This window comes from Zalophus californianus, chromosome 10, assembly GCF_009762305.2.
Source record: "Zalophus californianus isolate mZalCal1 chromosome 10, mZalCal1.pri.v2, whole genome shotgun sequence".
NCBI classification, from domain to species: Eukaryota; Metazoa; Chordata; class Mammalia; order Carnivora; family Otariidae; genus Zalophus; species Zalophus californianus.
In genome coordinates, this window is record NC_045604.1 from 72892152 (window position 1) to 73010412 (window position 118261).

Consider the following 118261-nt stretch of genomic DNA (forward strand, 5'->3'; position numbering starts at 1 on the left):
TTTCATCACCGCCCCAAAACATCCCTACCCATTAACAATCACTGCCCCTCCCCCAGCTCCTGGTGACCACTAAGCTTTGTCCTGTCCTATGGCTTTGTCTGTTCCTTTTTTTTTTAAGCTTTTATTTATTTGACAGAGAGAGCCAGAAAGCACAAGTGAGGGGAAGGAATGGCAGAGGCAGAGGGAGAAGCAGGCTCCCCAGTGAGCGAAGAGCCTGATGCAGGACTTGATCCCAGGACCCTGGGATCATGACCTGAGCCGAAGGCAGCCGCTTAACCTACTGAGCCATCTGGGCGCCCCTGGATTAGTCTGTTCTGAACAGCTCATGAAAGTGGAATCGTACTGTATGTGGCTTTTTTGTGTCTGGCTCTCAGTCCCCTCTATTTTTCCCTCCCGGAGTTCTTAATCTTACTTACCACCTTCTGCCATATTATTATAATTCATTTATTTTATGTTCACTGTTTATAACCTGTTCCTTCCCACTAGAATGTGGATTCCTGGTGGACAGGACTTTTCTCTTTTCTCCAGTCTTGGACAGGTGGCTGGCACAGGGAAGGTACTCGACACGTGATTGCTGAATTAATGTTAAGTCAGGCTGCCTTGGACTATGTTTTGGACCACTGCCCTTTCCTCCAACGCTCCAAATTCTTTCTTCCCTCAGTGTGGTCGCTGCCCTTCCTTTTGTCTGAAATGTTCTTCTTGCGGCTCTGTGGGGCCTTCACGTCTCAGCTCTCATCTTAAAGGTTGCTCCTCAGACTGAACACCCTGCTCTCCCTGCATCTCAGCTGCTCCCTTTTCACACAATTTGTCCTCTTTCTTTAATTAAGTAATATCTTTGCCCAACATGGGGCACGTTGAACTCACTACCTGAGATCAAGAGTTGCATGCGCTACCAGCTGAACAAACCAGGTGCCCCTATTTTGTCTTCTTTACAGCTTTCTGCACAGTTTGCTTACTTGCACACGGTCTGGGTCCCCAGCACAGGAAGACTATAACAAGGGCCCCGAGAGGCCTTATCTCTCCTGTTCATTACTATGTCTACCATCCAGAGCACTGTCTATGTGCTGGATGAATGACTGAACTCATAGCAGCTGAAAAGGACTCAGGAGCAAAGTGAGACCTGGGACAAGGGGGAACCCAGAGCCAAAATGCCCTCACCCATCCTCCTGTCCCCTTCCCCTTCCAGTCAGCCCAAAGACCACAGCAGTGCAAGAGGTGGCCAGGTTAGAAAAGTTTAATTGCTGAAAACATCCAGGGTATATTCAGGCCAGTCCCTGAGGGGTTCACACCCCCCTTGATTGGGCCATCAGCTCTGTAATGCCCCCTTCTCCTGGTTTCAAACCTGAGGAGGAGGGCAGCTGGTCCCTGGCTCCCGAGACTGATGCAGCTCCGAATGGCCTGGCAGGGAGCCAGCCCCCAAGGCTCTTGACTAGAAGTGGGCCAGCAGGCAAGATGGGATGGCGTGTAACAACTGAAGGTGCTGGGCGAAGCCAGCCCAGGCTGGGACCAGCCCAGGGGCGTGCTACTGACCCCCACTCCCACCCCACCCCACTGCCACGCCCCTGGCTCCACATGCTAGCAGGCAGCGGAGAAGCAGCCAGTCCCACAGAAAGCAGAGGTGCAGACAATCCACAGGAGTTGCAGCGGGGCCCAGAGGCCACGGAAGTGCCCAAGGCCCAGAGGAAGCCAGGGCTTTTGGGACAAGGTGTGCCAGGGCCAGGAGGCATCTTCCAGTTTGAGGGTGAAAAGTGAGGTGTGCAGGGGGCACCACACCAGGTGGTTCTAGGAGGTGGCAGCGGCCGGTGAGGCTAGAGGTAGCAGTGGGCAGGCTAGTCCTGGGGAGACAAACCGAGGGGGAGGGGGGTGAGGGGTCTGGGGAAGCGGGGTGACGTGGGCTGCAGGGGGAGGGAGGGGATGCCAGGGCCCTCTTATCTACTCACCCACTCGTCCTCATCCACGCCTTCGAAGGAGTCTTGGGGGAGCGGGTCCTCCCGGTTCCCCAGCTTGGCCACCATGGCATTTAGCAGCTAGGAGAGTGGACAGGAGAAGAGGTGGGAAGGGAATAGGACAGGGCTTCCAAGCCCAGGAGCACAGGATCTCACAGTTTGAACCCCGACACGCTTGTGAAGAGCCATGTTCATCAGAGCCCTGACAAAGTGGATGGTTCTCACAGGAAGAGCCACTCAGCAGAGATCAGGATGCCCGAGGCAGATGGACACGCGGCACTGGAGTCACAGGGCAGCTCTCTCTGCACACTGCCTCAGACGCTCAAATGGGCGCCAGGGTCAAAACGCACTTGGGTCCCAAACCCTCGGCTCTGTTTGCGTTGGGCCAGGCGGGAGGGAGGCCTCTTTCTGCCCTTCCCTGCCCTTCCCTGAGTCCTGTGTCCCGTGGGTCAGCTTCAGGGCTCTGGAAGGTCTCCCCATCAAGCCGCCCAACCGAGAGACAGAAGGGGAGACACTGGCTCCTGCCCCAGCCTGGCTTGGACTAGAGAACTGGAGGGCAATCACCACGTGCCGCCAGGACCCCGTGCATGCCACAGTGACCAACCGCCTCCCAGGCCTACCTCCTCCTTCTTTTGCTGGTCTGACTTCTCTTCCAGGTAGAGTGCTGAGGGTGGGACCCGTCGGGCAGGGGCTTCACGGGGGGCCTGGCTCACTGGGGTGGGGGAGCGACAGCATCGGACATCAGCAAATCCCTCCAGTGTGGACTCCTTGCCCAACCCTTTGGCCCCATTCCCTAGGGAATCTTGTGGCAGAGACCCCAGAGGGGGCGACAATAGCTACCTCACCCTCTGTTCACAAGGCCTGTCGTGGGCACCCGGCAGTGTGTGTGCACATATGCGTGCATGTCAGGGGTGGGAAATGTGGTGGAAACACAGACCCTGGGCCCTGCCCTCAAAAGGCTCAGAGTCTGAACCTGGAAATGCAAATCCTCGGGAGTGCCGGAGGTTTCTGTATGCCAGCAGGAACAGGGGATCTTGCCCCTTTCTCCAATCCCTACCCACTCCTGGGCTTCCTACTCACCACCCTCCAATTCCTCATCCTACCTGGGGTCATGCCGGCAGGCTGCAGGCTGATAAGCCGGGGCTGCCCATTAGCACCTCCCAGCCAGGCGCTGGCACTGAGCACAGGCTCCCAGCTCACGGCTGTGTCTGGGAAAACATCATCCTGGAAGAACTCTTTCTGTAGGGAAGGAGAAAGGAGCTACCCTGAGGCACCTACCAGAGACCCAGGGCACACCAGCATCCCCTGGGAAGGGGATAAGATAAGACCCAGGACCCAGGGCTGGGGTTTCTGCCAGTTTCAGAATCTCAGCAGAGTAAGGGGTACAGGTACCCCAAAGAGCACTGAAATGGGACTGTTTGGTGACAGGGTCAGTCAGACCTCAAAGCCCCTGATAGGGGCTGGGAAGGGGGACTAGGTATTTGGGGTGCTGGGCCCCCAACCTCACCCTGACTCGGGGTAGCCGGAAGGCGACAGGCTCCAGGGAGGTCTGGCGAAGCCGTAGGCATCGGGCAAACTCTACTTCCCGCACGTCACATTCTGTCTTGGGCAGGAGGATGAAGCCCTGGGAGAACAGGGGATTCTGAGCTGACACCTGGGCCCTCACGGAGCGCCAGAACTATGGCATGTCCCCAAACCAGGGAGCTCTCTGGAGGAAAGATACCCTGATCGGCAGCCCTGATTATCGCCTCTTTCTATGGAGATTTCATGCTACCAACATAACTTGTTCAATGCAGAGCTGGGGAGACGCATGTGTTAGCACCATAGGGCATTTCCACTGACAGACCCCACGGATATAATAGATAAGCTCCACAGCACGAGTAACAGTAAAATCAGCTAAAATAATTAAGAAGTGATACCCTGGATGTTTACTGCCCTGGCTTTTAATATAATTTATTTGTAGGCTCATATAACTTAAGGCTTTATGGTTTAACCTTTAATAATGGTGGAGTTTAACGCAGGCACACCCTGGCCCAGTGACCGGCTGACCCCACAGGCCCCTGCACTTCCCCATCTGGCCAGGAGAGGGCGTGGGAGCCCTGTTCCCACAGATCAAGGAGGACCAGGGAGCGTCCCAGGCTCACCTTGTGTGGGTCAGGGGACGTGAAGCTATTGCACTCTAGGAAGAAAGGAGCCTCGGGGAGCAGCTCGTACAGGAACACGCGGGTGTCGCCCTGAGACGGGAGTGGTGAGAGTGAGGCGGCCAGCTAAAGCTGCCTTCCTCCCCACTTCTCAGCCGCCCAACACCTCATGTGCACACCCCAGCCCACCTTGCCCGTGAGTAGCACCAAGCTGGTGTCTGGGTCATAGCTGGGAAGCAGGGTCGAGGGAGCCACGTCCAGCCCCAGCACTGCCAAAGGACCACCGGCCAGGGCCTCGGTGGGGTATAGGAGTAGCTGACGCTCACTTCGGCTGCAAGGGAGATCCGGGGAGAAGCAGGTCCTTAGAGCTGCAGGGGCCTGGGTCAGGGCAAGGACTCCAGCAAGCATCCTGGTCTTGTCAGGCTGGGGGCCCTGAGGGCTTCAGAGCTGAAGAGTGCCTCTGTCCATTCTGATCCAGCTCTCAGAACTACCGGCCTGGTATCATGCCACAGCCTCATCCCCGACTAGTACTCACTCTGCTGCCCCTGACCCTCCTCAGCACAGTCCTAACACCAGCACTGGTCTCCTGGCCACTGTGACCTGTAGTCTGGACTTATATCCCCACACTCTGCTTCTCATCCTCTGCTCCAGCCAGGCTGGTCAGCTTCCGGGCCTTTCCACCCAGACTTGAATGCCCTCTCTTCTGGGTTTCTAGTTACTAGCTCCTTTGTCACTCAGTTCAGATGACATCTCCCTCAGGATGCCCTTCCTGATCCTTCCTCCAAAGTGCCAAATACCCATCCCTTGGACTTCTCTATTAGGCTTGGTTGTTTCATGCTCTTTACCTGGTCCCCACCGGGCATGGGCTCCAGGCAGCAGGGCGTGGCTCTCATCCCTCTGGTTCCCAGTTGACTCATTCTTCCTCCTCACCTCCCTCCCTCCCTCCCAACTATCTACCAACCTACCCACCAACCCACCATCCACCCACTCATGCACCCACCCACCCATGCATGCATGCATGCATGCATCCAGCCAGCCATCCAATTAGTGAGTAGCAGGGACAGCTTCTAATGCCTAACAGGTGTATGCGTGTCCGGGGAAGGAGGACACAACTAGCTGCTTAAGTATGGAGATGGAGATGGTGGTCCCTGAGTCCTTACCTGTCAAAACCAGACACCAGCAGACAATGACCATCACACACCCAGACAACACGGGCTCCACGGGCCCCCTCAGGCCCTGGGCCTTCCTGTTGGGATACAGCACATGAGGCCCAACAGCCATCCCTCAGGTGGGCCTGGAGACCGCCCCCAGTGCATCCTGCTCACCTGCAGGGGCTCAGGGCCACCCCGGGGCTCATAGACCCGCAAGTACCCGTCCTTGCAGACAGTGGCCAGATGCCGTCCATCAGGACTCCAAGCCAGGCTAAAGATCTGGAGGCGGGTGCAGATAGATATGAGAGGCAGCCTCTGGGCCTGAGGCTGGGTCCCTGCCCCCACACATGTCCTACCTGGTCCCGGTGGCCCTGCAGCCTCAGCCGCTCAGCTCTGGCCTGAAGGTCCCAGATCCGAATGGTAAGGTCATAGGAAGAGGAGGCCAGCACATTGGCTGCCAGTGGGTGGAAGCGCAGAGAGTAGATCTTCTCTGTGTGGCCTTGGGGTGAGGCATGGGGTAATGTTGAGCCCCTCAGGAGTCACCGCCCATCTCCCATGTCCCACCCTGGGCCCAACTGACCTGTGAGCACAGACTCAGGTGTTGTGAGCACCTTCTGCAGGCCCTCTGGGGGCACCCGCCACAGTCGGATCCTGGCATCCTCCCCACCTGCAGAGTACAGGCTCATCACTGCTGTGCCCAAGACCTCCGGGCTCCCCCTACCCTCATTCAGACCCCTGGGCCCTCCCGTGAACCTACCGCCCAGCCTCCTTACCAACAGCAAGGCGGTAGGGGTCAAAGGGGTCCCAAGCCAGATCAGTCACAGCTGCCCCATTCTGCAGCGTGGGCAGTGCTGTGTCGGGCAGGCGGCCAGGCTTCTGTAGCTGTGGGAGGCATCATCCCGCGGAGGCCCATCAGTAACAGGCAGGACAGCTCAGTCCCCAGGGGCTGCACGGCAAGCAGCGTGCCTGGGCCCCCACCCTCTGCAGCCAATGCCCCACTGTTGGGAAGCCCAAGCTGTCTGCCTCAGCCATCTTGTGCTCTGAGCACCAAGTGCCAACTGTGAAGTCCCAGAAAGTGGGGGGGGGGGGGCAGCGTGGAGTGGTGGAAAGAGCTCAGGCTTGAGGCCCAGGCAGCCTGGGTTCGAACCCCCGCTCTACCACTTACACGGCTATGTGACCTGACAGGTCACTAAACCTCTCTGTGCCTCACTGCTCTCTTCCATCTGTAAAAGGGGGATAAGAGTGGTGTCCCTGTGGGACAGTGGAGAGGATTAAAGGGGATGCCAGGTGGGTGCCTGACACATGGTCTGTGCTCAGAGAATGTGAGCTGGTGTGGGTACCCAATGCCCTTAGCTTCCTGCAAGGCCCTGGGGGCACCGTGGTGGGTAGGGTCCCTCACCTCAAGCACAGCCACCTGCCCACCGCTGCTGAGCAAGGGCACGGCCACGCGTAGCTGGTTGGCACAGAATCCGTCACTCTCGCCAGGTGTGGTGAGGTTGAGTCCCTTGAGGTTGGTGATGTGACTGTCTCGGTGCAGGACAGTGCCCTGAGCATGGCGGAACTTGGAACTGGGGCCTGGCAGGCATCAGGGACAGAGCCACATGAGGATGCCCTGCCTGCTTGCCTGCCTGCCTGCCCTGAGTCCGGGCTACCTGCTCCCCTCACTGCAGGGCGCACGGCCCATGCCCCGGCCTCTGCCAATACAACTCACCCAGAACTATGCCAACAACTACGCCTGGGAAGGGGACTTGCAAGCCCAGGACTCCAGGGAACATCCAGGCTGCCCTCTTACTTGAGACTCACCTCATCCCACAAGGACAGGTGACCCTACCGGGAGGGGCGGTGGACAGAGACAGGGTTAGTTCCTGCCCTGACACACTTACCCAGCAGGCTCTGTAGGGACCTCTGGCTGGGGCTGGTGCCGATGCCACTGGTGCTAGAGAGGGAGGGCCCCAGGCTGGAGGGCGTGGAGGGCGAGGTCAGTGAGCTGAGAGGAGAGGAGAAGCCCTCCTGGGAGAGAAGCACCCTGGGTCAGACAGCAAGCCCCTGGGTGTGTTCGCCAAAGAGAGAGGGGGTGCTGGGGTCATCACTCTGGGCCCCTCCTCCCGGGCTGTGGGACACCGTGGGGGCAGGAAGCCCCACTGTGGGGCGTTGGGTGAAAACACAAACACCAAAGCTGACAAGGGCTGGAGGTGGCACAGGGCGAGCTCAGCTTCAAACTGTGGGGACAGAGGGTGGCAGCTACCAGCTCCTAGCTTTGTAGAAGGACAGGCCCAGTTCGGTTAAGATCTGCCAGGATTTTAAGAGAAGCCAGAAATCTGGATTTTTCTGTGAAAGTCTTGCTTTTCATGTGTTTGCTCAATTTAGAGAACAGTGCAAAGTTCTTTATTTATGCTTCACGTGTTTCTCTCTGTTTCGCTTGAAAGCTAAAAAAGGCTCAAAGACCATCAGGCAGGCAAACGCATTTGTCCAGTTTGACTCAGGGCACCCACTGCGGCAGCATGACGGGGAGGACGGGTGGTCGGCCCGGGCACTCACGCTGGGATCCGCATCACCCACAGGTGTCTCTGCAGGCAGGGCTGCTGCTGACGGGGCTGCATCAGGGGAGGGCTCCGCAGGGGGCACCAGGCAGGAAGTGAAGCTGGGGTAGGGCTGGTGAGCTGGGTGAAGGCTAACCTTCTGCACCTGTGGGAAGAGGCTGGTGTTTGAGGCAGGGGGGACAGGTGTTTGAGGGTGGGTTAGCATACAGCTGGACTGCAGGGCAGTGCGGGGGGGGGGGCACTGGGAGTGGCCAGCCAGGCCGTGGCCCTACCTGCTGGTTGCTCCCAGCCCACCAGGCATGGGAGTCGGAGGCAGGCACGCAGCCTGCTGTGTCTGGGAACAGGTCCTCGTGGAACTCCACAGCCTGGTGGCAGACAGGTACGTGGCCAGGGAGGTCCAGGCCCCCCAAGATCCTCCTAGCCCCTCACCCGGGGTCCCCCTCACCTTGCGAGGCACGTGGTAGCTGACGGGCACGATGGCCGTGTCACTCAACTGCAGGACGCGGAGCACCTCGCAGCCCATGACAGCCAGTGCCCGCCGGGGCACAAGAGTCGCCCCGCGCATCACGCTTTCCAGGAGGCACTGGGTCACTGTGGAGGGGACACCACGTGAAGATGGTCAGGGAGGGTGGGAGAGAGGAGGGGGAGGATGGAGGAGGACAGGGCTTACCTGGGCTCAGTGCAAGCTGCTGGGGGGCCACCTCATAGCAGTACAACTGACTCTCCCCCTGAAACAAGCCCAGCCTGAGTGCCATTCGCGGTCATGCCCCCCACACCCACCCCAGCTCCTGCCCCTGTACTCTGGGCTGTATCCGCAGTGAGCTTCACCGTGAACGAAGAACAGGGCATGGTCAGGATTTACAGAGCACCTGCCGTGGGCTAACCCTGCTTGATTGTTGGCCTTGTCCACAAATCTGACATTCTTGGGAGTTACAGTCATGCTGACCTGAAGGCCACTCAGCCTGGCAAGGGTGCAGCCCGAGTCACACTGCTTCAGCTTCTTTCTGGGGTGGATGGCACCCTGCTGTCCCCAGTCTCCCAGCTGGCTGGCTAGGTCAAAGGTTGGGACAAACCTGGCACGTGAGGGCACTACCCTGGGGGGACGGGGTACTGACATGGACAGGCACTCCAGCGTCTTGCTCACCTTTCCTGCCAGGATCAGGAGCCCGGAGTCTGGGTCCAGCAGGGGCAGCAGAGACCTGAGGGAGAGAGGGCTAGCTGGCGGGATGCGGCCAGCCTCTGTGCCTGAGGGGCAGCTGGAGAGCTGTCAGCCTCGTGACTCCAGACAGGGGCTCAGGCCAAGCACCACGCTAGCCAGGAGGGATGCAGCCCCTCTGCCGACGGGGCTGTGTCCAGCCTGTCCCCTGGGACCCTCCACCTTCTCTCTCCCTGTGCTACCAACACGCCGACAGCGAGCATATCCCCATGTCCCAGCCTTTCTTGCCCTGGGTCCTTCACTTCAGGATTCGTATGGACCCTGGGCATAGGGGAGCTGGCCCCTCTTTCTATACCTCAGTACCGAGCTCCATCCCAGGCTCACCAGCTCCAGAAAGACTCCACATACACTCTGTCCCTGGTCCCACCTTGGCCAGCCTAGGCATCAGGCCAGAGTTACCAGGGAAGATGAGTGGGTGTGCTGGAACCAGGGACTCCCTCCATCCCTGCCCAGTGCAGTTGGCCTGGGTGCTCCAGGTCCGCACTAAGGTTTGGGGACCCCCTCCTCGGTTACCCCAGGCTCCTGATGACATCTTAGAGACTCAGAACCCCTCTCAGCATGACTTTAAAACTAAGGCAGGGGCTGGGACCAGGGCCTCCTTTCCTTCCCTGCCCTCCCCATTCTCCGTCCCCCCTCTGCTCCCAAGGTGGGGCTTTGGGTGGGGGGCAGTGGCTGCGAACATAGAGGGCAGGCTGGAAGCCCCCAGCAACTCTGCTGCTCTATGCCAGTCTCCCCTGGGCTGATGGCCTGTCACTGTCCAGGAAAACTCTGACAGGTGCCTTCATCCGTTTGTTTCCTCTCCTGGTCTTGGTTTCACGTCCCTAGGAACCCAAGGGCCTGGACCCTCACCCCAATGCTGACACTCGCCCTCAAACAGAGCCCCTTCCTCATTGTGGTCCCAGAGGTTGCCCAGCTGCAGGAGCTGCATCTATCCCTCACCCAGGCCCAGCCCTCCCCTTCGCCTGCCTGTCCATTCCCTCCTGGCTAGCTGCCCAAAGCCCACTTGCTGCCCACCTCCCCTCCCTACCCTACTGGGAGCCACAGACTGGGCTGGGGAGCTGGGTGAGGCCCTGGGTGTCTCCACAGCTTCTTGGAGTACTCTGGGCCGGTCACCTGTGAGTAACAAGGGCTCTAATTACCTTGGGCTGACAGAGTGAGCTGGGCTCAGAACTGCCCTTCTTGACCTGGTCTGACTAGTGCCTTCTGTGGGGGAGCAGACGGGCTGGGGGACAAGGTAGGCGTGTGACCTGGGGCGCCCACCACACTGATGCTGGCTCCATAGGGGCTAGAAGCAGGTCCCTTCAGCGGCTCTAACAGGACTTTCATTCACTCACTCATTCACTCCCAACCATTCATTCCTCGGCCGAGCTGATCTGTACCCAGCCCTTGGCTCAGCCTGCAGTTTTGACTGGAAGTGAGTGCAACAGACTCCACCTCTGTCCTCAGGTTGCTCATGGCTTGCCTGAGAGGCAGACACACTCCAACCCCCCAAACATGCGAAGGAAAGGTTCCCTGCAGACGCACGGCAGGGGGCAGGGGGACCTGACTCTGGCTGGCCGCAGGGGAGGAGTGTGTTCCCTATGCCCCAAGGGTTGAGGAGGAATCAACCAGGTGGGGAGTGTACTCTCCAGACAGGAAGAGCAGCCTGTGCAAAAGCTCTGCAGTGTGGCGGGCAGGTACCTGGTCTGTCTGGGAAACAGGGTGAAGGATGATGTGGCTGGTGGCCTAGGCAGTGAGGGTGAGGGGCTGAGCCTGGGGATCAGGTGGGTAGAGGCCAGACAGAATGGGGCCTGGTACATAAGAAGGGGAATTCTGCCTCCCTCCATCGGACAAGCAACAAGAAGCTGATGACATGTCTTAAGTGAAGGGGAACAGGATCAGACGTGTGCTGAGTGGAGATCGCCATGTGGAGACGGACAGGAGAGGGTAGAAATGAGAGGTGATGGGTTCAGGGCAGTGTCTGAGAGCGAGTGGAGTGACTCCTGAGGCCCCACTGTCACCTTGGCAAGAACTGGGGAACGGGTCTGTGGGTGGCACTGACAGCTCATCAGTGCTCTAAACCAACCTCCTCAAGACGCTCCACCTGGCCTCCCTGTACTCTCACCACATCAGCCCCAACTGGCCAGCCCACTGACTCAGGCGCTGGGGGGCGCGGGGGCAGGAAGTCATGGAGGGCAGGGCTGGCTCCTCCGACAGGTCAGGCCAGTCTTCCTCACCTCGGGCAGAGCCATCCACAGCACAAGCCAGGAAATGGGGTCAGGGCACCCAGCCCCCAGGGTTGACCAACAGCTGGCACGGGCCTGACCCCGGGCTTGGAAAGAGAGCCAAGCCAGGTGTGGGTCTGGAATGCAGAACACAGTTCTGGCCTGGCAGAGGACCAGGGGAGGTAGGGGTGGCACGGGCACCCCTCCTGCTGCCATGGTATGCCGCGGGGTGGGCATCTGGGCCTGCCACTGGAAGGGACTCTGACCCAGGTCCAGGGGTCTGCTCTAGACCAAAGTCATAGAAGGTCTACAGCCCAGGTTGGGCCCCCACCTCCAGGCCCACGTACCAGAAGATGCAGGATGATGGGATGGTGGTACCAGGTCATGTGAGGGAGGAGTTAGCGCCTGATAATCCCATCAGCTTTCCCAATATTCCTGCATTTAGCACAGGAAGTACTGCCGGTCAGGAAGAACAGCTTTAAGAGTTCTCTGGTTTTCCTTGCCAGCCCATCTCTCCCCTTCAGACTCACCAACCTAGACATCCTGGCATTGCCACTGGTTCAAAGCAGTCCAGGTCCTTTGGATCTGTCCCTGCCACCCAGGCTGGGCAGTTGGGACCCCTCCTCCCGGACCAAGCCTTGCCCCACACCCCCTAGCTGCCTTAGAATCAGGTTCTAAGGGGTGTGTGTGTGTAATATCTTGATTCCATATGAGAAGAGAATGGAAAAACTGGGGAGGGGGTCCCCTGGAAGCTACCCTTACACCTCTGGAGGGAGTAGGAGCACAGCATGGGTGAGTCCAGGCTCAGGATTGGGGTGCGGGAGAGACCCTTTAGGCGGGTGGTTTATCCCTATCAGCACGAACTGGACCCAGAGGCGAGAAGTTTGGGGGCCTGTCAAGAAGTCCTGTTCCTTGGGGAAAGTCTGGCTAGAGGCCCTTGGAGCACCCCCCCGGGGGGGGCATGTGTGGACCCTCCTGAGAGCTTTAGGGGACACAGGGCCATCCGACCAAAGCCACACGGTACTGACCGCAGACTCAAATGTCTCAGGAATGTGAGTGAGTGAAGCAACCTGGTGGGAAACACCTGGGAGTGGTGGGGACTGGGGCAGCCAGTGAGCCTGGGCCTCTATCAGAGGGGGCAGCTACTACTCAGCCCTTGCCCGTTGTTCCTATTTAAGGCAAGCTGGGAAGTCCCATTTTAATGTGAAACCACCGGATTTTTCAATTTTGGCAATGGCTTCAAAGTTTTAAAAAGTCCCAGATAGGCCAAATGAAACACAGCCGAGAGCCAGCACTGGCCCAGGAGCAGAGGTTCACAAGCCATGCCCCACATCTACATATACCAAGAAAAGCATGTAGTGCAGGCCGGGCTGGAGGGGATGACAGGTATGCCAAGGCCCTCTGGAAGTTGGGAGCTGAGCTGGTCCCCAAAGGCTCTGAGGCATGACTCTGACCACAAACATAGAGCAGGAGAGCAGAGCATTTTCCTGGAATATTCCAAGGCAGGGGATTTTTCTGGACTAGTCTAGCCCCTGGCACCACCCTCCCCCCCCACCAAGGGCCACCATCAGCTGCACCCAGGCCCCACCCACACTGATGGTGAGGCCTAACCTCCCACCCCATCCCACCCCTCCAGCACTGTGGGGCCTTGGGCAGACTCACTTCCCCTTCCTGTGTCTCAGTCCCTTCATCTAAAATGTGGAAAAGGTGGCCCAGGGATACCTCCCTGAAAGCCCTCATGGTTAAAAGGACCCCAGAACTCAGATTCGGCATTAGAGATTGTACTTAGAAGGCTCTCAGAGGGCTCTGTGTGGCCTGCCCAAGAGTTTTTGAAACTGGGATTAGCTACCAACAATAACACATTGAGAGATTTCGCCTAAAAACTCCAGATTTCCAGTTTCTCTTGAAAAACCTGAAACTCTGGCAGACTGGGGCAGGTCGTAAGGCAGAGCCCTTACACCAACCCCCACTTTCCCTACCCACCCACCGCCACCTCTCCAGGTCTCCACAAGCTGTGGGGTCTCCTCCTTGAGTTTAAATAGTGCCCTTATATCGCCTGCCTGATGTGTCATGGGTATCCGGGTTTAGGACTCTTGGTCTCACTCTCTTGCTTTTACTAAAAACAGGGACCCGCCCAGAGTCATATGGCAGACTAGCGGCAGAGCAGACGGGAGCGCGGGACTCCCGCCTCGGTCGGGAGGTGGGTGAGTGAGTTTATCAGGCAGCCGGCGAAATGACCCCTTTAGCGGAGAGAGGAGGCGGGTCTCTGTCGGCCCCGCCCCGCCCCGCCTCGCGGGGGAGCGGCCCCGCCCCCAGCCCTTAAAGTGCGACCCGCCGACCGCGAGCTGACTCCGCAGCGCAAGCCCGGGGCCGGGAGACACGGACGCGGCTGCCCCCGGATCCCGGAACCCAGGACCCCACCGGGCCGGCCGGCCCGCCCCGCCCGGCTCCTGCCGCTGTCGCCACCGCCGCCGCCGCCCCCCGGTGAGTGTCTGCCGGGTCGGGGCGCTGCGGGCGGAGACCGGGGGCGCCATGGGCCGGGCTGTGCAACGCGCCGATCACGCGCGCGAACCCCCCCCCCCCCCGTCGCGCGCACACGCACTCAGGACGGACACGCGACCCCCAGCCCCGCACGATCCTCGGAGCCGACCTGGGCGCAGGGCGGGCGGGCCCCATGCACCCCTGCCCGCGCCCGACTCGCCCCCTCCTAGGACAGTCCCGGACAGCCCCACGGCCGCGCGCGCGTCCAAGGCTCACCGGCCAGTAGCCGGCAGGGCTGTGAGCAGACAAAATAAACACCCCCTCCCTCGCTTCCTCCTCCCACGGCTGGGCCCTCCGGCATGACCAGTTTTATGAATCAAACCCCTTTGAGGGGACAGCCAAGCCATAGACTTGGTTACTTTTAGCTCCTGGAGTGGGACAGTCTGGTTCTGGGCCTGGAGCCCTCCGTGAGCCTGTACAGATCTGTGTAGATTGGCCGCCTGGGGGTACTGAAGGCCCTTGTCACTTAGGACAGAGCCAGGGGGCCAACAGGCATGCAGCCTTGGGGAGGAGTGGGGGTGGCTAGGAGGTATCTGATGCCCCGTGGGGGGCAGGAGACAGACCTTGGCTGGCTGGGGCCCTTCATTTTCCAGATATTAGGGTGCCCCATCTCTGCCTCTGCCAGGGACAGGGTTTTGCTTGGGCTATGAACCCAATGGCCTGGAGCCAGCTTAGTCCTTTGTGTCCCTGGGCTGGCAGCTCTGGGGCCTGAGGGCTGCTGAGGTCCCCTGTGGTCACTGGCAGGCCAGGCAATTGGTGCCAACCATTCTGCGTTGCCCCCATTCGTTAAAGATTACCACAGCAGGGTCACTGACTGCCTCTCCTGCTGGGGCCCAGGGGTGGAGTCTGCAAGGTGGGAAGGAGGAAAAGGCCCCGAGGGTCCCACTGTCCCCCTGCTTGCCTTTTGCACCAAGGGCAGGTGAGGTTCTGGAACAGGCACCAGGACCCAGAGCGCTCCTCTGCAGGGTAAGAGCTTATAGGGCTGGGAGACTGTACTAAATTTCAAAGGTTCCTTCCCGCTAGGCTGGACTTTGGGTGTTGGGGGCACAGAAGGGTAGCTGGGTGGGTGCCCTCCAAGTGGGGTCCACTTGAGCTGGTCCAGAGGGCAGTGAAGTCCAGTATGGGCCCAGCTGTTGGCAAGGCCCAACAGGGATAAGGCCAGTGTGTGGGGGGATGGGAGAGCAGTCCCCTGAGTTGGCTGTCTTCTCCCAGGGGAATCAGCCCCCGGAGCTTCTGTAAACAGAGTGTCAGAGGCAGGAAGAGGGCTCTGGTAATGAGCAGCCCAGCTGGATTCCCTCCAGACCATTATCTGGCCTAGGGAGGGAGGATGAGCACACACGTGCCAGACGGGGGGCCCCCGGGCACTGGCTGTCCCCACCTCCCCCAGATGCAGACTGAAACAGCTACTCTGGGACCTGTGGGTCCAGAGGGTCAGATGTGGCTGGTGGGGGACTGGTGTCCCAGGGCACTTTCTCCAGACTCTGGAAAGAGAGTGGGGGGGCTGAACACGAGAAGCCCCTCAGACATTGCCCAGACATGTGTTCTCCCTAGGAAGCCTCCTGTGGCAGGCAGGGAAATGCCCTGGGCAGGAGATGGGTCCAGAGTTTCTGGCTCCCATTCCTGACACCCCTACTACTGCTCTGGGGGAGCTGGAGCAAGATCCATGGGGTTTTATAAGTGGACCCCACCCCTGAGCTGGGCAGCTCTCAGCTGGTTCCAGGAGGCAGCTCCCACCTCAGAAAGCCAGCCAGCCGGTCCCCCTTGGTGACCAGAGAGAAGACTGGGTGAGCTTGTCCCACAGAAGCATCCCTGACCGTCTACAGGCCCTGAGCTCTCGGGAAGGGGAGCAATGCTACCTCATGGGGTTAGTGACCCCTCCTGTAGCCCCCCTCAGCTCCCCTTAGAGTCCCTCCCTGAGCCAGGGAGCCCAAGGCTCTGCGCTGCCAAGAAAACCAGCTCCCCTCACTGCTGTGGAATTTGCAAGAGTTCTTGGAGAAGGGGGAGGGAGTGTGTGTGTGTGTGTGTGTGTGTGTGTCAGTGTGTCAGAGCGCGGCCCAGTGGGCGTGTGTCTGGCGTGGGCATGTGTCTGTGCGCGCGTGACTGGAACAGGGTTGTGTTTGGGGGCGGGCAGGGGTGCTGCAAGAGTCTGAGTTCACCGCAGGCGGACAGGGGCTCAGCCTTCTTCCTTTTATCGGTTTCCACATTCCAGAGGCAGCCGGATTGCTTTCCCTCAGCTGGCTGGGCCGCCTGGCTGGCCAGGCCCTCAGGCCTCCCCCACTTTTCCTCATTCCAGCCTCCCTGGGTATGAGGAGGCTGAAGCAGGCTCCCTTGAGCCACCTTGGTTTTGAGGCATAGAGGCAGGCAAGGGGCCAGTTCTCCAGGTTGGGGACAGTTCCCCCAACCAGTCTCCTCCAGGGAAATGCAATAAGGCTCTGACATTCCTCTGCGGCTGCCTGAGAGATTTAATTAAAGAGGGAGGAGAGAGCTGGCTTGCACTGAGAAGGGGCTGGGGCTGAGGCAGTACTGGGGCCCCTACTGGCCCTGGGCCTGGATGGGCAGCAGTAAGAACTGAGAGACCTGGGTGAGGGAGCTGGGTTGTAGCTCCCCTGATCAGTTCGCAGACCCCAGGCAGGGCCAGTTCTGCTGCAGGGGAACCCAGAACCCCGGGCATGGCAAGAGTGAGAAGGGCAAAGACCCCTCTGGGGTCACTTCCTTCTCAGTCCCTGCCCAGGACCCAGACAACCTGGGCCCAGCTGGCTTGGGCTGGTGGCCTCCCTTGGTGACTAAGGTCTTCCTCTGGCAAATCCAGGGTTAATGGCAGGGTTAGGGCCTTACTTGATGGATGCTTGGCCCTGGGTGGGGACAGGACAGCCAGGAGCCCTGCGTCTGACTGAGCCCAGCCCCTGTGGCATCACACCCGCGCGTGCCGATGGTGGCATCTGGACTGGTCCATTTCTAGTTGGGCCACAGCCACCAAATAGCTCCCGGGGCAGCAGGTGTCCTCTCCCAACAGAGTGGCACCTCTCCTGACTGAGATGACATATCCCGCCACCCTGAGGGCCCACTTGAGCAAAATGGCTTTAGTCACTGGTCTCCCAGGCCTGGGCTGACAGGTCTGGTGGCTGCCGAGTCACCCATGGTGCCACAGAAGACACCCATTTGGGGCCAGGCACACCTGCTGGCGATCCAGAGCCCTCCCTGGACAGGGAGACAAGGCTGACATCAAGACTGTCCCCCTTTGCAATCTTCTGCCCAAGGGTCTGAGCCCTGTAAGGGAGACTCACTGAAGGAGCTTCTCCAAAATACAACTCTGCTTGGGCCTTATCCCAGAAATTCTTATTCATTGGCAAGGAGTGGAGAGGGCATCAGGAACTTCCCAAAGCTTCCCAGGAGATTCTGATGTATAGCGGGGGTTGAGAAACCCCTGGGGTTGTAGGTGGGAGACATAAATGCAGAAAGGGAACTGGATAAGGTCATAAAGTGGTGTCTTGGGCCTCATGTGTAGAATGAGGAGAGTGGGCTGGAGTGGTAAAGAGAGTAAGGCAGATGAGCCGAGACCAAAGTAGGGACTCCTGGCTTCATCACAGGGTCAGACTGCTGTCCCCACCCTCACCTTGTCCCCTTCCCCTGAAGGCCTAAAACAGAGACCCCAACCTCTCTGCTCTGCCGTGCCCCAGGGATGGCGAGATGGGCGGACCCAGCCTCGGCTCTGAGCCTCCTCAGACACGTCAGCGAAACCGGAGCCAGCCATCCTGGCCGCCGGCATGGTCCCCGCCTGCCTTGGGGGGGTTGGCAGACTCCTGGGCTGGGCCACTGCCAGGCCTGGCCGGCAGTGTTTAGCTGGGGGTGGGGGGGGGCAGCACTGGGAGCCAGAGGCCGAGGGCCTCAGGGTCAGACCTGCAGCACCTGACCCCTGCACCCACTCCGCAGTGTCTGGCACAGGAAGGGGTGGGCTGGCCTCGTCTGTCTGTCTGTCTGTCTGACCGTATGCCCCCACCAGCCAGGCGTGTGGCCTTCCCCAGCAGCAGTGAGATGTGCAGCCTGAGCTCTGATGCAGTCCCCCAAATGCCTGGGTCCCACCCACTCACCTGCCTGACCCAGGGCCTGTGTGTGAGTGGGTGCCTCCAGATGTCCCTCACACTCAGAGGTGGGTGGGGGCACCAGGGTCCCTGTGAGGGCTGAAGAGGATGTCCTTACTCATAGAGCCCCTCCCTCTGCTCCCTTCCCCCACTCCCAGGTCATATGCTGAGGGGGGCTGGCCAAAGGACAGCTCACTCCCCCACCCCTTCCAGAACTAAATACACTCCTCATCAGGCTGCTCTTTCCAGCTTCTCTCCCACACCGAAGGGTGGAGGATGGAGGGCAGCCTCCCCATGGAGGCCTCACTCTGGGCGTAGGGGGGCCTCCTGTCTGTGCTGAAAGTGGCGTGAAGCCCCTCCCACACCATGGCATCCTCACCCCATATGTGCAGAAGGCAGAGCTCAGGTTTTATGGGTAACAGCTTCAGTAGCTAATGTTTACTGACCACTTAGCATGCGCTCCAAGTACAAACTAAATAGCCCTGACAATCAGGCACTATAACCAGGAACGCCCCCTCTCCCCTGCCCTTCACAGACGGGAACCAAGGTAAAGGACCATGGCTAGACTGTCATGCAACCACACAGGCAGTGGGACCTTAAAAAGCCCCATCCCAGCAACTGTCCCCTGGAGGGCAGCACAGCCAGCAGCAAGAGCCTAGGCCTCAGTTTCCTGCCTCATCCCACCACGCCATGGTGGGCCAGGCCAAGGTAAGGAGGCTGCAGAGTCCAGGGGGAAGAGCGCCGACCTGGACCCTTTGCCCTCCTACTTCCACTACCCCCCAAGCCCCAGGGCTGCCTCCAGGAGGCTCTCCACACCCCTTGCAGAGGGAAAGGTCCCACCTCCCTGCCTCGGGTCAGCAGATCAGATATCAAAGCCCAGGCCCCTGGTCCTTCAGGGCTGCTGGAATTGCAATGGCCAGGAAAGCCATGACCTCCCATGAGACACCCCACCCCCAGTGCGTGCGCACACACACACACCAGAACGAGCCCAGACAGGCGGAATCACTCCCAGAACTTGTTAAAAGAACTCCCCCACTCAAAAACAAACAGAACAACACAACACTACAACCCCGGGTGCTCAGAACAACTCCAGAGAGTCAGGCAGGGCTGGTGAGAAACTGAGGCCCAGAATTGGAAAGGGACTTGGGAAGCTATTTAGGGGCCGAACTTGGGCCTGAACTCAGGCCTCTGTCTCCTGTTGCCCTGCTGCCCACCCCCTCCAAGGCCGGCCTTCACCTTCTGGGTCCCTTCTGGGGGCTATGTGATCTGCTTTTGGTGCCAGAAGAGCCCATGGCAGAGCCCCCGAAGCAGCGGCACCCAGCTTCCCATCTGCCAAAGCCCCAGTGCCGACTGCCTGCTCGGGCCCAGGTACTCACCCCAGCATCCTAGCAGGTGGGCAGCAGGTTAGCTGCTGCCTGCTGGGGTCTCCCCGGCCCAGGATGCCAGTTGCCCTTGTTCTGACCCAACCCCTGCTCCCCACCTACTCAGCCAGATTGCCACCCTGTGGCTGGACACCACCCTACAGCTCCCTCATGATGACTTTATGGATTAAAGGGCCAACAGACTCTGGGCAAAGCCCAGAGCCCACCCTGATGCCCCTCCTCAGCGCAGAGTGGGGAACACCCCCCAGCAGCAACCTAGGCCCCCAGGGGCCACACCTGGGCTGTTCAGTTCTAAATGCTCGCAGTCCTAGTCTATGTCAAATCTGAAATGCTTGGGGAGACACTGAAGAAAGCAAGGCCTCAGAACTGGGATGCCCCTGGCCCAGGCTGCCTGACTGGAGCATGAGCTCTTAACCATGACCTTATACATAGCCCAGGGGGAGCTGAAGCCGCAGGGGTGGCCACGTGTAGGGTCCCCTCCCACCCTGGAGCCTGGCTGCTCCCTTCCTGACCCTGCCTGCCCCGCTGGGAGAGCTGATTCAGGAGGAGGCGGCTCACCCCACACGTGGATGTGGGGGGCGGAGGGCGCTCACAGCCCACATCTGGAGGCCAGGCCACACCCGCTGCCTTCTGAGTCAGTGAGGGTGGAGCGGGTCCACTTGGGGGAGGAGGCTGGGTGTGGTGCAGGCAGCCCCCCTGGGATGGTGCCGGCAGGGCCAGAGGGGCACAAGGCCTTCCAGGTCCTGGTCCTAGCATCTTCTGAGGTTTGGTACAAAGCCCTGCCCCACCATTTACTCAGCAAAGATGAGCTAAGCATGCTCTGGGACACAGGGAAGTGAACAGGAGAGAGAGCAGGGGAAGGGGCACCAGCTGGGGGTCAGGGAAGGCCTCCCTGGCTGGCCTCTGTAAGGTGGTCATCAGTACAAACAAGTGAGGGGCAGAGGCTGATAGTCCCACTTCCAGGGCAGAGGGGACCCTGTAGGTGGGCAGGGCCTGCGCAGGCCCAACCTGGTAACAGGCCTTTACCCAGAACTGGTCTCCCCAGTGACTTGTCTTGTCTATCCTGGGACCACGTGCCCCTCCTCTGCCTCACATTGCGGGAGCCTGTGTTCCTGGGAGAGGAGCCCGATGGATGGCAGCAGGGCAGAACACGGGCTCAGCTGAGGGGGCCATGTTACCTACCATAGCGTGATGGTTGGCAGGTGTGGGGGAAGGGGAGGCTGAGCCCCAGCACAAAAGGCCCTTGTGTGAGCAGAAGGCGCCTGGAGGGGAGGGGTGCCGGCCTCTTGGGGACTCTCAGGGCCCAGAGAGTGAGGACAGCTGGTAGGGTGGCCCCTGGGCTCCCCCAGGAACCTGAAAGAGGGCCTCATACTGTGGTCCCATTCAGTCTAGAGCAGTTCCAGCTACAAGCTGGAGCCCAGAGCAGCTGAGGGAGCCGCCCCTTCATCAGCAGGGCAGGACCATCCCAGGCTGCAGGCCCAGCTGCACCTGGACATGGTTAAGGACCTAGGCTCCGGCTCAGATTTCCTGGCAGTGGGACGGCAGCAAGTCACTACACCTCCTGGAGCCACCACCCCCCCCCCCCCCGCCGCCCTTCTGTCATCTGGGAGCAATGAGGATAGTTTCCACCTGCCATGGCTGCTGGGGGCACCACACGAGGGGACTGTAAATGCTCGGTGAGCTAACACAGGGTGAAGAGCTGCCGCTCCTTATTCTCAGTGCTCAGGCCAGAGTGGACCCCAAAGAATAGCAGATGAACCAGTCTGCAGAATGTTTCTAGAGCCAGCTGATTTGGGGACCACCCCGTAGCCAGTGTCCCTCAACGTGCCCCCTGGATGAGCCCAGGGAGGCCAGGACCTTCCACCTCTGGATCTGTCATCACACCTCAGAGATGGGGGATCTGAAGCCCAGGGTTCCCTGCCTCCCTATCTGCCCCCCCAACACAGGGGAACACCTGCCAATAGCTCAGGCCCCCCTCTGCCCCCTCCCCTAGGAACATTCCCCCTGGCCACATCCTGGAGGGCCCTCAGCTCCCATACCGGGCAGGTCTGACTTCACAAGTGGAAAAACACCGATCCCATAGTTTCCATGTGAAGTCTTCCCGCGGCGGTCTCCTCCTCACTTGGAGGACACAGAGCGTGGCGGCAGGGGCCGGCGGCACGGGGCAGCCAGCTTCTCTACTTACGCACTGGCTGCCCGCCCCTTCTCTCCCAGACGCTGGGGGGAGGGGCTGCTGCTCTTGGACCCACGGGCTCCCCCCCCTTGCCTGTCCACCTCAGCAGAGATTTGTGGGGGGAGGGGACTTGAAGGGAGGGCACGGAGCCTGATGCTTTTTGACCACGTTCTCTCGAGCTGCAGAGGTGAGAGGGCTGGGGTTAAGGAGAGGGGAGTTTTTGTGGCCACTGAGTGTCTAGGTGCCAGCCTCTCTGCACGCATCAGCCCACCAAGCCCTGGTGACAGCACAGAAGTAGCAAGTGATGGCATAACGAAATCACGGGAGGGCTCAAAGTCACTCAGTGAGGGAGCTGATGGGGCTGGGACAGGAATGGGGCCGGGACACTGGGGACCTGACCATACCTGCTGTGCGCTGTTGGATTTGGGGGCAGGGAATGCCCTTCCTGGTCCCTTCCTGGCGTGACTGTCCCCCAGACTCCTGGCTCATGGTGTCATCTCTCTCTCCCCCCTGCTCCCAGGAACCAGAAGATGTGTTCCAGAGTCCCCCCCCGCCTGCTGCTGCCACTGCTGCTGCCGCTGCTGGCCCCAGAGCCTGGGGTGCAGGGCTGCCCACCCGGCTGCCAGTGCCACCAGCCACAGACGGTCTTCTGCACCGCCCGCCAGGGAGCCACCGTGCCCCACGACGTGCCACCCGACACAGCGGGCCTCTACGTCTTCGAGAACGGCATCACCACGCTCGACGCAGCCAGCTTTGCCAGCCTGCCGGGGCTGCAGCTCCTGGACCTGTCGCAGAACCAGATCGCCAGCCTGCCCGCCGGGGTCTTCCAGCCACTTGCCAACCTCAGCAACCTGGACCTGACGGCCAACAGGCTTCGCGAGATCACCAATGAGACCTTCCGCGGCCTGAGGCGCCTGGAGCGCCTCTACCTGGGCAAGAACCGCATCCGCCACATCCAGCCCGGAGCCTTTGACACGCTCGACGGCCTCCTGGAGCTCAAGCTGCAGGACAACGAACTGCGGGCACTGCCTCCGCTGCGCCTCCCGCGCCTGCTACTGCTTGACCTCAGCCACAACAGCCTCCCAGCCCTGGAGCCTGGCACCCTGGACACTGCCAACGTGGAGGCACTGCGGCTGGCTGGCCTAGGGCTGCGGCGCCTGGACGAGGGGCTCTTCAGCCGCCTGCGCAACCTCCACGACCTGGACGTGTCTGACAACCAGCTGGAGCGTGTGCCACCCGCCATCCAGGGCCTGCGGGGCCTGACGCGCCTGCGGCTGGCGGGCAACACCCGCATGGCCCAGCTGCGGCCCGAGGGCCTGGCTGGCCTGGTGGCCCTGCAGGAGCTGGACCTGAGCAACCTGAGCCTGCAGGCACTCCCGCATGAGCTGTCGGGCCTCTTCCCCCGCCTACGGCTCCTGGTGGCTGCCCGCAACCCCTTCAACTGCGTCTGCCCCCTAAGCTGGTTTGGGCCTTGGGTACGGGAGAGCCATGTGGCGCTGGCCAGCCCGGAGGAGACACGCTGCCACTTCCCGCCCAAGAATGCTGGCCGACTGCTCCTAGACCTCGAATATGCTGACTTTGGCTGCCCCGCCACCACCACCACGGCCACAGTGCCCACCACGAAGCCCGCGGTGTGGGGGCCCACGTTCTCCCCCTCCAGTCCGGCTCCCACCTGGCTCAACCCCACAGAGCTGGCTACCGAGGCCCCCAGCGTGCCCCCTGTGGCCCTGCCCACGGTGGGGCCTCCCCCCAGGCCCCAGGACTGCCCGGCGTCCGTTTGCCTCAACGGGGGCACCTGCCACCTGGGGGTGCAGGGCCACCTGGAGTGCTTGTGCCCTGAGCTCTTCACAGGCCTATATTGCGAGAGCCGGGTGAGGCAGGGGCCCCCGCCCAGCCCCGCCCCAGCCACGCTGCAGCCGCCCCAGCCCCTGCCCCTGGGCATCGAGCCGGCCAGCCCCACCTCCCTGCGCGTGGGGCTGCAGCGCTACCTGCAGGGCAGTGCCGTGCAGCTCAGAAGCCTCCGCCTCACTTACCGCAACCTGTCAGGCCCCGACAAGCGGCCCGTGACGCTGCGCCTGCCTGCTTCACTTGCCGAGTACACAGTCACCCAGCTGCGGCCCAACGCGACCTATTCCATCTGCGTCAGGCCTCTGGGGGTCGGGCGGCTGCCCGAGGGCGAAGAGGCCTGTGGGGAGGCCCGCACGCCGCCAGCCAGCCGCTCCAACCACGCCCCCGTCACCCAGGCCCGAGAGGGCAACCTGCCACTCCTCATTGCGCCAGCCCTGGCGGCCGTGCTCCTGGCTGCCCTGGCTGCTGTGGGGGCGGCCTACTGCGTGCGGCGGGGGCGGGCGGCGGCGGCTGTAGCGCACGGCAAAGGACAGGTGGGGCCCGGGGCTGGGCCTCTGGAGCTAGAGGGGGTGAAGGCCCCCTTGGAGCCAGGCCCCAAGGCGACTGAGGGCGGTGGGGAGGCCCTACCCAGTGGGCCGGAGTGTGAGGTGCCACTCATGGGCTACTCGGGGCCTGGCCCCCAGGGGCCCCTTCCCACCAAGCCCTACATCTAAGCCCGGGAGCGACAAGGCTGCTAGGCCGGGCTCTCAGCCCTGCTGGGATCCGCCAGCGCCCTCCTGCTGCCAGACCAAGGAAGTTCTCAGATCCCTACCGGGAGAACACATCAAGATCGCGGCTGTGTGACGACAGCAAGACCCCGCCCCTCCGTCTCCTCATCCATGAGATCCTGGGACCCACGTGACCACCTCTAAGGTGCCCCAAGCCTGAGTGCCTACAAGGGTGGCGTTTGCCCTGTCCTCTGCAACGTACAACCCGTGGGGAAGGGTGGGGCGGGCCCTGCCGTGTGCTGGTAACACAGGCCCAGGGCTGCCAGGCCCCACTCCCAAGGAGACTGGGGGCCAGTGAAGGAAGCCCCCAGAAAGACAGCAGAGGGAGAGTGGGGCTGGGGATGGGGCATGTGGGTCAGCCTCGGCCCCAAGGAGCAAAGGAACAAAAGAAACTGGAAAGACAGACGCTTTAGGAACATGTTTTGCTTTGGTTTTTTAAAAACATATTTATAAGAGATTCTTTCCCATTTATTCTGGGAAAATGTTTTTCAAGCTCAGAGACAAGGACTTTGGTTTTTGTAAGACAAACAATGATATGAAGGCCTTTTGTAAGAAAAATAAAAGATAAAATGAGTGTGTTTCTCTGGCGTGGCCCAGGCTACCTGGGCTGGGTGAGGGAGGGTGGGGGTGCAGGGTGGGTGTAAACGGATAGCTGTCTTTGTGGGGAAGCTGGGGGCCAGGAACCCTCTCCCCAGTGGGCACCAGGCCCTGGTCAGCAACCCCTGGGCTTGGGAGGGCTGCTGTTGAGGACCATGTCAGGAAGGGTGGCCCTTCCAGGTACCCCGCCCTGGGCTATGTCTGCCCAGCCTTAACTGGTACAGCCTCTCAGTTGAGACTGGGGTGCAGGCGGGAGCAGGGATGGGAGCTGGGCAGCTTCTAACCTTGAACAAGAGGGACATGAAGGCAGCCTCACCCCACCCAGGGCCAGTGGTCTGCCAACAGGAACTGTAGTGCTCCTGTGAGGCTGAGCAAGGCTCACGGCAGATAAAGGCCAAGAGGGTCCCCAAGGATCCCTCCTTGGGAAAGGGCCTGACAGGCACTTCACTGCCTCCCTTCCTCTGTGAAAGGGGTCCCTAGAGCTGTGTCCTGCAGGCCCCCACAGATGGTGCTGGGCCAGACAGAGCACACAGCCCTCCCTAAAGTCCTGATACCCTTCTACGTGGGCTCAGGCTGGGGCACCTTGCTCCCGGCCTCATGCTCTAGCAGCAAAGAGGGGTCTTGGTGGAGGGGCAGCACAGATCCTGAATGACAGGAACCGTCTGGTGAGTGGAGAGGAAGGGCCAAGCCGGGGCTGTTAGGGGCAGGTGGCCCAGGAACAGGACCAAAGATCTGAGCCTGGCTTGCAAAGGCCTGATGGCCCTGTGATGCCTCTTTACTCTGCACTGGGGATGTGCCCAGGCTTTCCAGAAACCCCGGAAGGGGGAGTGTTTTCCAGGAAGGCCACGGGCTGCGTGGGGGCAGGGCCAGGGATGCAGACTGCAGCTCTGGCCTGGACTGGGTGCTGGGAGCTTGGGAACAAAGATGGTAGCACACCTTCTTCCATGACCCTGAGACAGGAGGCAAAGTGGGCCCTGGGGCCGCAGAGAGGCGCTGCGAACCCTGAGCAAGCCTCCCCGAGGCCCCATGCCTGCATCCCTTCTGCGGGTCATGGCCCCTGGGCCCCACCAGCCTCACCCTGGATGGAAGGAGGCAGCTCAGCCAGGCCTGGGGAGCAGGCCCTGGGGCTCAGGGCGTTGATGTCGGCGCCAAGTCAGGCCCAGCCACGCGAGGCTCTGGATTCAATTAGCGGCTGCTGTGGGTTCTGGCATGGGAAGGGAGGAGGTGGGCGGTGGGTCGTGGCGGGCAGAGGATGGTGGCAGTGAGCCTGGGTGGGGCCCCTTCTTCCTGAGGCAGTGGCGGCCCAGGTGGATTTCCTGTGAGCCTGGGTCCCATTAGGGGAGCGGCTATGGCGCGGGCTGCCCTCCCCCTCGGCAGCCTTGTCAAAGGGGCCATTGTGGGCCTGTGGGCTGCTGCTGAACACAGCGTGGCTGTTGAATAAATGTTTTCACTGCAAAGCCAAACCTGGCCTAGTGGGATGGCAGGGGGTGGGGTGGGGAGGCAGGACCCAAAGACAGAGGCTAAACACTCACTCCAGCCCTCCCAGAAAAGGTATTTGGGGTGTCCCATCAGATCAGGGTTGGGGGGTGTAGGGAGGCCCAGGGCCAGAGTGGAGACCAAGCCAAGAGGCAACTGTTACGCAGGGCAATCCCAGTGGCTCCAGGGCAGGGTCCAGGGACGGATGTGGGGAGATGCCAGTGTGACTAGTGGGTCCTTGCTGCCGCAGGCCCTGTGCCATACGGGCTACACATGCTCCTGTTAATGCCCAGCAAATGCCCTGCAGGAGAGAAGCACCACCGGCTGGGGAGGTGAGCCAGCAGCTTGCTCACAGCAGGCAGGGACAGGATCCCAACACAGCCTCCCTGGCCCAGCATGGGGCTGCCAGCCATGCAGGCCTCCAGGAGACGCGTGGGGCCACCGCGAAGGACAGAAGCTCCCTGGTGTGAAGCAGCAGAGACCAAACCCCAGCCTCACCCTGCCGGGAATGGCTGCTGTGGTGAGCTCAACAGACAATCAACTTCTCTGGCCTCAGATGCCTCTTGAGGAACATGAGGAGATACATCCCCATCTGCCTGCGGCCGATGGGTACAGGTGACCGTTCACCCACCCAGAAGCACCGCCCAAGACGGTGTTTCTGAACCTCCCAGTCTAGAACATGAGCTGCTCCTTCGGTGCCAAGCCTGCCCTGCCACTTACCCTCCCGCCTCCAGCCTGCACGGACCACAGTGCCTGGGACACCCGCTGGGCCTGCTGCCTGAGCCCGGCTTCAAGGACAGGCCCCTGATGCCCTGCTCTTCCAACCATGGCATGTCTCCTCTGAGTGAGCTGCACTCCACGGACAATGGGGATGAGGAGGACACAGGTGGGAGCTGTGACAGAAGCCTCTGGGAGGGTGGGGCCCTGGGCACTCCCTAGGAGATGACAGGGAGAGGTGTGTGCCTCACCCCCGGCCCCCTTTAGCTTTTAAAAGAAACACTCACTGTTCTGCTCAAATTGAGATGGAAAATCTGTAAAACAGAGAAGAAATTGAGGGGTACAGTGGAAATCCATGGCTGTCCCCACATCTGACACCCTGCATACTTCCCATCTTCAGTCCAGATCATTCAGCAGGGCTGACACCTCAGGGAGGCTGAGGGGCAAGCGATCTGCCACCACTACACCCTGGTCCACCCGCTTTACCGAGGGCCGGAGAGTCCCCACTCCCCTGCCAAGGGTGTGGCCTGGCAGGGCAGGGGCCAGGACTGGGGGATGGTGGGGGTGGGACATTGGTCTGGCCACCCATCTGGGAGTGATTTGAGAAATTCCAGGCCTTGCTGGCCCCGCAAAGCTATTCTTAACTGCTCTAATTACAGGGTCAGCCTTGGCCAGTGGCACCGAAGGGTCTGGGCATCGTTAACTCCTCCAGGGGCCACGCTGGGGATGGGCGGGGGCTGCTCTGCGGGGGAGGGGGACCCATCAGGGGCCAGGGGTGGAGTCTGGAAGGCAGGAAGTGGTGGGTGGAGGAGCACTTGATGGCTAGCCCTGGGTCCCCTTTCAAGGCTGGGCCAGCTCTCTCCTGCTGGGGAGCCCTGTAGGGAAGAGGTTGTCTGGCCTGGGGAGGTGTGGAGGAAAAGATACAAATGCAGCATCAGGCCCAGGAGCTCTTATTCTTCCAATGCAGTGGGTCCCAGTGACTGCTCCCTCCGAATCCCCAGGGCCCAGAGTAAGCAGAGGCCTTGCACTGTGTGGTTTCAAGGTACTGGATCTCACTCAGCTTCGCCTTCCTCATTTGCAAAATGGGCCTCACCAGCTCCCCAACCTCTCCCTGGGTTGTAAGAAGGGGTGGGAGCGGAGGGTCACTGCCGCCATTATCCCTTCTCTGGGAGATGCCCTGGCAAGAGGTCTTAGGGCAGTCAGGCTTTCCCGCCCCCAAATACGGTCCATGCTACTCCTGGAGCTTGGACAGATCACTGCACCTTCAGTGACTCAGTTTCCCTAGCCGTGAAACGGAAGAGGAAGGGGCTGAACGGACAGCCAAGAACCAAGACCCTCTCCTGGCTCTGACCTTCACAGATCCCTGCCTGGGGAGCACGTGGGGGTCCCAGCAAGCCCCTCCAAGACTCCCGGCTGAGCAGGGCTGAGGCTTCTGAAAGGGAACCAGGCCCCCGCCTCCTCCTACCCCAGCCAGGCTGGTCCCCCATTCTCCTGCACCTGTTTCCTCAGCTGTGATACGGGGAGTCACCACTGAGAGCCTCCCGTGCCTAAAGCCACAGCAAGCCCAGGCCCCCTGCATAGAGCTGGCTTGGCCAGTCTCTATGGCACCACCACAAACCCTCCTGCATGCACTTCCAGGAGGATGGAAAGATGAGGTGCACTTGTAGTCCCAAGCTGCCGGGGCACACCCCGCCCTCAAAACGACCAGAGATAGGCGTGTGGCCAGGGCTGAGGAGGTTTCATAAAGCCTGTGAGTCCAAGGCCTGCCTCCCTCTGTCACTTGTGCCTCCAAGCCTGCCAGCCCGTCTGTCTCCACATCATCCCACCTGACATCACCCCATGTCCACCCTGCCATCTAGTGAAGCTTCAGTCTCCTTGACCCTTGGCACCACCAAAATGGCCACAGCCAAACCAAGTACATTCCCACGTTTCCTATCCATATGTCTGCCGGGTCACGGTCAGGGCCCCAAATGCCGACACACGCCAGTGTGAGCCCAGGGGCTGAAAGCCTGCATGACCAAGGGCCCCCTCTGTTGCTAGGGACCACACGGGATGGGGTCAGTAGGCTCATCCGCTCATGCAGAGCTGCCTCACCACCCCCTGCTGGTGAAGCTCCAGGGGGCTTTTGCAGGGCCAGGACCAGGTTTCTTCTGCAAGACCTCGCAGACCAGCTTGAGCACCCCAACCGCTTCGGTGATTAGCCCCTCACTGACAAGATCTGAGCCAGGTGAGGCTGCTCCACATGGACTGGGCCCCTCCACTCCACAGGTGGCCTTGCCACAGCACGGCAGAGGCCCTCACCCCGAGTGTCCACTACAGACCTGGATTCGAGACACCATCCAGGCCCTTGACCCTCCCCCCAGCCCATCCCAGCATGCCAGCCGCTCCTACCCGGGTGAGGTGTCCAGGCTGAGGGAGGTGAGGGCGCTGGAGAAGTGCCGGGTGTCCCACAGCTTCACTTCCCGCTCACGCATCTGCATGGAGGAGGCAAAGAGGGGCTCAGAGGGGCCCATCCCTCAGCCCCCTGGGCTCCCTGGAAACCCAGCGCCTGAGGACACAGCCTGGTACAAGGGTACTTGCCCCACCGCAGAGCATGGAGCGGGGGGGTGAGTCATGCCAGGGAGGGAGAGTCTGGGTTTTCATGTCCTGCCCCTTTAAGAACCCGAAGGTGACAAGGGACAAGGGGCGGTTCTGTCCACCGACTCTGGGGGGGGGGGGGGTGCTGCCACGGTTCCCAGGGTCAGGCTTAGCTATTGCAAATGGAATCTGCCAGTTTTCAGCAGCTGGAGGTCCCCTGGGGCTCTGAGACCCGGCTGCACACAGGGCCGTATATGGACAGGCCTAGGGCTGGCTGGCCATCCCCCACCTCCCAGTGGGGCTCATCCCTACCCTCTTGGTGTGGGTGCCCTGCCCATCTGGGAGTGGCCCTACCTGGTTGAATCCAGTGGACACAAGGTGCTCCTGGGTGACCGTCCACGCCAGCCGACCATCCTTGCTGTTCTCGTGGGCCTCTGTGCTCTGGAGACAAAAGATGGCGCTGAGCCAGGCACCTGGGTGGCTCAATTGGTAAAGCGACTGCCTTCGGCTCAGGTCATGATCCTGGAGACCCGGGATCGAGTCCCGCATCGGGCTCCCTGCTTAGCTGGGAAGTCTGCTTCTTGCTCTGACCCTCCCCCCTTCTCGTGCTCTCTCTCTCAAATAAATAAATAAAATCTTTAAGAAAAAAAAAGATGGCGCTGAGTCGGGGCCTCTTGGGTGGGTCACCTGCCTGGAAGGCCCACAGAGGGCAGTAGGGGCCGGGATGGTAACCCCCAGGGGCTAGCTGGGGACAGGGGAGGCCTCGTAACACTACAGGATGGACCCCAGCTTTACCTTGGCTGAGGACAGCTCTGCTCCCAGAGGGCTGACCTGGCCACCAAGCTTGGGCTCAGTCTGCCTCCTCCAAAGGGTACTGTCGGGGCTGCCTGCCGCAGGGACAGGGCTCAGGGCAGCAGCACACCCTTGTTCCTTGCAGGTATCTGAGAGGAGGCACTCAGCAGCCAGCTGCCATCCCCAGGCTCTGGGGATCCCCATGCTCTCGGAGACCCTCATTTTTCTCACTTATGAGTGGGGCTCACATTTGCAGGGCTGTCCAAGGACCAACTGACACCACATGCAAGAGTGACTGGCCTACTGCAGACCAAGGGAGTATGAGCATCACGGCCGCCTCCTGACTGCCAGGGCCTGGGGAGAGGGCCCGGTGCTAAGCTCTAGGGAATGGTCCCGGAGAGGGCAGATAAGTGCCAAGTGTCCAAGCTCCTCGCTTTCCCGCAGTGCTGGAGCTGCCAGCAGGAAGGCTTCCTGGGCCCAGGGAGGAGAAGGTTTATACCACAGGCAGCCTTGTCCCCAGGGCCCAGGCGGGGGGGTGGGGTGGGGGGTGGAGCAGAGGGGGCCAGAGGAAATGCAAACAGCTCCCTCCCAGTCACCTCGGCCCCTGGAGCCTGAGACCAAAGACCCTGTTACCAAAAATAGCTCACCCCAAACTGTGGCCAGCTTCCTCCAAGCTTCCCACGATCTCCTTGGGAATGAATGAGGGAGGGAGGTAGCCTGGGAGGAGCTGGCCCAGCGTCCCCTCCCCAGCCCGCGGAGGCGGACCCCAGCGTGGGAGACCCTGGAACAGCCCATGTTGTTCAAGGGGCTTTTCTCACTGCTCCCTTCCCCACTCGGCAGCCAGCACAGGAAATCAGGGCTGGAGCCTGAGAACCAGCGCCCCATACTCCTCTCCACGTATGAGGGGCTGTGGGACCAGGGCAAGGTCAGCCGTGCCCTGACACCCTAGAGTCAGTGGTAAGTGTCACACGGGCCCTCCCTTTCACTGGTGTGTAAATATCCCATGTACACAGCAAACCAGATGGCCGGCAAAGCATCGTGCATCATTCATTCATTCAACAGACACACGAGGTCTCCCCAGGCCAAGGACCATGCTAGGAGCTATGGGGGAGCCGGATAGTTCTCAGATGGATGGTCACGTTGTTGGGTGAAGCGGGGCTGCTCATTCATTTACTCTTTCATAATATGAATGTTTGAGCAGCATACTCCACTAGGCACTGGGGACACGTGAAAGTAGGAAGGGTTCCCCAACTCATTGAATATACAACTTGGGAGACATTGCTAAACCAAACAGAAATCACTGTGTCCCTACACATTATTATAAGTGCCAGGAAGGAACAAAGTGGAGGTTAAGGGCACCAGCTCTCCAGACTGGGTGAAAACCTGCCCTGTGACTAACTGCCTCATCCCAGCATGAATAGCTCTATACCTCTGTGCCTATTCCCTCATCTGTAGAAAGAGCACTGTAATGGGACAGACTTTGGAGGGCTGTTGTGGGAAGTGTTAACACTGGTAAATGTTCAGGGTGGCTTGTCTGGCACATATCCAATATGCATTTTCTTAAAAAGCATGATAACAGAGTAGGATAAAAGTATAATAGAGGGAAGTAGATTTAAGGTAACATTTGAGTGAAGGTGGGAAGGACCAGCAGGCATGAGCCAGGCAGGCGGGCCAGCACCTGTGAAGAGTGGGGACCTGGGAGAGCAAAACGGCCAGTGCAGCTACAGGGGGCAGGGAGCAAGGGGGAGGAGGCACCCCCAAGCCTAGGGGCGTGTGAACTGTGATGGAGCATTTTTCATATGGAGGCACAGGTTGGGGACGGAATCTACCTTGGCCCATCTTCTACCTTCCTATTTCACACATGGAGAAACCAGAGGCTTAGGGAGAAGCCACCTGCCTCAAGTCACCCAGCAAGACAGCTGTCAGCTATCTGAGCCTCCTGCCCCCTGGGGGCTGGGTGATTGCTTTGTGTCTGTGTGAGAGGGAACTGAGGTGAGAACAGATGAGGAGACAGAGCAGCAGCTAGAAGGCTGCAGAGCTGGGACCAGGAGGGGCCCCAGGTCCCAGATGCCCCCCAGCACACATCCCTGGATGAGCTCACACCAGGGGACCCAGGCTGCCCACAGGGTGGTGATGGGCAGGGCACTGGTCTCTGAGGACACTGAAGGCACCAAGGAAGCTGAGACGAGGCAGGAGCTTAGCCTGGGCCCAGCATGCCCACTTTGGCACACCTGCCTCAGTGTGCCCAGGGGCCACAGGAAGCCCCACCGTTTGGGGTGGGATGGCCACTGACCGCCTCCCCCTTCTACTGTCCACAGATCATTAAAATGATTTTCATTTTCAAAACTGTCAAGTCCTTCTTCCCTGACCTCAGCAGGATTCAGGGAGGAGGAGCCCTCCTCTCTCCAGATCCCCCAAATTCTCATTCTCCTGAGCAGAGGGGAGGTTTAGCTGGAACTCAGGCAGTCTGCCATCCCGAAGTCCCAGCTCTGTCACAGGAGGCTTTAGGGGAAATCGCTGGTGGTAATCCCCAGCCTGCAGGCCAGGCCTCGGGCTTTCCGCCTCACAGGGGTGGCCTTTGTCCCAACAGGCAGCAGGGCATCCTGCTCATGGAGAAGCCCCTCGGTCCCCTCATGTCTCCCCGACATGTGGCCCCAAAGAGAGAACAGGAGGGGCTGACTGCCCAGCACAGGGGTACCAGGAGCAGGCACATACCCAGCATTCCAGCCGCAGGACAGCCAAATCCCCCGCTCTGTCACCACAGCAGCGCTTCCTGAATGGGGCAGGGCAGCTGGAGGAGTAGCCCTGGGCTGCTGGGCTCCCTCCTTGTCCGAGGGGACCGTCTCTGGTGTAAGACCCCCACCACCCACCTATGCCCCTCCTCGGCCAGGCTCAGTCCTGGGCTCCAGATGCTGGCCCCCCAAGGCCTGCCTGACATACACCAAAGGCACAGGTCTACCAGCCCACGCCAGAGGTCAGAGGGCTCATCCCAGGCCCCCCCTGCCCCTGATTCTGGTGCTGAAGCCTCACCACTCCCTGGACACCCCTTCAGCTGCAGACTGCTACATCCCTGCACACCCATGGCTCCAAGGGCCTTGGCCGCCCCCACCCAGACTCCAGCACATCGAAGGATGAAGAATCAAACAGATAGAGCCTGCCTAGGCTGCCCTGCTGTGACCCTAGGACAGAAATGACTAAAGGGCCAACTTTATAGGACAATCACGAGGGTGGAAAAAGATTGTGTGTGCCAAGGCTCGGGGTATAATAAATAGTCATAAATGCAATCTAGAAACAAAGCTGGGGATGTGGGAACAGGAGGGAGCTGCCCAAGCATCCCCCGACCCAAGCTCAGGTCACACAGGGCGCAGAAAAGACAGCAGAGGACTCCCTGCCCAGCCTCCAGGCTATAGTGACAGCCCCTAGTGCACCCTCCCGACGCCCCTCAACAATGCCCCCCCTCTAGTGGGGAAGGAGGATCTCAAAAGAAGGCGCTCCCAGAAGGCCTCTCCCCCGAGCTGGCCCCTCAGCTCACACCGACCCTGGCCGCCAGCAGTGGTTTTCCTAATAGAAGCCAGGTGTGGGCCAGATGCCCTGGGCGGAAGTGGGGGGCAGGGCCACGAGGAGGGCAGCATTCCAGGCCCTGCTGCCCCCGCACCAGCGCAGAGCACAGGCACCATCCCAGCAGCTGGGAGGGGGTAGGAGCCACCCACGCTCTTCCCAGGTCTCCTTGGCCCAGAAGCCCCGTTCAGGGGGGCTCCCTCCAGAACCAGATCCTCTCCCCCTTCTTCTAGGAACTTGGGATTGGGAGCCCTTTGGACGGCAGCCACTGTCTCTCCACCTCGGCACCATCATGGTCCCCACCCCCCCACCGCCCCACTGCTTGCTGGAGGAAGAGGCAAGGAAGGAAGGAAGACAATGTTGGGCCAGGGGAGCTGGCCCCATAAAATGCTCAGTCGGGGCAAGAATGGGAGTACGATGCAAAGTGCCCTGGACCCTGAGAAAGCTGGAGGTAGAGGGCCTCAGCCTCCCTCCTTCAACCTGGGAACCCCTTTCCAGGCAGAGGCTTGGAGGTCAAGCACAGAAAGCTCCAGAGGGGGGCACTGCTTATACCCACACTGTACTGAGACTCAGCCACAAGGCCAACCTCCTTGGGAAGCATGGCCACGGTGGGCTGGAATGGTGGGTGGGCTAAAACCACCTCTGCCTGGCTTGGTTCACCTGTTAATACAGGACCTCCTTTTGGTCTTCAGCCAGTCAGAAACAGAACTGGCTGGGCTGTCTTGGGCAAAAAGCTGCTGTGGCCTACATGACGGGGATCCCGTGTGTGCATGTGTGCATGTGCATGCTACAGGTTTTGGGGGGAAGGCCCCCCACCCCTGACTACTGCTGATCAGGTTTAGGCTGGTGAATTACCCTTGACCCCAGGTAGGGAACAAGTCCTAGAGATGGACACAGGGCATCTGTGATGGGCCTGGGTTTCACTGGGGAGCTCTTTCCCTGAGCTGGCAGCAGGATCCTGATCTTTACCTTCCTCAGGAAAGAAGCTTCCTCACCTTCTAGAAAAATTTTTTAAAACTGTAAACCTACTCATCCCACTTTCTGCTTATAATGGCTATAATGGCTTCCCCCAGCCCAGGTGACAGGCCCCTCACCACGTGCCTGGCACCAAGCTGACATCAAATGAATGAATGATTCCCCAGTAGCTCAGTGGGTATAGCATGAGCCCAGAACCCATCACCCACTCAGGACTCAAAAGGCCCCAAGCACCCCAAGCACCATCACAGACACAAACCAAACACACTCAGTGCCTGGGTCCCACAGACCCCAAGTACAGAATGAGGGCCCACTGGTTATGAGACTGGAAGCGTACGGGGTGGGTGGCATGTCTTTCTGGCTCCTCCAAGGCTGGCCTCTGCCAACTGTGCCAGGAAGGGTAGGGGGGATAAGGGTCTCAAAGAAGTAGAGGAAGCTGGAATCTCAAATTAGCTTCCTAAAGCCACAGGATGCCTCCACTGAAGGCCTACAGACAGCCAGGCTGCACCCCGCACTGTGATCAAAGTCAGGTCCTTCCAGGACCCAAAACACGTTTCCCAGGAAGAGCTCCTGGTAGCAGAAGCCCACTCCCAGGTGACCCCTACACACCCATAGGGCCGTGGCCAGGGGCACGGGGTGTGGCAAAATCTCTGCCAAGAGGCTGCCCCCACCTGTACCTGCTGGAGCCACTAGAGCCTCAACCCAGCCCCCTGCCCACACAACTCACCTGGGAGGCCCCTGGCTTTGCTCTGGGGTCGAAGATCCGCAGCTGCTTGTCCTGAAAAAGGAGAGAGGGGTAAACAGAGTGCACTAGGACAGGCAGGGTCCTTAGAGGCCAGCCTGTCTCCTCCACCCACAGGCTCTGATGGCCCCAACTCTTAGTACACAGGGCTGGCATCACGCACCAGGGGATCCCTCCCCAGCCTGGTTCCTTCTCACTTCTCCCCTGTTCCTGCCCCAGTAACCCACAATAGAGAACTCAGAGACAGGAGTTCACAATCCCTGAGCACCTACTATGTACCAGGCCTACTACCCGCACGATCTCTCCCCATCTTTCCAACCACCTCATGAAGTGGTGCTATCACCATGACCCCTTCACAGATAGAGAAACTGAGACCCAGAACCAAACTCTAGGCTACCAGCTGGTAATTGCCTGGCCCTGTGTTCAGCCCAGCCCAGAGGAGCACAAAAGATGATGTCATTTCTACACCTAAAGAACCAGGTGTCTAACCAGGATAGCAAGCTTACACATCCTAACCATCACTCAGCATACAGTTACTGACTCAGATTACCTAAGGGTGAAGATGAGAATAGATCAAAAGATAAATATATATATTATATATGTATATATATGTCAAAATAAAACGTCCATACCTTGTATAAGGACTTTATTCCTGTGGAATAATCAGTGTGTGCATGCACAAATGTACATGCATAAAGAAGTGGGGGAGAAAGGAGGCAGAATTTGTATCCACTGACTATGTACAGGCTTGGCCATGATAAATTGTTAAGTGCTACAAGGAAGGTGCAGAATAACATGGATGGTGTGATTCTGCTGCAGCAAAAATAAACAAAGATCTCTATTTGACCACATTCCTGTAGCTTTTGCAAGTTTGCTGAGCAAGAAGAAAGGTCTTGAATAGCATGGGTTGTGCATTAGTGCTGGGTACTGGGGAGGGGGAAAGTGGGGGGTGATTAGCTTTTCCTGTTTTCATCTTAACACAGTTCTACCTTGTTTCAATGAGCATGGATTCATATTTTCATATTTTGAAAAACAACGAACCAGAAATGAACAATTGGAATTTGAAATGAAAAGCACAATACCATTTCCATCAGCACCAAAAAATCTGAAACACTTGGCTATAAATCTAAGAAAAAACGTACAAGATCTATGGGAAGGATACCACAAACCTCTGATGAAAAGAATAAAAAAATCAAATAAGCGGAGAAATATTCCATGTTCATGGATAGGAATACTCAATACCAGCAAGACGTCAGTTCTTCCCAAGTTGATCTACAGATTCAATGAAATCCCAATGAAAATTCCAGCAAGTTATTTTGTGGTTATTGACAAACTGATTTTAAAGTTTATATGAACAGGCTAAAGATTCAAAACGGTCAATGCAATACTGAAGGAGAAGACTAAGTCAAAGGACAGATACTGCCCGACTTTATTCTAAAGCTCTGTTAACCAATACAGTGTGGTATGGGTCTAAGGACAAATAGATCGAAGAAAGATAACAGACAGCCCAGAAACAAAACCCCATAAATACAGTCAACTGATTTTTGACAAAGAGTGAAGGCAATACAATTGGGAAAAGACAGTCTTTTTTTTTTTTAAGATTTATTTATTTATTTTGAGAGAGTGAGAATGAGAGAGAGAGAGAGCACAAGAGAGGTGGGAGGGTTAGAGGGAGAAGCAGACTCCCCGCCGAGCAGGGAGCCTGATGCGGGACCCGATCCCGGGACTCCAGGATCATGACCTGAGCCGAAGGCAGTCACCCAACCAACTGAGCCACCCAGGTGCCCGGGAAAAGACAGTCTTTTCAACAAATGATACTGGAACAATTGTACATCCACAAGCAAAAAGATCAATCTACACATAGACTTTCCATCTTTTACAAAAATCAACTCGAAAGGGATCACAGACCTAAATGAAAAATACAAACCTACAAAAGCTCTAGGAGATAATACAGGAGGAAATCTCAGTGACCCTGGATTTGGCAATAACTTTATTTATCTATTTTTAATTCACTTTCTCTCCTTTTTAAAAAAATATTATTTCTTTGAGAGAGAGAAAGAGAGAGTGTGCGCAAGCTGGGGGAGGAACAGAAGGGGATGGAGAGTGAAGTGGAAAGAATCTCAAGCAGACTCCGCACTGAGCATGGAACCTGACATGGGGCTCAATCTTACAACCCTGAGGTCATGACCTGAACCAAAATCAAGAGTTGGACGCTTAACCAACTGAGCCACGCAGGCGCCCCTAGTAATGACTTTTTAGATACATCGAAAGTACGACCTATGAAAGATAAAACTGGATTTCATTAAAACCATAAACTTCTGGTCTACAGAGACACTGTTAAGAAAATGAAAGGACAAGCCAGAGACCAGGAGAAAATATTTGCACAGCATGTATATGAGAAAAGACTTGTATCCCAAATATACAAAGAACACCTAAAACTCAAAAATAAGAAAACAACCCAATTTAAAAAGTGGGCAAAAGACCTGAATGAACACCCCACCAAAAAAGATACACAAGATGAAAAGTGAGTATGTGAAAGATGTTTAATATCACATCTCATTAGGGACTTATAAACTAAAACATCAGTGAATTACCACTGCACACCTATTAGAATGGCTAAAATTTTAAAAAATGTTAACACTGAATGCTGGCAAGATTATAGAGCAACAGAAATTCTTATTTGCCAATGGGAATGCAAATGGAACAGTAACTTTAGAAGACAGCCTGGCAGCTTCTTACAAAGCCAAAAATACTCTTGGGGCGCCTGGGTGGCTCAGTTGGTTAAGTGTCTGCCTTCGGCTCAGGTCATGATCCCAGGGTCCTGGGATCGAGCCCCACGTTGGGCTCCCTGCTCGGCAGGAGGCCTGCTTCTCCCTCTCCCACTCCCCCTGCTTGTGTTCCCTCTCTCGCTGTGTCTCTGTCAAATAAATAAATAAAATCTTTAACAAACAAAACAAAACAAAACAAAAAAAACAACTCAGGAAACAATACGCGTTGGCAAGGATGTAGAGAAGTTGGAGCCCTTGTGAGCTGTTGGTGGGCAAGTAAAATGGAGCAACCGCTGTGGAAAACAGTGTGTCAGTTCCTCAAAAAAGTAAAAATAGAATTACCTTATGATCCAGCAATTCCCCTACTGAGTACATCCCCAAAAGAAGAGAGAAGAGGTCACACAGAGCACATTATTATTCCCAGCACTCACAGTGTTCTGCATAATGGCCAAGAGGTGGGGGTCACCCAAGTGTCCACGGACAGAGGAGTGGGTCAACACAGTGTGGTATACACGCATGATGGAGTATTATTCGGCATGAAAAAAGGAATCCTGTCACATGCTACAACACAGAGGAACCTGGAGGACATTATGGTAAATGAAATAAACCAGTCACAAAAGGACGAATAGTACATGATTCCACCTACCTGAGGTATCTAAGCTGGTCAAAAATCACAGATATGGAGGGTAGAATGGTGCTTACCAAGGGCGGGGGCGGGGGGCAAAGGGAAGCTGTTGTTTAACGGGTATGGAGTTTCAGTTCAGGAGATCCGTTTCACAACAATGTAAGTAACCTTCACTTCACTGTCGACTTAAAAATGGTTAAGATGGTAAATTTTATGATGTGATTTTTACCACTATAAAGAAATAGCTGTCAATCCACAAAAAGACATGGAAGGCCCATAAATGCACATTACTAAGTGAAAGACGCCAATCTGGAAAGGCTACATGTTGTATGATTCCAACCATATGACACTAGGGAAAAGGCAAATCTCATAGAGACAGCAAAAAAGAGAGGGAGGGAGGGACAAAGGGGTGAAGCCCAGGGCACTTTTAGGGTGGAGAAGCTATTCTGCACAATGCTGTAATGTGGGTGTATGATGTCGTGTATTTGTCAAAACCCCTGATGTGTATTTGTCAAAACCCCGACAATGCAACAGCAAAGGTGAACCCTAATGTAAATTCTGGCCTTTAGTCAATGTAGCAATATTGGTTTAACTATAACAAATGCATCACACCAACCAACATGAGACCAGATGGGGGTAGGAGGGATATAGGAACTCTTGGTACTATCTGCTCAGTTTCTGCCTGGTTCCTGCCCAGGTGCGTGGGATGCAAGGCTAGCAAACAGTCCCTGCCGAGTACTGGACTCTGCAACCCACAGGCAGTCACAGGGAACTTCGGGGAGAAACTCAGACCTGAGATGAATCTCCAAGGACAAGCAGAGCTTGCATTGGGAAGGGAAAGGTATTCACAGGAAGTGGAAATGCATGAAGGAAGATGTGGAAACAGGAACTTGCCGACACATGACATGAAGGGGAAGACAAGGCCATGCAAGGAGAGGAGATGGTGGGAATGGAGGGGCTGGTGGGTGAGTGCACAACTGGACAAGAGCGGGGGCCAGCCCAGGGGCCTTGAAAGCCCGGCCTCCCGTGGCAGGCCAGTCCCAGGTCTTCCTGACGCACCTGGCGGGGTCCCAGGGCTCTTGGGTCACTCCTGGCAAAGTCTTTCCAGCTGCCGTTTACCGAGCACTTGCTGTGTTGATGGGAAGCAGGCACAGTTCAGGAACTAGCTAGCTGTGCAGCAGCATCAATTCACACCACTCCGCAGCTCTGGGCTCAGGAGGATGCGGTTTCGAGACAGACAGAAGAGGAGAGAGAGACACACAGGACCGAAACAGGCAGAAAGAACAGTGAAACATGGAGAGAGACGGAGACAGACGGAGAGGACAACTAGAGATGGAGGACAGAGACAGGGCAGCAAAAGGTAGAGAAGAGGGAGAGACAGCGAGACAGTGAGAGATAGGGGATCTTGAGAGATGATGGGCAAGAGAGAATGCCTCCTTGGGGCGCCTGGCTGGTTCAGTCCGTGGAATGTGCGACTCTTGATCTCAAGGTCGTGAGTTCAAGCCCCACGTTAGGTGTAGAGAGTACTTGGAAATAAAATATTGAAAAAAAAAAGAGAGAGGATGCCTCCTGACAGCAAGGGCCACTCCCAGCTAAGCGACAGAGCCAGTTCCACCACTTATGGGCTCTGTGACCCAGGCAAACCCCCGAGCCCTAGGAAGGAAGAGGACGACGGATGGCAGCACCTCTCAAGGGTCAAAGTCCCAACTCTTGCCACTCCGGGTACTCCCCAAAGGCAGCCAGGCCAGTAAATGCCAGAGTTCGACGTTGGATCCATACCAGAGGTCATACTGGGCACCGAAGGCCGGGCTGTGGCAGAGGGGGTAGCACTGGGCTTTGGAGATGCACGGACCTGCCGGGCTCACAAGGCACAACCAGACCCCGCCGAGCCGGAGCGCCGCTGGCCCGGCCATCCGTGAGGCCGGCGCGCCCCCTAACGGCTGCCTTAGTTGGAGGCGCAGGGAGGAGAGCAGGAAGGGGAGGGAATCAGGGGTCCTGAGAGGTAGAACCAGCCAGCCAGGTGGGAGATAGTGTGGACAGCGGGAGGCTCTGGGAGGAAGCAGAGTGTTTCCCACACCCCACCCGACTCAGGCAGCCCTGTGTGTAAACCAAGAGCCCAGCCTGCCACCACAGGCTAAGCAGAGCTCAGGCTCCTTCCTGCTGAGGGCAGGCCCACTCACTGGCTCCCTCAACATGCTCAGGACAAACCCACCGGCACCTCCTCCTGACCTTCAGTCACGGGGGTGGCCTCCCCTTCTGCACATTCCCCAAAGATTTTGGCATATGACACACCCACCCAGGATCCTGAGGATCCCCCCTTTATAGAAGAGGGTGGCGGCGAACACAGGACTGTGGTGTCCCCAGAGACGGTGCTGACGGGTCATGGGAGTGGAGGTCACACGCTGCTGGGACAGTGTGCCTTCCAGGACACTGCATCCAGACAACAGCATTGTAAGGTGCTGTGTCCCCACAGGTGGAGCACCTAGGTCCAGGAATAGCAGGGCAGGGGGGAGGGCTCTACTCCAGCGACCCACTCAGGAAATCTGCATTTTTCCTCCCCACAACTTTAGGTTCTCTGGGTCTAGAGGGGACAGGGAGTTCCACTGGCTTGAGCTGTGGCCTCATCACACTCACCCTTCCTCAGGGGACACCGGCAGGCCAGAAGCTGAGTCATCATACCAACAGGAGGGGGCAGGACACAATGGGGCACTCTGCAACTGGGTTGCTCTTCAGCCCCCACCCCACCATCCAAACTAGGTGGTAAATGGGGCTCAGATCCCTGGGGAGGAGGGGCTGGACAGCTCCTGCACACTTCCGCAGTAAACCCTGTGCATGAAATCCCCAAACCTGACACCTCTTCCCTATGCTCTAGGTCCTCCTGCTGGTCACCAAGGCTTGGAACCCGCACCGCCCCCTCTCCTGGAGGCTGCAACACTCCTCACAGTCTCCCCACGTCCCCTCCTGTCTCACCCCCACAGTGCCACCCCCCGTGCTGTGCCCCCCCACACCACGCCCGCTGCTCTCGCTTGGCTTTGTTCGTGCCCTCAGCCCACCCCACCTCCCTTTGCCTGCAGCTGCTTGCAACTCCTCACCAGGCTGCAGAAACCCTGGAAGACATCTTAATCCATCGCTTTGTAGCCTCGGCAAAAACAGAATCAACCATGCTGAGCTGTGAGCTCTGTGGAAGGAAGGTGCCTCTCTGACTGCTCCACGGGCAGTGATCCATGTCAAGCCTCTAGACACCTGACCCTCAGACATCCTGCCTGGGGCTAGGGTGGGGGGCCCAGGACAGAGGATGTAAGACCCAGAGGAGCCACCTCTCCTGGCCACAGCCTACACTGACCTTGGGGGCCGCAGCTATTAGGTGAAGGGCCTTCCAGGTCATACCCGCAGGCCAGAGGTACACAACTGGTGGGACCCCCCTCACAGGCAGCAGTCTGGCCTGGCAGCCAGAGCTCTAACAGAGGTGGCCCCCGCTTGCCCTGAGCCCCGCAGCTGGCTTCCTTCCTCCCTCTCCAGGGCCACGGTCCAGGCAGGCTGGTCTGTGCAAGGGCCGCTACAGCCAGTCCCTGCTCAAAACATTCATACAGGAGGAGACCACACCTACCCCTCCTGTGAGGATGCTGCCCTCCTCGGCCCAGGGTGGCTCTGCCACTGGGGAAACCACAGCGCCTTCCTGCCACCCCCCATCACAGCTGCCCAGCTATCATGTGGCTGCAGATCTGATCCCTTCAGGTCCTACTGGGGCTGTCAGGCCAGAGAAGGGAGGCAGCCCCAGTGGCCAGGCTTTCACCTGCAGAACCAGTACTCCTGCTGCCCCCATTTTTCAAGTGAGGAGCGCAGGCTCAGAGGGCCGGTCTGCTCACCTACAGACACACAAGTCTCCTCCCAAAGTCCAGCCTGCAAAGCACAGCCTCCATGAGAGCTGGCTTTACTCCACTGGAAGACAGCTGGCTAAAATCTATCAACCACCTTACCAATCTTCATAGCCTAGAAGCTAGCAATATCCCTGGTAAAAATCTAGATCAGGGGTGGGCAAGCTAATGCCCACCGGCCAAATCAGCCAAATCCAACCCCAGGCCTGATTCAGCAAATACAGTTTTACTGCAACGTGCACACACCCACCCACTGACATTTTGTCTGTGGCTGCTTCCTTGTTACAAGGTGGTGGTGCTGACAGATACAGCGTGGCCGGCAAAACCCAAAGTACTTACTGTTTGGTCCTGCACGGAAGTTTACCAGTCCGTGCTCTAAGCTAAGTCACGTTGAAAACAAAAACCAAAAAACAAAAGGCAAAACAAAACAAAACACAAAAATAATTTTTTTTTAAAAGATTTTATTTATTTGGGGCACCTGGGTGGCTCAGTCTTAGGTTAAGCGTCTGCCTTCGGCTCAGGTCATGATCTCAGGGTCCTGGGATCGAGCCCCACATTGGGCTCCCTGCTCAGCAGGGCATCTGCTTCTTCCTCTCTCCCTCCCCACTGCTCGTGCTTGCTTTCTCTCTCTCCCCCTCTCTCTAGCTCTCAAATAAATATTTTTTAAAAAGATTTTATTTATTTATTTGACAGAGAGAGAAAGAGCGGGGGAGCGGCAGAGAGAGAGGGAGAAGCAGGCTTCCGCTGAGCAGGGAGCCCAATGAGGAGATCGATCCCAGAACCCTGAGATCATGACCTGAGCTGAAGGCAGATGCTTAACCGACTGAGCCACTCAGGTGCCCCAAGAAACAAAATCTATATACAAATATATTCAGATGTTACAACTTATAAAAACAGTAAATTGGTAAACCAATACGATATTTTGTATGATGGTCGTTTAGTTACTGATGAACTGGAGAACATATTTATTATGCAGAACAGAATGCAGGGTAGAGTAACCTGGAGAGCATGATCTCCACACATAAAGAGATGCCTTGTTAAAGCTGAGACAGAAAGATGTCAAAATGGTGACTGGTGTTGTCCCTGGGTGGGAGGATCGCAGGTGATGTTTTTTCTTTAAGTTTTCCCCTGCTCACCCAAATTAGTAAAACAAGCACAAACGACTGTACTTTGGTCCCCAGCATAAACGACTGTACTTTGGTCACCATAAAGTAAGAATTTCCCGAGAGCATCTTTGTCCCTCCCTCCAGGTCTCCTTCGGTGCACCTCTCACACACAAGCGAAGGGCATGGAAATGCAGGGCAGAGAGGGCTTCTCATTGGAGGGAGAGGTCATAGCCCAGAACCCTGTCCAGCTGCCTGGAATGTCTGTCCCCTCCTCCTCAGTGAGGGCAGGCCCAACCTCACTGTCCCTGGGAAGCTGTGCTCGTCCACGTGGAGCCTGAGCAAGCAAACCACACCATGCTGTGTGACCACCCCGCCTTCCAGCAGGGGCTCCTTGGGGGCTGGCAGCCCCATGGACCCTGGAGCTCAGGCCAATGTCTAGAACCTACTGTCTGATGAACCAAATGGGGAAAAAGCTGATTTAGAAAACTGGGTCAGGGGGCACCTGGGTGGCTCAGTCGGTTGAGCGTCCGACTCTTGATTTCAGCTCAGGGCATGATCTCAGGGTCCTGAGATCGAGCCCTGTATAGGGGTCCAAGTTCAGTGGGGAGCCTGCTTGACATTCTCCCTCTCCCTCTGCCCCTCCCCCTGCTCATGCACACTCGCTCTCTAAAATAAATAAATCTTAGGGGGCGCCTGGGTGGCTCAGTTGGTTAAGCAACTGCCTTCGGCTCAGGTCATGATCCTGGAGTCCCGGGATCGAGTCCCACATTGGGCTCCCTGCTCAGCAGGGAGTCTGCTTCTCCCTCTGACCCTCTTCCCTCTCGTGCTCTCTATCTCTCACTCTCTCTCTCTCTCAAATAAATAAAATCTTAAAAAATAAAATAAAATAAAAATAAATAATCTTAAAAAAAACCCTGGGAGGGCGCCTGGGTGGCTCAGTTGGTTAAGCGACTGCCTTCGGCTCAGGTCATGATCCTGGAGTCCCGGGATCGAGTCCCACATCAGGCTCAATTCTCCCTCTGACTCTCCCCCCTCATGCTCTCTCTCATAAATAAATAAAATCTTAAAAAAAAAAAAAACAACCCTGGGAAATGGGGCTTCTAAGAAGGCAGAGAAATTTGGAAACAGGATCCCCCAAGTATGCAGACCCCATATTTTCTCCCTCAGAGAAACCCCTGACACCCCGCCCCTGCAGTGAGCCCCCAGAAGAGCCCTCACAGACTCCCATGTCCTTCCATACTGCGTGTGTGGCTCTAGGACGCAGCAGGTCCCCAGAAGTCCCGAAGCTCACCCATTTCCCCAATCCAACAGATAAGCACTATTCACCTCTCAGCTGACTCTTCCTGGTGTCCCCAGCCACTTCCCTCGGGGACCCTGTCGCCCTGGCCCTCAGGGCATAGACCGCCAGCCCTGTCTTGGCTTCCTTCCTGCCACAGGGTGGCTCCTTCCGTCTCCCGCACAGGTTCTGACCCTTCCTTCAGGCCCACTCTACTACCCCAGGAGGCGTCCTGCCCTCCCTTTTAGATACTGCCCATCCCTGCAATGTTCTGTCCACACTGCAACTGGAGAGCTTTCAAAATTCAAATCTGCTCACCTCATGCCACGGCCCCCTCTGGCTTTAAACGCTCCAGGGTCTCCTGCTGCTTCTACGGTAACAAGCGTAACCCTGGGCACACCACTCCAGCCTTGCCCACTGCTCTCTGCACCCAGCCCCTTCTAGGCCTGCACCTGTCGCTACACTGCCCAGCTCTCCCCACCCAACCCCAGTAACTCTCCCTTTGGGGCCCCTGCCTGAGGCCAAGCCTCCTGGCCTCTCAACCAGCTCAGAGCTCCTCATGTCCCTCTCTCAGAGCCTGTGTCACGGCTCACACTGATCTTCTCATCTGTAAGATGCCTTGGCCCATGTTGGCTACTCTCGCCAGCAGGGGACCAGGTGGGCATAGGGCCTGGCATCAGTGAGGACCCTGAGGCCTGCTGACTGGGTGTGAGGGCCAGCACAAAGCCCTGTGTATGGATGCTGCTCCACACGACACTCTGGAAAGGATAGTAGTGTGGACAAAGCACACAGCAGCCAGGTGAGGCTGGCTGAGGATGGAGGGGAGTCCAATACACAAAACAGCGCCGTGGGGGGGAGGCTAACATGGGGCTTAGCTTGAGCCCCTATCTGAGAGGGAACCCAGACCCTGGAAACTGAAGGGGTGTGGGGGTTTCCAAATGCAGGTGTGAAGCAGAAAATGTAAAGGCAGCTGAGGTGAAGGGATTCACAAATGCCCCTGACCTGAGTGCTTTTCTGCCCCATAAATCTCACCAAGCCCGCCAGGTACAGCCCAGGACATGCGCTCCTCAACATGATATCCCCGCACAGAGCCGGGCACGCCTCAGTCCCCACCACAGGCACTTCCCCAAGACTCACGGTCCAGCTGCTTACCTTGCACATTGTTCCCACCAGGGCTCCATCCCGGCTCCAGACAGCACCCTGCACCAGGTCCCCATGGGCCACCAGCTCTGTAGAGAAGCAGCTAAGGTCAGGAAGGGGCCCAGGGTCTCCCCACCCTGTGCTGGGCAATGGGGGCACCAGTGAAGTGGGCACAAGAGGGCCTAGCTTGGGGTCACGCCCAGGGCAGAGGCAGCAGCTTGCAAGGGTTTCTCTCCAGCAGGAGGAGAAAGGGCAGCGCCTCCTTCCAAACCCGCTGCACTGCGCCTGGACTTCTTCCTTCAGCCCTGCCTGCATCAGGCCACGCTTCTACTCAAAAACCTTCTGAGCCTCCCTGATCCTTGCTCAGCCTGGCTTTCACGTCCTACCCAGGCTTATTTCCAGTCACTCACCAACACACCCCAACTGAGTCACACCAGCCCATGGCCAAGCCACACACATTCCCACCCTGGGCCTCTGCTTGGGCCATCCCTGCTCCTCCCCCAGTGTGACAGTTTTCAAGTATGTCCACAAATTATGTGATGCTCGTCCTATTATAGGTTGAATTGTCTCCCCACAAAAAGATGCTAGGACGCCTGGCTGGCAATGTCGGAAGAGCATGTGACTTCTTGGTCTCAGGGTAGGGAGTTCGAGCCCCACATTGGGTAGAGAAATTACTTAAAAATAAACAAATAGGGGCGCCTGGGTGACTCAGACGTTAAGCGTCTGCCTTCAGCTCAGGTCATGATCCCAGGGTCCTGGGATCGAGCCCCACATTGGGCTCCCTGCTCCACGGGAAGCCTGCTTCTCCCTCCCCCACTCCCCCTGCTTGTGTTCCCTCTCTCGTTGTGTCTCTCTGTCAAATAAATAAATAAAATCTTAAAAAAGATAAAATAAACAAACTTAAAAAAAATGCTGACGTCCTAACCATCAGCACCTATGTTGTACTTTTCTTTGGAAACAGGGTCTTTTTTTTTTTTAAAAGATTTTATTTATTTATTTGCGAGAGAGAGAATGAGAGATAGAGAGCATGAGAGGGAAGAGGGTCTGAAGGAGAAGCAGACTCCCTGCTGAGCAGGGATCCCGATGTGGGACTCGATCCCGGGACTCCAGGATCATGACCCGAGCCGAAGGCAGTCGCTTAACCGACAGAGCCACCCAGGCGCCCTGGAAACAGGGTCTTTGTGGAAGATAACTTAAGCTGATATCGTTAGGGTAGGTCCTAGTCCAGTAGGACTGGTCCTCGTGAAAAGGGAAATGTGGACACAGAGTCAGAGGTGCACAGAGGGAAGACGATGCGAAGACTTGGAGAAGACACCACGGACAAGCCGAGGGGCGCCAGTGGGGCCTGGGACAGACTCGCCCTCGTTGCCCTTGGAAGGCACCAGCCCTGCCCCGACCCCTGGGTTTCAGGCCTCTGTTCTCCAGACTATGAGACAGGAAGTTTCTGTTATTTGAAGTCATCCAGGTTGTGGTCCTTCATTACAGCAGCCCTAGTGATCTAACGCACCCTCCCTTCAAAACGTGAAGCCTAATTCCCTTTGTCTTGAATGTGAGCAAGACTTAGTAACTCACTTCTAACGAAGAGAGTCTGGTGTAAGTGGAGACTTCCAAAGCTGGGCCACTCAAGGCACTGCCGCTTCCTCCCTGCTCTGTCCCCCATGGATGGTCCACCAGAGGCAGCCAGCCACCATGCTGCGGGGGTGCTTACGCAGCCCAGGGAGAGGACCCATGGCGGGGACTGAGGTGTCCTGCTCACAGCCAGCAATGTATCCGTGAACCCTCTGAGAAGCCGAGCCTCCTGCCCCAATCAAGTCTTCTGATGAGGAAGCCAACATCTCCACTGCAACCTCTTAAGAGACCTGAGCATGAACCACCCAGCTGAACAGCTCCCAAATCTCTGACCCTCAGAAACTGTGAGATAATAAATGTTCATAAGGGGCACCTGGGTGGCTCAGTTGGTTAGGCGACTGCCTTCGGCTCAGGTCATGATCCTGGAGTCCCAGGATCGAGTCCCGCATCGGGCTCCCTGCTCAGCAGGGAGTCTGCTTCTCCCTCTGACCCTCTTCCCTCTCGTGCTCTCTATCTCTCATTCTCTCTCTCTCAAATAAATAAAATAAAATAAATCTTTAAAAAAAATAAATAAATGTTCATAAGTATTTTAAGCCTCTACATTCTGTGATTATCTGTTCTGCAGCAGCAGACAACCACTTTGCCCAGGCTTCCTGCCCTGGGATTAACCCCAGCCCTGCTGCCCACCTGCTCCTTAGCCTTGGGCCCGTTGTTTAACCTCATCTGTGACATGGGAATGGCAGCGCTGCCCGGTGGCACCACTGTGCCGAGTCGGCAGGAAGCCCTCAGCACAACACCAGGCCTGCGAGGGCTTGAGACACAGCAGTTACAGCTGAGTGACCCCCTGATGACAGACTACCTGGACCCCTCTGCTTCAAAGGTCAGGCCGGTCTCCTGGATGGTACCAGGAGCTGGGCAGTTCACACTACCGACAGCCCTCGGGTCGTCTCTCTGTCCCAGCCCGAGGTGGGGACCTCACCTCGGTGAGCCTGGCCTACCCTGGACACTCCACACAGCCCTAGAAGGCAAGGCCATCCTTTAACTCTCAGAGCCTGCGTCTTTGCCCTAAAAAGGGGATGAGCATGTAAGGCCCTCGGCAGAAATGACGTTGTGGCATCACCAGAGAATACAAGGCATCTGCATGGGTCACAGGGTCATAACCATTCACTGAGGAATCTGACCCAAAGCTGTCATCATCTATGCTTGTCTGATTGTGTCTCCCCACATGTTGAAGCCTGACTCCCGCTGTGACGGTATCTGGAGGCAGGGCCTCTGAGAGGTAACTGGGTCATGAGGGTGGAGCCTCCTGAACCGGATCAGTGACCTGGTAAGAGGCCCTGAGCACCCCTTTGTCCCTTCCGCTGTGAGGATACACAGCAGGACGGCCATCGGTGACCCAGGAAGCAGGTTCTCACCACACCAAGTCGGCCGGCACCCTGACCTTGAATGTCCAGGCTCCAGAACCATGAGCAATGAATTTCCATTGTTTGTAAGGCCCCCCGGCTGTGGGGGTGGCTTAGAGCAGCCACCAGACTTGGAAGGCATGAAGATAGGCTCAGCCGTGAAAGCAAGAGCAGAAGCCTGGGGGAAGGGGCTTCAAGGCGGCAGAATCCCTGTCAGGCAGAAAAGCAGCCAGAAGTTTGTTTTCAAAACCAAAGTGACACACCACTCGAGCAATACCAGTAGAAGGAAGGTACTTAGGCATACAGAGGAAAAACAAGTTCACGAGATGAAAACAGATGCCTATACGAAGTGGGATGGAGCATTTGTGATATGTCGGCTAGAATCTCACAACCTTTCCTCCCACGGACACACATACTCTAAAATTCACAGTACCGAACACCTAGAGCGATGGAGTGCTGCCCAGACAGGGGCTGCTGGGCAGGGGTACCTGTGAGGGCCTGCTGCTTGGCTACATCCCAGACTTTCACGGCCGTGCCCGCTGCGCTCGCCAGGACGCCATCCGCAGCGGGATGGAACTGCAGCACCTCTACCTGGACAGGCTCTGGACCCAGCACCAGCCCGGGCATCGAGGGCAGCACCTGGCCAGGGGCGGGCAGGCGCCACAGCTTCACCTACGGGAAAGAGCAAGTCTGTGAGCCCAGGGCCGCCCCCAACCCTGGGACTGTGCTTGGGCATGGGGGCTGTGTATCCCATGTGAGGAAAGACAGGGCAATCCAGCCCAGGATCACGGGGTGTCATTAGAGGCAGGGGTGTGGGGGGAGCTGGGAGACATGGGGCAGGGGCTCTGCTCCATCTCCTCCAGTGTCCCCCACCACCCCAGCCCTGCACTCCTCAGGCAGCCCAGCAGCAGAACAGCAAGCGAAGTCCACGGCTCCCAGCAAGGGCACGGGAGCACAAGGGAGCTGGTGTGGGCCGAGGAACCGAGACTCCGGGCTAGCCCGGCTCTGGAGGCCTGTGCAGGGGCCGAGGGCCCTGGAGGGAACTGGGAGGGACACTGAGCAGTTCATCCAGCAGCTCCACTCACCGTCCTGTCAGCTGAGCCCGTGGCCAGGAGGAAGTCATCAAAGGGAGAGAAGTCCAGGTCCGTGACCAGGTCTGCGGGAAAGCAATGGCTGACACAGGCCTGGCGAGAACTTACCAGAACTTTGTTTACAGCCCAAGAGGATATCTCCCCAAGGTGGGGAACCACAGCCCAGGGTTTCAGAGATGGGACAACTCTGCCTACACGGTGGCAGGCTGAAAGTCCACGAGGAAAGGCACTTCTGGAAATCCCCGCCTGTGGTACACAACCCCCAGGATGCGCCAAGGCCCTGGCATCAGGAGGTTAGCAGCACGATGACAGGCAGAAAGTTCCTCAAAACACCAAGCACCTGCATGTGCCCCAAATCCAGAGCCCAATGCAGGGCCTGGCCTGCAAACATGTGAATGAATGTGAGTGCCAGCCCTGCTCTGGGTCCACGAGGGATTCACAAACTGGACACCACCCAGCCCTGACAGACCCTCAGCACCTCCACAGCGAGAGAGAGAGAGAGAGAGAGAGAGAGACACACACACACACACACACACACACACACACACACACACACATCTGCAGATGTAGCAAGAGGTAGGCTGAGTACGGGGACTCTAAGGTCAGGGCTCAGGGCAGCTTCATGGAGGAAACACGGTGAGCCCTGAAGAATATGAAGGACTAGAATAGGTCAGACATCAGGGAAGCGGGGGCCTGGGTGACATACCCAAGCTAGGAGCTCTCTGCCCCTCAAGTCCCCACCGGGGGGTGGGGGTGGGGGGGGTGGCCAGAGTGTATCTGACCCGGAGGCTGAGCAGCCAGATTCTCTCTTAAGGGAATTACACCCGGAACTGGAAGGCCTAGTGACAGGGCGCCTCAGGGACTGGCCTGGGTGGAGGGCAGCCAGCTGGGAGGGAGCCGTCAGCTCCCATGCCAGGACCCTCCTAAGGCCTGCGTGTCCAGCTGCTCCTTTGGTTTTGGAAACTCCCCAGGCCTTCAGCTCTGGAAGCTCTCCTCTAAATCCCTTTTTGGCTAAAGCAAGCTGGAGCTGGTCTCAGTTCTTTGCAACCCAAGAACCTGAGCTGCTCAGCTCCAGAAGGCCAGGAGAGGGAGACAGGGGCACACCGAGTGAGCCACAGACCTGAGAGGAAACCCACATTTCCTGAACCTCACCAGTGGGGGGAGGAGGCCAGGGCTCAGTGTGGGGGGTGGCAGGGAATTGTGAGCATGATGGCCAGGCTTGCATCACCAGGGTAAGGAGCGCAGTGACTATTTCTGCTGCCTGCCTCCACAGGGGGTATGTTTTCCTCTCAGGCCAGAGCCAGACTGACTCTGAAGAGAAAAGAGAAGGGCAGGGACACCTGGGTGACTCAGTTGGCTGAGCGGCTGCCTTCGGCTCGGGTCATGATCTCAGGGTCCTGGGATCGAGCCCTGCATCAGGCTCCCTGCTCTGCGGGAAGCCTGCTTCTCCCTCTCCCTCTGCTGCTCCCCCTGCTTGTGCTCTCTCTCTTTCTCTCCAACAAATAAAATATTAAAAAAAAAAAAAAGGAGAAAGAGAAGGGGCAGATGAAGACAGGCACCGCTTGGGACAGCCCTGGTCTGGACTCCTGGAACCCCTGCCACCCTGCCTGTGGGCTCCGCACTTGACAGGGCAGGGCCCAGGCCAGATGCAGCAGCCAGCATGACCAACCTGGCATCCCCGAGGAAATGAGAAGCGGTGATGTGGCCAACCTGAGTGCCCAGCTGAACTGGCAGGCCCGTGTCCTTTATGTGCATTTACCTCACCAAATCCTCACAACAACCCCTCAGGATGGCACTATGGCATGATCCCCAACTGGGGGACAAGGACATGAGGAGAGAAAGGTTAAGTAATTTGCTCAGAGCCACACAACTAAGAAGGGGCAAGGCTGACTGATGTCAGGCGGTCAGTTCGGTTTCAGAACCTACATCTTCAGACAGCACCACACTGCCTTTCCCAGTTCGGAGCAGGTCCCCAGCCACCCCACAGCCCAGACCGCAGGAACACTCTTCAAATGCTTCCCAGCACTCTGCTCCCCTGGGTGGCTGGGCTGAAGGGCACTTGGCCCTGACCAGGAGGCAGAAGGTACCCCCGAAGGCAGGGGGACAGCCAAAGGCCAGCCCACTACACTCTCCCCCACCAGTGGCACCTCAGAGGGCACACTGGTGCCTGCCGCCTCGAAGGCAGGTTCTGAGGAACTAGAGGTGCCCCCAGAGCAGCATTCTGGCAAGGCTGTGAATAGTTGAGGCCACAGTGAGCTACACCCTATCAAAAGAGGCCTGGTCCAGCTTCTCCTCAAAGGCCCCCCAGTAATGGGGCTCACTACCTGACAGACATCAGCAACCTGGGGCAGCTCCCCCACGGGTAACATGCATCAAGAATACAGGGGCCAGGAGTGCCCAAGGGGCTCAGTTGGTCGAGCGGCCCGCTCTTGGTTTTGGCTCAGATCGTGATGTCAGGGTCCTAGGATCGAGCCCTGAGTCTGACTCCACACTCAGTGGGGAGTCCACTTCAGGATTCTCCCTCCCTTTGCCCCTCTCCCAATGCACGCGCACACACACATTCTCTCTCTCTCAAATAAATAAATGAATCTAAAAAAACCAAAAGAAACAAAAAAAACAATACAGGGGTCAGACAGACCCTGGTTCCAAGTCCAGTGTTGGTAGGCTCCTAATCTCTTTTAGCCTTAGTTTTCTTAGCTAAAATATGGGTCATTTAAAATTTTTCTTCAAAAAGGTGTAAGAGGGCGCCTGGGTGGCTCAGTTGGTTAAGCAACTGCCTTCGGCTCAGGTCATGATCCTGGAGTCCCAGGATCAAGTCCCGCGTCGGGCTCCCTGCTCAGCAGGGAGTCTGCTTCTCCCTCTGACCTTGCTCTCTCTCTACCATTCTCTCTCTCTCTCTCTCTCTCTCTCTCAATAAATAAATAAATAAAAATCTTAAAAAAAAAAACATAAAAAAAAAACCCAAAAAGGTGTAAGAGGGCGCCTGGGTGGCTCAGTTGGTTAAGCAACTGCCTTCGGCTCAGGTCATGATCCTGGAGTCCCGGGATCGAGCCCCACATCGGGCTCCCCGCTCAGTGGGGAGTCTGCTTCTCCCTCTGACCCTCCGCCATCTCGTGTTCTCTCTCCTTTTATCTCTGTCTCAAATACACAAATAAAACCTTTAAAAAAAAAAAGGTGTACGAGTGGATAAAAAAAGCGGACTCCTTCCACCTGTTACAACAAAAATTAATCTCAAATGTTACGCTAAGTGAAAGAAGCCAGATTTGAAAGACTACGTGTGGTATCATTCCATTTATGCGAAACATCCAGAAAAGGCCGGGCTACAGCTGGCAAACGTTTGCTGGAAAAGGCTAAGACGGTAAATACTTGAGGGCCTGGGGACCTTATGGTCTCTGTCACACCTCCTCAACTCTGTGGTTGCTGGGAGAAAGAAGTCACAGGCCGAACGTCAATGAAGAGGCGTGGCTGTGTCCCAGAAAATGCTATTTACCAAGACAGGCAGCCGGCCAGATGTGGCCGGGACAGTAGCTTGCAGTCCCTGGCAGCAGAGGCAGAAAGCAGATCAACCAGTGTCTGAGGCTTCGGTGCCGGAGGTGGAAATGGATTAACCACAAAGGGGCATGAGGATCCTCTGGGGAAATGTTCTAAAATTGGGTTTTGGATACCCAACTCTGTCACTTCCATCAAAATCATCAAATTCCTCACTCAAAACAAGTCATATTAATGGTATATAAATGATGCCTCAATGTAGTTGTAAAAGGCTTTAAGAAGGAATAAGAAGAAAAAGTATAGACAACGTTCTTAGCACATAAAGAGCTCTTGAATGGTCTTCACCACTGTTACTCTATTGGCTTCTGTTCTCATCACCTGGACCCCTACACTGAGCTGCACACCCAGACTGGGGATCAAGGGTCAGACCCTTTCCCTCCCCCAAGGCCACCCAACAGGCAGCCAGGAAGGCAAGCCCGAGGGGCTGGCCTGCAGCCACAGCAGCTGGACAGGGAGCGCGAACTGTTCCCTTGGAACGGGCGGGCTGCCAGGCAGGCTGCCGGGAGCCCCCAGAAGCAGCTGCAGCACACAAAAGCTCTCTTTGTGAGGGCCCGTCTCCCGCCCTGAAGCCCAGCCAGCCCCCTCCTTGAAGGGCGTTGAGCAGCCTGGCTGGGGAGGAGGCCTGGTGGTGAAGGGTGGTCTGCTGGGCTCCAGGAGAGGTCGCGGGGCTAAGAACCCCATAGGGCTGAGTCCTCCACAGTGGACTCCACAGCATCAGCCTGGAGCCTGGCGCTGGCCAGGGCACATCCCCCCCTCTCAGTTGGACGATCTGGAGCACTCAGCTTCCCCTCTCTCTGCCCAAGTGCAATTCTCAACCAGGACCCAGCTTTCCAATATATCTTTCGCTGTACGAAAGTACAGCGAGGACAAAAGGAGGAACCTGGCAAGCCATGGGACTGTGGAACCAGGTGAGTATGAATCCCTATACCCAGGGAGGGAGGAGCGAGTTCTAGACTTCCTGGGTCCAGTCTCCACTCACCTGAATGGCAGCCAAGGTAGGTCACCTGTCTTTTGTCCTCTCCTTGGCCTTCCAGAGGCACGATGCCCAGCACACCTGTCAAACACACGGGGGCTCTGACTTCAGTCCTAATGGGAACCGTTTGCTGCCCAGGGCTCCCAGAGGACACGAGACCCAAAAGCTCAGCCTTGGACCTTCCCAGAGCCTCCACCAATTATAAAATAATACCTCTCTGGACACAGTGATTGGTCCAAGATTATTTTCTTACCTACAAAAAAACCTGCTGTGACATCAGATGTACAGAAGATACTGGAGAAAGAGGTTATCTCTTTCTGGCATTGTGGGTCATATGCGGTCAGCTTTGGGCCACCAGTGGCCACTTTTCTCAGCTTTACCTGAGAAAGAAGCCATCATCCAAGGGCAGCTAAGCCAAAGGACAGGACACAGGTCAGGGCCAATGGCATGTGTGATCCTCTGGATACAGCTCTGCCTAAAACCTCTGGACATCTTACTTACACCAGCCAAGGAAGTAATCAAGTTTTGTTTAAGTCAGTTTGAGGTCTGAGTTATCACTAGCAACCAAAAAAGTCCCAACTAACATGGGAACTTTTCAAATCTTGGTATTCCTATTGACCCCAGCCAATCCCAGACCTCCAGATGAGGAGTGGGTAGCACATGGGGACAGCTAAAAACAAACAGGACAGTCCTCTCCTTGTCCTCCTGGCCAATCTCTTAAAAACCATAGCCAGGGGCGCCTGGGTAGCCCAGTCAGTCAAGCATCTGACTCTTGGTTTTGGCTCAGGTCATGATCTCAGGGTCCTGGGATCAAGCCCCACATCGGACTCCACGCTCAGTGTAGTCTGCTTCACATTCTCTCTCTCTCTCCCTCCCTCTCTCTCTGCCTCTCCCACTTGCACTGTCTCTCTCTCTCTCTCAAATAAATAAATAAAATCTTAAAAAAAAACACAACAACCCACAGCCAGTGTGGTTTATACAAAGTATACACACATGCCCTAATCAAAACCAATCTGATCACTGCACATTAACCAGTTTTTAGGGGTGTAAGGCCCTGCATGGTGCTGACCTCTGAGCCCCACGAGGAGCCCCCAAGCCTCCAGCCTGAAATGAGCCTGTCCTTCCGCCCCATCCTAATTAGGGTGACAGTGTCTGAATCTCCATCCACATCCATGTCCACCTCCCTACCTGGACGGTCAGAGTTAAATGCAATCAAGTGGCAGCTGGATTTGATATGGTTCCCACATGAGGGTGTGGTTCCTGCTCGAATGTCACTGATCCAGGCCTGAAAATAAAGAATAAGAATTGTGATGGCCAGGTCTCTGCTCATAACTAAAGCAGGGGCTGCTCCATTAGAAATGCATTCCTTTGGATCTAACCCTGTCCCCACTCATGCACTCCCTTCAGTGCATTCAGAAATGATAACCTAAACCATAGGGGGGTAATTTGGTCTATTAAATCGGTTCTCTAATAAGGGGGAGAAGACTGTCAGAAGGGAAGCCAGGATAAATGAAGTCAAGAGGCCAGGGGGTTGTTTCTTTTAAAAGGGAGAGAGAGAAGCAGAAAAAGCAGAAGTGAGTACCTAAAACAGAAGACAGACTCAACTTCCTCCAAGGCACTGCTGAAGGCCTCTACCAAGTACAGGGGTCTCCTTGCAAGCCCCAGGAGAAAAACACTCAAGCTCAGATAGGGGAAGAATCAAGGCCTCTCCTCCACAAAGTCTCACAGAAAGATGAACAATGCACCCCTGAGAAAAGGCAATAATGTTAACACCCCCACATACGGAGGGGCAAAGGAGCATTCTTTCTGAAACTAAGATCAGCAAGGTCCAAACGTTTTCTCTGTTGTTATCAAAGCACTGTGTCACACTCAGCCCTGCCGCCTAAAAATTGAACACCCTTGTTTCCCAACCTACCCACCCACAGTGCACCGGAAACCGCCTCCTCCATGCAAGTTTCTATTTCAATTTTCACCTGTGTTATCATCTTGCATTATTTCATGTTTACTGTACAAATAGAGTGACAGGAAATATCTTTGAAAAGGAGAACATATCACCTGTCCTCCCATCTCCCTAATCTAAACTGTTTTTAAAGCTCTCTCTGTAATCCCTGGTCCCATGCCTGTCTGTTTACCTTGTTGGACTAAAGCCCACCTGGGACAAGACCCAAGGCCCATCGAGTATACTCCAGACCCATTCAAGGAATGCTTACTGCACTCAGAAAGACAGTATTAATGCAAGTCTGAGCACCTCTCCACCCCTTGCTTTGCTTTCAGCCTTGTAGTGCAGTGGCCCTTGGGCTCTGCAGGACCGCTCTGGACTCATCTGACACCTTGCTTCCCCATCACTGCCCTCCATCCACTCTGGCCCACTTTTCATTTCTCCACCAGGCTCTTTCCCACCCCACTCTTCTTGTAGCTGGCTGCTTCTCACCTTCCTGACCTCAGCTTAAATGTCACCTCCTCCCTGCAGCCCTCCCTGACGACTCTATGGAGATTAACCTGCATGTGGCCATTCCACTCCATCTCCATTCCAGCCTTTCCTGTGTGTTCTTCAGGGCACTCACTAAAACTTGCAGTGCCCTTGCAGGCCTGTCTGCTTGCTGTATGTCTCCCTCACAAGACTGTAAGCAGTACAGAGGAAGGAAAGTGCTGTGGTGTTCATAGTTGTGGTTCCAGGAGCACACGGAAGTAGAGAGGAAATATTGTCCAGAGGATGAAAATTGGGCTGCTGCCCCAGGCTATCCTGCTATGCGTTTGCTCTTGATGGGGCTACTAGAAGTCAGTTCCTAAGCCTGCCTTCCAAATAATATGGGGAGCAACAGACCAGGACTGGCATCATCTCTGAAGCACACCCCTCATCAAGCCGGCTGCCCTTTCGGGGTTCCGAGGCGCCCCCCAACACCTGGTTCAGCTCTTCCTCTGGGCTCCACCTCCTCGGGCCTCCCCATACCCCACCCAGCCCCTGGGAGCATCACCCCAGTAAGAGAAGAGCTGCTCTTGCGCCAGCCGCGAGAGAAGGAAACGCCGGCGGAAACCCGAGGGAGGGGCGCGCCTCTGTCTGAGGGGCTCCCGCTCTTCAGCTGACACACCCGGACTCGCCAAGGCCAGCAGAGAGAGAGGCATCTCTCCCACACTCCAGCCCCGGGCAGGGCCGATCGGGGCGGCAGGGAGGAGCTGGTGCCAGCAGAGCCCGAGCCGCGGTCTCCGGCAAGGCCGACCGGAAGCCGAGAAGGCAGGCAGCCTTGCAGGCCTCAAGCCTCGGCCCGGCCGGGCGGGCTGCACCGTTTCGGGGGTCCCGGGGCGAGGCGGGCGAGCCCGCGGACCGCGGCGCTCACGGAGCGGCCAGAGAGAGACCCGGCAAGGGAGCGCCAGATTCTGTCCTCCGGGTGCGACGGGGCAGCCGGGACACCGGGCCCGGGCCTGAAGGGCGCGCCCCGGGGCAGGCGGGCTCGAGGGGTCCCCGCGTGGGGTCCAGCGGAGGGGGAGGGGCGGGGGCGCGGGGACCCGCGGGCAGGGCCCACCTGGCGGCGGGACGGCCGGGCCTCCGTGTGTCGGAACTTGGACACCTTGAAGCGGCTCATGGCGACGGGGACTGCTGCGGGCGTAGCTTCGAAGACCCGGGCGTCGGCTCTCAGGTGCACGGACAGCAGCCGCGACTCCCGCCGCCTCCGGCCCCACCCGCTCGCGACTGCTTGTGGCCACGCCCCGACACACCCCCGGCCAATCGCAGCCCGCTCCGGCCCACTGGGCCCCGCCCCGGGCATCTGTCCCCCGGCGCGAGCGCCGCCGGCCCCGCCCCCCGACCAATCGCTGCGAGGCCGCCCAGCGAGGCCACGCCCCGATGCCGGCGGGCTGGCAGCGCGGGCGGGGAGGTCACGTGTGGCGCGCTGTCCGCCCCCGACCCCGAGGGGCGCGCGCCAGGGCTGGGGGCACAGTCCCGGTTTTATAGTCAGCAATTTTTCCCGGGGAGGCTCTCCAGCTCGCCGGGCGCGGCCTACCCGGGGCGGAGAGGGGGCGGAAGTGGACTAGCTCCATTTCGGAGACAGGGACCGCGCTCAGGACAGAGGAGCCGCTAGCCGCGGTCACACGGATAGCGGGTGGCAGCGGGGGAAGGAAGGGGCGCTCAGGTCTGACGCATATCCCTGTCGCGGGGCTTACTCCAGCGCCTCCGCGTCGCACCCCTCCTGCTTAAGCCAGGTGGGCTCGAGGGCAGGGATGCGGCCTTCAGCATCCCCGCATTAGGGCATGTCTTGGCTGCCGGCCTTGGGCGCCGTGGGGCAGGAACGACACCTGCAAGTATGATTTAGAGGTAACCGGAAAGGGAGAAAAGTGAGAGAAATGGAGAATACCTTTCAGAGCCCCACCAATGACTTGCTTAGCCCCCAAACAACTCAGGAAGAAAAGAGAACAGCTTCATTCCGCAACCATTTCTCTTTGCCTTGGAGAGGAACTCCAGAATAGGCTTTCTGCTTGAGAACAGGCAGGACACCTGCTCAGGCGTGTCTGGAAAAGGGACTTTGATCTGAGGAATGTGAATGACTGCTGCAAAAATTTCCGAAGTCTGTGGCAGAGGACAGCCTGTCCTGAGGTACCCGCCTGCAGGGCGATTCTGAAGGTTTGTAGTGGTGGAGGGCACCAAGGGCCGCCCAGATGCAAGTTCTTTTTTTCAGTTTTTACAAGTAAACTGTGAGGTCTAAAAGACTACTTCCCACCTGGATCCTACCAGGTGAGTTAAGAGAGACTTTGATATCCGTAAATTAAAAGTAGGATGTCGGGCGCCTGGGTGGCTCAGTTGGTTAAGCGACTGCCTTCCGCTCGGGTCGTGATCCTCGAGTCCCCAGGATCGGGTCCCACATCGGGTCCCACATCGGGCTCCCTCTCAGCGGGGAGTCTGCTTCTCCCTCTGACCCTCTTCCCTCTCGTGCTCTCTATCTCTCATTCTCTCTCTCTCTCTCAAATAAATAAATAAATAAAATCTTTAAAAAAATAAAAATAAATAAAAGTAGGATGTCAGTGGAGTTGACTGAGGCCTGGGATTTGGAATTCTAAGCAGTCCAGCAACCCCTGGATACAGCTTTTCCAGGGAGCCTACTCTTCAGACTCTGGAATTCCAGCAGAATCTGCAGTGTTGTCTCATGTTGGTCGTGGTGTTCGATTACTGCCAATATTGCTTCTTTTTCCCAAAAAAATTGTGGTAAAAAAATATAAGATTTACCATTTTTAAGTGTCCAGTCCAGTAGTGTTAGGGACATTCACAGTGTTGGGCAACAGGTATCCAGAACCTTTTCATGCAATACTGAGACTCTATACTCATCAAACAACAGCTCTTCATTTCTCCTTCCCACCAGCCCCTGATAACCACCATTCTACTTTCTATTAGTTTGACTACTTTATTTATTCACTTACTTTTTAGGATTTCATTTTTAAATACTCTCTGCACTCAACATGGGGCTCAAACTCACAACCCCGAGATCAAGAGTCGAATGCTCCTCTGAGGCAGTCAGGAGCGCGTAGTCTGACTACTTTTGTTATCTCATGTAAGTGGAGTCGTATGTGATTTTCCTTTATTTTATTTAGCATAATGTCCTTAGGTTCTTCCATTTGTAGCATGTGACAGTATTTCCTTCCTTTTTTTTTTTCCCCAAAGTAAGCTCTATGCCCAATGTGGGACTTGAACTCACAACCAGGAGATCAAGATTCGGACGCTCTACTGACTGAGCCAGCCAGGTGGCACCTTTTTATATTATCATTTTTTTAGGATTTCCATCCTTGTTAAGTCTATTATACCACTATATGCACCACATAATATATACCATTGATATACCACATTTTGTTTGTCCATCAATAGCCATTTGGGTTCTCTCACCTTTTGGTTGTAGTGAATAATGCTGCTATGAACGTGGATGTGCAAATCTCTCTTTAAGGCCCTGCTTTCAATTCTTTTGGATATATACCCAGAAGTGGGATTACTGGATGATAGAGTACTTATATTTTTTTGAGGTTCCTCCATACCAGATATTGCTTTTAGAATTACAATTATTAATAGTTTAATACCATCCGTTACTATAGATTGTTTATGGTATGCAGTCATCTCTTCTTGCATCAACAATATTTGACTTATAACCTCCCAGGAAGGGGACATTCAGACATTATGCATTGCAATTCACATGTAAATCAACTATAGATCTAAAACTATAAAAATCTTAGAGGGAAAACATAGAGCAAAAGCTTCACAACACTGGATTTGGCAATGATTTTTTTTATATGACACCAAAAGATCCAGGCAAAAGAGAAATAAACCATGAAGAATTTAAAAGTCTGTTCCTCAAAAGACATCATCAACAGAATAAAAAGGCAGTCCACAGAATAGGAGAAAATATTTACAATTCATATGTATGACTTATAAGGGACTCATATGGAGAATATAATAGAGAATTCCTAAAAGTTAACAACAACAAAAACAAACCACTTAAATTAAAAATTAGCAAATTTCTGGGGTGCCTCGGTGGCTCAGTTGGTTAGGTGTCTGACTTCAGCTCGGGTCATGATCTCAGCGTCCAGGAATCAAGCCCTGCATTGAGCCCTGTGTCTGGCTCCACACTCAGCAGGGAGTCTGCTTCTCCTTCTCCCTCTGCCCCTTCCCCTGCTCGTGCCCCCCCAGTACATAAATAAAATATATTTTTTTAATTGGCAAAAGTCTTGGATAGACATTGCTCCAAAGAAGATATACCAATGGTCATTAAGGGTATGAAAAGATGCTCAATATCACTAGCCATTAGAGAGATTAAAAGTATTATGATACCACTTCACACCCAACAGGATGGTTACTACCAACAAACAAAACCCCCAGAAAATAACAGGTGTTGGTGAAGATGTAGAGTAATTGGAACCTTTGTGCACTGTTGATGAGAATGTAAAATGATGCAGCAGCTGTGGAAAACAGTACGGTAGTTCCTCAAAAAATTAAAAATAGAATTATCATATGATCCAACAATTCCACTTCAGGGTATATACCCCAAATAATTGAAAGCAGGGTCAGGAAGACATACTTGTACAACTGTGTTCAAAGCAGCCTTATTCACAAGCTAAAACATGGAAGCAATCCATTGTCCATCGACAGATGAATGGATAAGCAAAATGTGGTCTATACATACAATGGGATTTTATTCAGTTTCAAAAAGGAAGGAAGTTCTGACCCCTGATACAACATGGATGAATCTTTTTTTTTAAAGATTTTATTTATTTATTTGACAGAGAGAGAGAGAGAGAGAGAGCAGGAACACAAGCAGGGGGAGTGGGGGAAGGAGAAGCAGGCTTCCCGTGAAGCAGGGAGCCCGATGCAGGACTCCATCCCAGGACCCTGAGATAATGACCTGAGCCAAAGTTGGATGCTTAACCAGCTGAGCCATCCAGATGCCCCTAATTTTTTTTTAAATATAAATTAACTATACATCTACAGCAAAGGTTCATGTAAACCTTCCCAATTTGCTTGATGTCATGTCATTGTTATTCCTGAGTTTGTTTTTGTTTCGCTTTGTTTTAATTTATCATTATGTCAGATGGGCCTAAATGGGCAAGTCAGAAAAGTCTTTAACCCCCAGAGGTAACAAATGAACATGTTGTGGGCCAAATCTGATTCACAGATATATTTTAGTTGGTTCACATGATGTTTTAAAAATTGGTAAATTTCCTAAAAGTTTGGATTTCAGCCTCTCTGGAAAAATGGAAAGATTTGGCAAGGCTAGGTCCACATCTCCACATGGGCCCACTGAGTACCACCTGCCACCATCATGCATGTTTTCCCATTCACCACACTCCTACTGATCCCTCAACCTATATGCCACTCCTCCACCCATCCTTTACCTGCCTGGCCCTGGCACCTAGGCTTCTGACCTCTGACCTTCTCTCCCAGGAGAGAAATGAACCATGCCATGCCTCTGGCTATGTTGAGTCATGTGATTGTATTTCCATAAACTGAAGGTTGATGGAAACAGAGTAGAAGAATGTCAGTCAGCTTTCCCATTCCCACAGCCACCAACCCAAGCTCCACAGCAAGGAGAAGGAAGAGATAGAAGAACATCAAGGCCTAGAGACTTGCCATCTCATGCATTCCCAGATCCATTCTAGATGGAGAGAGTGATTCTGGTAGAGAGCTTAGCGCTCGAAGGCTGCTGCACACTTGAGCAGAATAAATTGTGAATTGTGAGGTTGAACTGACAGGCTGCAAGATGCCTTGTAGTCCCAGGAACCTATAAATTACCAGCTTTGTTTCTTTATACTCCTAGTGACTCCACTTGGCTGTTTCTACAGGACACTGGAAGACCTCTCTCTACCCTAAAGGACAGTTTATCAAAAGGTGGATCAAATTCCAGCAAAACAAGGATGTCTGGTTAACTTGGGGCCAGGATGATTTACATTTCACAGGTGCCGTTTCCAAGAATAATTACCAGCAAACAGGAATTTAGGAATCCATTGTAGTGAAGTCCTCCTTCTAGAAAACAAAACACTTTATGTACCTGAAAGGATATTAGTGGAGAGAAGAGGGCAGCAAGGAAAAAATTGGGAAGGAAAAAAAAAAGGCACAAAAACGTTAAAAGAACCTCAGGCTGCATCCTTATTTTAAACTGTGATGCCAAAGAAAAGAAGTTTCCATCTTGATGTTACCTTAATCTTCTGTGAAGTTAGTGGTCTCCACAAGTCAGAATTTTTGCAAGAGAGGGATGGATGGGGGCGCTTGGGTGGCTCTGTCGGTTAAGTGTCTGCCTTCAGCTAAGGTCATAATCTCAGGGTCCTGGGATGGAGCCCCGCATTGAGCTCCCTGCTTGGCAGGAAGCCTGCTTCACCCTCTCCCACTCCCCCCGCTTGTGTTCCCTCTCTGGCTGTCTCTCTGTCACAAAAAAAAAAAAAAAAAAAAGGAGAGGGATGGATGGATTCAGTAACAACAACAAATTTCTTAGATCTAGTAATCTGCCCCTGAAATGACTGTTTAAGATGCATGTTGAGGACGCCTGGGGTCTCAGTCGGTGAAGCAGCTGCCTTGGGCTCAGGTCATGATCCCAGGGTCCTGGGATCAAGCCCTGCATTGGGTTCCTTGCTCAGCAGGGAGGCTGCTTCTTCCTCTCCCTCTGCCTGCAGCTCTCCCTGCTTGTGCTCTCTCTCTTTCTGTCAAATAAATAAACTATTTTTTTTAAAAGATGCCCATTAAAAAAAATTTCATACCTTAAGCCCTGCCTTGTTCATTTCAGGAGCTGATGCAGAAAAGCACTTGTAGTTCTCAGCACAGAAAACAATTACGCAACAAAATACATTTCAAAAATTGGGAAAAACGCGCCATATCCCATCCCACCATGACAGAGCACCTTGTGTTATGATTTTGTTGTTTCTCAAATGGAGGCGTACCCACATGTTCCTAGGGCTCTGAAGTTTTACTACACCTAGTGATTTGTTTTGATTTTTTAAAAAGATTTTATTTATTTGAGAGAGAGAGACTGAGAGAGACAGAGAGATCACGAGCAGGGGTGGGGAGTAGAGGGAGAAGCAGACTCCCCACTAAGCAGGGAGCCCAATGCAGGACTCAATCCCAGGACCCCAGGATCATGACCTGAGTTCCTTCTCCCTTTCCCACTCCCTCTTCTTGTGTTCTCTCTCTTGCTGTCTCTCTCTGGCAAATAAATAAATAAATTTAAAAAAAAAGAATTCCTTTCATTTTTTTAGGTTTGTGAAACATCACTTAAGCTTAAGCCTCTTTTGGGCAGAAGAATATTTAGCTGTGAGTCAGACACCTGTGGTTTATTTAAAGGGACATTTAGGAAATCATTAGCACAGAGGTCCCACTGGGGAACACACAGGGGATCAAGGCGAGGAGAGTTTGTCTCCTTGTTCTGTAGGGAACTGCTCCACGGCAGATGTCATTCATGCTGGGGAACATCTGGGTCACACATCCCACACCCCCTTGGAATTGTCCTATAGTCACTTGGGGAGGAAAGGAAATGCTACAACTAGAGAAACAGCTGTCTTTTATTGCCTCTGCAGAGATTGGCTCAGGCCTCTCTGTCTTCCCTAGAAGGGATCCTCACTCACTTGGGGAGGGGAACAGCCATCCCATTGGATAGCCATGGACTCAGCTAGTCCCACTGTGGGCTTGGATGGTCAGTGTCTGCAGGAAATCACAGACTAGACCATACTTAAAATTCCCTATTAGGGGGCGCCTGGGTGGCTCAGTTGGTTAAGCAACTGCCTTCGGCTAAGGTCATGATCCTGGAGTCCCGGGATCGAGTCCCACATCGGGCTCCCTGCTCGGCGAGGGGCCTGCTTCTTCCTCTAACCCTCCCCGCTCTCATGTACTCTCTCTCTCATTCTCACTCTCTCAAAATAAATAAATAAATCTTTAAAAAATAAAATAAAATAAAATAAAATTCCCTATTAGGGGCGCCTGGCTGTCTGTCTGAAGAGCATGTGACTCTTGATCTTGGGGTCAGGAGTTCGAGCCCCACATTGGGTGTAGAGACTGCTTAAATAAATAAATCAACTTAAAAACAAAACAAAACAAAAACTCCCTACTAGCACTCACTGATCTCACTGCCTCAGGAGAGAGGGAAAGGGCCCTGTGGAACAGTGAAGTGACAAGTGCAGAGGGGGAGATGCTTGTGAGCCTTGTATGCCTTTTGCAAGTAACATTTGCTTCTCCTTAAAGCTAAAGTTTTTGGCTTTAGACTGGGGAAGGGGGGACAGTGGGTGATGGACACATGACACATTCTGCCTGGGGGAATGTGGGTAGATGTGGCCCGTGTGCTCCTCCTAGTTCTTGGCAACAAGCCTGGGATGGGTCATTTTGTGTCCTGTCACAGTTGCAGTCCTTGGAAGGCAGGGAAACATTCTGTAGGTGGGGTGGTAATAAATACTTGCCCATGCCTCCCTTTTGTTGTGAGAAGCAGAGGAAATTCAGCGTGAGAAAGTACTCTAAACTAGTAAGGGCTATCTGACTAGGAACTATTTTTTTTTTAAAGATTTTATTTATTTATTTGAGAGAGAGAGAGAGAGAATGAGAGATAGCACGAGAGGGAAGAGGGTCAGAGGGAGAAGCAGACTCCCTGCTGAGCAGGGAGCCCAACGTGGGACTCGATCCAGGGACTCCAGGATCATGACCTGAGCCGAAGGCAGTTGCTTAACCAACTGAGCCACCCAGGGGCCCTGACTAGGAACTATTGATCACAAGATAGGAACGTGCAGGACGCCTGGGTGGCTCAGTTGGTTAAGCGACTGCCTTCGGCTCAGGTCATGATCCTGGAGTCCCGGGATCGAGTCCCACATCGGGCTCCCTGCTCAGCAGGGAGTCTGCTTCTCCCTCTGACCCTCTTCCCTCTCATGCTCTCTATCTCTCATTCTCTCTCTCTCAAATAAATAAATAAAATCTTTAAAAAAAAAAAAAAAAAAAAAAAAAAGATAGGAACGTGCATGGTTTAAAGGAAAGAGCTCTGGGTTTTGTTAGGGGGCCTGGGTATGGATCTTGGCTCACCCACACACTAGCTCTGTGACTTTGGACGAGTTTTGTATCTTTCAGAGCTGATTTTGTTGTGTGTAGGGGATGTGGTGGGGGAGGGAGTCCATTTCTAAGTACAGGAATAGCCTTTGCTTTACCTCACAGGATTGTGATCAAAATAGAAAATATGACAAAGCTCTTTGTAAATTGGAAAGAAAATGTTCTTAACACAGCTGAATTTTTCAGATCTCTCTGTAGCCACCAAGTCTGAAATTGGTCCCACAGACATCTCAAGCATGATGAGTCCAAACAACAGTGACTCATCATCTTTCTCCCCAAACCAGCTCCTTCCCTGGGTTTTTCAGCTTGGCGTTAGGGCGGCAGAAAGAAGCTTATTCAGGGGTGCCTGTGTGGCTCAGTCAGTTAAGCATCTGCCTTTGGCTCAGGTCATGATCCCAGGGTCCTGGGATCAAGCCCCACATCGGGCTTCCTGCTGAGCGGAGAGCCTGCTTTTCCCTCTCCCTCTGCCTGACTCTGCCTACTTGTACTCTCAGAAAAAGAGAGAGAGACTCTCTCTTTCTGTCAAATAAATAAATAAAATCTTAAAAAAAGAAGAAGCTTATTCATTGTCCCCCCAATTATCTATCCAATCAAGGTAATTCAGGTACTATGGATCAAGGACCTCTGCTGTGAAGATTTCCAGAGCTTTGTAACTTACCCATGTTTACTAATTGTATCATCTCCTGCTTCTCTGTAGTGACTAGCAGGGAAAGGGACCTCATACATACCTAGGCTGATCTCATCAGGGCATCTTTCTGGTGGCTTCCCGAACCCATCTTTCTCTCCTTCAGTAGTCACCGGCACCCACTCCATTTCCTGGAGGTTCTCTACTTCCTGAGGGGGAATGCAGGCTCCCAGGCAATCAGCCTTCCTGCTATCCCCTAAAATAAAAACACACTCCCCCTTTTAGTGTGATTTATTTTTTACTGTTAATCATTATGGGGAAATAGATGGGGGGCGGAACTACCAAAAATATGAGGAAGTTACAAAGCTGACAAAGTTTTCATATTAGTGAGCCCTCCACCAGTTCCTAACTCACTCTGAGGTGGTAAATGAAAGTCCCTTTGCCTCTTGTCCGCGTTTATTCCTGAAAGTTGTACTTCTCACCCAGCACCCTCACCCACTCTTTCCCCCTAGGTTTTGGGCTCCCTGTGGGCAAGTACTTGGTATTCCCAGTGCTTAGCCCAGGGCCTGGCACATAGGGCCAACATATATTGAGTACTTACTCCATGCCAAATACTGTATGAAGACTTTATGTGGATTATCTCACTCATTCCTCAGATGATCCTTTGAGGTAGTTACCATTATGTCCCCATTTTAGAGAAAGGAAACTGAGGCACGGAGAGGTAAAAGAAGTTGTCTCAGGACACACAGCTGGTAAGTGACAGGTTTGGGATTCAGTTCCAAACTATCTAACTCCAGGGCCCATACTCCTAACCACTATACTGAAGACATTTATTTTTTTAAAGATTTTATTTATTTATTTGACAGAGAGACTCAGCGAGAGCAGGGAACACAAGCAGGGGGAGTGGGAGAGGGAGAAGAGAAGCAGGCTTCCGGCCGAGCAGGGAGCTGGATGTGGGGCTTGATCCGAGGATGCTGGGATCATGACCTGAGCCGAAGGCAGACGCTTAAGGACTGAGTCACCCAGGCGTCCCTATACTGAAGACATTTAAATATTCGTTGAACATATTAAACTCTTTTCTTTACTTCCCATGTCATGACAACCTCTGCCTTGTTTCTCTAAAATGCATTCTCTCTAGGTTCCCTAGCACAAACTCTCAACTACTCCTTCCACCTTACAATAGACTTGTACCTTTTTCATTAGACCGGTGGTTTTTATTTTTTATTTCTTTTTTTTTTTTTAAAGATTTATTCATTTGATAGAGACACAGCGAGAGAGGGAACACAAGCAGGGGGAGTGGGAGAGGGAGAAGCAGGCTTCCCGCGGAGCAGGGAGCCCGATGTGGGACTCGATCCCAGGACCCTGGGATCAAGACCTGAGCTGAAGGCAGACACTTAACGACTGAGCCACCCAGGCGCCCTTTTATTTCTTTTTAAGGTTTTATTTATTCATTTGAGAGAGAGAGAGAGAGAGCACAAGCGGGGCGGGGGGGGGGGGGGGGGGGGGAGAGGGAAAGGGAGAGGGAGAAGCAGACTCCTCGTTGAGCAGGGGCCCTGGGGCTCAATCCCAGGCGCCTAGAGCAGTGGTTTTTAAACCTTCTTTGAATCTCAGAGCCTGTGGAGAATCTTATCAATGAAAGCTATGGCTCTTACCTAGATTAACATTCACATCCACAAAAATTTGGATACAATGGGCAGAAGGGGCAAGGAGCACACATCATCTTAAACCCATCAGTGAACTCTAGGATTCCCTTCTTATTGTTTGGGGTGACAGGCGGGTGTGTATAAGTTGAAATTCCTTTGCAAGTCTTACTAGGCCATGTTTACCTGTCTAGCCTCATCTCCAGTCACACACCCGAAGTTTAGGGCTTAAACATACTGGGCGAGCACTTTTACATCTCTAAGACGTCTTAGAGATGTAAAGTTCCTGCTCCTTGGAATACTTGTCCCCTCCACCTCTGAGGCACTTGCCATCGAAGTCCAACTGGAATGTTACCTCTCAGATGCCTTCCCTGACCCTCCAGACCCCCAATTTGTTTCAGAAACTCCTCGCCTCTAACACTGTCTATAACGACGACAGCACTGGTCATGTTAGGTTAGTTGCTAAGAACCCCGTCTCTCTCGATTCATTGTTTGCTCCCCCAGAGCAGGGATAGCATGTCATTCATCGCTGTATCCCCAGTAGTCTATAAGAACGTGCGTGACACATAGTAGGTGCTCACAACGTTTATTACATTGGTTTGTGCGGGGCTCGGCTTTCCCTCCGCGACTGTCAAGCTCATTACAGATGTGGAGGAGACTAACACGCTTAGGACAGAATCGAGTGATTAAAGTCCGCTCCGTGAGGAATCAGCCGGAGAGAAGACGAGCCTGAGGCCAGGCTTCCGAAGTAGGGCAGAGGCCGCGGACACAAGGTGAGTAACGCTCACGCAAACTATTCAGTTTCGGGTCAGGCGGAGGAAGACGCGCACTGCATGTTGGGATCTCGCGACTGAGGGCCGCATTGCACGGCGGGATTTGTAGTCCCGCCCTTCGCCGGGACCCTCAGAACGGTCACACCTGGCTACCCTCAAACACGTCTTTACACAGATAAGGTACAATCTTGGCCACCCTGCACAGAATGACGAGGTTCTTCAGGGCCACTATACCTAGTTGCGCTCTTCAGAACAAATCTCATTTCGGCGTTGGCAAGAAAGGTGCATTGAGTGCCGCGGCGTGTGCGTGACGCCTGTGTTCGTGCGCGGGCGCGCACCAGGCCCCGCCTCCGGAAGCTCCGTCGCTGCGGCCGCGCGCTGTCCTCGCGAGGCCTCCTTGAGCCGGGTGGCGCAGGCGCGGTGTCCCTGGGCCAAGATGGCGGCGCGGTGTTCCACGCGCTGGTTGCTGGTGGCTGTGGGGAACCCCCGGCTGCCGGCTGCAGCGGGGAAAGGCGCCGGGCCGCCCAGGGGGGGCGTGGTGGGGGCTTCGCTGGGCTACAAGCTGAACGTCACTACCTTCGCGCCTTCCTTGGGAGCTCGGGGCTCCGGGGCGCTGCTGACATTGAGACCCGGTGTCAGCTTCAAAGGTGAGGGCAGGTTCCAGAGCCCGAGTGTGGGGGCTATAAGGCCCGGAAGGGAGTGACTCGATCCGACTGCGGGGGTAGCGGGGTTGGAGGGTGTCTTCTGACCTGTAAGAGGATTTGCTTGGAGAGACTGGCAAGCAGGAGGCAGAGAGGTCCAAATGGCTTCTCAGAAGTCGTGAACAAGGGAGAGCTACATGGAGCCTGGCGGCGGTAGTGAAACGCTCCGTAGGCCTACAACCTTCACTTCTCTGTCAACATTTCTAGAAGCCTTTTTCCGGCCTGCCGCTGCTCCGTTACCCTATTCCGTTCCCGTCTTCTCCCTTCACCTTCTGGCCGGAAGGGTGGAGGTAATTATTCTTCGGTGAGCACCTGTTACGGTGCTTGGCACTTTGTGACCCATTTCGCTTGATGATAACAATCTTGCAAGAAGGGTGTCGTCATTCTCATTTTAAAGAACGGGAAACTGAGGTCATAAAGCTAGATGAGAAGAGTTATCCCAAACCCAGGGCTGACCTTTAATAGCTTATGCTCTTTCCACCACATAGTTTTAACTGAAGGGCACACTTAGTCTTTCCTAAGTCCTTAAATGGGTAATTGTAATAAAAATACAAACTAACGTTTATTGAGCACTTTACATGTACCAGGCATGGATCATTTCCATGTGATAGACACTGTTGCTATTCCATTGTATAGATAAAGAAATTTAAGCCTAGATGTTAAACAGCTTGTATAATGTGACAAAGCAGAAAGATGGTGGAGCCTTGGTTCAAAACCAGCTTTCTTAATTGCTGGAGGCGTTACTAAATTAATATGCATTAAGCCTCTAAGTGTTTAGCATTGATGGTTCTGTTCTGCGTTGGACGACTTCCATTATAGTGAGAGAAGGAAGGAGGAAACGTTGAACCAACCATGTGTCTGAATTGTGCTGTTGGTTGTGTTCCCTAGTCATTCTCCTGTCTGATGATCTTGCCTGCTTCCTGGATAGCCTCAACACCCCTGGTTGTATTTTGTGTTCAGATTAATTTTAAGTGGTCTCCCAGGCCTCCAGTTTGTTGTTGTTGTTGTTAGCGCTTTCTCATGGAAAGCCCATCCATTCTCTGTTTAACACTTGCAGTGTCTCCCTATTGCCTGCATGATAAAATCCGGACTCCTTAGCATAGCTCAAAGGCCCTTCAGTTTATTCCTAGCCCTCATTAATCATCAGCAGCATCATTACCTCCTGCCACCCCTCTACATGCATAAAATCTAGTTACATCACTAGTTACTAAATGCACGAGGACTTCCCTGTGAACCAAAGGTAATACATGATTTTGCAGCCAAATGAGGCACTTTTGAGCAGTAAAGGGGAAGCTGTTTCAAATAACATCAGGACTGTAGGTGTAATTCTGGGCAGATTCAAACCTTTCCTTAGCCTGGTTAATTTCTACAGCTTAACAGCAGCTGCCTTAAAAGACCTTTCTGGAACTTTTTCAGTTGGATCGTCAGTGGTTCTCGACTGGGGATGATTTTGCCCTCTACAGGACATTCGGCAATGTCTGGAGATATTTTTAGTTGCCAGCGTGTGGCAGGGGTAGAGGGGGGAGTAGAGTGTGCTACTTACAAATAGTTGGCCAGGATGCTACTGAACATCCTTTGACATTCAGGTATTTTAATTGGCCAGGGATGCCATAACAAAGAACCACATTTATCCTCTCAGTTCTAGAGGCTAGAAGTCCAAGATCAGTGTTTTGGCAGGGTTGTCTTTAAAGATCGTGCCTCCAATTACTGTCACATTCTGAGGCACTGGAGATTAGGGCCTCAATACGTGAATTGGGGGAAGAGGACAGAATTAGCCCATAACAATAGGAAAACCCCTCCACTAGGAGGAATCCAGTCCCATCATCAATAATGTGAGTTTGAGAAACCCTGATTAGGTGACTCTTTGTATGTGACTCTGCATGTCCTTGTGTACTAAAAGCTCTTTGCACACTGCCTCCCACACTCTTGTGCAGGACTGTAAGCTCCTTGGCTTTGGCTTTTTTCTTCATCTTGTGTCTTCAGTGCCTACTACAGTGTTAAGATCTTGAATATACATAAGCTTCAGAAGGGCAGTTCCCTTTCAGTGGTCTGCTACCTATTCCTGGAGCAGAACCTAGTTCCTGGCAAGTAGTAGATGCTCAGTGAGTATTTGCTGTATGAATGAATGGTGAATCCAGAAACTTCTCTGTAGGCAGAGGTCTGACGTGGAAACCTGGAGTTGTCACGACTCTTATGCCTTAACGTGGCTCTCTTTCACCCCCTGCCCTGCCCTGCCTATCTTCATTTGTCACAGGATGTGTTGGGGGTTAGGCAGGGCTCAAAGTGTGGGGTGGCTCCCCCGCTTCACTTGCTGACAGACCAGTCCAGCTTAGTTCTCTACCACAGGCCACGAGGGCAGTTGAGTGGGGCAGAGTGTGTCTGCTGGTGGCTGGTCCTCCTGGTGCTGATGCCAGAAGCATGAAAGGACATACGGCTGCCTGCCTTGGGCTTTGACCCATTAGCTGCTCTGGGGTAAACAGATTCAGGCCTAGCACCTTTTAATCCTGTGTGTCTATATAGGTGTATTGTTTTTAGGGGAGGGGCAGCACTTTTATCAGATTCTCTTAGATCTGTGACTTGAAACACTAAGAACCATTTCTTTAGTACAGTGGTCCTCAAATTGAGCATGTGGCAGAATCACCTGGAGGGCTTAGTAAGCATAGCTTACTGGACCTCCAGAGTTTCTGATTCAGGTCTGGGGTGGGGCCTGAAAATGGACATTTCCAACAAGCTGATGGTGCTGCTGGTCCAGGGACCACCCTCCGAGAACCACCCCAGAAGCAGATGCCCAAGGTTGCATGGTGAAGGGAAGGAACCTGGGGAATTGTTAAGCATTAAGGGAGACAAAGCATGTGAAGATACCTGGCATGTGGCAGGTGCTTGGGTAGTGTAACAGTGGGACAAGGTCCCTTTTTAATCATCCCCCAGGTATAGCCTCCATCTGGTGTGCTGCTCCTTTGGTGGTGTAATTAGGGTACCTCTTCACTGTATTGTGGTCCAGCAGAATCAGCCCTGCCCAGTGGTGTTTGTTTTATATTCATTATATACAGTGGCCTTGGCCATTTTTAAGTGAAGTGAGTTTGGTCTCCAGAGGGCTTGGAGGAAAGCTGACTCCAAAGCTATGATCTCCGTTCCTTCACAGTTATAACCTGGCTGGTTGTTCACTCACAATTTCCTTTTGTTGAGCACATTCCCAGAGTGATTTTCTTTCCTTTTTTCTTTTTTAGGAGTAAAAAGTTACCCTTTTGTTTGTACTGCCTCCTTCCACACGAGCTCCCCTTTGGCCAAAGAGGATTATTACCAGATACTAGGAGTGCCCCGAAATGCCAGCCAGAAGGAGATCAAGAAAGCCTATTACCAGGTCTGTATGGAATCCAGATTTTAGGGACAAGACTGTAGAAGGGATGCTGTTGGTCTAGTCTGCTCACCAGTGAGGTGTATCTGCCCATACATATGGGTCCTGTGCGGCTGACAGTGTAGAATGAAATGAAAACAATGGGTGTTCCTGGACTGTTCCTCAAACACATAGTGCCCTGCTGGTTAATGCTTCAGAAAAAAAGAGAGGAAGAACCAAAGATTTTTATTTTTATTTATTTATTTTTTAAAGTCTTTTTTTTTTTAAGATTTACTTATTTGAGAGAGAGAGAACGCGTGTGTGTGCATGTGGCAGGGAGGGGCAGAGGGAGAGGGAGAGAGAGGATCTCAAGCAGACTCCCCGCTGAGTGTGGAGCTTGACGTGGGCTCGATCTCAGCCCTGAGATCATGACCTGAGCCGAAACCAAGAGTTGGATGCTTAACTGACTAAGCCACCCACGTGCCATTTCCCCTTTTTTTCTATTTATCAGTAGTGCTGCTGGTAACATCCACATATAAGTTTTGTGTAGACCCATGTTTTCATTTCTTGTGAGTATGTTCATATACCTAGGAGTGGAATTGCTGGGTCACATGATAAATCCGTGTTTAACCTCTTGAAGGACTGCCGGACTATTCCAAAATGGCCGCACCATTTTACATTCCCACCATCGGAGGGTTCTGACTTCTCCACATCCCCAGCAACACTTGTTCTTGTCTATCCTTTTTTTTTTTTAATTAAAAGATTTTATTTATTTACTTGAGAGAGAGTGAGCAAGTGAGAGAGTGAGCACAAGCCCAGGGGGAAAGGCAGAGGGAGAAGCAGGCTCCCCCCTGAGCAGGGAGCCCGATGTGGGACTCGATCCCAGGACCTGAGCTGAAGGCAGACGCTTAACTGACTGAGCCACCCAGCCACCCCTTGTCTGTCCTTTTGATTATAGCCACCCTACTGAGTGTGAAATGGTGTCTCACTGTGGTTTTAATTTGCTTTTCTGTGGTCGCTGATGATGTTGAGCATCTTTGTATGTGCTTATTGGCCATTTGCTTTATATGTATTTAGATTCTTTGTCCATTACTGGGTTGTGATGGAATGAGCAAAGGCACGGGGGGGTAGGAGGCAGAGACCCTGGCTTGGGATAGTGAATAACATGCTGCTTCCTTTGAGCTAGAGGGTAAGGTACCAGATGTAAGAGTGGGAGAGGAGTGAAATGATGGAGGCTGGGGCCAAACTAGCAGGACACATGAGGCTGTTTGTAAGCACTAGAAACTTAATTTGAGAGAGAGCAGGGAGGGGCCTGGCTGACTCAGTTGGTGAAGCATGCACCTCTTGATCTTGGGGTCATGAGTTTGAGCCCCAGGTTGGGTGTAGAGATTACTTAAAAATAATAAAATCTGTAATGTAAAGAAAAAAGTAGGGAACCACTCAAGTTTTTAGGTGTGGAAATGAAAAGATTAGGTAAAGCTGTGCAATTTAAAAATGGACATTTTTAAAGTAGCCTTTATAGAGAGATTTCTGGGGTCAGACCTTGATGAAAGCTTTGGGTATATTGCATCATTCCATCCTCCTGACAGGCTTAAAGAGGTTATGACATCCAGCCAAGGCCCCATCAGTCAATATGTGTCGTACATGAGACTAAGATACTGCAAAAGATCTCTCTTTTCCTTAAGCTAATCTCATAAGTATACCTCTCTGTCTTACCTGGCTTTTGGGACCAGCTCTGTGGCCCACGATGATCTACTGGCTGTCCCTGGAGATCCTGCTTTGGGGTTAACACACAGTCTCTGGCCTGCTTCCACGAGCTGGTGTGAGGACCAGCATCTCCAGAAGCAGCTTGAGTTCAGAGGCACCAGTGGCGCTCTACTCTACAATGGCGGAGCTTCTCCTGCTGCTGCCTTTATTCTGTCTCCCTGACTTTGGGGAGTGGGTAGATGTTTCTGGAAACCTGCCAGCACCCTCCATCCTCCTGAAAACCAAAGTTGGGTAGCACATGACCAATTCTTTCTTTGTAGGCTTAGTGACTTGTATTGCTTTCTTTTGCTACCATGGAAGATTGAGAGCTGTTTGATTCTTAGTGTAAAGAAAGAACTCTGTGGGGTCAATTATTTGCCAGGCTGATTTGTAAAAGGGGATTAAAGTGACCTATGAACCAAAAGCAGGAGTTAGACTTACTCTGATGAAGAGCTCTCCATTGATGAGAGCTGTTGGTCATGGTACACTCCACTTTGGGTGAAAGCGAGTTCCCCGTCACAGGAAAGAATCCTGTCATCTTTCTCACAGTTGGATAATGTGCTGACACCCCTCTTTTTTTTTTTTTTTAACTGTGATGATGTGTTTAAAAATTACGTTAAAATGTACCCAGCCCCCTTTGAAACCATATGAATCTCACGTGATCGTGTTTGTCTAAAATGAGACTGTTTTGTGTTGTGGTTGTCGTCCTCTGTCTCCGGCATGGCCCCGTGATGTCATACAGCCCTGTGATGTGTCTGAGAACTTGCTTGAATTTGAACTCCTTTGGGTCCTCGTTTGGCACTCTGAGCCGTGACGCTGTTTTGTCTTTACTTGGCACAAACTTGATCTTTACATATGACATCTCCCCTCATTCCTTTCACCTAAGCTGTGGACACAGTACCTCACCTGTGAGCTCTAAGGTTGTCTGCTTCAGTGCTGTATTTCACAGTGGTCATCCTGATGGTTTGGGGTATACTGGTAACAATCAGGAAGTTTTGGCTCATCAATTGACAATTTAAAATTCCTGTCAGAACTTATTAGATGCTCCCACCTCCTGAACATGTCCTTCTGCTCCCTTTTATGTTCTAATAATAGCTGATGTTGAATGTTACTGTGTGCCATGCCTTGTGCTCATTTTATTTTTATTTTTATTTTTTTTATTTTGTTCAGTCAGCCAGCATATACTACATCATTAGTTTTTGACATGGTGGTCAACGATTCATTAGTTGCATATAACACCCAGTGGCCTTCTGCTCCTTGTAGAATATGCGTTATCTCATTTTATCCCCACCACAGCCCTGTGAAGTAGATATCATTATTGTCATCTTACGGATGAGGAAGTTGTGCATAGTGACATTCTGCCCAAGGTCCCAGGGCTAGCAGACAGTGACTCTGGGCCCTCTGACCCTGAGGCTGTGCGCTTAACTTCCTGCGTCATGAGTACAGCCGCTCAGGATGTCAGAGCCACGCGGCTTCTCCAGTAAGCTTTAGCATTCTGTGTGCCTCCTTCCCTCATGTGAGGGACCTGGTAAGCCAGGCTTGGAAGGCATCGGTAGCACACACAGTGAACGGCCTACTACGTGCACAGCACTGCTCAGAGCAGCCACAAGGTCACCTTTGTTTTATAGATTTTATTTATTTATTTATTTGAGAGAGAGAATGAGAGAGAGAGCATGGGAGAGGGGAGGGTCAGAGGGAGAAGCAGATTCCCCGCTGAGCAGGGAGCCCGATGTGGGACGCGATCCCGGGACTCCAGGATCATGACCTGAGCCGAAGGCAGTCGCTTAACCAACTGAGCCACCCAGGTGCCCGGTCACCTTTGTTTTAGAGTGGCTCAGCACACCTGTATGCCCTGGACAGCTGAGCGGGTTTTTTAATATTTTATTTTTATTTTATTTTATTTTATTTTTTTAAGATTTATTTATTTATTTGAGATAGAGAGCATGAGAAGGGAGAGGGTCAGAGGGAGAAGCAGACTCCCTGCTGAGCGAGGAGCCCGATGCGGGACTCGATCCCGGGACTCCAGGATCATGACCTGAGCCGAAGGCAGTCGCTTAACCAACTGAGCCACCCAGGCGCCCGGTCACCTTTGTTTTAGAGTGGCTCAGCACACCTGTATGCCCTGGACAGCCGAGCGGGTTTTTTAATATTTTATTTTATTTTATTTTTTTAAGATTTTATTTTTTTATTTGAGAGAGAGAATGAGATAGAGAGCATGAGAGGGGAGCGGGTCAGAGGAAGAAACAGACTCCCTGCTGAGCGGGGAGCCCGATGTGGGACTCGATCCCAGGTCTCCAGGATCATGACTTGAGCCGAAGGCAGTCGCTTACCCAACTGAGCCACCCAGGCGCCCTTTTTAATATTTTAAACCTGTGTTTTGAATAGGCGGTATATTTCCTTTATTCAGAATTTGAAAGGTACAAAGGAGTATACAGTGGAAAGCCTCCTTCCCGTTTATCAGCATCCCTCCTGTTGCAATCAGTGCTACCAGTTTATTGTGTGTTCTTTCAGAATAGTTTATACAGCTGGTAGATAGTGTCTTCTCTTTCTACATAGATGGTAGTCCGTCAGACACACTGTTTTACACTGCTTTCGTAAAGGTGCCCAAGTTCTAAAGGATCAGTTGTTATTTTTGATAGACGTTTGTTGTGGTTGGAAAGTGTGTATATGCCTCAGATTTGAAGAGACAGGTTTATTTTAAAGTCTTTTTTTTTTTTTTAAGATTTTATTTATTTATTTGACAGAGAGAGACACAGCGAGAGAGGGAACACAAGCAGGGGGAGTGGGAGAGGGAGAGGGAGAAGCAGGCTTCCCGTGGGCAGGAAGCCCGATGCAGGGCTCGATCTCAGGACCCTGGGATCATGACCTGAGCCGAAGGCAGACGCTTAACGACTGAGCCACCCAGGCGCCCCTATTTTAAAGTCTTAAACCTTGTTCTAAGTATTTCTGTTGGTCACAAAACTTAAACAACTGCTATAAAGGAGGTGAGATTGTGACTGTCATTTGGGGTCCACTGTTAGTCATCATCTTGTGTCCATAGTAATTTACCATTTCCTCCCTTAGCTGGCCAAGAAATACCACCCAGACACAAATAAGGATGATCCCAAAGCCAAGGAGAAGTTCTCCCAGCTGGCAGAAGCCTATGAGGTAACACGACCTACCTGTGTGTGCAGCTGCCATCATTCAGCTGCTTGCATACATCCGAGTGTGTGGCACAGGGTGGCCTGACATGTCATGAGGTCCCGTGTTAAGACTGTGTTCCCTATGCCAGATTACCTCAGTGAAGAAAAGATTCCCTGGTCTCCTGCTAGATCCCACTTGGCATCTCAGGAGAAAATAGGATCTAATCATCTGTATTAACAGAGTTCCCAGGTCATTTGGATTTATAGTTGGGTCTAGGAGCTCCTGGTTGGATTAATTAATCCCACACTTATTTAATGACCCCCTTCCTTAGGGCATTGCTGTCTCCTGGGGCTGGTGGGGATTGTAAAAGTAGAAGGCTGCCCTTGAGGAATTTGAAATATAATCAGAGGGATGAAACACGTACTTGTGGATGACTGCTGAGCCATTCCAGAGTGACCTTCTCCCCAGACTTAGAGCATCTGGGGGGTTCAGGATACATAGAGTATCACATATCTGCTCTTTGTGTGTGCGCGGTGTGCGCGTGCCACCAGCCATTTGGGAGTAAGTCACAGACCTCTCTCTTTATTCTTCAGTTCCCCAGTGTGTGTTTTCTAAGAACAAGAACATTCTTTTGCATGACCACAGTACATTTGTCAAAACCAAGAAATTTAATGTTGCTACGATCCCCTTACCTGTACTTGGCGTGCTCTTGTGTCTGTGTTCTGGGCATTGGGAGACTCGGGCGGACCTGACTGCTGGGCCTTCCTGGTAGGTGCTGAGTGATGAAGTGAAGAGGAAGCAGTATGATGCGTACGGCTCTGCTGGCTTCGATCCTGGGGCCGGCAGCTCCGGACAGAGCTACTGGAAGGCAGGCCCCACTGTCGACCCAGAGGAGCTCTTCAGGAAGATCTTTGGGGAATTCTCATCATCTTCTTTTGGAGATTTCCAGAATGTATTCAATCAGCCTCAGGAGGTAAGCTCCTTGTTTCGAAGAATCATTCACATTTTAGCTGTTCAATGTGAGGCAAACAGATTTTATCAGTTTCTTTTTCTCAAAAAAAAAAAAAAAAGGCATAGCAGCTCAATTGAATGATCTGGAAGCTGCCATTTTGGTAGGAAATCATTCTAATGTTTAAGTAAAATCATGTAGGTAATATGTGTACATTCATTTTAACTATATTCTTGCAGCTGCTTAATCAGGCAGCCTAAGGCTAAGGCTCTCAGGGTGTAAGTATTTTATCTTGAAGGCCTGCTACATTATTCTAGGAGAGCTCAATCCAGTAGGGAGGCACACGGCATATTTATGTCTTAATAAGACATGATCGGAGTTGAGAGAGGGGGGATGTTTTATGACTTAAGTTATGATTGTGGATCTTTCCAGCTGTCTTTAAGGACTGCGTCCAAATATTATCTGTGAACAGTTTGTTGAAAAGTACATTTTCACTGAAAACAAAAACAAACATTCCCTTTTAAAAATCCTGAGTACGGCAGAATCACTTGAGTCCCATCCATTCTTATTAGGCCGAGGATAGGTAAGTAAAATAGTTTAAAAGTAGAGTAGCTGGGTGAAGAGATGAGTAGGTGGAGCACAGAGGAGTTTTTAGTGAAATTCACATTTAGTGGAAGTACTCTATGATTTTATAACAATGGACATTTGTTCAGACCCATAGGATGTACACCACCAAGGGTGGACCATAATGTAAACTATGGGCTTTGGATGATTATGATGTGTCCATATAGGTTCATCCTTTATTAAAAAAAAATGTACATTCCGGTGAGTGATGCTGATGATGGGAGAGGCTGTACATGTGTGGGGCGGGGTGTGGGGTGTGTGGGTGACCTCTCTACCTCCTCCTCAATTTTGTAAATATAAAACTACTTTAAAAGAAAAATTAAAAGAACTGGGAACTGCTGACCATTGTCCTCCTTTACTTTTTAAAGTGGAGGATCATGTTGGTAATTATCAAAAGAAAGATATCAGGCTGTCCTCTGATTTCTTTAGTACATCATGGAGTTGACGTTTAATCAAGCGGCCAAGGGGGTCAACAAGGAGTTCACCGTGAACATCACTGACACCTGTGAGCGGTGTGACGGCAAGGGGAACGAGCCTGGCACCAAGCTGCAGAACTGCCACTACTGTGGTGGCTCTGGAATGGTAAGAGCCCCCATCCCCACCCCTTCCCTCGGGGCCTCCCACCTCTGGCCTGCCCACTCTCTTCCTCACTACCCTGCTTTCTGTGCTCCCAGGACCGGTTACCCGGCAGTACTTAGTGCTTTGAGAGGCTATAACTTGCTGGGACTGTTTTATCTGTAACCTTCTTTTTTCCTGAGTGCTCTGTTTTGGTCAGTGATACTGCACTATCCTCTCTGAAAATACACTTTGGGAAATTTTGGTAATTTGAAACCATGGTGGAGGGAGGGAGGTTTAAATTTTGCTTGAAGCGTCATCATTTTTTCTTTTTTTTTTTCAAGATTTTATTTATTTGACAGAGCACAAACAGGGGCAGCGGCAGGCAGAGAGAGAGGGAGAAGCAGGTTCCCCGCTGAGCAGGGAGCCCAACATGGGGCTCAATCCCAGAACCTGGGATCATGACTGAGCCAAAGGCAGACACCCAACCAACTGAGCCACCCAGGCATCCGGATAAATTTTTTATATAATACAAATTTATAGAAGAGTATAAAGGGTCACTCCGTTATTCCTTAGCCAGATCACCAGTTGTCAGCATTCTGTCCCATTTGCTTTGTTATCTGTGTTATGTATTTTCAAAGAATAAGAACGTTCTTTTACATAACCCTAGTGCAGTTGTCAAAATGAGGAAATTTAATGTTGATACAATACCGTTATCTATACTTATTCACCTTTTTTCTTCTTCTTCTTCCTTTTTTTTCTTTTTTTTTAATATGGAACGCTCCACGAATTTGCATGTCATCCTTGTGCGGAGGCCATGCTAATCTCCTCTGTATCGTTCCAGTTTCAGTATATGTGTTGCTGAGGCGAGCACTCACATTTTTTCAATTGTCCTTATGGTGTCCTCTTTTCCCTGGTCCAGGATCTAAGCTAGGATTTGTGTAGTATTTGGTTGTCATATCTTTTGTTTCCTTTAATATCAAATAGTTCCTCAGCTTTTCTTTTTCTTTATGACCTTGACATTTTTTAGGATTACAGGCCAGCTGTTTTGCAGAATGCCCTTTATTTGGAACTCATCAGATATTTTCTCATGATAAGATTCAGATGATGTGTTTTTGGCGAAACACCACATCCCTTTCCAGTGGATCATGTCAGGAGTCATAAGGTGTCCGTTTGTCCCATTAGTGGTGATGTGACATTTGATCACTAGTAGTTAGTTAAGGTAGTGTCCACCAACTTCCTTCACTGTAAAGTTATTAATTTTCCCTTTGTAATTAATGAGGAAGTTGTGGTGAGGCACCCTAACACTCTATAAATATCCAGTTCCTCATCAAACTTTCATCCAATAGTTGTGGTGTCCATTGATCATTCTTGCTAATTAGTTATTACTGGAACAGTCGCAAGATGGTGATTTTCTGATCCCAGCATCCCTCTGCGTGTCTTAGTTGGCATTCTTCTGAAATGAAGAACTTCTAGTCTCCATTGGTGTATTCTTTTATAGCAGTATGAACTCAGGCATTCTTATTTTATTCACTGGGCTGTAATCGGTATAATTACTGTCTTCGATATTCAAATTGTTCTTGACTTGGTCTGTAGAGTCCCTTCTAGCTGGCTCATGTATCCTTTGACAGGTCCCCCTCATTCTTTGAGCACTTCCTATCAATCACAGTAGGATGTTCTAGACTCAGCTTGTACTTTTCCTGCCATACCCTTGAGCCAGTCATTTCTCCAGGGGGTCCTGGTTGCTTCTAGTGTCTCCTGGGATTTAGAAACCAAGACCTGTGCTCTGGGTGTGCTCATTGTGTCTGGAGGTTTGCTGCTTCTACGCCCTCCTGCAGACTAGGCTGGGGAAAAAAAGCATATGTGAGTGCGTGTGTGCAAACATGCATGTACATACCCATATCTGTATCTCCTTCCATATTATTCACATTATAGGTACACATGTACACGCACACGTACACACCTATCCCTCCACCCACTATTGCTCTGACAAACCAGTGAGTTCAACGTGATAGTTCCACTTCTAGCCCATTACCACAAGGTTCATCTAGTCTTCTGCCTGTCTGTATATGAAACTTTTTTCTTTTTTTTAAGATTTTTATTTATTTATTTGAGAGAGTGAGAATGAGAGAGAGAGAGAGAGAGAGCACATGAGAGGGGGGAGGGTTGGAGGGAGAAGCAGACTCCCTGCTGAGCGGGGAGTGCGATGTGGGACTCGATCCCGGGACTCCAGGATCATGACCTGAGTCGAAGGCAGTCGCTTAACCGACTGAGCCACCCAGGCGCCCTATGAAACTTTTTTCTGATAAAGAGAAGTCTGGCTTTGATTATCCTCAATATATTTACTCGTTTGCTCAACTCTATAACACAAAAAGGAGTTTCAGGATTGTTACTCAGAATACTGTGAAAAATATCCTAGTTACTGGCATTTGCTGTTTAGAGTTCTTTTCATCTTTTGTTTGAAGGTGTATAGTTAAAATACTGTGCTCAAAAGTTATTTGGGTCAATTCTTTTTCTCCCTTTTCACTATGGTTATATCTCTGTCTATTTAATTGTAGTTAGGTTTTCATTGATTATGTTTATATTCCATTAAGATGGATTCCTGGGCGCCTGGGTGGCTCAGTTGGTTAAGCGACTGCGTTCAGCTCAGGTCATGATCCTGGAGTCCCGGAATCGAGTCCCGCATCGGGCTCCCTGCTCAGCGAGGAGCCTGCTTCTCCCTCTGACCCTCCCCCCCCTCATGTACTCTCTCTCTCTCATTCTCGCTCTCTCAAATAAATAAATCTTTAAAAAAAAAAAAGATGGATTCCTGTTTGAGAAGTTCTCTACTACCCACCTTTAAAATTAGTCATTGTGTGTGTATGCTGGTATGAGGTAGAAGTTGTCTTTGAGAGCAGAAAAGTTCTTAAAAAGTAGAAGTCCCTGATAATCCCACCACTCTAGCATTTTAAGTTTGTTTTTGTCCAGTTGTTTTGTTTTTTTTTTAAGATTTTATTTATTCATTTGAGACACAGGGATACAGAGAGAGAGCAGGAGCAGGGAGAGAGGCAGAAGCAGGCTTCCCGCCGATCCAGGAGCCCGATGTGGGGCTTGATCCCAGGACCCTGGGATCATGACCTGAGCCGAAGGCAGATGCTTAACCGACTGAGCCACTCAGGCGCCCCTGTCCAGTTGTTGATTAGGAACTTCATTTTTGGGGACATCTGGGTGGCTCAGTTGACTGGATGTCTGACTCTTGATTTTGGCGCAGGTCATAGGCTCAGGGTCGAGCGATTGAGCCCCATTTTGGGCTCTGTGCTCAGCCGGGAGTCTGCTTGAGATTCTCTATCCCTCTGCCCCTCCCCCTACTCGCACATGCAACGCACAAGCACTCTCTCTCTCTAAAATAAGTAAATCTTAGGGGTGCCTGTGTGGCTCAGTTGGTTAAGCATCTGCCTTCAGCTCAGGTCATGATCCCAGGGTCCTGGGATTGAGCCCCACATCAGGCTCCCTGCTCAATGGAGAGCCTGCTTCTCCTTCTCTGCCCCTCCCCACCACTCATGCTCGCTCTCTCTCTCAAATAAATAAAATCTTTTTAAAAAATTCAAAAAAATGGAATTTCATTTTTGTTTTAAATTAGTTTTCTAATAGGTAATATATGCAAATCATTAAAAAGTTAGTGCCTGGGTGGCTCAGTCGTTAAGCGTCTGCCTTCGACTCAGATCATGATCCCAGGGTCCTGGGATCGAGCCTCACATCGGGCTCCCTGCTCAGTAGGAAGCCTGCTTCTCCCTCTGACCCTCCCCCTGCTTGTGTTCCCTCTCTTGCTGTGTCTCTGTCAAATAAATAAATAAAATCTTTAAAAAAATAAAATAAAAAGTTGGTACAAATTGTAAATAGTGTAAAATAAGTATCCCTCCCATTGTCGGCTCTCAGCCATTGTGTTTCCACTCCTCAGAAGCATCCGTTGTCTTAGATGCGTGTACGTGCATGCATGGTTTTTTATACGAACAGTATAATACAGTTAGCTCTGTTTGTACCTCAGTATTTTATTTTGTTTCTACTTAGTGTATTTGGCAAACACTCTACATAGCTGCCCCAGTTTGCATGGCCACAGCGGTTCCTTCACAGATGCGCCATCCCTTACCTAGCCAAGCCCCTGTTGATCTTGTGCTGGTACAGACACTGAGTACCTTCACATAACGCCATTTCTCATGCTCATTTTGCATCTGTCACGTGTGAGGTTGAACATCTTGAGAATTTGAGGACCAGTTTTTCTTTATATCTCTTCAGCCTTTTTTCCTTCTCGCTGTTGGGTAATTGGTCTTATTCTGAGGCATTTGTAGAAGGTTTTTTTGTTTTGTTTTGTTTTAAAGATTTTATTTATTTATTTGACAGAGAGAGAGAGACAGTGAGAGAGGGAACACAAGCAGGGGAGTGGGAGAGGGAGAAGCAGCAGGCCTCCCGCCAAGCAGAGAGCCCGATGTGGGGCTCAATCCCAGAATGCTGGGATCATAACCTGAGCTGAAGGCAGACGCTTAATGGACTGAGCCACCTAGGCGCCCCAGCATTTGTAGAAGCTCTTTCTAAATTAAGTAAATTAGGGGCGCCTGGGTGGCTCAGTTGGTTAAGCGACTGCCTTCAGCTCAGGTCATGATCCTGGAGTCCCGGGATCGAGTCTCACATCGGGCTCCCTGCTCGGCAGGGAGTCTGCTTCTCCCTCTGACCCTCTTCCCTCTCATGCTCTCTATCTCCCATTCTCTCTCTCTCAAATAAATAAAGAAATAAATAAAAATCATAAATTAAGTAAATTAGTCCTTCGTCAATGATTTGAATTGTATATTTTCTAGTTTGTCATATCATTTTGAATGGTCTTGCTTGTATGTGTGTAATTTTCAACAGTTGAGGATCATACATGCAGTTTTCCCACACTTTTCACGTGTTGTGTTTTTCCATGTCTTTGAGTATTTCTAAATACTGTTTTTGATGGCCAGATAAGAGTCCATTGATGGGTATACCCAAAGTTATACCTGGTCCTGTTGAGAAAAGGACCAGCTTGCTGCTCAGTGTGCAGTTGAGCGGACAGTCCTCCAGAGGGCGCTCCTGGGGAGCACATGCATTCCCGTGGCTACAGTTTTGGGAGCTGAGTTGATGCCACTTGTTACAGATAGTTTTCATTGATTGGTCCCAATTCCCTCTCACTTCAAAAGTCCTTTCTCCAATGCCCTGAATTGATGTAACTTCTTTTAAAAAAATTTTTTTTCTGAAGAGATTGAGATAAGGTAGTAAAGCCGAAGTGTATTTCTCTAAAAACATGATGTTTAAGACTAGGAAAAAATATTTGTAACATGTTTGCTAAAGGATTAGTGTTCCTAATATGTAAAGAGCTCCTTCAGAATAACGGGGGAAAGGCCAGCAGCTCATCGGGAAAACTGGGCGAGGTGAACCGTAGAGGAAATGTGGGTGGGTGGTGAACATCTCTCAGCAGCCTGCAGGTGGAAACCAGATGCCCTTGGCTCACCCTCCAGAGGGGCAGGCGTTTCAAAGATGGTCACAGTCCGTGCCAACAAGCCTGTGGGACATGAGTGTGCACACTCCCTGACGGCACTCTGGTTTATGGGAATGGCAACTGCAGGAGCCGTCAGACCCTTGTGTGTGCATCTCTGTGGGGAGCTACCCTACAGACCACACTTGAGATGCAGCATTTGTACAGGGTGTCCCCTGCAGCCTTGTGTATAATACTGAAGCCCCAGTGACCACCAGGAGTGAGTGGCCTGAGAAATCGTGGTGCATCCAGGTCACAGGATGCTGTATGCTGGTGAGAAGTGCTTTCTGAGATCATTTAATTGTAAAAACCCAAAGAAACGCTGCAGCACCATGTGCATAGTGCCGCCTTGGGTGACTGAAAACCTGTAATGCGCACATAGATGGCTCAAAGTGCGTGTGTCCAGATGAAGTAGGATACACAAGCATATCACTGTGGCTGTGCCTCTGAGGAGGGCACCTGGAACATCTAGGAAATGGGGGTGGGGGGGCACTTAACTGTTCACTGTACCTCCTTTTACTTTAGAATTTTGTACCATGTGCAAGTAAATGTAACACTTAAATTTTTTTTATTATGTTCAGTTAGCCAACATATAGTATATCACTGGTTTTTGATGGGAGTGTTCAACAGTTCATTAGTTGCATATAACACCCAGTGCTCTTCACATCACGTGCCCTCCTTAATACCCATCACCCGGCTACCCCATTCCCCCACCCCCGTCCCTTCTGTACCCCTCAGTTTGTTTCCCAGAGTCCAGAGTCTCTGACACATAAATTTTTAAATATAATAATTATTTGTCCCAGCAATTCCACCTTTGGGGTTCTGTCTTACAGAGTAGAAGCATCAGAACAGAAGGGTTTATGTGTAGAGGTTTTTTACTGTAGCTTTGAAACATAAGTTTTTTGTTTTTTTTTTTAAGATTTTTATTTAATTGGGGGCGACTGGGTGGCTCAGTCGTTAAGCGTCTGCCTTCGGCTCAGGTCATGATCCCAGGGTCCTGGGATCAAGCCCCACATCAGGCTCTCTGCTTGGTGGGAGGCCTGCTTCTCCCTCTCCCGCTCCCCCTATTTGTGTTCCGTCTCTCGCTGTCTCTCTCTCTCTCTCTCTGTCAAATAAATTTTAAGAAATCTTTAAAAAGAAAAAAAAAGATTTTTATTTATTTGAGAGGGAGAGAGAGAGCGCAAGAGCAGGGGGAGAGAGAAGCAGACTCCCCGCGGAGCCGGGACCCTGGGATCATGACCTGAGCCAAAGGCAGACGCTTAACGCACTGAGTGACCCAGGCGCCCAGGGGCAGTGCTCTTTTTAAGATGTATTTGTTCACCTCCCCAGGGATTTCAGGAACCTCTACAGAGAGGCACTGTCTCATTTTCCGAGCTCATATAATCAGCTTGGTGATTTGGCATTGAGAAGTTAGCATGTTCTAGAAGATCAGATTGACAGTGTGAGCCCCTGCCCCTGTGCTCTGAGGCGGTGTGTTTTAGTGTGTGTTCACACAGAACATGAGTCTTCAGTGAGACATTTCTCTGATGTATGTTGTGTCCCCAGAGGCTTGGTCGTTAGCGTTAACCTGTGTGCTTAAGGTTCCATTTTTCTTCTCTTTATTAGGAAACCATAAATACTGGCCCTTTTGTGATGCGCTCCACGTGTCGGAGATGTGGGGGCCGAGGCTCCATCATCACGACTCCCTGCGTGGTATGCAGAGGAGCAGGACAAGCCAAGCAGAAGAAGAAAGTGGTGATCCCCGTCCCTGCCGGTTGGTCCTGGGCACCTCCATGCACTAGGGGCTGGGAGAGCTGAGGCCTTTGTTTCCTTGTGATTGGGCTGTTGGAGAAGCTGTGGTTAAGGGCCTGGAGCCCTGGACTGGAGGGGCGGACTAGAATCTCCTTGAATTTTCATCTTTGCACTAGTTATGCTATGGGCTACCCTTGCATGCCACATTGGGCAGAAGGGACCTGACATGTCTGCTGTGCTCCTGTGGGGCTCCTCCACCTTCCATCAATGAGACCAGCATGGTCCCCGCTGCCAGCCCAGTCTGCACCACCACTCCTCCCTCCTGGCCCCCAGGGGCAGCCTGTGACTGCTTTCCCCAACTGGCTCTTTCTCCTGGGGCGGGCTTTCCCCTGCAGGGTGATCATGTCACTCGCCCTGCAGAGCATGCTGTGACTGTTGGGGTGAGTAATGCCTCCAGTCTCAGCCCCTACTGGCCTCTTCAGCCTCCCGTCTTGTTAGTCTCCCCTGGTTGCCTGCCCTGCGGCCTTCCTGACTTTCACGTAGCTCCTTGAACAGGCTGCCTTCCAGGACAGAGCAGCGTATACCACTCCCTGTGTCTCAAGCTCACTTTCCACCTTCTTTTCAGCAGGCTAACTCTTCTCCCCAAGCTCCTAGCGCGAGTGTCACTTCCCCGGGGCAGCCTTCTGGAACTCTCCCTATTCCTTACGTGTCCTTTGTCTTTTCCTTCGAAGAACATGACCCTCTTTGTAATGATGCGTTTGTTAGTGTTAACTCTTTGGTCGATAGCTGTCTCCCCTACTAGACTCTGAACTTACTGAAATACTATGCAGACTGGTAGGAGCAGGGGTCCAGTACACTTGGATAAATGAATAGAAGGTGCTCTTGTTTGCTTATCAATTGCTGTATTTGCACCCTTGAAAAGTTACACTCGTTGGTTGTACTGTGGGTAATTGTGTTGCTCCTCATAGGCATGAGTAAGGAAGTCAGTGGTTTGTAAATGGATCTAGGGCAGAAAATTCCTTGGGAGGTCCCAAGGTAATTCTTCCCTTTTGAACTTTTGTTCTTCCTTATAGGAGTTGAGGATGGCCAGACTGTACGGATGCCTGTAGGAAAACGGGAAATTTTCATCACGTTCAGGGTAGGTGCTCTGCCTATATGGCTTCTCTGCAGTCCTCTCCTTCTGGGTGTGGGTGTAGCCCGGGCTTCTCGCTAGAGAGAGGCTGGCACTTCATGGGAGCATATCTGGCCATCTGCGTTTCTTAGGGCAACAGTGGCCACCTTGGTATGGTTGTTAAACATGCGTCACATCAAACCTTCGTGCTAGGTTTGGACAGAGCAGTTTCCTCAAGATGTTTACAGGTTGGAAACATTGCACACATAAAAATGCAGAACACATCTTGTGTTTTTAGCTTATGTATTGAATTGTTTGTGGGGATAGCGAGTACAGCTTTACGTACCATGTGCAGGAGCAGACCTGGTTTTCTGGAACAGGGGGATGGCGAGGGGGATAGCGCCCTGTCCCCGCAGCCCTGCCAGGTGCACGCTTGAGGAAGGCCACGCGGGCTGCGTGCGAGACTCCTTCACTCGTAGCAGCGAGACTCTGACAACAGCCTACTGCCCTCGGAGAAGAGGGAGAAGAGAGTGGCCGAGTGCACCACACGGGGACCAGAGTGCCTCAGAGCAGCCAGAGGAAGAAACCGGAGCCACACGTGTCAGCACGACACATCTCGAGACTTCTCAGTTACCAGTGAGGGAAGGAAAGCAGATTGCAAGCAGAGGCAGGGAGGGACACGGTCAACGGTTCACATGGAGATGGTGCTATGTATTGTTTGGGGATACGTGTGTATATGTAGGAACGGTCATTCCTCCATTCATCGTGGTGGTCCCTCGGGTGGGGGAAGGGGCCGGGAGGGTTGGTTCTTCAGCTGGGCTGTGCGCATTGTGTGTGTGTGTGATGTTATTTACTTTGCCTGTTCATATGTGTGTGAAATACTTCATAATTTAAAAAAAAGATAAAAATACTGTAAAGGATGAACTGCTAGACAAGGAGATGCAAGACAAAGGTGACCTGCTGGACGCCAGGCTCTACGACAGGTAGACCCCGCTCCCATGTGATAATAGACAAGAACACAGAGAGGGGGCATGGCTGCAAGGCAAGGAGTGTCTTTGACACCCAAAAGTTCTTATAAAGTCAGAGTCATTCCCGTGCTGCCCATCTTTTTTTTTTTTTAAAGATTTTTGTTCATTTCAGAGAGAGAGCACAAGCAGGGGGAGCTGCAGGCAAGGGAGAGGGACGAGCAGACTCCTCGCTGAGCAGGGACCCCGATGCGGGACTCAATCCCAGGACCCTGGGATCATGACCCAAGCCAAAGGCAGGCGCTCAACCGACTGAGCCACCCGGGCGCCCTGCCCATCTGTCTTGAGGGTAGTTTGTACCAAATGACTGTTAGGAGAATAAACTCTTTGCCTTTGTAGATGTTACTAGTCTGTGTAAACCTTCCATTAGAGTAAGATTTTTGTTATGTTCAAAAAGCCAATTTTACTTTTTTATTTGTCAGTTGAACAACTTGATCTGAGACTGACACTCTTGCATTGCAGCGTAGAAACAAATCTGATGTAACTCCTGGAGCCTGGGGCCACATTCTGCTTTGGTGAAAGTACATTCTCTCCCTCGGTACTCTGTTCCTCACACAGAAGCAGCGTCACCATAATGCATGTCAGGGCCTGTGCCCAGGCTGCTGGGATGTGGGGCTGTTGTCCTTCCCAGGGAGGACTTCTCCACCCATGACTGCATCTTGTGCTTGGCCCTAGGTGCAGAAAAGCCCTGTGTTCCGGAGGGACGGTGCAGACATCCACTCCGACCTCTTTATTTCCATAGCTCAGGCTCTTCTTGGAGGGACAGCCAGAGCTCAGGGCCTATACGAGACCATTACCGTGACGGTAAGAGGGCAGGGATGTCTTTGCCAGTCTTGTACTTCATCACTCTCTTTTTTTCTGAAACAGCTGAGAAGTGGCAGAACCTGTGAGCAAGTAGCATGTCGGGGACTCAGAGATGAGGTCTGGGGGAGGCAGGAGGAAGGTCAGGCCATTCCTTGGGTTCGAATCACAGACTGTGGGCCTTGACTGTGGAATCGCCGGGGAAGGCAGTTCCTGGGTCGAATCTGCTCCTCTACGGGCACCAGGCCCCAGGCCCCTGTGTGGGCCTTCCCTCCTCCCTGCTCTTACTCTCTGTGCTCCCACACTTCTCCTTGTGGGCTCATCTCCCCAAACCGCCTGCTTGCAAGTCCCTGTCACAGGCTCTGCTCCGGATGGACCCCAGGTTATCCAGTTTCCATGTGGTTGTCTAGAAACCTGAATGGCAGTTCTTTCCTAGGAGTAAGTCTTTATGTAGTGAAATGTTTCCATTTGAGTAACTGGAGACCAAGGCAAACCACAGATTTCCTTTCTTTATAGATCCCCCCTGGGATTCAGACAGACCAGAAGATTCGGATGAGTGGGAAGGGAATCCCCCGGATTAACAGCTATGGCTATGGAGATCACTACATTCACATCAAGATAAGAGTTCCAAAGTGCGTGCCCATGTAGCCATGGTGAGGTCTGCCCGATCTCCGCACCTTCCCCACCCAGCAGGGCCCGGTGGAAGGCTTTTTACCTGCTGGGCCCTGTGCTGGCCTCCTGGCCTGGGCCCGCTGTCCGCTGCTGTGAGCACGGAGGCTTGTGCAGGCTTGTGCTACTTCCTTCCTCTAGCCAGGTGTGTCCTGCCCGAGTTCCCCCTTGCAAAGTGGGCACAATAAAAAAAAGTGGACTCATTAGCTGCCCAAAAATTGAGTAATACGTGGGGCACATGTGGCTGTAGCTGCTGTTGTCAATTTTGTTATTACTGCTGTCAGGGCACTAGGGGTCTGCTGGGAGAGGCAAATCTGTAACTGGATCATGGCATGTGACATCTGCATCCTCTGGGAGGAAGGTCTGAGCACAGTGCTGGGGCATCCCACCCCTCTGGGGAAGACTGACTTAACGTGACTCCTTTTAGTTAGTTAACTTCCTACATAAGACACTTGTAAGAGGCCTCCCACCCTCTTTTAAGTAAACTGTTTAGTATTTATGGCAGCTGTTTAAAAACAGCTTAGGGTATTTTAGGAGATTTTCTTCTGTCTTAATGCTGTGCTAATTTTCAGGTGAGCAGCAAGGATTTGACAGTTTGATAGGTGATGGGGTGCTCACTGTGATGAGCATAGCAGTTTCCATTTTCTTGATTGAAGCTTTGTGGGTTTGGCTCTTAGGTTCAGGGTGTGTCTCCCTGCCTAGGTCAGGGGCCCCACATTTCCCACATGCTGACATGGGAACTGGCCAAGCCCATCATTAAAGGGCTGCCTGGAGGAAACACTCAACTGTGGTCCACAGGAGACTGACAAGCCGGCAGCAGAGCCTGATCCTGAGCTACGCTGAGGACGAGACCGACGTGGAGGGGACAGTGAACGGCATCACCAGCACCAGCACGGGTAAGGCAGCACGGCGACGTGCGGAAGTCCTCTCAGTTGTCGGAGGATGCACGGTTCTGGAGCATGTTGGGGTTTCCACTTGCAGGGAGCAGGGTAGAAAGAGGGGAGCTGGGGCGCCTGGGTGGCTCAGTTGGTTAAGTGACTGCCTTCGGCTCAGGTCATGATCCTGGAGTCCCGGGATCCAGTCCCGCATCAGGCTCCCTGCTCAGCAGGGAGTCTGCTTCTCTCTCTGACTCTCCCCCCTCTCACGTGCTCTCTCTCTTTCTCTCTCTCTCATTCTCGCTTTCTCAAATAAATAAATAAATAAAATCTTAAAAGAAAAACTATAAAAAAAAAGGGGAGCTGTGAGCTAGGAGGAGCTGAGTGCCAGCTGTGCTCCTGAGTAAAGCCACCCTGACTTGCTTTGTGTGCGCAGAGGTCAGGCGGTCAGAGAGCGCCAGCCTGCCTCCTGCCATAGAGCAGCCGTGTGTCTTCCAGAGCTGCTCTGCTGAGTTCTATCCCCAGTTCTGCCACTTGCCTTGTGACCTTGGGCACAACCCTACATGACATTCCTTGTAGCGGCTGAAGGAGAAGATGGATTGGAAGGCTTTCTGCAGTCCTGACCCAGAGCGCCTCACCGAGACCTCAGTAAAAAAGCCGGTCACGTGACTGCAGATCTGCCTGTGCACGGCAGGTCTGACTCTGAGTTCATCTGGCCATGAGCACATGCCTCATTCACCCTGCGCTCCAGTGTCATGCTCTGTCTGGAGTGTATCTACATGTTAGTGGTTTGACCCCGAAATGCTGGCAGGCGTGAGCTTTGGTGAACGACACTGTGGCTGTGGCATCTCTTCCCGTGGGAGGTGGGGGTGTGCTGCGGAGGAGTGCTGGTCCTCTGTTGGTGGGGACAGGCTGTGCAGGTGCTCTGGCTTCAGCCACCCATGCTTCCTCTTCTTTGCCTCGTCGTGTTTTTGTCTGGGTCCTGCACGCCCCTCCCATGTCCTCAGAGCCCGAATGGTCACTCGGGGCAGATGGTGGGAGTTTCCCAGGGAGTTGGAGGGCTTGGCCTGGGATCCCAGGGGTGGCGGTCCCAGCAGCAACGGCCTCTGCATGGACTTTGTTGAGCTTCATTGAGTCCAGGGGACCAAGTCCTCTGTGCAAAAGCAACCACCACAATTTCTGTCTGTAGCCTGACCAAATGGAATGGTTTGGTGCTTGAACTTTTATATTCTTGTTAACATCCCTTGAACTAAAAAGAAATGGGAATAGCTCTTCCACCTAATTCTGGTTGTGCTCCTCCAGCGTCTTCCTGAATCGCAACCAACCATTCCCAGTCACCTAGCATGACTTGCTCTGCAGACACCCTAGCTTTCCTCCTCTCCCCACCTACGGGGAGCTTGACATCTGCCTGAGTGAGCCCACGATGGTGACATGGGCCTTGTTCACTATATTAGAATGTTGGTGTTTTTATAAGTTCCTTACTGGTCGTTTAAATTGAGAGTTGGTCATAGAGTCAGCTTATGAGTGTCGTTCTGACCCTTGTGGCTTTCATGGTTCCTTGTTCTGATAGCTCGTTCCTTTGCCCCTTGTTCAGCCAGGCTTTGTTGGGAACCTCACGTGTGCCAGACACTTTGCTAGTTCTTTTTAAATTTTTATTGACATAATTTTGCTGAGTGTAGCTTAACTTTAATATATGCACTGGATGCGTTTTTAAAAGTTGTTTATAAAGTATAGTAGGTATGTGAAATTATTTTTCTTTTCCCATTCACTTTCATTGTCATTTTAGAGTTGTATTCCAGTGGAAAATTTGGCTCCCAGACGTAATTTTTTATTTATTTTTATTTTTTAAAAAATTCATTTGGGACAGAGGGAGAGAGGGAAAGAGAGAGAGAGAGAGCATAAGCAGGGGGAGAAGCAGGGGGAGCAGCAGAGGGAGAGGGAGACTCCCCGCTGATCAGGGAGCCCAATATGGGGCTTAATCCCAGGACCCCAGGATCATGACCTGAGCTGAAGGCAGATGCTTAACCAACTGAGCCACCCAGGTGTCCCTCAGATCACTTTTTTAACAGCCTCCAAATACATATGAGTCAGGATGTCCTTGGAGACTGACGAGAGTCATTACAGATAAAAATTGATTCCTGGGTGTCTTTGCTTTCGTTAGGGGAAGGGGCACCTGGAAGGCATTTGGGATAGATACAGTTACATAGGAAACTGACCTAAAGCTTTGGGGGGATTTAGTATCCCTTGATTATTTTTGGTTCCTAATGCAGCTGGTGAAAACCTTAATGGCTGAGCCTAACTTCTTTCCTGGTCTGTGAACCAGAAAGTCCAGAAAGTCACGGTGTGCTTAGGGACTTTTAGGCTCGAGGCTAAGCAGTAGGACACGGGGAATCAGGACAGTCTGATGTTACTGTGTGACTTTTTGAGTTAAAGACAGTGTGGTTTATTTATGTTTCTGGATCATCGTTAATTCTTGGTGACAACACACATATGTACTTTTAACTGTAAGTGTAGAAACCAGCTCCAGAGCTGATTATTTGGGTATCCCACCTGCTGTTTCTCTTCTCTGACATAGTTGACGGTGTTGACCTTTACACAGGGTGGAGGCAGGAAGAAGATGAAGGGAAAGACATTTTAATAGAATGAGAGGTACTCTTGCTGGTTCAGCCTGTGCATGTAGATGGCTCAGGGAGTCAGGCTGTCAGTATAGACCTGCACCTCCACCTGTAGGGTGACCCAGTCCCTCAGAAATCAGATCCTGGAGTCCCGTTGGCCTCTTTGTTCAGACATATGTTCATTGAGCATTTGTTTTGTGCTAAGAAATGATGTGCACAGACAGGATCCCTGCCTTCAGCCAGCTTACAGATAACGGGAGAAGGTGGCAAGCATTGAACCCCAGATATGTGCCAGACCCTCCTCATAACACTAGGACTTTGTGCTCATGGAGAAAACATTTTGGCCCCAAAACGTGGCACATATTCATGGGATGAGTATTACCTGTTACTCTCCCCTGGTATCACCTTATATATAAACAGCCATCAAGCAGTTCTGACTTGGGATCCCTGCCTGTAGTAAGCTGGCATGTTCTTTGAATCCCCCAGCACCTTGCATAGCACCTGGTGCAAGGCTGCTCATAGTAAATGTTGGCTGAGTTTATTTGAATTCATTTTCCTAACCATCAGCTGAGAGATGCTCTGAGGGATGGGAGTGTAAGCCCTTCTCAGGAAAGAGGAGACCTGTGTCCTCACCTTGGACCTCTGTCTGTGTTGGTTGGGCAGCCCCTCTGGCTGGGGTCAGAGCATTTCTAGATGCTCTGTAGAAATGCTCGTGTAATGCCCATTCAGCTGGAGTGGGGCTTCCACCATGGGCGTTTCCTCTTCTAAAGGCAAAAATCACATACTGGCTGTATTTACAGAAGCTTCAGAAGCCAAGTGCCCTTGGGGCGCCTGGGTGGCTCAGTTGGTTAAGCGACTGCCTTTGGCTCAGGTCATGATCCTGGAGTCCCGGGATCGAGTCCCACATCGGGCTCCCTGCTCAGCAGAGAGTCTGCTTCTCCTTCTCACCCTCCTCCCTCTCATGCTCTCTGTCTCTCATTCTCTCTCTCAAATAAATAAATAAAATCTTAAAAAAAAAAAAAAAAAAAAGCCAAGTGCCCTTGTTGGTATCCCAGTCCTGAGATCAGCAGGCACCTGAGTGTCCAGGATATCCTGTAAGGACACGTCCCCCCTCCTGCCCCAGGCTAGAAAAGCAGTGTGTTTATAGACTTTGTCATCTGTGTACGTAGTTTATTCCTGATGCTTGGTTCAGAATTTTAAATTCAGTGTTTATATCCTTTGATGTCCCTGCCAGTAAACCTTACTCCTGAAGGAGACTGTAGTCCTTCTATCCAAATTTAAAATAGAGATGAGGGGCGTCTGGGTGGCTTAGTCGGGTAAACGTCTGCCTTCAGCTCAAGTCATGATCTTGGGGTCCTGGGATTGAGCCCTATGTTGGGCTACTTGCACAGCGGGGAGTCTGCTTCTCCCTCTCTCTCTGCAGCTGCGCACGCGTGCTCTCTCTCTCTCTAGTAAATAAATAAAATCTTTAAAAACATAAAATAGATGAGATGGTGTTCCTGGTTGTAGGGGGTAAGAATTTCTGGACGTGTGTCTGTTTTGTTGTTTGTTTTTTTGTTGTTGTGAATCATTAACCAGTTAACTAGATGCTTTTTCCGGGGACTTTGGCCACTGTGGCTCACATGCCTATCGCCATGGGGCATAACTGCTTCCAGCCTTCCGGGTGACAAGGACAGCAGAGTTGGAGGAGGAGGGTGACAGCAGTCTTGAGTGTTTCTGTGCCCCATCGTGACTGGTAGCTAGCAGCTTGGGTTCTGAGGTCCGCTGATGCGGGGCCCTGCTCTGCTGTTACTAGCTGGAAAGCCTTAGGCAAATCACTTCCCTCTCCAGGCCTCAGCAGTAGCATCTGTAAGTTGGAAACGATAATAGCACGTACTTCATGGGGTCCTTATATGATCAAATGAGATTAAGTAGGGAAAGCATCTGACATGGTACTTGGCCCGTGTTAAAAGCTCTGCCAGCTCTAACATAGCGATGCATGGACACACACAAAAGATTTGTCATCCCCGTAACAAGAACACGACGAAATTCAGTATTCTTGCTGTCCTGTGTCCGAGGAGGCCCAGGAGTGATGGGAAATTTCTGGTTTGTGTGTTGCTTTGTGTTAGGAGGGTCTTTGTTACTTAAGCCTTTATGTAAGAACGGGGACAGAAGGGACTAAGGGGAGGCACACATGGCTTTGTCATCTGTGGTAATGGCACCTCTGCTGTGTCGTGATTATTCAGTGCCCAGGTCCTCCGTGGGGGGCCCCTGGGAGTCGGGGATCACCCGGCCACCTTGGCTTTGGTGATTGCTCTGACCTTGGTTAGCACATCCTTGTTTCGGGCCACTGCTCTCTCTCTCAGCTCTGAGAGCATGCCAGGTGCACGGGACTGCCCAGGGGGCTGAACCCAGGATGGTCCTACCCACCCCTGCTTGGGGATTGGTACCCTGGCTGAGACCTTGGGGACCGTGGCCATTTCTTCCTGTGCCACGCACCGTACTTGGCATATGCGTCCTAGCACATCAGTGACGTGCCCTACAGTTTAAAATGCTGAGTATGGGTGCATAGTCTAGCTCATGGCATTTGTATGCCCTGCCTGCCTGCTGGTTGGCAGATCTTGAAAAGGATGTGCTTATGTGGCGGCCTTGATTGTAGCCTGTGCCTGGGCCCTGAAGATATAGCAGAGCAGCTTCCCTTTGTCTGGAGCATCTGGCTCAGATGCTTTTTTTTTTTTTAAGATTTTATTTATTTATTTGAGAGAGAGAGATAGCGAGAGAGAGCACGCACGAGTGGGGAGGAGAGGGAGAAGCAGGCTCCCTGCTGAGCGAGGAGCCGGATGCAGGGCTTGATCCTAGGATCCTGGGATCATGACCTAGGTTGAAGGCAGCGGCTTCACCGACTGAGCCACCCAGGTGCCCCTCAGATGCTCTTGATAGGGAGTTTGCCCAGTGACATACAGGGTCCCCTGCTGCCATCGTTATAGGTTAGAAGAATCACATGTGTTGTGGGATTCCACGAGGCAGCGAGTCCCCTCCTTGAGTGTCCCGGAGACGTTAGGTGCACACGTATGGAGCATGGAAGCTGGTAGGTTGGTCTTGGCACGTGTTCTTCACCTTACAAGAGTCAGTGGCAAGGTTTTTAAGAGCTTGGGTTCTGGACCTGACTGCTTGGCTTTGAACTCTGTTCTCCCTCCCACCTACCAGCTCTCTCACCTTGGGCAAACTACCTAACCTCTCTGTGCATTTGTGTTTTGTGTTTTATTTTTTTTCATCTGTGAAATTTACTTGTAAAGAATTAAATGAGCTCCCGTGAAATCTCTGTGGCCTGGCCTGGACGGCATCTGGCACTTGGCAGTTGTGACAGTTGTTATGATAGAGGTAGCTGGTCATTGTCCTTCTCTGTGTCTTGTTTCCCTATTGTGGGCCATTGACTTGAGCAGTTGTGATACACTAAAGCACAGAGTGGCCCTTTTGCTTCAGTCATCTGACAGGCGAGGCTGCCCTGGCCAGCCTGGGAATGGTCCCCTCCCCTCTCAGGCTGGTGCTTGGTGGTTTCTTGAGTGACCAGCCCCTGGGTGGCCAGGTGTGGGTAGGCGGGGCCAGGGATGGGACTCCTGGAGGTGGCGCCCTTCACCCCAGTTCTTTCTGCTGTTTGTGCCCAGGTGGCAGGACCATGGATAGCTCCGCAGGAGGCAAGGCTAGGCCTGAGGCTGGGGAGGACAAGGAGGGATTCCTTTCCAAACTTAAGAAAATGTTTACCTCCTGATACCTAGCCGAGGTAGGAAAACCCTGAGGTTTCTTCCCCTTTGTATCCCTGTGAACTAATCCCTCCTTTCCCTCACTTTAACCAATATCGTACCCCTGCTCCCTACTCCCAGCCTTGGAAGAGGTGCCAATCTAGGTGTGGTGTATCTGGCTCTACTCAGAACCAGGCCTCCTGGTCTGTGCAGATGCCTGCATCAGGGCAAGGTGGCAGCCTCAGCCAGCAGCGCTGGGCTGAACCCTACCGCCCCAGCCAGCCTTCTGTCAAGCCCACTTTCTGAAAGGGTTGCACTGAGGGGGGGCCACCTCACAGCCCTCCTTCCACCAGCTGCCAGGGAGACCAGGCTGCCCACGGTCACAGAGGGCAAGTCATAGCAGAGCCAGGCCTAGAACTCAGATCTCCCCAGCCTCCCGTCTGATTCATAGCACCCATCCTGCCTGGGAGGCGCAGGGCCATGTAAACCTCAGGGGGCTGCCGGGAGTCACGCTTGCTCACTGTGATGTCTTGGGACTTGCTTTTCACTTCTTCTGGTCCCTGGTGGCTGGGACTCCTGGTGCAGCCCCCTCCCAGGGATGACGGAAGCTCACCCACAGGGTTCTTCCTCCTGGGATGCTGGTGAAACGTAACCATTTGTGTCTTGGCTCAGGAAAACGGTCCACTGGAAACTAGGCCGGGAGTAGCAGCCCCTCCTCGTGGCCAGGGCACCAGAAGGATTCCAGAATCAGCAGCACCGGGCCCCTTCCTGCAGAGGGCAACAGCAAAATCATGTGACAACATACGTCTCCACTGAATGGTCATGGGACAGCCCCTGGCAGTAGGGTGTGGCACGCGTAAGGGGTGGTAGAACTTTCCTGTCCATGGGTAGGTAACGTGGCCTCTTCTGGCTCAGGCGGAATAAAACGACTGGACCATCTTTCAGAGCTAAAACTCTAATTTGGAATCAAATGTGGTGATACTAGTTAAAGAATTAAAGGCCATGCTTACAGCTTAAAAATGAAGCCTTAAGCTGCACCGAGTCATGAAGTGATTAATTTCCCTCTCGGCAAACCTCCGAGAGGTTCTGGAATGAGTCTTTCCTTCCAGGTTGTCTTTCTGAGGAACCTGGGGCCTGCACGCCCCACCACATCATCCATCCTTCAGCAGAGATGTCCTATTTCCTTCCTGGAGTTTGTTTTAATTCCCAAAGATCCCAAGCAGCTGGAACATGGGCACCTTGGGGCCTGGGGAGGCACATACCAAGGGCGTCCCTGGAGATGCCATTCCTGACCATGTGGGCCGTGATCTTTATCAGGACGGATAGTCCTTCCTTCCACAGTGTGTGGGGTGACCTCTCGTCCCCGACTGTTGAGTTCTGTTGTTCTAAGCCGGGTGTGGGGCTCCTGCCCTTCCGCTGGACCACAGGTGGTCACGGCTGCAGTCTGGGCCCAGCAGGCTAACAGCCTGTTAACCCAGTGCCCCGGCCCCTCTGCCAGGGGCTTAGTTCTCACCACTCACACTGTTGACATCTGTTTTCAGAAGTGTGTGTAAGTTTTTCAATGCTGAGAATCATCATCTTCTGTAGAAATGTTTGTTCAGAAAAGGAAAGCACAGTCTGAGCAGTTGAAGGTTTCACCGTCCAGCCAGAGCAAACCACAGTCCCTCAGAATCGGCTTGTAGGATGTACGGGCTCCATGTGTTTCCAGATCCTACCCCTGTGGTAAGACAGGCTAATGGAGAAAACTTATGAATAGTTTCCTTTTTGTTTTCCTTCATAATTTACTAAAATAAAGTATCTATTACTGTCTGATCTAAGAATGTAAAATGATTCTATATCAATGTAAATAAGATATTACTGCAAAAAGATACTTAAAGCATAAATTGTGGTCATTTCTTCTTTGAAATTTGAATTCAACCCTCCTTCTACAGGGTGCTTAGCAGTGGGGTTGCTGGTGTTCTGTCTACTGACAGGGCTGTCCCACATCACTGCTGGCCTTCCTGGGGCCGGCTGGAGAGGTAGCTGGCCTTGTCCATGGAGTTGCACCGGCCTTGGAGCATATGCACACTGGTGGCTGGGTGGTGCTCTGACAAGCCCTGACCTCCCAGCCCAGATCCCAGAGCAGGGAGCTTGCCATGGGACAATGTGCTGATTGGATTGAATGTTCTGAAATTCAGAGAGCCCACGAGAAGATGTGCATGTCACTGTCTCCCTCACTAGATTTTTTTTTTTTTTAAGATTTTATTTATTTATTTGAGAGAGAGAATGAGATAGCACGAGAGCAAAGAGGGTCAGAGGGAGAAGTGGACTCCCTGCTGAGCAGGGAGCTCAATGCGGGACTTGATCCCGGGACTCCAGGATCATGACCTGAGCCGAAGGCAGTCGCTTAACCAACTGAGCCACCCAGGCACCCCTCACTAGATTTTTTTGCCCTCTATTATTTTCAGAGGAACAGTGATTATTTATTTATTTATTTATTTATTTATTTATTTATTTATTTATTGTGTTAAAATTTTTGTTCATTGTAGTTTAATTAGTTGGGGCTCCCAGCTGAGGCTGTCTCACAAAAGCCCCGATGCCCGGCACAACCAGAGTGGCCCTGAGCACAGAGCTCAGACCCATCCCGGGGCTCTGGGCTGAGCAGGTGAGCTGTGGGAGCCCTTGCGGGGCTGGGTGAAGAGGTTGGAAAGAGCTGGTGGGCACAGAGAGGAGTGGAGAAGTAGGTGGGGAGGGAAAGGTGCACGAGTGGATGAGGCTGACCTGGGCAGTGGAGTCTGGCTCCAACCCACTGGCAGGTCTCTGCTCGGATTTGTTTCCCACCTGAGCCATTCTCTTCCTCTTGAGGCCTTTGGGTTTGGGTGGACTTGAATGCTTGCTTCTCTGTCATGAAAACCCCTCCTCAAAGACGACAATCCCCTCCAGTCTCACAAGCTTCTTGGCTACCTGGGTGTCCAGAGACTGCCCCACCCTCACTCTGCCCTTCTGCTGCACTGGGGTCTGTCACTGAATTCGGATACTTATCGCTCTTGCTGAGGTATGTTTTAGCGCTGGGAAACCTGTACTTTGTATTTCTTTTTTTTTTTTTGGATCTTATTTTAATTTTCTAAATTTTTTTACTATTTAAAGATTTTATTTATTTGAGAGGGAGTGGGAGTGATCGAATACGAATGGGGGGTGGGCAGAGGGAGAAGCAGATTTCCCGCTGAGCAGGGAGCCTGATGCGGGGCTCAATCCCAGGACCTGAAGATCATGACCTGAGCCGAATGCAGACGCTTAACTGCCTGAGCCACCCAGGTGCCCCCAAAGATCTTTTTTTTAAGTAATCTCTACACCCATGGTGGGGCTTGAGCTCAACAACCCCAAGATCAAGAGTCACACACACTACCAACAGACCCAGCCATGCGCCCCATCTTTTTTTTTTCTTTAAAGATTTTACTTAGGGGCGCCTGGGTGGCTCAGTCATTAAGCATCTGCCTTCAGCTCGGGTCATGATCCCAGGGTCCTGGGATCAAGCCCCACATTGGGCTCCCTGCTCAGCAGGAGGCCTGCTTCTCCCTCTCCCACTCCCCCTGCTTGTGTTCCCTTTCTCGCTGTGTTTCTCTCTGTCAAATAAATAAATAAAATCTTTTAAAAAAAAGATTTGTCAGAGAGAGAGAGTACAAGCAGGGGAAGGGGCAGTGGGAGAGGCAGAGGGAGAAGTAGGCTCCCCACTGAGCAAGGAGCCCAATGCGGGTCATGATCCCAGGACCCTGGGACCATGACCTGAGCCAAAGGCAGACACTTAACGACTGAGCCACCCAGGCGCCCTGGGCATCCAGATTTTTATGTGGAGATTGTAGTTACTCCATTTTTGAGGTAACCTGTATTCTACAATTCACCCATTTAAAGTGTACAATTTAGTGGATTTTAGTTCAGTGCTGTGCAACCATCACTACAATTTTAGAACAGTTTCGTCACCCCAAAGAGAAATCCCACATCCATTAGCAGTTACTCCCTATTTCCCCAGGTCCCCCAGACCTGGCAACCACGAATCTGCTTCCTGCCTCTATGATCTGCCTATTCGGCACATTTCATATAAATGGAATCATACAGTATGTGACCTCTTCTGGTTCCTTCTGGTTTCACTTCATATAATGTCTCAAGGTTCATTCCTTTTGTAGCATGAATCAGTTCTTATTCCTTTTTATGGCTGAGTAAATTCCATTCTGTGGATAGACCACATTTGTTTTCCATTCATTCCCTGATAGGCATCTGAGTTATTTCCAGTCTTTGGCTATTATCAATAACACTATGAAAGCTGTCTCATTTTAAAAATGTTGGCAGCTACTTAGATAAGGTACTTAGGAGTAGTCAAGCTCATAGACACAAAGTAGAATCGTTTATGTGGGGCCAGGGGGTGGGTGGGGTGGGGAAGGGAATGGGAAGTTAGTGTTTAATAGGAACGGCGTTTGGGAAGATGAGAAAGTTCTGGAGATGGATGGTGGTAAGGGCTGTACAACAGTGAATATAATTAATGCCACTGAACTGTATGCTTAAACATGACTAAAATGGGGGGCATCTGAGTGGCTCAGTCAGGTGTCCGACTGTTGGATTCGGCTCAGGTTGTGATCTCCGGATCCTGGGATCAGGCCCGTGTCAGGCTCTGTTCTGAGCATGAGTCTGCTGGAGTTTCTCTCTCCCTGTCCTTCTGCCCCTCCCTGTCTCTCTCGTGCTCTCTCTCAAATCTTAAAAAAAAAAAAAAAAAAAGACTAAAACGGTAAACTTTGTATTTTACCACAGTTAGGAAAGTGAGAAATGACACCTAACTACTGTATTTCAGGCACCAGATTTCAGAAAACCAGGCACGCATGGCATCCATCCAGCTGGGCCACCTCCACCAGCAGCAGGGGGTTGTGGTGCCTGGAGTCATCCCCTCTGTGTGGTGCTGAACCAGACTCCCCAGCACTGGGTGTGACCCATGTGCACGTCCTTCCTGTGATGACGGCAAAGGCAGGGCACCTCAACTTCAGTGTCCAGGGTGCGGGAAGGGCTGGGTTTCTCTCCAGCCCCATTTGGTTATTGCCAAGAGACAAGAGAAGAGGGTCGACATGAAAGTCTGTTACAGATCAGATGGTTTAAAATACTAGGATTGGGAGTGCCTGGGTGGCTCAGTCGGTTAAGCGTCTGCCTTTGGCTCAGGTCATGATCCCAGGGTCCTGGGATGGAGCCTGGCATCGGGCTCCCTGCTGAGCAGGGAGACTCCTTCTGCCTCTCCCCCTGCTTGTGCTCTCTCTCTCTCTCAAATAGATGAAATCTTTTAAAAAACAAAATACTAGGATTATTTTGTAACATACCTTATTTTTTAGAACAGTTTTAGGTTCTCAGCAAAACTGAGAGGAAAGTACGGAGATTTCCCATACACCCTCTGGCCCCACATGCGCAGCCTCCCCTACTATCAACACCACCAGAGCGGGACACTTGTTCCAACTGATAAACCTGTACTGATACGTCATCATCACCCAAAGTCCACGGTTTACATCAGGGTTCGCTTTTGGTGGTGTACGTTGTGTGGGTTTGGACAGATCTATCATGACATTATAACATCATAGAGCAGTTTTACTGCCGAGCATTTGGGTTATGTGCACAGTGTGGATAGTTCATAGCACGTGGAGCATCCTGATTGTTGCACACAGTTCTACTTCACTGGCTTTGGGATGTGGACTGTTCCCACTGAGGTCAGCTGCTTTGGCCACACGTGGGATGGGGTCAGTGGGTGCCACCCTTTACAAGGGACAGAGAACAGGCCGAAGGGCACTGGAGCCTAGGAGGGTTTGACCGTGTGTATCAGGAGAGGGAAGGTGACCCAGAGGTGTCAGACACTGCTTTCACAAACGATCTCATGGTGCCCTTGGAACAGACTGGCCAGGTAGCACCAGGTAAGCAAACTGGTGAGGCTCAGCGATGTGCCCAGGTCCTGTCACTTTGGAACCCAGTGTGGGCTCGCTGGTTTGCTCTGCACCTGGGGCTCCTCCCAGGCTCCGTACTGACCTCCGGCCACTCTCGGATCTCATCACAGTGAGTCTCAGCCCCAAGCAGGTGAATTTCCCACCCTGAGACCTGGGGGACTTGGCTCACATAGGGCTGGATGCAGATGGCCTGTCATTCTCTTGGAAGCCCACACTGTCACAGTCTTCCTGCCCTGTGGGGGAAGAGGGGCTTGCTGCCCTTCCCTCAGACCTCAGAGGCTGTCCCTGTCCCCCTAAAGTAGGCCCCCTCCTCCCATTATTATCTGTGCCACCTCTTCTCTGCAGCCCTGTGTCAATCTATAAGTATTTATGCATATTTGTATCTGGTTCTCCCACCAACCTAAGCTCCTGAAGGAGGAGAGCATAACCTTTTTGGTTAACGTTGTATTTAGGTTGTCAAACAAATGCTCTTTCAAGTAATCAATGGATTGAATGTATGTGGTGGGACTTCGGTAGGATGGAGGTTATGCAAATCTGTAGACGAAAAACAAGCCTGCCATGGGGCCTCTGGTACATGACCTGTGTTCTCTGGGCGTTGACCTTCCTCTTTTCTAAAGTGAGCAGGAGAAGTCAAACGAGCCCTGCCATTCCAAGCCTGTGCGCACACCACCAGTGAGGCCTCGCTGTCACTTCCTTGACTTTGCCTCCCCCAGCCTTTGCTCTAAGCGCATCACCCGTTTTCAGCGGTGTGCAATCATGGCGACCTCGGCTCCACAGTCTTTCACTGCCCTTCACATGTTCTGCCTGGCCTATTCTGAAGATCACCCACATCTCAGGGCTGCCGCAAAAGGGGGAAGGCCCCACCCCGGAGGGTGACACCTTCAAGCTCCAAGAAGGAACATGCAGTTGGCCTCACCAGCTGTCAACAGGCATGGCTTGTTGGCTGGCTTAGGGAATCCCCTCTGTGCCCTGGACAGTCCAATGTAGTCGAAGCAGCGGTCAGAGCTGTGGTCACAGCGCTGTCTCCCACCTACTGGATGAAACTTATAACTGCATTTATATCCTGTGTCTTGAGCCTTCCCGCCCCCGGCAGGGGAGGGGTGCTGGGCCCCCACCACTTGATGCTTCCTTTTGGAATTTTCATGCCCCAGCAGCTGCCACCCCAACCCCAGTCCCTGAAACAAAGTCCTCTTCTTTTGGAACCCATCTGTGAGAACAATGGCCTTTATTTAAAAAATAATTTTTTTTGTAACACAAGAACGGATCACTGTGACACCTCCCCATGCCCCCAGACGGGGCTGAGAGGTGGCAGGGTCAGAGACCAGCAAAGTCTCCTTTGTGCTGCTCCAGCCACTGGTCCAGCGTCCTGGCCTTGGGGTTGAGCCTCAGGGTCAGTTCGATGTCACGGTCAGGTTTCAGGGCATAGAAACGGAACATGTTGGCCAGGTCCCGGGCGCCAGGGAAGCCATACTTCTCGTAGTCCTCCGGAGTCGTCTAGAAACAGAGGGGAGTCTGTTGGGTCTGTCAGCATCTCTGTCACCCCAGCTGTGGGCAACCCAGTCCCGACCCAAGTCCTTTCCAGTAAGTTCATCTGAAAACCCTTCTACTAAAAAGATTAAAAGTTCAAAAACCACTGTTTTAAGTCAACTTAAATCCTGTTCTTTCAAGGGGCGCCTGGCTGGTTCAGTCAGAAGAGTGTGCGACCCTTGATGCTGGGGTCATGAGTTAGAGCCCCACATTGCGTGTAGGTATTACTTAAAAAAAAAAATCATAAATCCTTTTGAGTTCTTTTGAGATCATGAGATGGAAACTTCTCAGCCCTTTCCAAACCAGAACTCTGCAAACATCACTTTCTTGCTCAAAAACCAAAGCTATTCCCTTTTCCTGACGAAACTGAATGTCAACTCAGCTCCTGAAATCCTCCACAGCTGCATCAGACCTTTCTTGTTGAGATGTAATGCACGGCCATTTAGGGCATGTTTTCTAGAGCACCTCCTTGCACTAAGGAAGCACTTAACATCAATTATTCCGTTCAGTCCTAACAACCAGGGAAGGAGATACTATTCATACAACCATTTTATAGATGAGGATACTGAGGCAGAGAGGATCTGGGACTGTGCCTCAAGGTCACACACTGGTGGGTGTTAAGGGCTGAGAGCAGGATCTGAGTCTGGGGAGTCTGACCCACCTGAAACACGCCCTGCCATGGCGTCCCCATCATTGCTCTGCTCGGGTCTGGGGGCTCTGGGGGTGGTTTTTATCTTTCAATGACTTGGGAGTTTCCCAGATTTTCTTTAATAAAATTTCTTTACTAAGTCAGTCTCACTACCATAATGGGAAGAACCAATAAGAAACAAGGCACCCGGGGTTCTGAACAGGAAGACTGAGGGTCAGCGGGGAGAGGGGGCCAGAGGGCCTCCCACCCTCCCAGCCAGGCCAAGAGGAGACAGGGTGGGGCCCATCTCTCTGGTCTCCTTCCCCTTCCCTCCCTCAAGTCACACCCCAGAGAAGCCCAGCACCCCTTTGTGTTCATGCCTTGCCTTGGACCTTCGTATCCCCTCTTCCTGGAAACTTCCTCGCTAGTTAGTCAACTGTCTAAGCCAGACCTGGCTCCCAAGTACAGCATGACAAAGGTTCACAGTGATAAGAATTAAGATTTACCCTGCCCGGAGTGAGGGGGCTGCCCGAGACACTGCTTCCCTACCACCCATAAAGCCCCCACTAGGGGTGAGAGTGACCAGACCGGGGTGCCAGAGCCCCCTGGTGGGAGCTGGGACGGCACCCATCCCGGGCCCAGGGCTGCGGGAGCCCACCTTGGCGTTGCGCACGGCCTTCCCGGTGTGCTTGGAGAGCAGGGCGGCGTACTCTGCTGCTGTGTGCTTGCAGGTGCTGAGCCCAATGTTCCGGCCAACGTATTCTTCCGGCATCTTCAGCAGGCTGAGCACCACGGGACCCAGGTCGGTCACAGATATGCCATCCATGGGCACATCACCCATGGGCAAGCCTGGGGGGGGGGAGGGGTGTGCTAGCACATGTTGCTGCCATGCCCACCGCCAGGACACGGGCACAGGTCAGCACAGTGGCAGTGGGCTTCACTCAGGAAACGGGATGCGATCCGAGCTCTGCCACCTTGGCCCCTGTTTACGCCCTGAGCCCTGGTTGCTCCATTTACAGAGTGGGGCAAACGCTGGGCCTGCCTACCCTCCCGGGGCTGAGACAGGAACGGGAAGGAAATGAAGGGGCTGCTCCCAAGCCGCCGGCCCCCGTGCACTCTGTGGTATCTGGGATTCCTGACCTGGAAAGCCAGCTATGCTAACAGGAATGCCGGATGCCACGGCCAGGGACTGGCCCAGAGTGGCACATGGCAGGTGCTCCCTAAATGTGTGGAGTCGGTGGGTGACTCTACCTGCCAAGGTGGTCTGGTGGCTGGGAAGGCAGAGCAGGAGCACTTGGGTCCTGATGCTTTCCACACCCATGAGAAGGGTCCACCACAGCTGCCCATCACCCAGAGACCTTGTGGGAACAGAGCTCAGCTAGAGTCGGAACACAAGAGGTATCCCCGACCAGCTCTGCAAACTATAAAAGGGCGATGCCAGTGTGCCAACACCAGGCCCAGACTGCTCACCGTCCCTGCTGTTCACGCACAGGGGAGGGATGGCCGGCTGAGGACCCTGGCCAACCACAGGACACAAGCTGCCTAAGGTTCCCTGTAGCCCATTTACAGACGGAGAAGAAAGCGCTTTCCTACTCTGTGACACCTACCACTGGACCTGATCCTCCAAGTCCTCTCCTTACTCCCAAAGGAGAAGTAACAGGTGTGCTCGTCTCTAGGACGAAGCATCGCATGACTGCCTCCTGATAGATTTTCTCATTGCCCCTGCAAGAGTCAGTCACACCCATTTCACAGAGCAGGAAGCAGAGGCCCAGCGAAGTTACATGCTTTGTGCAAAGTCACAGGCCTAACATGAGGGAACCAGGGCTTGGACCTGGAACCATCTGAGGACAAGCCTGTTTTCTACAACACCCACAGCACTCCTCAGAGTGGACGCTCAGGAAGGAGGAAGGGCACTCACTCAGCAAGTAGCTCTTTCCATCAGGTGCTTTCTGGGGCAGGAAGTAGGAGAGGAGGTTCTCAAAATAGCAGGACAGCCGCACACTGGTCATGGGAACTCCAATGTCCCGGAAATATTCCTCTACCTCCCCTTTGCCATCAAAGTGGCCTGCTGCCAGTTTCCCAGCCGTCAGCCTCTTGATGTTCTCCAGGCCGCTGTAGACCACGTAGTGAAGGCCCAGGCGCTTGGCCAGATCGGCCAGCAGCTTTCCCTGGTGAGAAGGAAAGGAGAAGACACAAAGCTAAGAGGGAAGATGTGTGTCCCCAGTCAGAGCCCTGGCTCTCCCACCCCCGTTGCCACTGTGCCTGATGCTAAGAGGCCGACACCACTTCACCCTCTGATAAGGCTCCCTCTTCTGGAATGATGCTCGCACGTGGTACCGCGCCCTCTCACACACCACTGTGAGCCTTCTGTCTTAGCGTTACTTCTCCAGATCACCCAGGTGGTTGTACTTCCCGATATGCTCAACTGCGGCCCACCCATGTGCACTGTGACGGGTGGGGGTAGGTCTTCTGCTTGGGAGAGGGCTGCACGGAGCTCTCCCACCTCTGCCTGCTCCATGCAAAGCCATGCTCCTTGAAGGGCCTCAGCAGGCCGCTAAGGAGGTGGTACAGCTCAGGGATGAAGCACAAATAATGCTCAGGGGCCACACCTGCTCTGCAATGCACTAGCCTCGAGATCCTGGACCAGCGACCTAACCTTCTGGCAGCGGTTAAACTGGGACAGCCACACCACCTACCACATAAGAATGTGTAGGGGGTTGAACGGTGGCCTCCAAAAAGATATGTGCACATCCTAACCCCCAGAACCTGTGAATGTGACCTTATTTGGGAAAAATCTGCAGATATAGTTAAGGAACTTGGTATCATCCCATGTGGGCCCTCTATCTGAGGACAAGGGTCCCTATAAGAGACTGAAGAGGAGACATGGAGAGGAGTAGGCCACATGAAGGTAGAGACTGCGGGGATGTGGCCATGAGGAGAGGCAGCAGCCACCAGAAGCTGGAAGAGGCAAGGAGTGGAATCGCCCTTAGACCCTCCTTCTGAAGGCTCCCTGATTTTGGACTTCTGGCCCCCAGACCGGAGAAGAGTCAGTTCCTGTTGTTTTAAGCCACTTGGCTTGTAATGGCGGCCACGGGATGCGAACATAGGCAGTTGGGATAATGAGCCAAGGCTGCCATCCATCAGAAAAGCTGTGCTCTCCACTTTGTGGGATGGGCTTCCACATAAGATGTATTCAAAGACAATATCAAGGGGCGCCTGGGTGGCTCAGTCGTTAAGTGTCTGCCTTCGGCTCAGGTCATGGTCCCAGGGTCCTGGGATCGAGCCCTGCTCGGCAGGAAGCCTGCTTCTCCCTCTCCCACTCCCCCTGTTTGTGTTCCCTCTCTTGCTGTGTCTGTCAAGTAAAAAAAAAAAAAAATCAAAAACAATATCAAGGCTAAAAACAAGTCTGGAGACCAGTGGTGCAGTCCAATCTCCCTTTATTTTACGAAGGCCCTTTTTCCTAACAAAGCCCAGGGCACGGAAGGCCCACGTCCAAAGCAGGGCTGTGGATGACGCAGGGCTGAAAGCTAATGTGCTGGCCAGTCAGCAGGGGACTCTCCTCTGCCACCACATTCCACAGATCCCTGAGTACCTGTGTGTGACGGGCCCTGTGCAAGTGTCCCCATCTTCAGTGGGATAGAACGATGGCCACGTTTCACGTTCTCTGTTTCCTATCCCTCCCCGTGCCGCCTGGGCTCAATAACCGACTAACTAGAGAGAATGTGCATGGAAAACAGAATAAACCGAAACATACAACACATCAAAGGGGACACGGGGACTTTCTGGGCTGATGGAAATGTGTTCTGATTAGATTGGTAATATGTGAGTATATTTATATTCAAATTTTATCCAACAGTACAATTAAAATGTGTGCATCTTATTATCACAAAATGATAGGTCAACAGAGTTGGTTTTTTAGAAAGTAAAAAGTTACTGGATGACAAAGTGGGCTGGGGGAGGGAGGAACTGGGAGTGACTGCTAATAGGTACGGGTTTCTTTTCAGGGTGACAAGATATTCTGGAATTAGGTGGTGGTGATGGCTGCACAACTTTGAGAGTATACACTGAATTAATACACTTTGAAAGGGCAAACTATGGTGTCTGAATGACATCTAAGCAAAAGTTACTGGAAGAGGAAGCAGCTGCCTCCCGTACTCATTAAAGTCCAGGAGGACTGCATGGAAGAGGAAGGAAAAGGCCTGCAGTGGACAGTGGTCACAGGCAGGATCAGCCCCTCTCTAGAAGTTGGAGCTGCGTCCCAGGGAGCTCCTTGTAAGATGCCCTGCTCCTAGGCCAGCCTCCCCACATCTTCCCACCTGCCCTCACCTGCTTGACCTCCTGCTCCTGGCTGCAGTTTTCCCAGTAGTTGGTCACAATGAAGGCAGCATGGGCCCCACTAAGGGCCAGCTCCATGCTGGCCTTGTCATCCTGGTCTCCTTGGACCACCTCTGCACCCTGCAGCCTCAGCTCCTTTGCTGCCTTCTGCCCAGGGTCCCGCGTCACCACTCGAACCCTGAATGTCCCATCTTCCAGGAGCGTCCGGGCCACTGAGCCCCCCTGAGCACCTGTAAAGAGACAGAAAGACCTGCAGGGTGGGACCTGCCTGGGGGTCCTGCTCAGGGGAAGCCCCGAAGGGAACGCTCCCCACCAGCCAGATACCCAGACGCTTTTCACCTGTGATCCTCACTGAACGCCTTACACCATTTAAAAAATAACAGCTTTATTGAGATAGAATTCACTCACCTTTTAAAGGGTAGATAATGTGTATTTATTTAAAAAGTGTTTTGGAAAATCCATATACTAGTTGGCTGATTTTACCCAGAGTAAACAAATACTTATACTGGGCAACTGAGACTTCTCCCACCATGCATGCATTATACTTGCCTCGAATTTCACCAGTAAGACTCGCTGCTTCAGGTCAAATAAATACATAAAACGTACAGTGCAGTGGTTTTTTGTATATTCAGAGCATGCAACCATCATCACAGTCAATTTGAGAACATTTCATTCCTCCCACCCCCCAAGAAAACCCATGCCCATCAGCACTCACTCCCTATTGCCCTCCCTCTCAGCCCTGGAAACCACTCATCTACTTTCTGTCTCGATCCATCTGCCTATTCTGGATGTTTCACACAAATGGGATCATACAATATATAGTCTGCTGTGTCTGGCTTCTTTCACTTAGCATACTGTTTTCAAAGTTCCTCCATGTTTTAGCAGGCATCACACCTTTTATCAAATGTTTGATATGTGGGACACCTGAGTGGGTTAGTCGGTTAAGCGGCTGCCTTTGGCTCAGGTCATGATTCCGGTGTCCTGGATGCATCGGGCTCCTTGCTCAGTGGGGAGCCTGCTTCTCCCTCTCCCTCTGCCTGCCGCTCCCCCTGCTTGTGCTCTCTTTCTCTCTCTGATAAATAAATAAATAAAATCTTTTAAAAAATGTTTAAAATGTATTATGGGGCAGCTGGCTGCTTGGGAGGTAGAAAGAGCAACCTCAGAGTCATGAGTTTACTTGTACAAAATATATAAGTAAAATGTATTACAATATTTAACGCATACACAAAGGGATGTCAAAACCCATGTACCCACCCTTTAGCTTAAGAAATATAGTATTACCTACCATCTTCTTCCCTTTTTTTTTTTTTTAAAAGACTGAGGGGCCCCAGGCTGTCCCAGTCAAAAGAGCATGCAACTCTTGATCTCAGGGTCATGAGTTTGAGCCCTACTTTGGGTGCAGACATGACTTAAAAATTTTTTAAAAATTAAAAAAAAACCTTTAAAATAGATTTAAAAATGACTGAGAGGGGCGCCTGGGTGGCTCAGTTGTTAAGCGTCTGCCTTCGGCTTGGGTCATGATCCCAGGATCCTGGGATCGAGCCCCACATCGGGCTCCCTGCTCAGGGGGAGGCCTGCTTCTCCCTCTCCCACTCCCCCTGCTTGTGTTCCCTCTCTCGCTGTCTCTCTCTCTCAAATAAAATAACATCTTTAAAAAATAATAAAATTAAAAAATTAAAATAAAAATGACTGAGAAAATGACAAAAAGTAAAATCATCAAAAGGAATAAAATAAAAATCATCCATAAATATATGGATGGATTCACAAAAGGCGACAAATATATACGCCAGACACCCCGACCCCGTATAAGAAAATTGGCTGTAGCACTATTTGCAATAGTGGAAATTTGTAGACAAATGACGTGTCCTTGGGTAAGAATCTGGTTAAATAGTCGGGCTCCCTGCTCAGCGGGGAGTCTGCTTCTCCCTCTACCCTTCCCTCCTGCTCATGCTCTCTCTCAAATAAATAAAATCTAAAATAAAAAAGAAAGAAAGAAAGAAAAAATCTGGTTAAATAAGTGATCGATCCATGCCAAAGTGATTGAAAAGAATGTGGCAGATCTGTATGTATGACTTGCACAGGTGAACATGAACTCTCCTGGAGTGGAAAAGGTAAGGTGCAGAAGTACAACTACCCTCACACAGTACTGGTGGGAATGTAAAATGGTGCAGTCACTTTGAAAAACAGTCTGGTAGTTTCTCAAAGGGCTAGACACAGAGTTACCATATGATCCAGCAATTCCAGTCTAAGCATGTACCCCCCAAATTAAAAACTTGTCTACATGAAAATTTGTACTTGAAATGTTCCCGGCAGCATTCACAATAGCCAAAAGGTGGAAACAAATCAAATGTCCATCAATGGATGAGTGGATCAACATGATGTGGTCTACCATAAAATGGAATATTATTCGGCTATAAAAAGAAGTGGGGTACTGATACATGCTGAAAAGTGGGTGAACCTTGGGGCGCCTGCGTGGCTCGGTGGGTTAAGCATCTGACTTTTGATTTCGGATCAGGTAGTGATTCCAGGGTCGCACTGGGTACGGAGCCTGCTTAAGATTCTCTCTCTCCCTCTCCCTCTGCTCCTCCTCCCCACCCCAAACCCAAAAAACAAACAAACAAAAAAACCCAAAGTGGATGAACCTCAAAAACATGATGCCAAGTGAAAGGCGACATCCTGTATGATTTCATTTACAGGAAATGTCCAGAATGAGCAAATCTACAGACAGAAAGTAGACTGATGGCTACCAGGGGCTGGGGAAAGTCCAGAGAAAAGCTAGTGGGTATGAGGTTTCCTTTGGGAGTGACGAAATGTTCTAAAACGGCCTGTGGTGATGGCCAGAGAGCTCTGTGCATATACTTAGACATCAGCGAACTGCACACTTTAAATGGGTGAATTGTACGGTATGTGCTGTATACCTGAAGTTGTTGTATGATTTTATTTTTATTTTTTTTAAGATTTTTATTTATTTGAGAGAAAGAATGAGAGAGAGAGAGAGAGAGCACATGAGAGGAGGGAGGGTCGGAGGGAGAAGCAGACTCCCTGCTGAGCAGGGAGCCTGATGCGGGACTTGATCCTGAAACTCCAGGATCATGACCTGAGCCGAAGGCAGTTGCTTAACCAACTGAGCCACCCAGGCTCCCCTGTTCTATGATTTTAAAAACATATACAGGAAAGAAAAAAAAAAAAAACAGATGGGGGCAAAATAAGACCTTTTACCATTTAAAAAAATAATCTTTGTGTCTCTCTAACCTGGTAGGATACTCTAGAAACTTGATGACAGTGATGGGTGGGGTTGTCAGGACGGAGGTGGGAGGGAGATTTAGTTTTGGTACTAAGTGGCACGTGAACATAGTACCAAAACTAAATCTCCCTCCCGGGATGGGGGCTGTGCGCCCAGGTGCTGCCCCCATCCCGGCCCCACCCCACCCCCAGCCCCAGCCGGGTCAGGGGTTCGAGACGCAGCACCCTCTCTCCAGGCCCCATCCACCCACCCTGGGCTCCGCGGGGCTGCGCTCGCTCACCTGTGGCTCCAAACACCACCACCAGTTTCTTGTCCGCCATGCGAGCCCACGCGGGATGTGCGGTCCCGGAGGCCAGGGGGCGGTGGGACGCGCGAGGTCTGTGATGGGGCCACGGGTCCCTCCTGGGACGACCCCGCGCGCGCACCGCGTGGGCCCAACGGGCGCCAGACACCCCGACCCCGTCCCCCACCTCCCGCACGGTGCACCCGGCCGCCGCGATCTCCACGCCCCAACCCGGGTGGGAAACCTTGGAGCGGGAACGGTGGGCCCCGGGCCTTGCAGCCGAGTTCACCGCCGGGGGGGGGGTGGAGGGAAGAGGTGTGGAATCTGCGAGAAGGCTGACCCCGCCCGCAGCTCCTGCCCGCCCTGGCAAAGCCGCCCCTCCCCGGTCGTCCTGCGAGAAGGTATTCCAGGCCGCGCTGCTTCGGGACTCCCAGGGTCCGGGCCCTGACTCCGCGCGGAGCTGACCCGCCATCCCCCCCTCGGCGGGCATAGATGGTTCATTCCGGATCGCGCGAGTCTGGGCGTGCGTCCGCGCCGCGCGGCCCGGGCGGCTTGGGCGACTGAATTTGCCGGCCTCCTGGGCTCCCCGAAGTGCATGTGCGGAGCGGCTTGGCGGGCGGCTGGCGGTGAGGCCTACGGAAGCAAAAAAAATAAAAAATAAAAACAGAAACAAAACACATGGCTTTATCTTGCATGAACATCTGGAACTTGCAGATACGGGGTGTCACCCTAAGATAATTAAACAGCATCTGGGACTCTCAACCCCCAAGGCTCTGAGTTCTTGCAAGCCTGACTCACCTTTGAGGTTGCGACTAGTTGCACTGATCTGAGTTATTTTTAGCAGAAAAAGTGAGATTTCTCTGTGTTCAACTAAAACTCAAAAATGGCCCTGTTGCTCCTCTCCTGAAAACTTATTACTGGGTAATAATTTTTTTTCCTTTCATTTACTCATTCATTTCAAAATGTGTATTGACCCATCCGGGAATGTCAGCTTCGGAACAGCAGGCGCATCTCTGTATTCACTGCTCTATTTCCAGCACTTAGCACAGCACCTGGCATGTAGGCGCTCAATAAATATTTGCTGATTGACCCGTTGTCTAAACATCTAGACACTGGAGTTCCCGGGATACCCAACTAAAACTGGTGCTGTTTTCCCGAATCCAGTGGTGGAGATAACTTACAGGGTAATATGTATTTTATTTATGTAAAATATTGGTCTTTATTATAAGATGCATGTATTTATTTTAATACATATTATGTTTACTGGTGTTTATAAATGAAGATTTCATCTATGTGTTCATCTTGCATAAATCTTTTGCAGTCTCCTCCACATCCTGTTATGTTATGTCTCTATGCTGAGACTGTAATGTTTGCCTGGGTAGGGCTCACCACATTAGATAGATAGAGCTAATCCTTCCTCATTCCTTAAGATTCCACATAGCCATCACCTCCTCCAGGAAGCCCTTCCAGGACCCCTAAGCTAGGCTAACTACTCCTATTCTATTCCCATCTCTATCCCACTGGTAAAATTGTCTACCATAGTGGGAGGGCTTCCTGAGAGCTGGCCTATGTCATGTTTGTCTCTGTATCTCTTCCTTCTGGCACCATATCCAGCACTTACTAGGAGCTCAATTAATACCTACTAAATGGAACCCAAGTGCATATTACTGTGTTAAAAGATGACGTTTTTCTTCAATTACATAAGGATAAAGCATAAAACCCAATGTCTCAAGGTCTCCACTTTAAGGAAATAAATCCAAACAACAAGGCATGTAGCAGGACCAGCTGCAGAGTTTGCAAGGCCTGGTGCAAAATGAAAATGCAGGACTCCTTGTTCAAAAATGATCAAGAATTTCAAGAAAGCAACAGCAGAGCATTAAACCAAGTGTGAAGGTCTTCTCAGAGAGGGACCTGTGCAAATGTTGGGGTTACAAGCCCAGGAAGCCAGCCCTGGTGCCCAGGTTTAATTGAGTAGCATCCCAGGGACACAAGGAACTCAAGGGACACAAGGAACTCCATGCCTTTTGGCCTTCCAACCTACAGCTTGGAAATCAGTGCAGGCAATGAGTGGCAGAATGGCATCTCTGCCCCTGGGCTTCTGGTCATTGGTGCTGGTGCCAGGGGTTCTGTCTGGAAGTGGGTAGGTATAATTGACAGCCTGGGCAAAGGTCTTGTCTCTTGCATCCCCACCCAGCTCATGACACCACAGTGGTCCCCTGAGGCCTGAGGAGAAAGATTTGGCTACTGACTGGTGTGCTCAGCTGTGACTCCGCACTTCCTGTGGGACTTTATATCTGATGGAAGACTTCCTCCAAAGCTCTTGCCAGTTCACCTAGCCCAGTGACTTGTGCTAGTAATGATAATGGGGGGCGGGGGGGGGGGAACACCCTTCTCTGGGCTCCTCTGATGTGTCAGATAAGCTCCACATTATCTCATTTGAATTTTATTTATGTAATCTCTATGCCCAGTGTGGGGCTCAAACTCAGGAAATCAAGCCAGGCACCCTCCCCCCCCACATTATCTCATCTAAACCCTCAAAGCAACCCCTCTTCAATCAGTGTCACTGGATTTAATTCAATTTTATGTGTATGTATTTGGGGCAGGGGCAGTACAGTGTGATTTCCAATTATTACTTTTTAAAAATTCATTCTTTTTTAAATTTGGTTTTGACAGCCAAGTAATGTATAATGCATTTATGCATCTCGTAAAAACATTTAAATGGTACAGATAAAGCACAAGCAAGTGACCCTCGACCACCCTCTGACATTCTAGTGTGTAAACCTTCTTGGCCTTTGCATGCATTTAGATATCTAAACGTGAACATGTGAAAAGAACATTTTGTAGTTAAAAAATAAAAGGGATCATACTGAATATATTTTCCCCAAAATTTTATTGTGAAAATTTGTAGACATATAGAAAATTTGAAATAACTATATAGTGAACACCCATACATATACTTACTACCTAGATTCCACAGTTAACATTTTGCTATATTTATCAGACACCTATTATCCATCAACTATCTTATTTTTTGATATGTTTCAAGTAAATTGCAGACATCAGTGCCCTTCACCCTTAAACACTTCAATACACATTAGAGTTCAATATTTTTTAGGTTAAACTTACACACTGTCAAATGTATTTTTGTATTTTCCTACATCTTGCTTTTCCCTTCTGCTTAACCATCCTCCCTAAGGTGGTGTCTGCCCTTCCTTTTTTATTTTTATTTTTTAAAAATTTTATGTATCTATTTGAGAGCACAAGTAGGCAGAGCGACAGGCAGAGGGAGAGGGAGAAGCAGGCTCCCTGCTGAGCAAGGAGCCCAATGCGGCGGGGCGGGGCGGGGGGGGGGGGGTTCTTTCCCAGGGCCCTGGGATCATGACCTGAGCTGAAGGCAGAGGCTTCACCGGCTGAGCCACCCAGGGCCCCTGCCCTTCCTTTTTAAGGGAAGCACAACTCCATTGAATAGATGTGCCCCTGTCAACCGCCACCCCATCCTCCTTTAATGGACGTTTAGGTTGTTTCAAGATTTTCACCCAAATGACGTACGCATCTCCTTACGTGTTGCAATGACCTTCCTTGCTTATGCCTCTTTGGGTTCTTGCACGCATTGTTCTACGATAGCTACCGAGAAGTGGAATTGAGCAAAGTGAAGGCCCATTCTTTTTTTTTTTTTTAAAGATTTATTTATTTATTTGAGAGAGCGAGAATGAGAGAGAGTACATGAGAGGGGGTTGGGTCAGAGGGAGAAGCAGGCTCCTTGCTGACCAGGAAGCTTGATGTGGGACTCGATCCCGGCCGGGATCATGACCTGAGCCGAAGG

At 52.7% G+C, this 118261-nt stretch overlaps 4 protein-coding genes and 1 non-coding gene across 8 annotated transcripts; 2 read left to right on the forward strand and 3 right to left on the reverse strand.

The window, feature by feature from the left end:
- Window positions 1-1216: 1216 nt before the first annotated feature.
- CORO7 (coronin 7) lies at window positions 1217-58473 on the reverse strand. The gene is made up of 28 exons (XM_027610058.2): window positions 58319-58473; window positions 55986-56082; window positions 54804-54878; window positions 50270-50340; window positions 49673-49856; window positions 46225-46301; window positions 35408-35458; window positions 29710-29796; window positions 29170-29252; window positions 8923-8977; window positions 8449-8506; window positions 8224-8369; window positions 8051-8143; window positions 7777-7923; window positions 7122-7248; window positions 6638-6813; window positions 6012-6120; window positions 5819-5905; window positions 5595-5737; window positions 5413-5517; window positions 5248-5333; window positions 4277-4418; window positions 4091-4180; window positions 3454-3570; window positions 3050-3185; window positions 2567-2658; window positions 1941-2027; window positions 1217-1835 (listed from the first exon to the last, which is right to left on the reverse strand). Exons 1-28 carry the CDS (start codon window positions 58376-58378, stop codon window positions 1830-1832), a joined length of 2787 nt encoding a protein of 928 aa, XP_027465859.1. The 5' UTR covers window positions 58379-58473; the 3' UTR covers window positions 1217-1829.
- Window positions 13261-25870, forward strand: VASN (vasorin). Its single transcript, XM_027610059.2, has 2 exons — window positions 13261-13682; window positions 21894-25870. Exon 2 carries the CDS (start codon window positions 21904-21906, stop codon window positions 23932-23934), a length of 2031 nt encoding a protein of 676 aa, XP_027465860.1. The 5' UTR covers window positions 13261-13682; window positions 21894-21903; the 3' UTR covers window positions 23935-25870.
- Window positions 58474-69181: 10708 nt separating the features above from the next.
- DNAJA3 (DnaJ heat shock protein family (Hsp40) member A3) lies at window positions 69182-100358 on the forward strand. 3 transcript variants are annotated; one of them, XM_027612518.2, is made up of 12 exons: window positions 69183-70021; window positions 73303-73436; window positions 78219-78302; window positions 79051-79251; window positions 80281-80433; window positions 87536-87683; window positions 88735-88799; window positions 90473-90601; window positions 91115-91230; window positions 92066-92163; window positions 98402-98517; window positions 99149-100358. In XM_027612518.2, the coding sequence occupies exons 1-11, from the start codon at window positions 69811-69813 to the stop codon at window positions 98503-98505; spliced, it is 1443 nt and encodes a 480-aa protein (XP_027468319.1). In that variant the 5' UTR covers window positions 69183-69810; the 3' UTR covers window positions 98506-98517; window positions 99149-100358. The 3 variants fall into 3 exon arrangements, with proteins under 3 accessions (XP_027468321.1, XP_027468319.1, XP_027468320.1); XM_027612520.2 differs by lacking the exon at window positions 78219-78302 and having other exon boundaries at window positions 69182-70021; XM_027612519.2 differs by lacking the exon at window positions 98402-98517 and having other exon boundaries at window positions 69185-70021.
- LOC113933752 lies at window positions 81174-81280 on the reverse strand. Its single transcript, XR_003523456.1, has one exon. It is a non-coding gene; the product is annotated as a U6 spliceosomal RNA (small nuclear RNA).
- A 5269-nt stretch (window positions 100359-105627) lies between the features above and the next one.
- NMRAL1 (NmrA like redox sensor 1) lies at window positions 105628-115046 on the reverse strand. Of its 2 annotated transcripts, XM_027609726.2 has the most exons (5): window positions 114436-115038; window positions 110903-111141; window positions 108495-108744; window positions 107235-107425; window positions 105628-105915 (listed from the first exon to the last, which is right to left on the reverse strand). In XM_027609726.2, the coding sequence occupies exons 1-5, from the start codon at window positions 114926-114928 to the stop codon at window positions 105736-105738; spliced, it is 1353 nt and encodes a 450-aa protein (XP_027465527.2). In that variant the 5' UTR covers window positions 114929-115038; the 3' UTR covers window positions 105628-105735. The 2 variants fall into 2 exon arrangements, with proteins under 2 accessions (XP_027465527.2, XP_027465528.2); XM_027609727.2 differs by lacking the exon at window positions 107235-107425 and having other exon boundaries at window positions 105687-105915; window positions 114436-115046.
- Between the last annotated feature and the right edge of the window lie 3215 nt (window positions 115047-118261).

Excerpts from the sequence above, each read along its gene's own strand:
- VASN (XM_027610059.2), top strand. The coding sequence starts at position 21,904 with ATGTGTTCCAGAGTCCCCCCCCGCCTGCTGCTGCCACTGCTGCTGCCG.
- CORO7 (XM_027610058.2), bottom strand. The coding sequence starts at position 58,378 with ATGAGCCGCTTCAAGGTGTCCAAGTTCCGACACACGGAGGCCCGGCCG. Across the intron at positions 54,879-55,985 it reads ATTTAACTCTGACCGTCCAG|GTGTGCTGGGCATCGTGCCT; the intron begins GTAGGGAGGTGG and ends TGTGTTTGACAG. Across the intron at positions 6,814-7,121 it reads GTCCCTACAGAGCCTGCTGG|GCCCCAGTTCCAAGTTCCGC; the intron begins GTAAGTGTGTCA and ends GATGCCTGCCAG.
- DNAJA3 (XM_027612518.2), top strand. The coding sequence starts at position 69,811 with ATGGCGGCGCGGTGTTCCACGCGCTGGTTGCTGGTGGCTGTGGGGAAC. Across the intron at positions 80,434-87,535 it reads ACTGTGGTGGCTCTGGAATG|GAAACCATAAATACTGGCCC; the intron begins GTAAGAGCCCCC and ends TCTCTTTATTAG. Across the intron at positions 90,602-91,114 it reads ACGAGACCATTACCGTGACG|ATCCCCCCTGGGATTCAGAC; the intron begins GTAAGAGGGCAG and ends CTTTCTTTATAG.
- NMRAL1 (XM_027609726.2), bottom strand. The coding sequence starts at position 114,928 with ATGCCCGCCGAGGGGGGGATGGCGGGTCAGCTCCGCGCGGAGTCAGGG. Across the intron at positions 111,142-114,435 it reads GGTGGTGTTTGGAGCCACAG|GTGCTCAGGGGGGCTCAGTG; the intron begins GTGAGCGAGCGC and ends GTCTCTTTACAG. Across the intron at positions 108,745-110,902 it reads AGGAGCAGGAGGTCAAGCAG|GGAAAGCTGCTGGCCGATCT; the intron begins GTGAGGGCAGGT and ends CCTTCTCACCAG.